This window comes from Clinocottus analis, unplaced genomic scaffold (assembly GCF_023055335.1).
Source record: "Clinocottus analis isolate CAN_PGR_092001 unplaced genomic scaffold, fCliAna1.0.p SCAF_13, whole genome shotgun sequence".
Lineage (NCBI taxonomy): Eukaryota > Metazoa > Chordata > Actinopteri > Perciformes > Cottidae > Clinocottus > Clinocottus analis.
The window spans coordinates 9,365,001-9,480,632 of NW_027175854.1; the positions used below are offsets into that span (position 1 = coordinate 9,365,001).

The window sequence follows — 115,632 nt, forward strand, 5'->3', positions numbered from 1 at the left end:
AAGGAGCTGCCAAAAAAAAAAAGCCTGTGGCCAATCCCAGCATGCAAAATTTAGAAGACAGAAAAACCTTTCTGGACAGTTCACCACTTCACAGCTGGGCTTTATTCATTAAATAAAGGGATGATGAAAATGTGTATTTTCTCTTCCTTTCTCTCGCTGTGGGGTATTTCATGAAAGCCGCTTTGCAGGGATTTTCAATGCCTTTGAACCTTTCTAGAATCAAAGCAAACAGTCTCTCTCTTTACTTATTGCTTTAATCTACACTGGCAGGTATCTCTCTCCAATTACCATTTTTAATAATTCATTCTCAAACAAAACTGGCAACACATTTAGTTTGCCAACAGGCTTTTCTCCAACTTCCTTCACGCAAAAGCCGGTAAATAATAAAAAAAAATCTCCAAATCATCATACAGCGTCATTTCCAAACCAGGAAATGATATCTAACTCAAGTTTTAAACCCCCGAAACACACGGCCTGCGTGCTAGCAAATGTTTGTGCAACTGACAGAATGATGTGCAATAATAGAATCATTTCGACTGTAATGAATCAATACTATATAAACTGTACGTTTATATAGTTTGCTTGTTGGATTAAATCAAAGTTGCCAGCTACAGTCCCGCCTGTCATTACATCTTACCTAGATACAACAGATACACAAGATACGTTTTTCTGATTGGCTGTTTTTCTGATTGGTAGCCCATTTAGATTTTTCGATTGGCCCCTCACGGCAGAACTCAGGGGAGACGTGCTTGATTCCTCCATGGTGAGGGCAGCGCCACCAGGTCATGTTTGCACGCTGCGGCACATTAAATCGTATTAATAGACAGTCACGCTTAATGCGTGACACTTGAGAGCCCTGAGAATATGTGGCAGCCTCAAAGTGGACCTTCCAGTAGCAGATAGCAGTTAACTCAAATGTTGCGTATTCTAATTGCTATTAATTGGTACTTGACTTTTAAAACTTTGTAAATTTGGATATTATGGACCCAGTGAAGGTGAAAATGGGCACCTGTGTCTTTCTGAGCACATGTCCAGGGATTACACGGTTTACAAGTAATCACTGAACCACATTAGTGACTTGATAATCAGTTGCAAACATTCAAAGAAGCTTAGGAAGGACTTCCGTTCAAAACTCTGACCGACGGAGGGAATCATACGTTCCAACGAAGTCTCCCAGATGTATGAGGTGCCGATGAGTCAATTAGCATATCAAATTATGCTCCAGCTCGCATTCACGCCAACGCTGACAATTTCATCAGGACGTGAGTCACTGAGTTAGCTTTAGCTTTTTTTGCACACAAGCGGATTACAATAAAAGTGGGAGATCAAAACACGAGATGCTTCCTGTGGCGTCCCGTAGCTTGAAATATATCGCTAGTTTGGCAGGAGGCAGTCTTCCTCCGCCAAGAAATCCGCCGTGTTAAGCTTTGCCCACCATCCCCTCCAGGCTGCCGGGAGTTCCTCTGTCCCCTGTTAGTTTCTCACAAACTGAACAACAACCGCACAGTGAGCGCTAACTGTGTGCATGTGCTTTGTTTAGATGCAAGTATTTCCTTGAGCGTCATCTCAAATGTGTGTACGCGTATGCGCGTGCATATCTGTCCTCCTGTTTGTGCGTGGTTCAGTTCTGTGGTTCTCACATACATATTATTCCTGCATGCCATTGCTTTTTGTTTTGCTTTTAAAAAGCTGGTGGCATCCTCTGAAGTGCAGGTTAGCAAGCCCAATGTTTATACAGAGCTACCATCCGAGAGAACAAAGGACCCCTGGAGGCTGCTGCCTGCTTTCTGGCCAAGATAGCAGGCAGCAGAGGTGACAGCCAGCAGCCAATTCATAATGCACATTATTGCCCTTGTATGTTGCGTTTCGCTAGGACAATAATGCTCTTTATTGTGCAGGTTTGTGTGTGGATGCACATGCAAATGGGCTAAAACTGTTAATTTTTTAACATTTAGAAAAGATACGGGACTACAGCATTGGGCTAAGGGCCCGTACACTTGGGTGGGTTGTGACATCTTAAATTTCACTGCATTGAAAAACTGTGTGTGCGTAGAAGAGTGGAGCTAATCCTGAAACCTTTCAGGTGACAGTGACCAACAGAGGAAAAGGAACAATGAAATCATTAATGTGAACAAAAAAGAAGAAAGAAATAACTACTTATTAATGTTTAATATACAGCAGTGCCATACTGTAATATATAATATTCATATACAAGTGCTAATGGATGATTTATGCATCCAAATTGCTTTGTTTTGTTCCAAAATGTACTCTATTTACTGTAATATTTTTTATAAATTATAGAAAGTGCAACTAGTTTCATTTCTCCTTTTGTGTTTAATCGAAACACCCACGCAAACACACACACACACACACACACACACACACACACACACACACACACACACACATCTTGAGTTTTTAGAGCTATTTAGAAAACCACATTTCCTTCCCTAATTAGAGACATCAATCTCAGGCGGCATATTTCAGTCCATGCTCAAAACATTGAGTCGCTGAATTCTGAGGGAATATCCATCGCTCTGGAAATTATAATCAAGGTTGAGAAGCATGTTAATGAAGAGGCAATCGCAGGGTGAGTGAGTTTTGTTGTGAAGCTTCTCTCCACAGAGTATTGACTATTCGCTCGTACGTAAGATCCAAGACAACCAACTCCCAGCGACACAGTAACCTCTTCGTTCGCTATTCACTACTTGATTATGATAATGGCTTTGATTCGGAGAGCCGTGAGTGTGTCTTTGGGAATGGGAGAGAGGGCAGAGTACGAGTGGTAATTCTGTGTCGGGAAATTAGATGCATACATAAAAGTAAAGTAGTTCAAATGGTAAGCTTAGAGTTCTACATTCTGTCAACATGCGAATGTTGTCGTTGATGCTGCTTGAGCGAAACAAACAAGGGACCAGATTTCTTCCAAATGAATGATTGAGGGCGTCGATTTACCAGAGGCGCAACAAGACAATGCACTCAAGCTTCATTACTTTTTGAGCAGCTGTGAGAGTCCTGTGCTCAGTTAGTGCAAAAGTGTCGCAGATGCGATCGTTTCTTCGCCAAAGTTCCGTTCCGACTTCGAGTGCTGTTTCACAAGCACGCTGCACTCCGATTTGTTGGAAGAACCATGTTCTACATACTAAGTGGTACTAAATGGCATTGTTTTGCCTGAAATCCAATTACTCTTAAATTTAAATTTTTTATGAACGACAACACGGTCACAGTCCCTTAAAAGGTCCACGCTGTTTGCAACAATTTGTAATTGGTTGTATATTTTGCACAAAAACGATCCCATTGCATTGTGCTTTCACGGACTGAATTGTTGTCTTCATATTTGGTGTTTATTAGTGATTTGAACCCTCCTAATACTTATGAAAGGACTACTCCTGGACTTTAGTTTATTAGGTACGCTTAGGGGTGTGATTTTAAGTGGAAATGTGACTGTGCGATCATTTTAAGGCAACGAAAAAACAGGACGCCATCTTGGTTCAGTTTAATGCTCATTGTCAAATGATTAGACTTGCAGCGTGAAAAATTAGAAAATGGACTCAAAAGTAAAGTCCCTGATTAAAGCTACGATGAGGAAGTTTAATGTTGTGAGTGGCAGTTTGCGAGTACCGGTATCGATGAAGAAAACCTTCACTGCAGTCTCCCTGTCCCTCCAGCGGCCCCACAAATACCCCCCTGGGCCGCCAGCAAAGTGGTGTCGGTGTCCTGCGGAGCCACGGCACTAAAGCTGGATCACGGCCTGTCTTCGGTTGGCGGGTTCGCTGCTGGTCACACCGGCGAGACTATTCCTCCACCCTAGAGGAATCAGTGGTAACTCTGTATTTAAGGCTTAGCAGATATTTTTCTACTTTTTGCCAGACACATCCATCATCTCATCAAATAATGTCTGAGAGTGAAGACTGTCGCTCAAGGAAAAATCTTAGCGGCTACTTTTATTAACTTGTTCAAACCGTTCTATGCTAAGATCCAAGGGTCGAAAGTGACTGAAAGTTTCGTAATACAGGAGTATCACTGTTCTATCACTAATAAAAGCATTTAACCTCAGAGGATACAGTGCTCCCAGTTGTGTACGAGGCACCTTTAAAGTTGCATCCATTTATTTTTTAACCAGGGGCCCGAAAAAGATCACAACAAGCTGATGGATACATAGCTACCACCATAGACAAATTCCTTGTTTGTACTAACTCACGTGGCAATAAAAAAGATTCTGATTCTGATACTCACGAACATGTTTTCACTCTTTTTACCTTAATTTTGGTCTCCACCAACTCTGTTTTTCCCCCTTTTTTGTTAATATCGCTAAGCTTCAGATAACTGTACAGTGGGAGTTTTTCATAACTTAAAAACATATCCCTGCAGGGTTGACTAGAGCAATTAGATTGGTTCAAACAGTAAATAGCATGTAAGATATTACACTTCAGAGTCATTTGGTTCTGTCTTAGAATAGAAATTAATTATTGATTTATACGCAAGCTTCTGTCTGGTGGTATTTGCGTTCACGATCAACTTGGGGTTAGCAGGTTTCCTCTTGTCTACATACATACACTTGTCTACTTAGTATGACCATCATGCTCTATAACACACGGCTCACGCTATAATATTATGTAGATTCGATGGTATCCACAACAGCCTAAAAGCTTGCATCAACTCGAAGGTGCTAAATCTTTACAAGGAACAGAGGCGATGCTCATCCACACGTCTGCGTGTGCCAGTTTCTTCCGTCTTTGACAGTATCTAACGCTGACATCTGAGATTAAAATGTTTTCTCATATACTGAGCCATCCCTCGAAACATGCAGTGTTTATGTTCCCATCCTTTTCATCCACCAGTTCTACCCTGAGCAAGGAATTTATACACAGCACAAAGGCATCTTGCGAGAGACACATTTGAAGCCTCACCATCTTCTTCCACTCGCAGGACTCTATTCAACATTAAATGCCATTAAATATTTCATTGTCACCTGCACTGTCATTGACACTGAGGTATGGCTTGGTCTCCGACAACAAATTGATACAGTGCTTCATGCCTGCCTGCTTGTTCAATATTCTCCAAATTCATTCAATATCCTCACACATTTGTTTGTGTACCATGAACATAATAGGATCCCTATCCAATTTAAAGGCACAGTAAGATGAAAAATCGAGTGCAAGCTGGACTTCAAATTATATTTCGCTGTTCAGTTGAAAATGTTGTGGGAAGAGATGACGGCGTGAAAAATCCCAAATAGCAGTATTTATGTCTTTCAAACAGAAGGTAACCAAAACTGTGTTGAAAATGGTATACGAACATACTATTCATACTAAGTATGATGTCAGTTTGAGCATGTAATGCATTGAAAATGCATAGTATGTGGACTTTGTGTATGCAATAAATGTCCCGGTGTATACTGAATGAGCAAGAATTTGAGCTTACTGCATTTACTCAACTGCTCATGGCGTGTTGGTGGCGTCAATCATGTGTTATTTTAAATTTGGACTAAAAGCTGTTAATAACTTACTTGAGTATTAAAATGTTTTTAGAAGAGAAGGTATCCATTTAAAACGTTGTTGGGGACATAGCCTTGAGAAGCTGTGCAGCTGTTCATCAGGTATATTAATGCAGCGCTAGTAATCCTGCTAATATCAGTGCTAACAGCTCATGGTAATGGAGAATATTGTGATGCGGTCAAGGACTGTTCCAGAAAAAAATTGGCCTAAGGTAAATTATAACTGTTCAGATGAGTTCATCATGTAATCTTGTAAAATGTTGTTTTTGCGAAGAAACGAATAAATGCAATTAAATCAGGAGAGACAGTGAATGATTAGTAGTTAATGTTTATTATGCCAGATGATGCGTTCATAAGTTACACAGAATTTGTTTGGCCCTTGAACTCAACAAAGAGATTGAAGATTGTGCTGTGTTGCCCTGAGCGGCGGCAATCTGTAGATCCTCCAGAGGAGTCCAGACACTTGTGGTGGTGGCTGGAGGTTATGCTGGAGATGCAGATGGGGTTCCGAGTCTGAGGAGGGTGGATGGTGCTGGGGAGGCGGAGGGTCACATGAGACAGCAGCAGGACGCTAGAAGCGGGGATACAGCACATTTAAAGGAGACGGCAACAGGTTGATAGGCTAACAAGGAGGCAGCGCCTGACTGAGCTGTTGGCGCCCAGCTGTTAGACTTCTGACAGTGACATCTGGTCCGGGATGTGTGCTGCTGGCCAGAGAGCAGGACGAGTGAGAGGCCTACGAGCCTGACGCGAGCGGATGGTCTTCCTGTCTGAACTCACGCTAGAGCTTCATTTGTTTGAATGAGATGTCTTACAGAAGTATCAAATTATAAATTGGGTATTGTGACCCGTTTAACTTTCTTATACTAACTTTGAGCAACCTATACAATATAGTTAAAATTACATATTCCAATTTTATTTTTAATCATATCAAGTTTTTAAATAAAATCCTTTATTTTAGCTTTTGCATTGTGTGTTTGTGTAAGTTACTTCTTTTGAACAACAGGCTTTCTTCTAGTTTTTTATTACAAGGTTGGCTGATTGATGTTTAAGTCACAACAGTTATTCCATGAACACTTTCCTTCACCTACACGTCACTGACAAAAAGGCAATTATGGCTTGCATCGTTGCTTATTTAGAAAAATCTGAAATTGGAATGTCAAGAAAATTGCAATCGGTCCGGTCAAGTTTTGACTTGTTGGCGATGCTAAACGGAAAGTCCGGAAATCATAAAAGTTGTTCAAATTTATTCAACAAATGTGATAAAATTTCAAAGCAAGCTATCCAACATTTTCTTTTCCCTTGAGACACAACCTAGCTGTGAGATGTTCTACGCTGAACTAATGTGGTGGCCTGAGACCCAAAAGAGACTTTGCCATCCCTTTAGCCATGCCGCTAGCATCGCTTTATAAATAGCTGCCGCAGTATATAGCTAAAAGAGGACTTGCAGCTCAGTGCATCCTTCAGTGCTTTGTTCCAAGAAGTCAGAAAGTTTCTTTTAAGAGTTTCCCAGCTTTTAAATGTCTCCATGGATTGGTTCACATCATGGAGAACAGCAGAGTAGGCAATCAGCAGAACAGCTAAAAGTCAACAGTCAGTCAGATTGGGTTTATCTTCCCCCGACAGAGATCTCTAGTTTGGGTTGGACAGCTTAATATCTTTAGTTGTCTCACCCAGACAAGTAGAATAAATGGGTTTGAAAATGTCTATTTACTGAAAGAGCAGAAAGGCCTCTCAGCAGCAGATGTCGGGCAGCTGTTGCTGCACTTCTGGGTTTGTCAGATCAAAAACTAAAATAAATACTGTCTCAACCCATAAGTCAGGGATGCACCGATACCAATACTGTCAGGACGGTTACCAATTGTCACGTCATACGTCCGCTTCCGTGAGGACAGCTGCGTACCGTCACGCACCAGGGTGAGCGATGACTCGGATAGCTAAGGTTGCTAAAGGAAGGGGCATTTAGGACTGGGAACAGGGACAGCGATAAGAGTCAACATCCAAGGGAGTGAGAGATGCTGAACATACTCTTGAGAGACTGCAGGGCCAGCTCTCAGCAAGTGACTCTGCTTCTGTCTGGAGAGGTCTCAGACAGATAAGCAACTTCAAGCCCACACCTTACTGGCGCACAGCACCGTAGCGGCAGATGCCGCGCAGGCTACGAGCACGCACAAGAGCGTTACGCTCACAGCGCTGTTGGTCGCAATGTTATACGAAACGCCAAAGGGCGTGCAAGCAAAATGTAGTGTGAAGAAGCAAGATGATAAGAGTAACTGGCAAAAAGCCATAAACTAACCTCTTTGTGATGGATTGTAAACTCATCTCATATTAATGAATTATTTTATTGCCTTCATTCAAAACCTTTGTCACAGGATGGAGGAAGTATGACCCAAATGCCAATGCTGCAGTTGAAAGTAATTTATTTAAACAAACCACTAATTAAAACAGCGGCCGCTTACTCATGGGAGACCGGGGGACCACACAGGTAACACACAGTACGAACGGACAAAGAAACAGGAAACAAACGGGGTTTAAATACAAGAGGGAGGTAACGAGTAACAGGTGGGCACAATGAGGGCAGCACAGGTGAAGGGAATACACAATCAGGAACCAGGTAGACAGACAATCACAGACAATCACCAGGGCAGAAAGTGCCATGGTGCGACACAGAGGACACAAGACTACAAAATAAGAGGAAACAGAAAACTCAAATCGTGACACTATTTAAAGAAACAAGTCAAGTATTAATTACATTATTAGGAAACAAAGGTTAAATATCTTGTAAACAGTTTGATTTGGCTGACAAAATCTATATTTAAAAGTAGATGCATTTAAAAAAAACAAAAAACATTAGTTTTATTTTGAGTTGGAGCTTGCAACTTGAGTTATTTTTTCATAACATCATCTCACGGAAGTAATCTTAAGAAGATACCTGAAGCTACAAAAATACAAGCTTGCTAGAAAATGTTAAACTTAAGGTTTCCTGTGGTGCTTTTAGTTGAACTCAAACAGTTTAGTGTTTTTCATCATTATGTATTGCCTAGTCTGTACACCCCTAGTGTGTTTTAAATCATCATTTACACTGGCCATGTAGAACGTGATAGAGTTTGGAGCTATTGCTGTCTTTAATCAGTGACAAAATTGTGTATCAATCTATTTCTAAAAGTGTGTTTGACTCCAATATCATTAGGAGACACTGGCATTCAAGCATTAAACTATTGCAACTCCAGCATTGGTAGAACTAGACAGCATGTTTAATGCACCTTAGTAACTCTGTTTAATAAAGTGCCACTGACAGCAGTATTTGATTATTCTGAATATCCCGTCATTTTAAAGCATCTTCCTGCTTAGGGACCGCAACATCCAGCACTGCTCCAACTACAACAGCCATCCACTTATCCATCTTGTCATATTACTCAGACTAACCGAATCTGCTCTCAAATTGAGAGTCAATAGAGATTGTTGAGCTGGCGCCGTGAGAAGATTGAAGATTATTCACTTTGCTTAGCTCTGTCAACAAGTGCTGCTTGTAAGAGGCACGGACAGACCATGAAATTACAACCATGTGTCATCGTTTCTCTTGTTGCCGTACAATAGAGTTCCTGCTCCTTTTCTTCTCCAGCATGTGCTTACATGATGAGATATAGTGTTTAGTAAACGATTGATTGGCCAGGGGCCACACCATCAGCAGGTTTGAGGTGCGGTCCCGGTCTTTAACTTTCTAACTGCTTTTACTAAAATTATATATATCTATACATCAAAGACAGAGATGGTTTGAGCTTAAAAAATTAAAAAAAGAGTGTGATGAATAGAATTTGAGCCCTTTCTCTTTGCTTTCTCTACATGTATAACACAGTGTGCTAGCATATGTATGATATGGTGTTAATGTGGTTATATTAATGTCATTTATGGTGCCATAAATGCAGTTTCCTTTGGGAGAGCAAACTTAGTTTTTGACCACAGTGAAAATCTAAGAGAAGGCGGTGGACTTTCCACACAATGTTTCTGTACAAACGTCTCTGTTATAAATAAGATGTGAACTAGTCGGTACAGAATAGTCAATTTTAACTGTTGAACCCAACGGCAACATATGCCTTTCAGATGATATCACTGTAAGCTTGGTGGGAGGTGCTTACTGAGGACGTCCACCGTAGCATTGGCTTTTGTAAATTCCCGAAAAATCAGTGCTATACAAATTTAAATTGTATTTGGATGTTTATTTTTCTCCTAAATATGTATATATCAATACCTCCATTTCATGAAAGCACATTTTCCTTCCTATTTTTTATTTATTTGAATTGGGCTCCACAATCTTTCCACGTACCCCCCGGGGTACAGTGTTGCCTTCTATTTTTTTTTATTTCTGACAACGTTGTCTGATTGAATGGTTACGTAACTGCAGTTTTCCCCTGGGCACCTTCCTTCGCTGACACATCATTGAATTACTCCCACAACACTACAAGAAGGCTTAACTGGAAATTTCAGCTCGGCTGCAACTCACAACCACGGGGCACAACCTTCCTTTACAGCCCCTTTCTCCTGCCTCTAAGCCGTAACCTCAGACAACATAAGCTTCCTCAACCGAATCCTCCTGTGGCACCATGAGCACTCCAACAAACACAGAGTGCTGCGACTCCGACCACTGCACCAATGTTTGAGATCGCTATCCTCTAAGGGATTACAATCATCTTGGTGAAATCCCTGACCCTCCTTCTGTCTGTGCGGCCCCTTCCTGCTCCTGCAGACAGACTTGACAGACGTAGGCGGAAAGATCTGATGCGCTCGCTTCAAAAGAATGAATAAGAGGTGTCTGTCTAAGTGGTTTGTTTGTACGCGTCTTTTAAAAAAGTACTTACAGTTTTTCAATATGACTCCAAAGAGCCGTTTGTGATCTGCTTCCTCTTTGGTTCGGGTCGCGGTGAAGGATAGGAAGAGATGCGGTGGGAGACAGGACATGGCACTTGGTCTTTGGCTTTGAAGTCAACTGACAAGCCGTTAGCAAAGGCAGAAGTGTGTAGTCATGCTACGTCTGGGACTGATGTCACCTGATGCTTTTACATCACATAGACACAATGGACAATGCATGAAGGAAAGCTCGTTTCTGGCAAAAACAGAACATCTGTTCCTCTGATTAAGAAGCTACTGTAATCTACGAGAATAACTTATTCAGTAAGTTTTTTCTCATGTCAAAATCATTAACTCTGTGACTTTTCATTAATGTTTTTTCCTTTTACTGTTGGAAATGAGCTTTCACACAGTCAAGTGTTCATTGATGTTCATTGATCTCTTCTGTCTGTGGCTCAGTGGTAGAGAAGGGTCGTAGTGTTAAAGCTTCGAATGGTCAGAAGACTCGAAAAACAGTCCATTTACCATTTAGTACCAACACATACTTCCACCATCATCCATTATTTCCACACTGTCTATAAAAGTTGTGCATTTTGGTTTCATGGGCGTAGCGGACGAGGCGTCACCCGGCTTGCTTTTGACGGGGTATAACTTCAGCCTCAGCCACATTTCAACCTGTTTAACAGAAATATATACACTTCAGCAGTTAAAAAAAACAGCTGTAACAACTGATAACTGGAGACTTACTTGAACAATGGAAATTCGTCCTAAGCCATATGCTTGGCAGCACCTGATCACAGTGGTGTTGGCAGCCGGCCCAGGGCCGAAGAGTCTACTGAAGAGCTGCCTGCGTGATGGAGAGAGAGTCGAGCCGGGAAAGGGGTTGGAGAGAAAGGAAAACGAAAGGAGATTTAAAAGCTACCCTCCATCCACTCGGATTGGGCAAAGAGAGATCACTGGCAAAAAAAAAAAGAAGAAAAAAGATTGATGAGCTTCCTGCCTCGGTCACGGCCCAGCGGGAATATTGTGAATGCAGAGTTCTGTGCTTCACAGAGCCTTTGCTACGAGGGAATACATCAGACTCTATGATCACACTCAAGGGTTCGAGGCAAGCAGATGCATGGAACGCCAAGCAGTAAAAATTAAGGAGGAGCTCCCGTTGTTTAAGTCGATAAAATCTATAGAACACAGATTATTTTGTTTTTTCCCTGGGGGGAAAAAAGTACTTGAAAAATGACACAAATGTAAAAGCGTTCATGAGCTTTGAATTGCACAACAAAAACACACTTGCCAATGAAACACGCGTCTTTCGCCAAGATGTGTTTTTGTTTTTCTGGGAAAGAACTACGTGAAAAATGACACAAATGTAAAAGCGTTCTCGGGCGGCGCATTGCTGAATCATTACTGTACAGGATCAATCCCTACAGCCGAGCCGTTTGCCGGACTCCTTATCTACAGACATCCAACATGAGCAAAGCTTGAGCGTGGTGAAATGTTCGGGGTGCATATAGATTCATTAGTGAATGTTCGTTACTCATGGGCAGCAGGCGCTCTCGCTGATTGGCTGCCAGAAATGCCCGCAGACTCTTCGCCCTCTACGGATATCGATTCGACATCAGCGCTGTACGTGACTAAATGCACATATGGTGCAAGTATGAGGAGGCGGTAAAAGGATTTGGGCATGTGTTATTTTAGAAGGGGAATGTCAAAGGCATGTTTCCCGCTTCTGCTTGAATGTAGAGCCATGATCAGGAGAAGTGTTTGGGAAATAACAGCACGCGTCAGCCATTTCCAACAAACACAGATTGAGTTTCCCCGTTAACGATCATTCGGTCACGATCATTTGTGTGCTACTTTGTGAAGTTTGTTTCAACGTGAGCACTTTAATTTAATCATTTATCAAATACCTGACAATTGATGATGATTAAGATACGAGCGCAGTGCTCGTTTTACCGGTTCATGAAATAAATTGTGAATATGTCACGGGGAGGCTTGGAGAGAGGACCCAAATGCAGATGTGTGGAGAAAGAAACTTGATTCTTTCCAGGAAAGACAGGACATTCAAAAACAAAACAGGATTCTGACAGAACATAGCATCAACATCAACATCAACAGGCCCGGGACGCACAGTCTACACACAGTACAAGGGAACTGACGACACACAGGGCTTAAATAGGAAGAAGATGGGAAGCAGACACAGGTGGAAACAATGAGGCTGCACAGGTGAAGACAATCAGACAATCAGGAGACACACACACACACAAACAGTAACAAGGCATAGAGGGACAGGAAGTGCAGAGACACATAGGACAAACTACAAAATAAAACAGGAAACCCAGAAAAACCCAAACGGTGACAGAATATGGCCCTATTTATATCGTCAAATCGATTGGTCAAGTCTCACTTATAGCCCCCACCCCTCTTCACTCCTCCCCCGTCTGTTTAAGATATATGTATCTACAGAAAGAAATAGTGGAAGCAGCATTATTGGCTGAGATAACTGTCGCTTAGCTGCAGCCGTGTGTACGTGCGAGGATCGACTGGCAAACGAACACAGACAGCGGATTCAACTTGCCCTTCCCCCCAGCCACATTTTAGAGAATGAATCCCAAAATAAATACCGCGCTCTGACAGCGCTACATCCTCACGTGAGGGTTCTAAATAGAGGCCTAATTTTTGATTTTGAAATCTAATGCTGCTATTTATGAGTGAGGAAAACTGTTTCCCAAGAAACACAATCTCTAAATCACAGAGGATGCTGAAAAATATTTTTTTTTAAACGGAGCTTTTCGGTCTATACACATCGACGAGCCCACGCCTGTTCAAAGATAGCCGATGAAGGGACCAAAGTCCAGAGGGAACACCTAGTGTGAGAGGAGACTGACGGCGTACTGCAGCAGTACATTGAAGGAAAAATAATTGTGCTTGGAGTCAGCAGGATAATCATGTCCATCACACATGGGGGTCAGAGCCACAGGGCCACAGTCTCCAGTTGCTCCCCACCTTCTTTTCCGGGCCGGTTCACACTAACTGCACCCTTTAATTTGTGCGACTTCTTCGTAACCGTTGTGTGATCCAATGAGTCGTTTCAATGTGTTGATTGCTCTGAAGCCTGGATGTATTATGAGAGCTCCCCGGTTTGATATTTTCATTTGTTGTAATTGATCTGTTGCATGGCACGCCCCTCTTTCTCTCCCAATGTTTCCTGTTTGTGTCTCCTCTGTAAACTATCTAATAAAGAGAAATCTCACAAAGAGATTTGAATACAGTGAGTCAGTCCCTCTGCCAATTTGTTCCAACAGCCAACTGTGAAAAGAAGCTCCAGCACAACACACATCACATGTTCCCTTGAGCAATATACCAAAATACAACATGTCTGTAAAACTCGACACCTTGCAGGGGATGCTTGAGAGAAATTGCATATATATATATATATATATATATATATATATATATATATATATATATATATATATATATATATATATATATAAATATATATATATATATATATATATATATATATATATATATATATATATGCAGATTGTACTGCAAACAATTAAATCCTGGATATCAGTATTTGCTTGGGAAAACTCCAAAATGAAGATATTCTCACAAAAAAATGTTACATTATCGTAAAAAAAAAAGTGACACTGCCTGTCTCGTGCTTCAAGCCAACATTTAGCTTATTCCGACATTTTTATAGTTGAATAATGTTCACTTGTTATTCTTGTATGAGGATACAAATTGCAATCCAATTATCTCAATATGTATTTGCTGTTGAAAATTAATAGCATACGCATATCTTACTGGTAGCTTTTATACATGTCTGACAGGCGTGCGTGCGCCACACCACTTGTCAAAGAGTAACCTTCAGTGGAATGAATGGGCAGCTAATCGAATCCTCCATTTCTCATGTTACATGGATGACTTTATGCATATTAGTTTCTTGTTCTTAATACTCGAACGCACGCCACATTATGCTATTCCTGAGTACCGTAAAGTCGCAATACGCTGCATGCCTGGCTGAACCATACATTGACGATGCAATTAGCCTAGAAATAAAGGAAGTGAAATACCGCCTTGGGTTCAAACGGTTAATGGGACTCATTCGGGGATTTCTGAAAGTGCTATTACACCAGTGTTGAAATAGCGTGAATGCAAAGTGTGGAAGTGCCATTCGGTCATTTGGTCGTCCTGCAGTGCATCTCACACACACACACACACCCACTGCCGTGGAGGTGGTCGTAATGATCACTGGGGGGTGGGGGAGAGCTGAGGCTGGGAACTGGACCCGGGCCATCCTTCATTCGGGAAGTGATTCGAGGTCTTTTAAGACACGCAAGAGTCAACGGTCCATGTTGTACCGATCGGTGTACCGCTTGCTGCAGTGCAGGAGGAGGCTACAAAAAGACACAGGAAGGGAAGGTAGGATAAAACAGCATGGAGAAAAAGCTTGACGCCGACTGTGTGGCCAACATCCGAGCAACCCACAGAGACCGTTTGATCCATCATTACAACAAGCAGGCCTACAGGAGAGAGGTGTGGGAGCCGTACCTGGGCTGTGGAGAAAATAGCCTGTCTCTCAAAACAACAACTTTACCTTCGCTTCACTGCCTATCTGTGGCAGGTGTTTGATGCTGTGATATTAATACTTTCCCCACAGAACAGTAAATATATTACAGTTCTTCCTCCAAGCTTAAGTAATAGATAAGTCATGTTTTAATACTGACTAGTCAGTCATTGTTAAAGGGGGTACGTCCTGAGCTACTTGCACAGCAGCGATCATCAGACTAGATTTTTTTAGATTTCAGATTTTTTTTTAGATTTCAGATTTTGTATTACTGCCGTTGGCATGGCAACAACAAGTTTAACGCTCCTCTCCCTTGGATTATAATTTTTTTTTTTTAAAGTTTAATTCTATGCTTCAATCATGGCGCTATTGACAGCAATAGTGTCATTCGACGCCTCATCTGTAAAACATTTGAAGCAGCACGGCCAGCAAGCTGTCGCGGCCTTCAGGGACGTGTACATGTCATAATGCAGGAGGACGGCATACATATTATTATAATCCCTCATCCAAGCAATGATCTATTTACTACATTGTTGTTACTATCTGAGGGTTGTCAGCGCGCTACCAAGTCCCACACCACCTGCTTCAGGAAGAGCTTTTTGCCCAGAGGCGGTGGGACTCATCAACAGTCAGCCCACAGGGTTGTGGAGGAGAGGACAATACCCATAACTGATTATTCTTTAATGGAATTAGTGGATCATGTTGATTCTGAGCCATGTTACAGTGTAAAATGTTGTAAGGGTTGTTCTTGAGCTCCTCATATTGAGATGATTTTAATGTGAACAATGTTAAACCTCCATACTTAAGTTCTTCGCAAGGCACATGTGGCCGTCTCATCAACATGCGCATTAACATTTCACTATTCTATAGTGATATGAATAATAATACGACAATATTCCCAATTTGATATGGGTCATGAAAACATCATATTGTGTATTTCAAATAGGGCTGTACACTGAATGGAGCACTTTCCTATGAAGGCATGTGGGATATGCTGAAATAATTAGGGTTTTAAAAGCATGCCCTTAAGTCTCAATATGTTACCCCCACGTCGCTCACTGCCTCTTTTGTGACTTGTGCACAAACACACGAGTAAGTAAACACTTTGCTGAGATGCATGTTGTTGGCAGAAAAACATATTTATTCTTAATCAGTCACTGTTTCACTGTTATTTTAATAATCCTATATTCTGTTTTTCAATCATATACTGTTTTAAAGGCCTGTGACTTCAAATTGAACTATCCCTAGTTAACTTGGTAATGTCATGAGACCGGTAGTATCTCTATGCGTCCGGCTGAAGAACATACACAACCTCGTTGTTTTGTGATCAGGGCTAACGCCAATCCATGCAAAGGCATTATGGGGATAAGGCCAAAGACGTCATAGGGGCCTCTGTGATTGTGTGGTTATTGTATTTCAGAGGTTACTCTTCACTCGTTTGGAGAGCAATGCAGGATACGCAATTCGAATACCATGTTGTGTAAATCTTCTCTGCTCCTTCTTTGCAGTGAATACATTTTCTGATTTAATGATTCTACTGCCAGGTGTCGAGTACACTTTTCTATCACATGCCCCAAAAGAAGATCCCACGGTTCTGGTCCGAAGGAGAAACACACCCACTTCGTGAAAAACTTGGATGTAAGCGGGTTTCTGGCGGCCCCGTCTCCTAAGAATTGCATTCCCACTCAATGAAGCTGCTTTGTGAACTACATGGGAAAACGGATTGTGGAGTAGATTACGAAAATCGAAAATAAGTTTCAAATCTGCAGCAGTAGGGAGGAGATTGGGGTGGCGGATGGGTGATAAAAAAAACATATCAGTATCACCGGGCAGACTGCTGTTCGTGTCCCATGGTAACCACGTTCATCATAGGATGCACGGCTGCATGTAAGCAGCAGCATTAGTGGAATATTTATTCTCATTTGCCGTATGAAAAGCTTCGTAAGGAGATATGATGTATTATGTGGGATAAAGACAAACACCAGAATGTTTTGAGCATACAAACATAGTCAGTGTTTGACTTAATATTCAACACATTGGTTGAGTTGTAAGCTGTCCAGAGGGCTGTTGCCAGGGCAGAAGCTTTTAATTGCATTGGAAGGCATTGCTGTACTTTTTCTCCTTTTTTTTTTTTTTTATCCGTGTGTGACAATAAACTGAACTGAAATGATTCTTTGGCCCAGCAGGAAGAAAAACATTAAAAAAAGATCCCCTGCCAATTTGGCCACCAGCAACTTATTTCTATAAAATCTCTGATTACAGCTTTTGTTTTATTCACAACACATTCAGATGAGTAACCAACACAACTGAACACACGAAAAGATAAACATGAATGCAGATACTTTCACACAGGACAGGAATAGCTCGGTGAGCATAATAAACATGATGTGAATAATATGCTTTGTGTTGTATTGTGCTGCCATAAAATCTGAACACAACTGTTGGAGGTTTTAGAGCAACAGCTCTCTGCACCGCCATCGCCAAAACACAAATTCAGAGAATGACTTTTGTCGGAAGGCGTTTCATCCCTCCAGCAGAGTGCTTTCCGAATGTATGAGCACTTCAGTCACCCTGAGGCTCTTTAAAGTTGCAAGATACAACATTTGGAGCATTTTTGATTGCCTCTCAGTGGCTAAGGATATGGCGACGTCTTATTCGACGGCTTGTGTCCAACCGACAAACAAATACGACAAACGTGCATTATTCATTTTTCAGCTGTTGGCCGGATAAAACATACTTGAGGAAATCTATTACGAGAAGAATGTAAATATTGATACATAATGAATATAATAGTTGCATTGTTGGCTGCCCTCATTAGTAAGCTTTGAAAAATGGTTAATGAAATAATAATATATTAAAACGTAGTAATTTTGCCAATAAATAGTGATTGTTGTGTAATTCGGTTCATGCGATTTAAGTCAAATAACGTTCTGCTCAAACTATCTCTATCCTGACGGAAGTACATGTGACTGACAATCAATGACAATGAACTTGAAGACAAGTAGCCAATCAGAGCAGAGGAGTGTCTAACGCAGTCCCAGCTCATGAAGCTCGCGAGCTTCGATCAAACTGTCGAACTAGGCGACATTGATCAAATATGAACCAAGATTCCTGTATTTCGTATTTCTCTCCTAAAGATTTTTTAGGAACAAACTTCAGTGTGCTGTTTAACTTTACAACGAGAAAGTTCTCCCCAGCCTGTGGGCGGAGCTTGTTTTGGCTTGATGGTTTTCTATATGGCGGCGAGGTCCCAAACTTTCTAATTGTACAGCTAAACAGTACACCAAATAAAAGAATATGGATTTCTATTGAAACGGCGCTGGTTGACTTGGACAGCATAAACTATTTGAAGTATCTCAGAGTACATTCCATTTTATATTAAAATATTCTAACATTTCTATAAAACAATATTTTAACATAAAAAGCTTGTTGCTGCCTTGCTTTGATCTCCCTGAGAGAATACAGGAGCAACACACCGGGAGGGTCACAGCCTTGATCTGGTTCTGTTCAGTCTGTTCGGCAACTTTGAGACCAAAGACATCTGTGCGTCTGATCTAGTTTGAACTAGTTTGAGTCTACTTCCTGTCATACACAGTTCCTCTGCAAGGTTCTGAACTCTATGTCTGCTAGCAAGTTCTCTGGGCTTTTTCACCGCCGCTTCTTTAACTGGCTTTAATCCACATTTCAACATACAGGAGCTGATCTCTCTCGCTTTAATCACACATGCGAGACGGTGCTGGACTCTGTTGCCCCCCGACAAAGAAAAAGGTTCAAGCGGAACAACCCCGGCCTAACGAATCCAGCCAGGAACGAAGGAGACTGTCGGAGCCTTAAAGAGCTTTGGAACGATGCAACGACGATGGATCAAACGGCAGTTAAAGAAGAACATTGTTCTTGTTAGACTTGATTTTAGAAAAACAAACTTACCATAGATTTTTATATAAGATAATTGACTCCCACGCTCATTTTACCGTCACCTCACAAAAGACACGTGAGCAGTGTTCAAACGTTTAGTTTCTTTTTCCCCAAAAGACTGAAGGATAGTCTTAAAACTAGCGAGGCAAGGACTGGTTTTCAGCTGATCCGCATTGACACACATGATGGTTTAACACCACACTCTGTGTGGAAGTTCCTCATGGAGAGTGAGGCAGACATGAAGCTCGCAATTTGTACAAAATAGGCCGTGGATGATCAACCTTCAAACGAACTTAATCAGACACTTATTATATTGTAATTCATTGCCATCATTGTGCTGAGAGTAATCACGGTGACCGGCTCATCTGCCTGCAGCCCGGGGTCTCTCCTCGTCTCGGTCCTGTTAGCTAACCATTCAGTGTGACCAAGATCTACTCAGTAAGGTACGTTTCCATCCATCATGATGCGTTCATGTGCTATCTTGTAACATGTAGTTGTTGTAGAGAAACTTGAAGACACACAGTTGTTTGGAAGGAGATCATTTTCACAACAAAATACAAATATTGATTCATATTACAGAGGGAATTGTGTTGTATGTCCTTACCCTAGCTCTAAGCAGAAAACACAATTATTACCTACCGTATCCTTTTAATTGTGTGTTTAATGCCAATAAACCCTTCGGATGACAATGACAAAGTAAAATCATAACATTGAGAATTGAGAATTGTTTACTTTGTTTTGAGACGACCGTTTTTTTCGCCAGAGTTTGAAAAATTTCAACTGGCGCGAATGTGCAGCACATTTATTGTGAGCACAACTGTAGAAAAAAAACTGGAATTGGCAAAAATGTGATTTGGTTTCAACAAAAATTGGAGTCAGTCTTGAAAATTGCGATCGGTGCATCTCCAGATTAAAAGGCACGGCTGTCTTTTGAATAAATTTGAATTCACATTCTTCAATCTTCATAAGATGTCCAAATCCCAAGCCCCTTGCAAATTTGGTGCTCTGCATTGTGCTTTCACATTTAATTTATACAAAACCGCTAATCGTCCTGCATAATGCATCGAGGCAAGTGTGGAAACAAGCTCACAGGCTTTGGGTAATGCTAATTGAATTTGAAAATGAAGTATCTCGTCGACAAATTGTTTGTGACTTCATCCTGTGCTATTATTACTCATGTTAAATGAGGGTGAAACATGGAACAGTATTAAAAATGCATTCCTCCTACAAACAAATCACATTTTAATCTTGTGACTGTAATGAATACACAATAACGTATCATTCCAATTTCACATGACTTTGTCGACCAGTTTGCTAGTTATTACTTTATGTGGTTGTTATCTGTTTCTCTTTTAATTAGTGCTTTTAAATAAAAAATAATGTGTTGGGGTTCTTGGGGGGCCCCAGAACCAAATAATATAGATAGAACCATTTATTGAGTTCATGTTTGCCCTGGGTGCTAATTTGAAGTATTATATATATTATGGTAATTTTGAAGGAGACGGAGATCTTCTCTTTTTATTTCCATTTTACACAATACCTAAATTAACTGCCACTTTCCGAAAGAAAATGTATGTAAAATTTAGTTTTCAGATGACATGAATTAAATAACTATACATTTCTGCTATGATGGTTAGTGTATTTTCACATATAGTCCTTTAAAAAAAAAAAAAAAACTCTGAAAGTGGACCAATAGAAAAGGAATTTAGTTATTTTGTGGTTCAATTCAATTCAATGTATTTTGATTAGCCCAAAATCACAAATTTGCCTCACATGGCTTTACGATCCTCTGGAAAACTCCCCCCAAAAAGCCTTTAACGGGGCTAAAAAGGTAAGAAACCTTCGGGAGAGCAACGCTACATTGTCAGTTCATTTGAAAGAGGACTCGGTTGTGTTTCAGGTCCACTTCAGCTCTGATGGGCCCTCGTTCCTCTTTCTGTTCACACTATAGTTTCTAACTTCATCACTTCATCAGTGGACTTTTCAGGGTTGGCACAGGCACTAGCATAGTGTCCAGTTCCACATAAAAAGGGGTATGTGTCTTATATATCACGTGATTCTTCTCATTTTAACCATGATTTTTCGCCTATATATTTATATATATAGGTGTGTGTGTGTTTGTGTGTATGTATACTTTTTTTTTTCAATCACTCCACAGTGATTGGGGGCCGATCAAACAGTGCATGCCTAACAGCAAGCCCGGGGGCCTGAGATACGACGGCTAAAGGGGAGCGCGCTGTGTTTACAAACCACAAAAGGGACTTGAAGCTTGATTTGGCTGAGTATCAGAGATTGGTGCCATCAGGTGCCAAAAGGGATGACTAATATGCGTTGTGTTCATATTAAAAACATAATTTGATGGAATTGAAGGAGAAGTGTTTAATTGGGTTAATTGCTTTTGATGTCGCCATACACAACACATTTGTATGGCAATTAACTAATAGTCATTCACAATGGCAGACTTTTAACACAATAAACTGTCATTTCCAAAAAATTTGAGACTTACACAATAACATTTTTACATGTAGTAGTAGGGAAACTGTGGTTCAGTGGCGAGCAGGGTAGTCCTTCAATCAGAATCGGCGGTTCGATCCCCGGCCCATGTAGATGTGTCCTTGGGCAAGACACTTAACCTCAAATTTACATCCGTAGCTGTGCCTACTGTGTATGAATGTTAACTGCTCCTGATGGGCAGGTGGAACCTTCGCTCCTGCCATCAGTGTGTGAATGGTAGCAAATAGTGATAAAGTGCTTTGAGTGGTCGGAAGACAAGAGAAGAGGCAAGAGAAGTACAGTCTATTTTTATGGATCATTGATCTACCAATTAGGCTGAACCCTAACACAAAGTATCAAAAACAAGTCAAAGAACATTTTAAAACAAAACCCAGTTCCACTTCCAGAGGTCTGAGTTCTTGTGGAAGGTTCACAAACCAGAAACATGATGCTGACTAATTGCTCCGAGTTTGTTGGGAGAGCTGAAAAGTCTGACAACAACCTGAGTAGTTTATTTATAGGCAGCCCAAGGAACCCAGTGCGCAGTCTGTGTACGTTAAATATGCTGCTAGAATGAGGGTTAATTAACTCCTCGCAAAAAAAGAAATGTCTTCCCCACTGTGTGCATTCTATAAGAACACAGCTAATACTATCAGCCCATTCATGTAACAAGCGAGCATGAATAATACCATTGAAAATGAAGCCGGCTGTCAGGATTAATAAGACTTCCCCACACCTCCCACCTCGTAGGCAGCGAGGAAACATCTATGCAAACACACACACACACACACACACACACACACACACACACACACACACACACACACACACACACACACACACACACATCCTATCCAGCAGGCCATTGCATCCAAGCATGAGTCAGGGGCAAAGCAGATTGTGGATGCAACTGGTCCAGTCAACCAAAAAAAAGATTAACCCGGAGTAAGTTTGGACCCAATAAACATCCCCTCAATGCCTGTCTGTCAGATAAAAACCTCAATTCCATAATGTGCTCTTGGCGTCCCAGAAGTCTCTTTACAAGACGACAAAAAATGCCCAAACGCCAAAGTTGTTTTGGATGAAAGCATTAACTGAACCCAAACATAATAGATACATAATTTGAGAAATGAGCACGCAAGTGAGTTACTTGTATAATTAAACACTGTAACCGAAGCCCTGAGTCCTGGTGAAGCTCCAGCACTGATGTTGACACTGATACACCTTCTGGTTGAGTGGGCGGCGAGGCCCTTTCGGGGCTTTTGCACTGTGTCCTCTGTGTAACTGGCATCTTTAGCCCGAGTTCCCTGTTTCAGCATCCTTCTTGGACTGCATGTAAGGTCTGGCAGGCAACCAGTTCAGCTCACATTATGGAAATATGTATTTTCCCTGAATCTATGTATTGTTTGTGTAGAGGGCAAGTCCTGCTAGTTCACTGCTGCAGAGGTAATAATCTTATCATGTCAAAGTATGCAACAAAGGATTTTTTTCTATTTGATCAAATTATTTCTATTAAACTTGGTGACCTGTTACATTTTCTTGGAAACAAACACATTGCCATTGTAATTAATGTTACGATCACATTTGTCTCATTAAAAAACATTGCACGTGTCGTTAAGGTCTGACAAACATGTGTTTCTTTGCTAGCTGTCTTTTTCTTCCCTCCCACATTTTGTTAACTGTTGTTTAGTGGAGTGGTGTGAAACCATTAGCAGTAATGCACATTGTGTGTTGCCCACGAGTATAAAATACTCAGTATACTCAAACATCTTGCTCCATATAGCTTCTATCAAGTATATATATATATATATATATATATATATATATATATATATATATATATATATATATATATATATATATATATATATATTAGGGCTTGGCAAAGTTGAAAAAAATTAACTGATTAATCGCATGATTTTTCTGCGATTAATCTCATTATGCGCCAAATTCAATAATGAAGTAAAAACTAGTGAATTGCAGGCTTTTATTTTAACGTAATGTTATCAGAACAATATAACAGCGCTCTGGCACAACAGCAAGTTAAAACACATACATAGTTTATAAATATATATATATATTTTTTTTTGAACAGGTACTGTAAAGTAGTAAGGGTCCCTGTGAGGGACAAACCACTCCTTCTTTGGTCCATGTTCAGTCTGCTGCTTACCTTATAGATGTATGTTAAAGACCAGCCATTGATTCACTTTATACAAAAGCAATAAGTGCTTTTCATGTTTTCCAGTTCAGTTTTTCTCCCTCAGTGAGAAAAATCCAGTCTGTGTTGACTTTAACAAGTGTACTGAACATCAAGAGATGTGAGGAAAGTTCTCCTCTTAGAGAGAAGAGTAAAGCTTCAGAAGTGATCCTGATTTAAAGTGCTCTGCCATAGTGGATCAGACCGCGGGGTCAGGAGCTTTGAGCATGCGCGATTAACTTTCAATCTGGACGCAGAGCCTGCCGGTAGACTGCTGCTTTCACTGCTGCGAAGCTGCTCTTTACAGCCTGCTGCTCGTTGAGAACAGAAGCAACAGAACAATACGTGCTTTCACGTCAGTCTCAATTTATTAACGCTGCCTGATGGTGAGGAACCTATATAAATCGCCTTCAAAGTAAAAGCAGTGCCGCTGTAATGCGTCCATGGCGTTTATCTTATTTATTTTTCATGTTTGATTGACCTCACGTGAGCCGGACTGGGAGAGCCGTAAGACGCCAGGTCTGAACTACGCCGTCCGGAGAGATTTAAAGTGATAAGGCCCTCCCAATGCAAAAAACAAACAAACATGCAATTAACGCATGATCGAATAGTTAGCGCCGTTCAAGGATTGCCAGATTAATCTTGTGTTAACGTGTTAATCTGCCCAGCCCAATATATATATATATATATATATATATATATATATATATATATATATATATATATATGTGTGTGTGTGTGTGTGTGTGTGTGAATAAATCCATATCAGAACCTTTTTTAGTCCCTAATAATAATAGTCCCTCAAAATCTGCCCCAAAAATCCCCTATAAGATTTATTCTCAAAGTATTGTTCAATAACTGTCATGTTGCTCCGCTGAGCCTCACCATTTCACCACGACATCATACTTCTGCCACTTCCTCAATGGCAGCCGTTTACATTTCCAAGTCACATTCTCCAGCCCCTCCTGTGGGAGGAAGCATTCCCAGGGCAGATAGGGTGTATTATTCTTCTCGCGCCCTGTGGGTTTACCTTCAGCTCTCCTCCCAGGTGGACATGACTAGAATACAAGCTTCTGCCCACACAATCTGTTATTTCGTATCAGACCAACAACTGGCAGACGTCACTTCGAAAGAGTCTGGATTTGTGTGCTTTCTATTATCAGTCAAAAGGCTCAAGAGGTTAAAAATTAATTCTGTGTCAGAGACATGAGCATTTTCTTTAAAGATGATTCCCCGGAGGCAAAGCGCAGTGTAGCCATATGTGCGTGTCTGTCATACTGCCAGCTTCTGTAGAAGATCAACTGGATTGCAGTAATTGGTCCAGTTCTTTTTGATGTGAACTTCCAGAATGTTTGGTAATGTATCCAACTGGGCTCCTGACTTCTCAAAGTAGATCTTCTGTAGATATGCTACTGCTCCAGTATCAGCCTGAGAAACACTTCTTGCTTTTGACTGTTTTTCCTCCTCACAAATGAGGAAATCATCACTGCTTCAGGGCTACATGTCATTTCATAGAAGGACTTTTGCAGGGAATACAAAAAAATAGAAAGAGAAATGTATCAGACTCACTGTGCAGGGATTCATTTGATGATATGTAGGCCAAAAGATGTGTAGGTATCCAGGTTAAAAATTAAGTTATGCATTTTCAGACATCAAGGTGAATGAGGTCAAGAACATTCCAATGACTGTATTTTAGTGCGCAGTGAGACATGCTTCACTGGACCGCCCTTCCCTCCGAAAAAAGGGGCCATATACGTATAACGTCTGTACAAGGAGCTTCATATGGCTACATATGGGTACATATATACATATATATATGTACATATATATATATATACATATATATATATATATATATACACATATATATACATATACATATATACATATATATATATATACATATACATATATACATATATATATATATACATATACATATATACATATATATATATATATATATATATATATACATATATATATATATATATATATATATATATATATATATATATATATATATATATATATATATATTATTGTGAGGCTGCAACCTTTAGTGGCAGTAGTACTTCTGACGGGAGTAAAGGACGAAGTCAGGTGATGTAGCGTGAAGAGAGACAGGATGAATGGGACAAACACAGTACTTTCACCCAGGGGACTGCCATTCATGTCCCAGCTGAAACACAACATAGATGTGTTTTAACTTCGGCACTTAACTTAGGTCACACGTGTAATGTACTTACTCTGACAGCACTGGGCAGCTCCTTCAGGGATAGAGCTTCCTGCCACTGTTAGGCTGCACAACCAACACGGCTCCAAGTAGACCACACTTACCAGCAAACTGACAACTCATTCATGTGCAATATAAATCCAATGTATCCACTGTGCAATATAAATAATCTATGCAATTCACTCTGCTTATTTTTACTTATTTATCAGACATTTACTGTGTGATTACCTATTTGGTATAATTGTTTTGATCTTGTTTGGGTTTGCTCATGCTTTGTGTTCATTTGCACCATCCAGTCCGCTGCTGTAATTTCCCCCGATGTGGAAACTTTAACAAACAGACTTATTTGAAGCCAATCCATGAACGTTTCCTCAATGTAACCAAGTAGTGTTGTGGCCTAAACCTAACCAAGTAGGGTAGTTTTCTTTCAATTCACCAAATTAACCGGGTATTTTAAATGTGTCTGTCTCTGACACGCTCATATATGTTGTTGAGACTAACCACCTATTCTGTTTGGAAATGTGGATATGTTGTGCTTTACATAAAGCAAAATTACTGAAATCTCATTGAAACACTAAAAATCAATCAACATTTAAATCAAATGAGACGTCTAGCAGAAACAGAAACACAAAGTTTCATTTTCCAACCAAATTTGACCCGGTTGTAGCCTAGCTACCAGGAAATATTCATAATTTTTTAATGTGGCACCGAGATGAGAAAATATTAACACTGATGGAAACACATAAAATACATATTACGACAAGAGAAAAACATGTAAATAAAAATATATAATTCAGTTATCTTAAAATCACTAACAATCGCAAGGGCAATTCTAACCAACGCTCTGAAAAGGAGTAATCAATTGAGATTTAAAATAGGACATGAAGGTCGCTTGTTTAATTTGAAGTTGAATTCTACAGTTTTGGACCCATGACTGAAACTCAGTGGTGAGCAGGGTCCTCATCAGAGGATCGGTGGTTCCATCCCCAGCTCTGCTAGCCCATGTCAATGTGTCCTTGGGCAAGACACTTGATCCCAAAAATGTTTCCAGGGTGGCAGCTTCCATCGGAGTCTGAATGAATAAATGCAATCGTGCAGTGTTGAAGGGCTTTGAGTGATCTGACCGGAAGACTAGAAAAGAGCAAGTATGAGTATGAGTACAGGTCCATTAAGGAAGAGTGAGCAGCTGCATTTTGTACAAGCTGCACACTGAATAGTATTAAGCTGGCTATAATCAAAGGTTATTGTGTCCCCTGAAAGAAAAAAAAAAAAAACATTTTAGTTTTTTTAATGTTGAAAATGAATAAAAAAGCCTACTTCTGAGTAGAGTCTGCTGTCTGTATTCCATCTGTGCTTGATCGGCTAATGCACATCATTTCAGTTTCCTCTACATGTCATGGGACTATATATCAGACACCCAGGAGCTTATATCTGCCATGCAGCTTGAACGTGATGTGGCAGAGGAGACGTCTGGTGGATGTATGGACAGATACGTCTGTGCATCATTAGCATACAATTACAGTGATAAGAAATGTTGCTATTGTGCAACACTTGACCCGGTCCGGGTATTCACTGCACTGACAGAAAAGCCATTCCCAACAGACAGATGAAGCTCTATCAGATAGGACTTGAACCGCGAGACAGCCGTCCCTGTTTACACACTCACATATTTTTGCAATCAATTGAATAATGTGTGCTCAATATGGATGCAACGTATCACGAAGCAGAGAAAAAGAGGAGCAAATATAACTTTGGTTCATTTGGACCGTCAATGAGCCATGCCGGCCCAATCAAATTGTCGTCTCTTAACCTTTAATTGTATTATAGTCATATAGTGGTTATTTGCTTTTTGTCCACATGATTCAAATTCTAGGAAAAATAAATGAACGTAATTTTGCATTATTTAAAATCTTGGCATCAATAATTAATTTTATGTTGCTATCATTAGGAAGTTAAAGATCATATTGCTCTCTTACATTGCTTGTCCTTCATATAACTTATGCTTTTTCTCGCCAAAACCAACATTTTACAAGATTACATTGGAGTACTTCATGATAACGTTATAATTTACCGTTGGCTGATACTAATGTTTACTGAAATGAGCATAAGCACATCGTAGTATGAATGAGTGAATCCTTCGAAAATAAGCTGTTGGCTTAGCACTGCCAATGTTGCGAGCTCTCAAGTGTTTTTTTTATTTGTTCACAATAAAGCATTATTAGGATTTGGCGATTAGAAAGCATTCATGGCAATCTTTTGATTGCAAATTTTAATGGAATATTGGCTGATAATTAACTTTATTTCAAACTATGATGATAAAACTGTAATTAATATGCATGTGACAAGGAGATCCCAATGGACGACGGAACAATTGCAGTCTATTACACCAGCGGTCCCCAACCACCGGGCCGCGGCCCCCAACCACCGGGCCGCGGCCCCCAACCACCGGGCCGCAGCCCGGTACCGGTGCGTGGGTCCCTTGGTACCGGGCTGTACAGAAAGAATGAATAAAAAAGGTTAAAAAAAAATGTAAAAATCAAGGTCGGAAAGATGTTTTATTTTGAAAAATGACTGGATACATCTGTCTGTGCGTCTGAGATTTTTGACTCTGCCGACACCAGGAAGGCCCATCTGTGAAAATATTGTCTTCCAGTAAACCGGTCCATGACGCCAAAAAACGTTAAAGAACGCTGCATTACACCACAAATGATTTCTTGAACCAAAGGCATGCAGCAAAAAGGTCAAACAACATCAACATGTTTCAACAAGCAGCATCTGAAGTCAGTCGAACGTCATTCACAGAATCTTTAGGATTCAAAGGGTGCCGTCTGTCTGGGATGGCGGGTTCAAAGGCCTGATTGCAACCTTTCAAAAACATTGCCTAAATCTATATGTGCATAGACCACTTTCTCTAATGTCTTGGCAAGTAAAGGTAATTTAGTCTCAAAATCAATTCCTGCAAAAAAAGAAGAACAATTACAGTAGAGAGGTATCCAGGGAAGTACATAGTGCTTTAACATTAAGGAATCTAATCTGAGCTCCTTTTTTAAGACATCTGAGCCCAGGCTGCAAAAGCAAGCTCTCTCCAGCTTCTTGAATCTATGGCTTCATTCTGTTGGTCTCTACCCAAAGCTTGTGACAGTAATTGAGGGTTAGAGCACATGTGGACTGGTAAATTAAGAGCTTCAGCCTCAGTGCCTTGTTCAGCGCGACAGTCCTGCATCCGCATGACTGGAGAGGCAGCACCAAACTGCCCTTTGGTCTCAGGCTCCATCTTACTCTCACCAAGGTCGTTAACATGGGGCATCACCTCAGCATCACCTCACTCCCAAACCACAGTGGGTTATTAATACTTCATTCCCCTTTTTCCTGGACTCTCTGATCACCTTGCTCAACTTTGCTCTTTGTACGATGACTTTCACTTCACAAGGTGCGTTTTCCTCCTCCCGTTTGACATTTTCTTGCCTGAAGTGCAACATTAATCCTTCCCTTCGAACGCGCAATTTAATTATAGCCAAAAGCCGCGCGTAAAAAAGAACGAGCGGAAACTTGTGTCTTGTTTACCTCTTGGCTATTTGCTTGCCTCAGTTTAAAATTGTACTTTCCATTAATTGGTTCTTGAAGTGCGGTAATCCCTCAGAGATAGCTTTATAGTGCTCTATATTCAATAGGCGGGTATTAGAGAGCCAGAGGCAGCACCTTGCCTCCTCCTCTGAGACGCGGAGAAACAGTGGGTGCTTTCTCCAGAGAACAGACCCCGTATTCATTAGGATATTCATGGGAGCGGAGGGACGGCTGAGAGCAGCTCAGCAGCATACACTGTTTAAAGCAACAGTTTAGCGGAAAAAAAAGGCTTATACTGGTGCAATCATTCAAACAGCACATGACACAAAAACACGGACATACTCGTACATCGTCTGTCATGTCTATTTTATTTCCCCTGTCTCTATGCCTTTGTTCGCTGGTGCACACGCCCATCCATTTATTCCTCTATACCAATTGCAGGTTGAGGTTTTTTAACCCCGTGCCCACATAGAGGTCCGTACCTACGGCAGCCTGTTCCTATCGCCGTTACCAAGGCGGTCTGTCTAACCTCCACACTGCTCTACAAATTGAGTCAGGCTGCATGCGATTTTAGCTGCCGGAGAGAGAAAATGTGCTTGTGACAGAGTTTCCATGGATGCATTCTGCATCTCTTGGCAGATGCACAGCAGCTGCCTAAAATACTTTGTTGCCAAAACAGAAAATGATGCTGCAGCCGACACACTGTCAGTGGCTTTCACTCGCCAAACCCTTTGTGTGTGGATGTCTTTCTTTTTTAAATTTCATTCTGGATAGAACTGGATTCAAGGATATGTCCTCAATCCTCACAAATACAAGCACAATAATGCACACACACGCACACACACACACACACACACACACACACACACACACAAAATGATCCCCTCCTACGTGCCCTTCCCGAGCGGGAAGTAGCATTGTGTATTGAGCTGCAGTGTGAATTAAATTGATGTGATGAGTATGGTACACTGTTCACTAACAGTCATCATCAGCCTGCAGTGGGGAGAAAGGGAGAAAAAAAAGCCATGACAGTGATGAGTGTGCGTGTGCGGAGAGAAAGGGGGATTGCCATCACTCACGGTGTCAGTGGGAGAATTAAAAAGCAGAAAAGTGGAGGAAGGAGATATCAAATGTCAAAAAAAATAAAAGAGGTGAAGCGAGCTGCTTGTTTCAAGACGTAAGGAAAAGTTTTCCTTCTTTTATTTGCAAAGGTCAATTCAACAAACTTAACACATACACCTTCAGAAGCAGTTGTTAACAATGTGTATGGACGAGGAAGAGACACGGTCAAATCCAACAGTGGAGCATTTCCACCAAAGGGAAAAAGTTTTACATTCGGTGTTAACGTTTCTTTTCTCTCTCATTTGCAAAGCTGAATTTTCCAAAAGCTTGTCTCACTGTATATGGCACATTGTTTACATCTTTGATTCTTCTTTTTCACTGCACACTTTTTCTCCGTGCGTTACCACCACCAGCTAACCATCAACAGAATATAGCGGCAAATGGGACGAAGGGAAATGTGTGCCATCGCTCCCACGCTGAAGAGGAAGAACATTCATGCGCACAGACAAAACCACAAAGAAAATGGTCGCTATGGATGGAAAAAAAAGTCATCCTCAGTGGAATCATCCTCTGGAGACTATGAAGGCAAGGCCCTGAATTTTAAGGCAATCCAGATTCGTCACCACTCTCAACCAAATGTGCGCATGGACCGACAGACCACGCTGTATTCTTACCTCTGGCGTTGCTAAATATTTACTCATTTGCATTATTTTTTCAGAAATATTTTTCTTGCAGCATCAAGCTATCAAGTGAATGGGGAAAACAGCACAATTAGTTGAAAGAAATCTTCTTATTAAAAAAAACAAAACAACTTGCAATTTGTTCCAACTGCAAGTCCCAAAGATGCCGAGGCGGAGCATAACCCATTTGGAGTAAAAACAAATTTAATCAGACACTTTTGATATTGTATTTCATTCCCATCATGCTGTGTGTAATCACAGGCTCCCTCCTCAGCAGTCCTGCTTAGCTCTTAGCAGAGTAACCAGCTCATGTTGGCGGAGGTTTCATTGACTTACATCATGATGCATTCAAGCTCTATTCAGTATAAATAAACATTGTGCAAAAGCAAATTGTATTGCTGCTGTGATCTGTTCAATTTTCATTTCTTTTTGGCAATAAACTTGATTACATACATTTGTTTTAAGAAGATCTTTTCACAGCAGTACAACAAAATAGAGGGAACTATGATGATGAACTTCAGAAACCAGCATTTGCTAATGCAATAATTCATAATAATATCAGCCAGGCATTTTACACTCAAATCCCCGTCTCTTATTTATATTTATAATGCAAACATTCGCCGCAGCATCTAAATGTTTTATATTTCATGGCAACATGTACGATAGCGTGTTTGTGTGTCTGTGACTTTTTTTTTTTTCATGGTGCACCTGTTATTATTAAAAATGACGGGTTCATCTCCGTCTCATTAGGTGGGATGAGAACAGCTTGCCATCAGAGAGGCGTTACTGTCACTCTCGCCCACACTGCACGGGCTATTATTAGAGCCCAGATGAAAGGTTGGACACCACTGACAAATCATTATGATACGGTAATGAGTGGCAACACCTGAACTTATCACACTGACATGAATGCTATGATTGCGTGTGTGTCTGAGTGTGTTGGGATAAGTTGGGTGTCATCAGTGTGACATGCGAGTCAGTACACTACAAAAACTGGATAACTTCCTACCTGTGTAGTGCGTGTAGTTTTTCCTGCTTGTGTATGATTTGAAGTGATTGGAAGAGTGGAAGCTATCGGGTTTAATGTGTTGGTATTGAATGGTACAAACGTGTTTTACAGTCTCCAAACCGTTACATCTGCCATCGATTCAACAGAAATAGCCCTCGCACCATTGTTGTCGTTTGTTAGTCACATCACCTACTTATATACACTTCATATATTATTGTATGTATTGATTTTTTGTTCTATATGTCGAGTATTTTCATTCCAGTATTTGTCTATGTAACCTTGCTTGCTACTGTGTTGAACACACTTCCCCTTGCGGATGAATAATATACATAATACAATTTTCGGAACATGTATTTGTACTTTAACTTCCCAGATCTGAACATTTTCTCCCTCCTATGCATGTCTCAATTATTTGTGACTTTTTTTTTAAATTTGACAGATTGTAAAGTGTGTGTGCGCATGGCGTGAGTTTTGGGAGTATTTTCAGTCTGCGGCCCCACACAGATCCTCAACATGCATGCTGTGTTTAATTGCTGCTGGAAACCTGGGACTGCTGGGCTTTTAGTGACATCATGTGCAATTGCAAAGTGTAAATAACCTTTTAAACCGATTAGCTTGTCACCCCGCAATTCGCACACTTACAACCACACATTTACTCTATCCAAGAGTTTATGAATGTAAATGCGAATACAAAACATATTTTGAATGGGATACTGTTAGGAAATCGGCTGAATTTTTAACCCAACCAATCGAGGAGGCGGCGCTGTGCTATGTTAGGTTCAGATGGGACCGAAACACATTTGTGGTCTGTAAAGTTGTTTTTTTTTACATTCTAACGCTGGACTGGATGTGTATTGCAGATGTCCATTCAAGAGAACTAAAATGAAATTGTGACTATAAATCGATATCTCAGGTTTTTACCAGCGCTTAAACGCAGCATGCATTAGTGTTTCTGTGTGGAGTTGTATCATGAAAAATAGTCTGTGTGTATTAGCCAATCTGTGCTACATTCAGCAATCTCAATAAGTGGATAAAAAAGAACATTGCAAATAGTCAAACATTTTATATTTATTCGGTTTGTGTATCCTTGTGTTCTAATTGCTTGATATTTGTGTGTAGATCGGAACACGCGTTTGTGAACACCCAAAATTAAATGCAGTAAATCATTTTTAATCATTAATCATTATTTATTTTCAATTCATGATCATGTGTTACACATTGATGACCCCTTTGAAACTCATTTTCACTCAGCCAGGAAATAATTGATGCCTCAGAGGAGCGTTAAAAGAAAGTGTGGACAGTGTGAAAAGCAGGAAATGAACATAAGGACGGATAAAAATCACATATGCATATTATATTTTTTGAATTTGCGCAACTCTGGTGCATTAATAACATTTTCATTCCTGTGAGCCTCAGATCTTTTCGATCACTGATTACATCTCGACCACTTTGGAGTCCTCCTCCCACCTGTTCTGACATTTCTTTTGCAGACCATAGAGACAGCCGGTCAACATTTTCAAGTTAGTTTTTAAGCGTTTTTAATTATAAAGTTGTCCTATTAATTATGAGGAGGAACTTAGAATTGTGCGGCTGACAGTGAGTTAGTGTTCAAAAGATAAAGGAAGCTACCAAATCCCTTTCTTTCAACCGAGAAAAAACATCAAAGAGACTGAACTGAAAGAACTTCTCTGTTTTACATCAAACATTATACAGTCTTAGGCAATCGGTCATTTTACTTTAATGCTTCCTGGGTTTACAGAGTGGCAGAACATCCCATTCACAAGGACTGAAAATGCATAAGATATTTAGAGAGCAAAAAATAATAATAACTCAAAGAGATGAAGAAAAAAAGATGTTAATTCTCCATTCAAGATGAAGGACAACATTAATTCTGCATGGAGTAATGCCATTAGGGAAATGCATCTTACTGAAGGGGAATATTCCAGGGGGAATGGGTCAGTATTGTTTATCAGTTTAAAATAAAATGGTGATGCAGACTTGTCTTCAACAATGACAGATCATTTCCTGTTGAAAACTGCAGCAGAGTACCAAAAAAATAACTTGTACTGCACCTACAAGCCAATCTAGTACACTGCCTGGCCAAAAACAAAGTGGCTACCTGGATTTAACTATGACTGCCTACTGTACAAGCCTGTGGGGGCAGTGCTGTGATCTGGGGTTGCTGCAGTTGGTCAGGTCTAGGTCTTTCTTCCCTGATGGCACGGGCATATTACAAGATGACAATGCCAGGATACATCTGGCTCAAACTGTAAAAGAGTGGTTCAGGGAGCATGAGACGTCATTTTCACACATGGAGTCCAGACCTTAACCTCATTGAGAATCTCTGGGATGTGCTGGAGAAGGCTTTGTGCAGCGGTCTGACTCCACCATCGTCAAAAGATCTTGGTGAGAAATGAAAGCAACACTGGATGGAAATAAATCTTGTGACATTGCAGAAGCTTATGGAAACAATGCCACAGCGAATGCTGCCGTAATCAAACCTAAAGGCGGTCCAACGAAATATAAGTGTGTGACCTTTTCTTTGGCGGAGACTTTTTTTTTTGGTCAGGCAGTGGGTTATAAGTTCAAAGTCAGTATTATAGAATAACATGAAGAGTCTACAGCCATGGAAACTGCTGCGTGAGGCTCTACTTGGGCTTAGCGATGTCAATGTGCTTGTGAGGGTTTGGTTTTGCTGGACCCAAGCGTAGAAGTGGAGTGCAGGTACGGGAATCTTGGGCTCAGGGAACAGTAAGAAAAGCACACTAAAGAGGCCAAGGTACCAAAAGGTGCAATAATCTGGCAACTGGAGAGAGGGAAGCCGGTGTGTTTTAACAGGAAGGAGTTGATGATGATATAAGGCAGGTGCTGGAGATGAGGTGCAGGTGTGGAGATCATTGCCAGTTGTCGAAAGCCACGCTCACAGCAACCCCCCCCTCCCCCCCACACACACACACACACACACACACATACCCACACACACACCACACACCAGGGGACAAAACAAAGAAAAGACAAAAAAGGACACGACTCACGGCCGAGCCGTGACAATGCTGTTGTTAACGGGTGTGGCGTTGACCACCTCAGTTGAGCATTTTGAGCCCGCTGAAGTGTTTAAATTAGCGTATCAGAAACAAAGTCTGTAGGATTCATCTTCTGGGGACCACAGATGTCTTTACAAAAGAGCGCGGCAATCCACCCTCAGTTCGTGTCCGTGAAGCAAAGCGGCGGAGCGGCAAAGCATTAAACGTGGCGTTTGTCGGCGGTCATAGTCGTTCTGCTCCGGCTCACATTCCTGATATGATTGTGATTTGATTGAGACATTAGCTGGAGTCTAATGCGTGCCGCAGTTCACAATCTGCTCTCAAACGGTGACGCAGATGGCTGGACAGTGACTGTTGCTCGCTCCGCGTGCGAACACGGTTGAAAATGAAACGCTCGATGTGCGAAGAAGTTCTCTGCCGGCCGTAGACAGAAAAAACAACAGCTTCGGGCACATGGTAACAGACGGAGTCGTGTGAGTCGTATGATTGAATCGGCAATGACCGTGCGTTGAAGACCGCCGATACTGGAAGCAGACGACGCGAGCCGTCTGTGAACATCCGAGACGAGAGCGCTCACAGCATCCACTGAGACGGTCATCGACCGGCTGATTGGCCGATTGCTGAGGAGAGAATGAGGGCGACTTTCACGCTTCACGAAGGCCGTCTCTGAACAGAGACAGAATGTTATGAACCCCACAACATATTTAACCATTTGAGATCACGTGACCAAAGTTCAGGAAGGCCCTTTTATTTAGTCTCGCATGGGGCATGTTCTGCGTTTGGTGCGGTAAACACACGCCTTCCCCATCACTCTAACTGCAATCGGAGTTAATGTTAGTTTCACTTTCTCTCTGTTCATTATTATTTCTGGAGAACAAGTGTATGCTGAAAACATGTCAACGTGTTCCACAACTTCCACCACTGTCAACCTTCCTCACACGCTGCTTCTTCTTCTCGTTTCCTGCTGCTTTAGGGCGCAGCTGCAGGAGGCCGTGAAGTGCATAAAGGACGAGGAGGCACGGGAGGAAGTAAACGCTGATCCAGCCAAGCAAGGGAGATCCCGAGGGAGCAGCAGAGTAGGCCTCCACAAACGCGACACGCAGAAACACACACATACTGCACGCACACAACCTCGCATGCTGTTTTCAGGCCTTGCTAATTGTTGCTTTTAATACTATTTCAGGTTTGAGAGTTCAAACGAGCTTAAAATATGCCTACGAAACCAATTTATTGGATTTCCATGTGACATTAATAATAATGGACGTTGTTAGCTCGGTTTCCTTTGAAAGAGCCCTATCAAAGTCAAAAAGCATTGTAAATGTAATCGGAGGAGGCGGTTTTGGCTTCTTCCGTGACACAAGGGTTTATGATGAACACGGTGTAACATATTATTGGGTAAAGCAAGAGAAGTAGCTCTGTCAAAATGTGTTGCATTCAAGCCGGGGAGGCACATCGAACGCTGCAGGCAGATAAAGCAGTTTAAAGACAAAGAATGCAATTTGGGCCTCACAACAAAGACAGAGAGGCCAAAGTGTGGCCACTGCCGTCATAAGCATTATTTAAAGTTTGCAGCACATTCAAGGTGAAGCATTTTGTGTACTAAAAGAAAAAAAACCTGCCACAGTGGTGATCACACGCTCGTTCATTCCCCTCAACTGGCTTTTCAATGAAGTGTGTAAGCAATTTTTAGATGAAGGCTTTGTCAGTAAACAAATCGGTAAGTAGATTTTTTTTGTTTTCTCTGCATCTGGAGAACACACTTTAATTTAAAAGTGCATGTGCTTTAACTGCCGCCAGTCATATTTAAAGGTTATGTTGACGGCATCAGTGTGCAATGTATCGTCCCCCAATGGAGGAGAAAGAAAGCACCTTCTGGCTCTGTGCCCGTGCAGCTGTTCAAAAGAGGGGGCTGTTTGGACGTTGAAAGTGAATTTGTTATCAGTCCCAACGCCCATGGGACCCGTCTCACAGTTGAACATCGGGGCATCCTTTAGAGCTCCCGTCCACAAAACCGTTCACATGACCAGCTTCGTATCAGCCCTAAACACCCCTGTCGTGAGCGTGCGAAGATGCCAATGGGATTTGTTGGCATGGAACGGAAATGAACGGGAGGCGAATATTTACCATTGTTCAAGTGTCTTCATGCAATACGGGCAGATTCAGAACAGAGTAATTCAGATCTAAGTGATAAGTTGATTATTGTGTTACAGGGAATGTATTCACAACAATGTCGGTATGTTAATTAGAAAAAAATGCCACCCACGTTTTCTCCTTTCCATCAACTTTCCAGCATTTCATAACATTCTTTTGAGTATAGGTGTCTTTTTCTGTCTGCATTCATTTTTACAGCCCTCTTATTGGGCTACATTAAAGCTACACATTGTAGATTTAATGTCTTTGGGTTTCAAAGAGTTGGTTCGACCCTGTTTGGCTTCTTAGAAATTGAGATGACTATATTTGAATGTTTCCATACTTAATGTTACTGTGAGCAATTTTATGAAACAGTCTCAATGTACGACCGATGCCTCTTTTTGAAGTGTGTTGGTAAACCGAGAAGACTGGCTATTACATAGTGTATTCCTAGTGCTTGTCATCGGGGCCACATGGGGTCAGACTGCCGGGCCCTGCTGCGTTAAAAGGAGACCTTTTCTAAAGCTTCAACAGAAAACATGAGAAATTCATTTTAAGGGGAAAACTATGAATAATGGAAATAATGATTAGTGGAATTTGTTTTGAGCAAATGTGACTGAGCTGGGAAAGTATACAACTAAAATATGCAAAATGTGGAAGTTGCACAATAATCAGAACCATATACTGAATAATTGTGGGATTATGCTAACATACGCTGCTGACAATTTGACAGATTAAGTAGACTGTGAAAATGGATGTAGGAAGGAAAAAAAGACACGTTCCCTCGGGAAGAAGAAACTATGTGTGACTCAGCAGAAAAACATTACAAAAGACACACACACACAAAAGTGTTACTGTTGCCGAGGCAGAGGAAGATTGCAGGAGTAAAAGTACATTTGGTATAAATACGTAAACAGGCTTATCACGGCCTGTCATTAGGGCCCAGTGGGACGGCTGTCCATTGAAACAACTCGGTGTCACAGCGAGTCCGGGAGAAGATATCCTATTCATCTCGTATTCTCGCTGTGGCGAGGGGGAAGGAGGGGGTACGGAGACAATCTGCTGCTTCAATCACCGTGGGGAACCCAGCGATGAAACTTTGCCACATTAATATGCAACAGTAAATGCCATCCATGATTGATAACAGCAGTCGGGGCGACCGGAGAATTCTGAAACATTTCTGATATTGCATCCATGATGCTATTAATCATGAAGTAAAACAAATGTGCCCCGAGTGTCAACGGCTCGCAGACACATCTCTTTGCCATGTAGATGTACAGGTTTTAACTCTATTTCTCCCAAAAGAAATTTGAACTCGTTTCAGTTTAAAACTGCACGCACACTCACGCTAAAATGTATCTCTAATGCACCAATGCCTGCTGCAGAGGAAGATACACACAAAAAGAAAATAAGAGAAAAAGTCCCATTTTAGTTGGAAGTTGTCCTGGTAGTCTGTATTCCAGCAGCAGCGAGCGGCGGTCCAGTTTGCAGAGAGTTTGATTCCTCTTTGCTCGTCTGTAGCCGCGTAGTTTATCCTACAATATGTTTTGCAAAATATTTACAGTATATGCCTGTTTATGTAACTCAATGGCAAGATATTACAAGCATCATAGACGGAGAAACCCCATGCAGGGCGATGAATGGCATTAAGACAAAAGTATTGAGTCATTCAAGGCTGAAATATTGTTGTTAGCCTGATAGCTAGGCTAGCGCCTACAATTTATGCTAGCAACAATCCAGACTCTTATTAAATGTTGCCTTCGTACATTGTTTGAGGTATGATCTGGTCTGACTGTCTTATGTTCATTCTAAAGTTTCCATCCATTTGTTTTTAAGCACATTTAGTTCATAGGTAAAGTGGAAATGCTGAAAGTGTGTTCACAGTGTATCCCACGGACTGGCTGTGGCTGGTAAAAGGTAAATGGCATTTCTATAGTAATAAGTGGATAAGGGATGTGATATTGTCGAAAATGATTTTATCTAACTTCAAGAGAAACATTGGTACTTTATCTGGTGGCTGTTGTAGGCGTCTATGGACAGGAGATGTATAGTTCAGCTTTCTAAAATGCTTTCCAACATGCAGAGTCCGATACATTTTGTTTAATTTAAGAAGCTTTTAAGACAATGTTAGAGTGGAAATAAAGTACATGAGGTGTGACAGGGAGGTTATTAATGAAACTTGTCTCAACTGAGTCCCCACACTTTCTTTCGGCGGCACCATTGTGACACGCATGTCACCTTGGTTCATGAACACGGCTGCTCCCTTTTACAAAAACGCTGCCTTAATTGCACCTGTCGGATGAAAACGGTTTCCAAATTAGCATAAGAGCAAGAGAAGAATTCCTAGGATGTCGTGCAGAAATGTCATCTGATATTGAAAATAACTCTTTTATTTAGACAATGTTTTGAAGTGTGTTCATTGTTTCCACAGTAAAAGAGCTGAAGAGTTGTCTAGAATTAATGAGAAAGACCAGAATAACACATTTTTTACAATGTTGAATCAGAATTTACACCAACGGTGTCAATGAAACAGTGTTTTTAAAAAAAAATTTTAGGTGATTTCTTAGAAACATTAGACTTGAAGCTCCACAAAGCATGTATAATCAGCAAAAGCCCACGGAATATGAACAAAGTGATTTAAATATCTAATTTTGTAAAACAGCTATAGGCTGTTATTCAGTTTGTGTAATATGCTGAACGGAAGATGACAATCTCCACACGAGCCAAACTTTACAGTACAACTCCTTTTGTATGCTGATGTCAGGAACACTTGGGACCAGCGAGGAGAGACCGGCAGGACGTGGAAACTGTGAATATGTAATCCACTCAAAACATTTTTTCAAATCATTATGAGACCGACCTTTTGCGTCACCGACAGAAAATATGTGTTTCCCCTCATGAAGTCCAACTCTTTATTATTTGATAAATGTGCTACAATACAATGTTGGAGTGACGATGGCAGTTCACTCTAAGCATTCGATCAAGACGTATAATTAGCGCGGGAGGTGAGTGCGCTCCTGAAAATTCTGCACCTATAAATTATTTTCATTAGTACATGGCAAGAAGACGAACAAAAATTATTGTCGAACTGCATGCTGGGACTCGGCGGCGGCGGCGGCTTCAAAGCTGCCAGAGAGCGGCACGCTCAGTTAGAGGCCGAGTCTAAACAGCATAAAGTGAACGAGCCGGGCCGCCGGGGGCACAAATATTCCTGAGGGGCCTGGTAAAACGTCAGCCGCATATCCCGAGAGAGAGCGGCGGAAGTTGCTCAACTAAAACATTTAATTAGACGGCTGGCCACCAGTCATCTCATGTGTTCGGATCCGAGGGCGAGCATTTTCTAACCATCAGCATCACGTCTCTGTCTCAATATGCTCCAAGCGCGGGGGATCAGAAATAACAAACGGCGTTTATTTATTGTCGGCGATCCCTTTCAGAGCACCGCTACTGATGACAGTTTAACTAGAAAGAACACTTTGACTGCATAAGTTAAGTATATTTTTGAGTGTTTATCACACATAATATGATCTCCTGATTAGTCTAGCACGAGAAATATCTGGTATTAATGAAAAAAACTATTTGAAAAATGATCTCCCAGCTGGTCCCTCTGTTGTGTGAAAACCCTTGCAACAACAGCTGCATTGGAAAGTGGGAAACACATGGTGGCACCGGCGGAAAAAAAAGGTGCCAATTATTTCGTAATTTTGAAAAGTAGTACGAGGTAAACATTAAAATGAAGGAATCACCAAAACCAAACTGCTCAATGCTACAATTACATTGTGATAACGTGCACTAGCGAGATGATGTTACTTTGCGTGTCTATTCCACTCAATAGGTTGATGCCTTTATTCACAGTGATCAAGGTCGCACAAATCACCCACAATCCTAGTTAGAGTTACATTGCTTTTTCGCAACATAATATTCACAATTCTGTGCAACCGCACTATGAACAATAACATCCGTTGTGTAAAGGCCTTGAAAAATACATCATGTCAAGTGAGAAAAAACTATTAGTCAGTTTAAAACTGAACACTAATCGGTGCGTGGATGTACATTAAATCAACCATTTTGGAATCGTAACTACCAGCATGGTATTTTTTGCTAATAGTTAGCGAAGACAAACTTCCAACGTGACTTTATCTGACAAACCGCCGCAGCAGGACACATTAAGTCAAATCCTCCCAGTCCCCGTTCAATTTGTGAAAACCACTTCTTCATGAGCCAACTTCATTTGGGTTCACATCCTCCGATGACGCCTCGAGCTTCCCCTTCTTCCCCCCATTGCTCACACACGCGGGATACAATCGCTAATCAGCGTGCTCTTAATTGACTCAATAAGCTGCTTCTTTAGCTCACTGCCTCAAGCACCTGATGCCGACGCCAACATCCAAACAACATCCTTCTCACCGATGCCACCATCAAGCATCCATTCAGAATCGCTCATAATGATTGAGTTATTATTATTAATTTCCCTAATTTTGTGCGTAGGCTCGACATGGAGTCAATGTTGAGATCTAACCTTTCTTTACAAAAAAAAACTAAAGCGTTGAAGGGTTTTCAAACGGTTATCAAGCTATCCAGAGGTCTGATAAGATGAGCAATTGAGACCACATTGAGTTACTTCTCTGACTCAGGTTAATTCAATCATATTGATGGACAAATGTGAGAGAAAAAACCTGCTGAATTTATCATAACGCCTATTCATTCTTTAATTTGCCAAGGCAAATGTCAAACTGGTTTTATAGCTTATCATCGTCACTAGGGAACATAGTGTAAAAGTGTTAATGTGCTAATTTTTCCATTCCTCAAGGGTTTATTTTTAAATGTTTTACTTTTTTTTTAAACTATCAAAAGGAATAATATTTCCAGTAACCTTTATGCTGCGCCTTGATTTACAGTGGGGATCTTTTTTTACTTCAGGATGAGCAATTACATGTACCAAACTCTGCAAGTTGCATCACAGTTGCTGCCATAAGCTGCAGAAGAAAACCTGTGTGAAACCCTTATGGGAATAAGTTATGGTCCATCAGCTCGGCCACAAAGTCGATGCCACAGGCCGCCTTTCGGTTATGGTGAAAATATTGCACTCTCTCTGAGACAAATCACGACATGCACCGAGTGCGTATATGAGCCCATTTGCTGCGAAGCGTAAAAAAAAAAACTAAACATAAACCAATATAACAGGTCTATGAATAAATTAACGTATTCCATGGAATTGCCATGTGTCGGATCTGCTTCACTGCAGGGATTTCATCCTCAGAAATATAAATAAATAAACTGAATATGAAGTGTCTTTCAAACGTGTTTGCGGAAACCAGTTTATCCAGATTAACAATAGAGCTTATCGCAGGCGTTCTCGCCTCACAATGTTTGCATGTATGATTTAGGAAAGAACAATACTGAATAAATCCTCAAATCTGCGCTGCAGGTTGAAGTGTGCTTTGAGGAAGAAGAAAAAAAGGAGCCAGCTGAGTGATGTGAATGTACAGCCACCGCTCTGGCTCAGCTACCGAGCCGAGCCTCACCTCTCCGTGAGGCTGCCCGGCGTGCGTGACTTGGCCTTGGAGCGCCGGCAAACAAGAGTGCAGACCGTTTATGAGGTCAGAGCAGTCTGCAGTGTACGTGATGTTAGTCATTCGCCGCTTATACCCATCGACTGGCTCATATTCTATTCAACTGCTGTGGAGCAAGGACCCAGCACAATTATAGCAGGGAAGGGTTCCCCTTTCAGCCAATGTCAGAGGGGGGAGGGGTGAGGGATCAATGGCTGCTTATCTTGTCGGCTGTCACGCGACTGCAACAGCGGTTAGCAGAGAGCCTTTCCACACAGACAATGATACATGGGCAGGCTGGGAGTTAAGCTGCGGAGTATCCGGCCAATGGAATCACTTACCCCCGCAGTATGCGAGGCCATTAATGGTTTATACCCACGAGCCGGAGGCAACGCTGTCGTTCCTGCGCAGCCTTCCCGTCAGGAGGCCTCACTGTCAGGGAAACCTGGATGAATCACATCGAGCGCCGGCGAGAGAAAAGGAAGTCCAGGTCGAGGTGACAGCCAAAGTCTTGCGGGCACAGTGTTAACTGGAATGTATGCCCACGGTGTGGAGGGGGTTCACAACTTGACAATTAACTGCCGTCTCGCTGTCGCACCTTCCACCAGACACTCGCACAAGAAAAAATGAAGAAAAAAGGATGATATTTAGAGTGATGAGCGTCATGGATGCAAGCTGCCTTCCTCTGGTTATACTCAGAAACCAACCCGTGCTCTCTCCCACACAGAGTGTAACATCAGCGCAGTTTTAACTCACACAGCGATTCAGATCTGATAAACAGCTATAGCATTGGTGGCGTCTGGAAAACATCTGCCCAAGCTGCATAATTGATATTTTTTGCAATTGTTTAGCACCTAATTCTTTCATGTGTTTGCTGTGTTGTCCTTTTTGCTGTGCTGCTCCAAGATCTGAAGAGAAGATGTTTTCAAAGCAGACAAAGATGAAGAGTATTCTTCCAATGTATGTTCAAAGAAATGGTATCTACAATTGCAGCCAATTAAAGTTTGTAGGAAAGTGTGAACAATTCAAGGTCTCCAGGATGGGACAGAAATACTAAAGTTTCTTATTATATTCTCTTAGCTTTTAAGTCATGCCATTAAACATTGAAAAGATAGACAAACAACATCCCTTTTGGATCAAGGGCGTATTGTATATTGCTCCGTCACATGGATACACACAGTTTGAATCATCTCAACATTTTTTAAAGAAACGAGGTAAGGTGAACACAGAAAAAATAAAGACTGTGGGCGGACAGAATCACCTTGTCCACCTCATACAAATCATCTTTTTGCTGGATTACCAATGATTCACTTGGTCCAAACATCGGGATGCAAATGAATTCCGTGCCAAAAATCAGTCTTTCTCTGAGGCATTTGCCCCCCAAATGGTATCCACCTTATACCAGACAAACATCACCCGATTTGCGTCTGTCGAAGCAATGTTTTCTGTTCATTTATACAACTCTTTGAAGCTTGAGTCATAGGCATCCAAAAAGGAATGGAAACCTAGTCAGTGGGCTGCTGGTGTTGAGTGAAGTGTGTTTGATAGGGTCTGCAGGGGCACTGCTCAGTACCGCCACAAACAAACTCCACTGAGCGCCAATCACACGGAGCCAGCAGGAGTCCAACCCCCCCAATGAGGTGAAACTCCACCGTCGCTCAGACAAGTAGTGCATTGTATGTGTTAGCTGGCAGAGAGACGGGGGTCAACCGGGGATGGCCTGACTCGGCTGCTATGTGACTCAACTAAACTGACCTATGAAAGGAGAACGCCCGTACGGGAAAAAATGTCCGAGTGTAGTCTGCAGGGACACGTGAACATGAGAGGCTGCACAGTCGAGCTGTGGAGTGGAATCAGCCTTCCCTCAAGTGGAAGACTGCGATACACGTTGTTATATCGTGACCAGTGTACTTTTAACACATAATATTAGAGATTTATTGTACTTAAACAATAAAGTATAAAGAAAGTGTGTTCCGAAGCCCGCCAATTAAAAGTTGCTTCATCACATTGATGGATAAGCTCCTGCAAGTCAAATATAATCTCAAAGTCGTCGTGCTCACTGATTTGCAACATGTTTCTAACTGGACACGACAGTGGCTACTCCAGAATAATGTCTTTTATACAATACAATAGTTATGGTTCAAAGGTAGGAGGATATTTGTTTTTCAAATATGTCTCAAAACCATCCTCACACGGCCATATGTTCATTGGGAGCACTGAAGATTGCTGTAAGGTTTTTCCTGACAGTGAAAAGGTTCTCTGAATAACATTCATACGTACATAAGCCCGTGAGTCAGGAGGAGTCTTCGACAACTTTTCACGCAAGTTCAGATGAGATAAGGTCACATATTTGTTCCTCTAAAGTGGATTTTCCTGTTTATCTTGAGACTCTGAGTGCTTTTTCGAAGGTCACTATTCACAGCTTAGTATTACAGTGTTTTAATGGCCACCAATGTGGGCAAGGGGGGAGCTGTCATGTGCTCGTAAGACACCATAAGACAGGAAAGAATCATGCTATATTTATTAATCTCATTTTGGCCAAGCATGGGGCCCACAAGTTGGCCATGGCAGGAGAGCAGCTAAGCCCAGCAGTAATTGGAATTTGCTAAAAAATTAAATAAAAAAAAAAGGTGTCCACAAGCTGCTCGCAAACACTGAAAAAAATATTGTTATTTTCACATGCCTTTCCATTTCTAGTTGATATGCTAAGAACGCTGTGTTTAGGCACAGCCATCCTTCAGGGGAGTCTCAATACAATATCTCCTCTTGAACACTGAAAAAAAAAACACAGGCAGATATCGCACGGCATACAAATGTGTGTGTGTTCACTGCGGCTGTGCGTTACCTGTTTGTTCATCAATATCCCATGTCGGTGGAGCACGCATGCAGAGGAGTCACTGTAACCTGGGGAAACTGGGAATTGAGGTGGCCACAGCGATGTCTATGACGGAAAGAAGAAGAAGAACAACAACAACAAAGGCAGCAAAGGGAATGTTTGATCAGAGCTTTTACTGTGGAAGAGTTGACCCATAAAGGCCCCGAGGCATGCCAACAAAGACCCAGCAAGGAAAAGACTTCCGTCAAGCCACCATAATCCATATCATCACTACAGATGATGCACATATAGGTAAAGACTTTAATCATCAACTGCACTCAGTTTTCTGTCATCAGACATATTTACTCAGGATATGTACATATTTTTTCAGGCCTTGTTCACATTTCGCCTTTTCAATGCGACTTTTCAGCTGTGTCAGCGTACGTGTGTCCACACGTAACATGTCAATGCCACCTGCCTGATCTTATAGTGATTGGATATTGCGGTCAGAAGACCGCTGTAAAATGCTATATGTACAGATTTCATTTCCTGTAAAAAAAAAAAAAAAATCATAAAGGGCTCTTTTAACTATTGCTGCATGCTCTTCCTCCCAGCAGTGTGTGTAGACTTGTTTGGCAGGGTGACAAAAATACATTTTCTTATAAATGAATCACAATAAAAGTCCCCCATTATTTTGTGATTTAAAGGCTTTTATTTTGATGGAACAAAATGAAGAAATGCTTCTTTCCATCAGCAGTAACTTAACAAGACAGCGGGTGCCAGCCTCCTCTGTTGCAGTTACTTTCCCCAGGAGAGGGAAGCCTGATAAACTGCTGGACCGTGCCAACATGAAGTCCACAACGGCACCGAGATACAAACCCAACGCGAGTCAGGCCACCTCGGTACGATGCCCGGTTGATCGGATCCCAATGCGAGCAAGATCCGATCTCTGATTGTTTTATTGGCACCTGACTAGAGAATCACTGACACTTTATCTCGATGTGGCCGACTTCTTGTGGATGGTAATGCACATTAAGTACCTTTTTTTCATGATTATTTGAAAATACAGATAACATTTGCCCTCAATTTCGATGACAACTTGAAAGAAACCGTCAGAGCTAGAAAAACACAAATTATAAGATACATTTAAACGTCACCGGCGCTCTCGGCTCCGTACCAAAACAGGAGACAAAAGAGCAACAATGAAAAACAACTAAACAAAGACTTAATGGCTCTCAGCAGCTCCAGTCCAGAAGCGTATGAGTGAAGCAGCCTGAATTAAGGAGGCCGTTATCTATTTTGATCTCTTTACAGAAATAAATTACAGCAAACAAAGGAGCTTGGAAAAGCACCCACACTTATTGTCATTAGTCATTCACTCACTGGTGGCTTTGTTGACCTGTCAATGGTGTCTGCGAGAACAAATATTGGAGGAGTGCACAAAGCTTATAGCATAAATGTTTTAATTTATGTTCATGAAAACACAATTCAGGGACCAGGTGACAACACAAAAATGAAAATGCAATGAAATATAATACAGTAAGCCTCTCAGACATTCTGTACTGCTTCTATTTTTTTCCCTTGTGTATAAACACACGCGTACATATGATTTTCTATTCTTTCTTGTTTCTTTTTCTTAAAAAACGTTTCTCATTTCTTTCTGTTTTTGTCTGAGAAGTGGCATTGTGTTCAGAGGAGAAGGTAATATTAAAAGAAAAAGTCATAATTGTATGCTAATGCACATGTTCTGTGCATAAGCATCTGACTCTCCGGATGACACAAAGTGATGCACTTTTTCTAATCATAAGTGGAAAACCGTAACCAACACTCAAGCCCTCTGACTCACTGCACTGCTCTTTTTCCAAATCATCCAAAATGCTCTCCATGCTGCTGACGTGTTTTGTCTAGCCGGTCAGGTGGTGCCGCCAAATGGAGGTTAGGTAAAACCATTATGGAGGGAAAAACCTGCTTGAGGCCTTGGTGTTATAATGTATTTAAACATATGAGATTGTTTCCGAATTAGTAGTTGAATAATGTATCTATACCCATTTATCATATTTAATGATCATTACGAGGATAAGTCATTTTGAGAATGTTGCCGGGGCTTAAAAGCTAATTTAGCTCGTCATATATGGCCAGTCGAGGTGCAGCAGCCTTCTTCTTGCAGGGGGAAGTGATTCTCAGCAGCCAAAACTTTTTGGTTTTGTTTTCCATTCCTCTCCAGACACACATAAACACGCCATTCGCATCAGTACTTTTAGTACAGATTTGGGCAGAGTACTCTGCCCGATTGAAGGTCATCAAATGTTTTCAGTTCTTGGAACTGACACATCGCCATGACATCACCTCACCCGAAGGTATATAGCAAGTTCACATCGGGAGGTTGGGCGCCTTGGTTGAAATACACGGTGTGAAATAGCGCAGCATCAAAACCAGTCAGGATACCAGGAAAAGAAGAGGTCGAAGGTGGAGAAACTGCAAGGGCGAGTGGACTGAAAGATATGTGTTTGCTCTCGACCCAGAGAGAAGCACAAAAAGCAGAGGACTTCATTTGCAGTTTGTGAAGAGAGGAGATAACTTGCCACCGGAAACCATCATGTTGATGCCAGCAGAACCGTTGTCAAGCAGCAGGAGAGTCAGCATTTTCAACATAGAAATATTGCCACAAAATGAGCATTTACATCAGCGTCTCTTTTCAGATCACGGTCCTGCTTACACAACACCAACACAACACTTTCCCCCAGACATATATGTTAGTCCTGCAGCTTTAAGAGCTTCAGCATCGCTCACATAAGCCACTTTAGGCTATTTGACTGTTGAATTATATACTTTTGTATTTGGCACATTTGGACCAAATCTTTGCTTTGTTGTGAAAGATAAATCATACAAATAACAATTCATAAGCGACAGGTTTCCGATCACCTGGTGAGGCGTCCGACTGAGAGCTCAACGGGTTTGATGTTTCCTTTTTCTTCCTTCTTTATTCCCCAGACATGGGCACATGTGGAGTCAGAAACATGTGCTGCATTCTTGTCCTCATCCCACTCATACATGTAGGTATAGAGGCTGTAATTGACTTTGTTTCGTTTCCATGGTTAACTAAACCCCCGAATGGAAGACCTTGTCATGATAAATGGAACATGTGCCGAGTGCTATTGTATATGTCCATTTCAAACCATGAAAAAATAAAAAATCCTCTCCTGGCTTTCTGCTCAAGTCTGACAAAGCTGTGGTGCTGACATGCAGTAGGAGGCCAAGGTGTGGCGCTGGCATGGGGGAACAGTGTGGCTCCTGCCTGCAGACACCCTGTGGACCTGATTGTTGATTGCAGGCAGAAGTTATATACATAAATGTTTGGCCTGTCTTAAGTTGTCAAGTTGAGTTAGTGCTGCCAGGAAAACACCCACGTGCTGTTAGCGGTATGTAAGCAATTTAAGTTAAATACATTTCCTGGCTTCTGTCAATGTATAGCTACTTAACTCAACTGAGAAGAATCTCAAGCTTAACTCCCTTGGAACAAAACAAAAGCCTTGTTTCATCCTCACACGCAGTTTCTCCGGTAAACATAATAAAGAACATAAAGCACACGCAGACAACAAAGTGCAGGAAATTGTCCTCTATTCAGTTTAATAAAGGTGGAGAGTGTTTGTGTGTGGACGGAGGAGAACAACACTGACTAAATGAACAACACTGACTAAATGAATCTCTGCTGCAGCTTCTGGGTTGCTGGTTCCCTTCTAATGTGTGGCTCTGCACACGCTCGAGACTCTGCAACCTAGCAACCAAATCTGCAGCCTGTACATCAAGAGTGGGACTCCCACTTAGAGACGGACTACACTGTGCAGAATAGGAAGCGGCCCTGAGCGAGACTCCTGCTGCACGGGCGCGCTGTCATGCATCCTGTTATTAACGTTTGAAACTTTGATATTTTTAACCGTGAGATGACACGCTCGCCTATCGTTTCTCAATACAAGACGAACAGCAAAGTCAATAGCTATCTGGCTGACCTTAATTCAAACGGGCCACAGCAGCCGTCCCATCCAATAGCTTTAAAGCTTAACTACACTTAGACTGTTTGCCGCGAGAGAGCCGTACAAATGTACAATGATGACTGTCTGCTGGATTGATGGGGAATTGATTCTTTTCTCTTTGTCTTTCCCCGTGTTTCACTCTGTCTCAGCTCGTTCAAACACACACGCACACACTCAGACTGAAGATTCTATTAAGATTATCCTGTATAAAATGGTACAAATTGAAAAACTGAAACTTCCTCTCCAGCTCCAAATAAAGTACACAAAGCGTGAGGTTCTCCTTTTATCAGTCCGTTGAAAAGGAAGTTCTTGATTCTTTATCCTCAACAAATTCAAGAAGAAATCACCTCCGCGATCTCTGAATATCTGCCAACCAACTATGACAGGAGATGTCACTTGTGGATTTATTCTGGAGGAATGAAAAGCATCCTACAACCCTGACATTTACCTTTTAGTAAGCATGGTGCATGCAATAAACAGGACATGTGATTGGTCAAATTATATGTTATTACATTACAGCAAAAGCATTTCATGCATCGACTGCCATGCATATATATGTTATTTCCGTGACACAAAAATGTTGCTTTATAAAATGAGAGAAAAACATGAATAGCTTCAAAAGGATGTCAGTGGCCAGGAGCATAAATAATCTGTAAAGCAATACATAAGGATACATTCATAAGGTTGAATGTTGCAATGCCAGAAACTGGACTCTGTGTAATCTGAAGAGTCTAAAACTATGTATAACATCTGACACTGAATGTTGGCAAAGTTTTTATATTATAGTGTTCAAGAAAAAGGAAATCTCACCCTCTGTATTTTTCTCCGTGACTTCTCGCTCTCTCCTGTCAACATGCATTGAAAACTATAGAATGCTGAAATTATATAAACTGTTTCATATTGGTGTTTGAGTTTGCATCATTATGGATTTGAATTACAGAAATGTGTCTGAAACGATGCATAAACATAAGCAAAATATGTGTTTTACAACTACAAATGTATAGAATAATACTATGCTATCGCACGAAACATGATGCTGGGTGCTGTCAAATTGAGCTTATAGGTTCCACTGCACAAATCAGAGAACGTGGTAACAACAGTGTTTGAATTGGATCCAGTGAGTTGTTGTTCTTTTTGAGCGGCGTAATGCTAATCCTTACTCTGGGCACATTTGGCAGAACCTGCTCTTCCTCTCTCGTCTCCATCGCCGTCTCTCTTTCCGTTTCCTCTGGTTCTCCTCCTCTTGTCCCGTGTCGCCTCACTTTCCCAAAAACTGAGCTTTGATTGACAGCTGATGGATTTTTTGCCAGTCCCGGTGAAGAAAGTAAACACACGTATGGGACTATGTAGGGGTGAAAGTGAAACTAGCACAGGCGACAGCAGATGAGCAACTCTGACATCTGGGTCCAACCAAAGTAAATCTATGTTTAGTCATAAAAAACCAACGTCCAAACCTCGGTGACCTAAATGGTGGCCGTGGTCATTGGTGATAGTAGGGCAAGTCCTACACTGAGGTTTGAATCTACATGTTGTCTCATTTGCAACAGTGCATATGGTAGTGTATAGGATATGGGATATTATTAAAGTTTAATGTTTAAAAAACAAGCCGAGCCTCCCTGAACTCTGCGCTTTCACGCATCGCCAAAGTGTTGCCAGCACTGAAACTCAAAAGGGCAGAAAACTCTCACTAAACACTGCCAAGAGGCTTTGATCTGACAGGCTTTTCCATCTCCTGAGCATCAGCTTCTTTTTTTTTTTTTCTTCTTTTCTCAGCAGTGTCGACCAGCTTTTTGAACGGCTGACTAAGATATGTATTTGTCCTTTTTTAAACAGTCCGCTCTATCAATGTCGACAATCATCACACAGCCTTATTGACATAATTGAAATGATTGTACATTGGCAGGCATTTATTGAGTGCCTATAAATACCAACATCGGTTTGTTCCATACCTTTTGAGTGCTAGAGGCAGGAACGTAGCCAGGCCACATTTTCAACCAGGGTCCACCAGCTGCCATGGGTGTAGTGTTTAGTTAGCTGCCATCTATTCTTGAACGCAAATTAAAATCTTTTCGATCTTTTTACATACTCATCCTTATCTCAGTTTAAGCTGGTGGGGTGGGGGGGGGGGGTTCCCCATTGTCTCTGCTCTCTCACCAGCTTCGAGAAAAAAAGCTGGATTCAGTAAATTACTACACTAACGTATGTGTTCAATTCAACATATGTCAAATCACATTTGTATAAATTGATTTGGAAGTCAAATCCCATTCCATTATCCAAACCGCTTGTCCTATTTTAGGGTCGTGGGGCCGCTGGAGCCGATCCCAGGTGACACTGGGCGATTCAGGGTTCACCCTGGACTGGTCGCCAGTCTGTGGTAGTGTACATGTAGAGACAGACAACCATTCACACGCACACCTACGGGCAAATTAGAGTCCAATTATCTTTAGCTTCATGTCTTTGGACTGTGGGAGGAAGCTGGAGAACCCCTGAGGAAACCCACGCTGACACGGGGAGAACATGTAAACTCCACACGGGAGGACCACGCAGACCAACTTAACAAGACAGCGGGTGCCAGCCTCCTCTGTTGCAGTTACTTTCCCCAGGAGAGGGAAGCCTGATAAACTGCTGGACCGTGCCAACATGCCGCCCACAACGGCACCGAGATACGAACCCAACGCGAGTCAGGCCACCTCGGTACGATGCCCGGTTGATCGGATCCCAATGCGAGCAAGATCCGATCTCTGATTGTTTTATTGGCACCTGACTAGAGAATCACTGACACTTTATCTCGATGCGGCCGACTTCTTGTGGATGGAAATGCACCTTAAGTACCTTTTTTTTTTCACAATTATCTGGAAATTTAGTTACAATTTGCCCTCAATTTGCCCTCCACGTGTTTATGTATATATGTGTACGTGTTGGATCTGAGGTTTGACAATTCATTGAAGCCTGCTTTCAGTTCCCCGGGAGTAAACTGTCTTTGGGAGGCCGGGCAGTGGGATACCCCAATAATTGGAGAGCACTTTCCGGTCCCCATTTTTTTAAACGGAGGCAACCACACGCCGCCGGTCTGCCACTCCACAGGCATTGTCCCCGGGCCCCATGCAGCCCTGGAGAGGCTTGTCGGCTTTGATCGATTTATCCGCCTGTCCAACTGATCGGGCCGCACTTTCAGTCACTTTGCTTGCTGTCTGGTCCGGTGGGAGTCCACCGGCAGAAGCTGGAAGGGTCCTTTCCAAGCAGCCACGGCAGTGGGAAAGTCACCAGTGATCACCGAGATGTGTATCCATATGGTTGCTTTGAGAAATTGCATTACACACTAATTTGTGTTCAAGCACCGAAACCATTTTGGCTGTCAGTGTTGTGTATTGATAAAACTTCACTGGATAGGATGAGTGGTGGTTATTATGATAATGTGACCTTATCTGCTTCACCGACCTCTGTGTATAATGTTGAATAATTGATATGCACGCTCACAATTTATGTCAAATCTAACATGCACTGTTTAGTCCAGTTAAAAGAAAGATTAGGCCTGAAGCCTCAGCTTGTACTTCTAAAGTGATTTACAAGAAAATGACATCACTGATATTCAGCTTTGCATTGGTTTAGATGACATGTCTCTAAGATTATGCAACCGCAAAAGTCTTTTCAACCTTTGATATCAACTGACATTGTAAAACATTTGTAAATCAGTGAGTCTAGCCTAATACAGTATTATATGTTCTTCTCTTCATCTTACTGGAAGCTTTGAGATGCAAGTGAGAAAAGAGCAATTATGGTGGTTAAACTTCTAAGTCTGACCTAAATTGCTGTCTTTCCTGTGTTTATGACTTAAAAAAAAGCCTTTTGCTCCGATAATCTGTCTGACTTTATAAAATGAGATTACCAGTGGCATTTAAAAACAACAACCACACTCATTATCACAGAAGGAAGTGATTTAGGCACAACACAACACAAAAACCTGCAAATACTTTTTTTACCCCCTTAACCTGATGATTAACTGATGAAAAAATATGAACTTAATTAATTATTGATTGTGCTGGCAAAACCTTTTTTCACCTGAAAAATGGTTCACCGGAATCTTTTTCTGTCTCTTGCGTCTCCTTTCGTTTGCATTTGTTGATCGCTTTACCTAAATGCCGCCATGCATTGTGTTATTCATTGCGTTGCAGTTTAGCAACAAGAGGTTCATATTTTTAAAATACTAGCCAAAGTTTTATTTTTGTGTCCGATTTTTTTGTGTTTGACTTTGTCTGACTTGTTCAATAGCATTTCACCATTTTTATTCATGAATGAATCAGCAATTCAAACATTATATTAGTGAATATTCATCTGGATACGCCATCAAAAATCCTCTATCCTGTTAATTATGCAGTATTATATGATTAACCTCCCACTGTATGTTTTAACCACTATCTGAGTTTCATTTCCTGGACATGCTGTTCCCAGTAGGTGGGACAAGAACATTATGAAACGACGGAATAAGAAAATAAATTGCGTCCTGTATTTGTCAGCTTGTACAAAATGCCAAAAAAATGACTTGTCTCACACAAAAACGCACAGATATCACTGCTTTGTCACCATTTCTCCTTTTGGGACAATATGAGTTAATGGAATGTCCTGTTTGTAAGTCTGTTACACACAACATGGGGAGGGAGAAGCCAGCTACCAGCTCGGTGCTGCGTAACGTCGCCTTGCAGAGCTTCAATAAGCTTTGATGTGAGCTGCTATAGATTTTTGCTGCAGTTCTCTCATGAATCACGAGATGTCATGATTCATGTCATTCTCAGCAGTCAATTAGAAGTGATTTCAGAAGGTGTAATAGGGCAGTTTAGGATTATGCAGTGAAATTAGAGATTGCCCTTTAAACATCAAACCATTTCACAGTGCCAAAATTCTGTGAACTACGACTAATTCAAATAAATGATTGATTTAGGCTATATACAACGAGAATTATTAAGGCCCATTGGTTTGTGTTGCTTAATGTGACAAAAGTCAGTGACTTTGGCAACTTTAAATGTATCTTGGGAGACTGAAGAGTAGCTGTGGATGCCGATTTCTGCCTTTTGATGTCAGTCATCATATAGAAGTCTGATTTTGTTCAGGAAACCTGATAGATGTAATCATCAACCGAGAATGACAGAAAACCAGCAGGATTCTCCGTCTCGAGGGCCAATTATATCCAGGTCAAAGCTGCATAGCAGCTGTCTTATTTCATAATCTAAGACATATGACTAAGGTGAGGTATACTGCACAGAGCTGCTGTGGCCCTGGGAACTAAAAACGTCCAGTGTGTCGGATTTAGTGGCAAACACCCTTCCCTTTGTGAGACTGCGGTAGCGTGAGCTGCTGAGTGGAAAAACACGGCAACTCTGTGGCACCTTTGTCGACTTTCGCTCAATGGCCATTGTTGCGAGAATAATACAGGAGCTTCAAATTCAAATCTTGGTTCCCGCTGTTTTTCAATCTGCAGCTCACGTCACTGCAGTGTCACAAGCATGCCGGAGAACTTACGGTGCCCCTCAAGTAACGTGAAAAAAACGGAAAAGCATCTTCAGAGCCAGAATTTGGTTCGTCCAATCTTGGCTAATTTACTCTATGAAAAGGACCCTCTCCCTATGTGGAAATGAAGGGCTCATTCGAAGCCAACAAAAGCACCATTCTTATGGAGCTTAAGCGGTAGTTCATGAAGGAAGACCCTACACTACGGGTTATTCATTTATCTCAGTTGAATCGCATGACGTAGCAGCTGAGCTGGGCGGCGTCCCCGTGTAAGCAATCAACCAGACCCATCACTGTCTCTAAGCCAATCATATCGTTGCTGTCAAAGTTTAAATGTGTGCTCTGCTCTGCTGCTGTCAGCTGTCATTCTCAGCAAACAAAGGCGACCCTCCTCTACTCCAGTCACCACCAGGCAGCAGCCAGTCTTAATCCTCAGTCATCGCTGGACGACAGCAACTCTCTTCTTCACCACCACCACCAGTGTCCGGACTCCGGGGGGGGATTCTGCCGAGTCAGAACTCCAGGTCACTGCCCCCTGTTTATCCTGGTTCAGGATAGAGTCCGATCGCCCAAAAAGACTCTGCACTATTCATGGTTGTATCAAATGTAATAAATGCATTGTTAATTCGGAACAAGTCTCTCCTGAGTGAAATAGTTTTAGTTGATTATAATCAACTAATGGAGTTTAAGCAGGAGTTCAGGAAGGAAGACCCTACACTACGGGTCACTCATATATCTCTATTTCGTATACGTAGCAGCTGTTCTGGAGGGCGTCCCACATGTAAGCAATCAACCAGATGCTTCACTGCGTCTCTAAGCCAATCATACTGTTGCTGTCAAACGTTAAAGGTGCGCTCTGCTGCTGTCAGTTGTTATTTTCAGCTGTGAAACGAATGAGACCCTAACAATAACATAGTTAATAACATAGTTATTAATACTACATAACATTTCTGCTGATAGTGCCCCTGAAATCATAAATGCTGGCCCTTGAGTCACAGAGCAACTATGGAGACTAAATCATAATTTAATTTAAGACTTTGAGCATGGAAATTAGCCGTAAACCTCAACTAATTGTTTCTTAAAAAGAATAGTTCCACAATATCCTTTCTTTCTTTCTTGCAGAGCATAATTATTATTCAAAAGATTGAAAACAAAGAGCTTAATTTACTCAAATGATTTACAACACTTGTAAAGTTGTAAAGTCTGTACACGTCCATGTTTTATAAGGAGTGACTTGGTGTTATTATTTCTTGCCAATCATTCAAAAATACTTCCTGGAGTCTTATTCACAGTGTTGCCAGGCAACCAGTTAAGACTCATGACAATGTGATAATCCGCAGACCTCTCCGTCGACCATTTTACAATGAAAACTGCCCAAAATAATAGCAATGTTTCTCGGAAGGTACGTCGTTGGATGTTTTAAATGTCAAGTTTACTTAATCTGTGTAGTGCTAAGACCAATTCATCCATTGACAGAAGATCAATCAACAACCATGTTGAGTCAATATTTACGTTCTAAGTCATTAAAGTCTTTGATCCATTGTGATGGAGCTGGTGTAGAATCCAGCAAAGACTGAAATTAAAAACTTGGAAAATCAGTGTAAATCCATTTCCCCCGACTTCGCCCCCAATAACTGTAAAAAGGAAAAAAAAATGTCAACATAACAGCAACATTAATTATATTAATATATATAATAATTATATATAATCCATTGAAATAATTCACACCGTATACTATATATAAGTTCTGCGTCTAATTGTATGTCAAAATATGTTGCAGTGTCATTGTGTAGCTGGTTTTGGTAAACAATCTCTGAAAGTTATCTTCCCTGCACAAAAGTTATTTTGCAAAAAGTATGAAATGTGGAGGCAGCTTTGCTGAGAGTTCAACTGTGTGTTCACTTGCCAAAGAAACATCAGTTTGTCGCAGTCCGCTGTGGTTTGGTTCACGTTTGGCGTTGTTGGCCTGAAACTCTTGAAGGATGGAAGTTGGAAAATTTCACCTGGAAAAAATGACGACCTCCGACTCCGACTTGCCCGAAACAGCACAAAATACACTTAAAAGGGGATTAAAGGCAGATATGGAGAGATGGGTAGTGGAGCTCATTAGGGAGGTGAACATACAGGGAGCTGACGGGCAGGAGGAAAGAAGATTTCGGAAACTGGAAAGAAACTGATTGGCTGTGAAAAACTCTGGGAGCAGGGAAGTGCTTATGTCTCCACACTGTCTCTGGATCACATGGAGAATCTGGAGGCCACGTTACAAGCTTCAGAAGCACTCTGGTCTCCATTTGGAGTCGTAGTGACAAATCACGTTGGGGCAGGCTTCGGTTGAACACAGTTAAACGTCCGTAAACAGTTCAACCTGTGCTTTGAAGCAAATTTGACATACTGGCCAAACGGTGGAATTACAAGTTCTGGGCCCTGCAGGTGATGCCAAGTGACCCAACAATACTTCTTCTCATATACTTACATTGAGAAAGAGACAGCTGTAATTTAACGAAACTTTTTTATTTTTTTTTCAGGTATATCATCTTCCCAGTTCAAAAGCATAAATATCCCTTATTTAAACCATTAAGTCGTAAAATATGTCAAATGAATTTATTGTCCTTCCTCCATCCACGTGAATGAGCCCGTTAGCGTCGGCACCACAATGCGCAGGATCCGGGTAAATTGCATCTGAATTTTTTACTCGGAATTCAACTTTTACATGGACCGAATGCCGCCCCCAACGATGCGCCCAGTTCCCTCAGTACATCTGTGATATTAATACACGTAGTGAGTCAACTGGTTGATGAACAAAGGGGGCATGTCAGTGATCACGCCGTGTGTGGTGGCTGCACAGCGTTATGCGCTCCATGCAGAGATGCTCTTATCTCTGCCTCTTGAACAGAACTCTCTCTCCGTTGTAGGTCGGTGGGAAATATGGCGTCTCGAAACAGGCCTTTGAGCTTTGATTATACGACACTGACAGCAACTGTGTTATGCCTCACAGAGCTGAAACACGTCCTTCAATCAAACTCCTTTTAGCCAAGTTAAAAAGATATTCATCATGTTTTCGCTTCTGAATTCATGCATGATATGGAAAATAATACACAACTATTCATGGGTTTGACATTTACTTTTAATCGCCAATACATGTCAACACATATTGAACAATCAAACACAAGTTTAAAGTCTGGGGTCTGCATTAAAAATCAAAATGTTGCTCATTCTTCTCTTCAGACTCCCGTGACAATGTTCTGACTGCAATGGTTCACAACAGCAGGGGTGTGGTGATGAAGAAAGATGGCTGCCCAGTTGAGACAATGAACATTTGTTATTCTATTTCTTGCCATAGATATGACAAAAAGTTTTTACCCCTGACTTAAACTTGCAACTGATTCAACAACCGAATCACGGAGGGATCCTCGACCTAATCACATCGCAACCACGGAGCCCTGAAAGATGTTGAGAAGTTTGATCAACTTTAAACCTTAAAGAAATATGTCATGAGAGAAATCTCTTCTTCTTGCCATTCCTCGCCGTTCTTCTTGCAGCTTTTTGTACTTTAAAACAAGAACACGGGAAATCGCATTATGCATAATAATGAAGCAGAAACTTTTCACACAAGTTGTGAGATGATTTCATCATACACACCTAGGGGGATTGACTTTGAAGGTAATCTAAATAAAAATAAAGCCAATTCCTTCAACACAATCCTCTTAAATCCTCGCACGTCTCAGTAAATGTCAAGTCACAGACAATATTAGCACGTGGAAGCCAATTATGTAAGTAAATGTATTTTTAAAGTGTGATCATGAAGGTTAACAAAGTTCTATCATGAGACAACATCAACATTTTAATTGCGAATAGATCTATATTTGTATTCCATCCAAATAGGCGATATGTGAATAGATCTATATTTGTATTCCATCTATATAGGCAACATGCAAAACAACTTTGATTATAACATAATTATATATGAGAGCACTATACACAAGAAGGTTGCTGCCCGATGGAAAAACATTCTCCTCTGATTTGCAATCATTAACCCTTTCCACCAATCTTGTTTATCAGCAAAAACACTTGACAAATGCTGTGAAGAAGGCAATGAGGAGCAGCCAATCAGAGGCCGAGTAGGGGTGGGTCTCCGTGGAAAAAGGAAAAACCCTTCAAACTACCACTGGTAAAGCTACAGTGTGCCGATGGTGGCACATAAGGTTTCCCAGCCCTGCTTTAACAGACTATTTGTGCATGTTCAGACACAAGATCCTTTTCTCAGTCGAGTCTGGGTGAAATTGTCTAGATATGATAATGTAATAGCTATATGAATGAAAACATTTATGTTGAAAGCAACATTTAAAGTCATTCAGACAAACTGACCCGTTAACGGTCGTGACATCAAACCAAGGTCTGTTCACTCAAATCATTAGAAGTACCGCAGTACAAATGGAGGTGAACGGGGTTTTGCGTCCGTTGCTCACCGCTCAAAGAAAAGCTCTAAGAATCTGTGTCCTTGTTTTCAAATGAAGGCCGGTCAAGTACACAGAGCCGTTCAGACACGAAGGACTCTGAAGGGCTTTACAGGCAGAGCTCAACATGATGTACGTTATGAGAATTTAGCAAAAATGTATTGGCCTGTGGTTGCCATAGGTGGCAATCTCTTTTTAAAATATGAAGCACAGGGGCAAGAAAAAAAGCAAAACGTGAACCAACAAATAAAATAAAAATGTTTGCACTACACTTATCAAATTAGGTTCAGAAGTCATTTCATATAAAAATGTACAGTACATTGTTTTACTGATAATAAACTCATAATTTTATCCCCTGGACATAAACTTAAATTGTGTTTAAGAGACACATTGGATATTCCAAATGAGTAATAATTAAATATTGCCATTTTAGCCAGTATATTATCGTATTTTCCATTTCCTACCATAAAGAGATGCTTTTCAGTTTTAAGTCTATTGCAACTTGTCGCCTTTTTGGAATTTCTTTGTTCAGCGCTCATATAAGACAAAAGAATGTTCTATGACTTAAATGTTCCTTCTGTTTAAAATAAAAATAGTTTGGGCAATGCGCTACATCCGTCCCCAGGAGGAGGATTGTCTCCCATTGACACTTATGGCGTATTAATAAAGATTCACAGTCTTCAGTCACATATGTTAATATGGGACACTATATTTCACTTTTTCTTTTGACTGCAGTAGATGCTGCTTGCCTTTTTTAAAATTGATAAAGATATAAAGTGCATCCACTCGTACTTGTATTTTATACTTTTCATGCATGATCTGGTGCCTTTGCCGGAGTTAAGTCACGCACCAAATTACAGCATTAATAGGCGGGATCACAGCTGAGCTTGTATGCCTGGTATTAGGGCCTGAGGCTATTTTGTGCTTTAAAGACAAGTAATAGGATTTTGAAGTATATCCTCTCACACACAGGAAGTCAGCGATTCAAGGGCCGCCGTAATGTGCTCCACTTCCTTGGTTTCGGTGAGAACTCTGGCAGCGGCGTTCTGGGCTCGCTGCAGCTGTCCTGTGAAGACTCCATTACAGCTGGAAATAAATACGGGACGTTTTTCTGCATCCTGTTAAGACATAAATCCTATTAATCTTGCTACATTTTTTGTAAAGGTTGTAGAAGGCAGCTTTTATTGTCTTGATGTAGCTCTTGAAATTTAGGTCAGAGTCCAAAACTTTACTGCGATTTCTGGCAGAATTTCGACATTTTTTTCGTGTCACGGACTCTTGGAGAACGCCGGCCTTCTTCTTTGTGGCCAAAAGCGATTACTTCACCGTGTTTTTGTCGATACATTCCTCACAGCAAGTTCTGCAAGTTCTGCCCTGCAGACTTGTGATCGAGCCTGAATCTGCAGAAAGGGAGAGCGCCGTTTGTTTTCGGCTTCACGCTGACATTCAACCACCTGCATCACATGGTAATTATTGTAACCACAGCAACAGAGGGTTCTCTAACCCAAACATTTTTCCCAAACCGTGTACCTTTCGGGTCAACACTTCAACCAACTTAAACCACAGCTCTGTGACGGCGTGACCGCCTCCTCTGCTCCCAAAAGTCAAGGGTCATAATCACTGCGGCTGCTGGAGGGCTTGCTCGCTTAAACAAATGTTGTTTCTGGGAGGACAGTGTCACATGGCTGTGTACCATTTAATGTTTTTTCCTTAACATTAAAGAAACTCTTCCCACAAAGTCTCCCCTCTAACCCGCCTCATGAGATTGGCGTCACCTATCCTTTCCACTGTGTTGTCACTGCCCCCTCCCCTCTTCCTCCTCGTCTTCCCTGTATTCACCTGACGTCCCTTTTGCTGACACCAGCAGTTTGTCGCAGTCCACCTCCTCCTCTTCCTCACCACCGGCATCAAGGCCCCCCTTGTCTGTGGTCAAGGTGGAGTAGGCGGAGAAGCGAAGGGGAGAGGGATGGATACCAATAGCGCCGCTGATTTACGGGCCCTGCCTCCTTGTGACAGTGGCTCCAGGCGACGGGGGCCGCCGTCAGACCTCCATCAGGCAGCTCCGTGTGCTTGTTACATTCATTTGCCGGCTCTTGTCGCTCCTTGTCCGAAGCGTCTCGGCTGACTGAGCTACACTGCACTAAATGTTATCGCTATTGCTGTATATGTGACATAACGTTCCAGATAATGCAACCCGGAGCCGGGGCGCTTCACAATAAAATTTAAAAAAAAATAGCAACTGAAAGGCTCAGGGGCAGAATCCCTCACACACCTGAAGGAGCTAAGGCTCGTTAGGAAACATCCATCCTAAAAATAAAGAGGCGGCGTTGTTAGTACGTGACTGGCCAAAAGAAACAGAACAGGTTTGACGGCCAAAAGAGCTCTGAGCTGTATAAAAGATGATTGTGACTATGTCAGTTTGGCTACACACGCGCGGACACTGCAGCTGTTTCGCCCGCAGCAGGAACGCAATAAAAAGGGTAAAAAACTAGGTTAGAAGGGTGGGTTTTGCATCCAGGTTCAGTTTGTATTCATGTCTTCTCGGTTCTCCTTGTTATTATGGCATGCTGTCACATGTGCACACCAATTTTGTAAATTTGCAGACTCGAGATTGAAGTGGAAGGCACGGACCCTCCCGGAGCGAGGGCCTTATTACAAGAGTACGAGTGAGGATCTTTTAAGAAATGCTTTGAATTTGAATCATTTCCGGTGCCGATAAGTGGCCCAAAACCTTCTGGTGCGTCACAGAAAACATTCATGAAATACATTTTGACGACAGATTGTGGACATGGGAGCGCAGCACCTAATGCTTGATTGCCGAGCGTCTGATCCCAGAGCCACAGGTTTTTAATGTGCAGCGATTACAGCCTCCATGTTTTATTCTCCAAACTCAAAGCCTGATTGAAGGAGCTCATTGTCTGTTGCTCACTCCAAACCTCGTGCTCTCAATTTCACATCACCATAGAACTTTCACTAAGTCACTAAACGGTGTGGCCAAGGCTAGCTTAAGTCAGGCTGGAGTCACGTCTCAGAATGGGCACCGTTTAATAATTGATTGTCTTTTTTTTATCCCTTCTCTTGTGTGTGAATCATCAGAAGTGAATATCAATCGGGAGACTGAACACCATCCTTGGAATGAATCACAATGCGACGTGATTGAGTAAGGATGGGGGGGGGGGAGGCGGCTAAATCAAATATTTGAGAGCGTTACGGTCTGTTGCGCATATAACTTTAAGTGAGTATTTCAAATTAGAGAGAAATGTCACTGGAACGCCGTCGGACTTTTGCTCCTGAGAAAGAAAGGCCAGTAGATTGCCTGAGAAGTTTACGAAAGCAGGTATATGTAATACAAATAAAAATAAAAAAACAGATGCTCTGAGGATCTAAGAATGTGATGGGAACAAATAAAGAGAAGAAGTAGACTTGCACTTAGCTTTGTGATCAATTAGTCATAAACACACAAAACAAGGCAGTCTGCTTTGCCTTTTTTTTGTTGAAAGGCTTTAAAAAAATGGGACAAGTGACAGCTCACGGATTTACCAAGGCTGCCAGGCAATTGCAATCAGGGTAGCAATGGATAATAGAATGCAGTCAAGCAGGTAGGTGTGCATATAAATAGGTCAATTATAGCAAAGCATTACTATCTTTAAGGTTAGCGAGTCCAACATTACATATTCACAAACTGTTATTATTGCTAGAGAAAGGAGACAGAACTGCAGCTTTTACAATCCCCAAAAACAATTTGGACTTGAAACAACCACAATGCTTCCCAATGAGAGAGAAATGATTTATGCTATTATTTTTTGGGGTATGTATCTTGGAAAGCATGTCCAGCAGCATCCCAGCTCCAACAGCACGCTTGCATATAGCCATCTGCAATAATTATGCAACAAGATGTGGGATCACCCGGCTACCCACTCACACTATAATGATGCCCATGTAGAGCCATCAGCATCCTCCACAACACCTGCATTATGGACTTAAATAGGGAAAGCAACAGAAAGGGGGGGATACGGCTCCTGCATTGGTTTGTGTTGCTGGTGAGAGAGACGGTCAAAACAAATCCAAAATAAAAAAGGCAGATCTACACGAGACAAAACCCAACAAAATATCCCGTTTGACCAAAAAAAAAAAGAAGGAAAAAAAGCCTGCAGCTGTTAAACACTGCATAGAATGCTTTCTCCCTTCTTTTTTTTCTTCTCTCTCTCTCTCTCTCTCTCCCTTTCTCCCACATGCGCGCGTCTGCAAACGCGCGCGCAACGTCCCCCACGCAGCCGGGCGCGCGCACACGCAGACCTGCTCTCGCCAATGCACAGCGCGGCGCGGCGCAGCACAGGAGCCCCGGACAGCGCCAGAGCCAGACCGCTGCCTGGCGTCTCCTCCGCTCCACTGGATGTTTGCGCAGAGGACAGCTGCCTCCGCCGGCGATCCACGCCGCGACATCCACCTCGCGTCCGCCTCGTAACTTTTGCCTCGTGTGACGTTTTGATTCTTTCAACATTTTTTTTTTCTTCTTCTTCCAAGCAAGGCACCTGTTCCAAGACTCTGTATGCATCGGAGTGGGAAAGAAAAGAAAAAAACCCCGTACAGCCGTGCCTTTGGCATCCAACTTGGCACTTGATGGATATTTGTGTGTGACCCGTCTGGAAAGTTGCCCTGCGTCAGAGGGAGCATGGGCGCAAACTTTCAAAGCTTTTTCCCTTTATTTGTGATCTTATAATCGAGAGACAGTTGCTTTTTTTGGTGTCTTTATTTCTTTCTTTTTTTTCAAATGAAGGCAGGTGAGTCACCCCTCGCGTGAGAGACGCGCAGAGCTCGGGGGTGGGGGGGGTGCTCTCCAGGTACGGAAGGAAAAGGGAAGGGAAGGCGACGCGGTGGAAGTCGTGATCTGTGCGGCGGATTGCGCCACGGAGGACGGAGAGGAACGGACCGATGAGACACCATGGGTAAGCCAGCGGAGGGGTTGTGTCGCAAATCATGAATATTATTAGTTGAGCCTTACGATGGAAATGTGGGATGTTTTTTTTTTCTCCTCTGGCGCATATGTAAGTGTGTGAGAAGATCTCCCCCTCCTCCCACAAAAATATTTTCCCGGCTTATTCCTGCGCTGCAAACTGACATCTCCAGTGGTTCAGAGTGGCACTTTTGCTCTATTTTCCTCCAAATATTCAGAGAGAATCTCTGAATGTTTTCATTCGCATCTTGAATCCCCACTGGGAGGTTCTCCATCTATATACTCGTGAATAATAATAATAATTTAAAAAAAGCAAAAACAAATATCATGCTGCAGGAGGGAGTGCTGGTGCCTCTGCAAATCCAGAAAGGGGGGGCAGTAAAGCTCTCACCTTTAGGATGGGGGGAGAGATGGAGCCAAGTACTCTTTATTCAGTCGACGTGTTTGTCTGACTTGAAGCTGAACAACAGCTCTTTATCTGCCAGGTGACGTCCCCTGTTGTTGCAACTTTATTGCCCAAAATCCCAAACCGACTTTTAATGAAAGGGCACAAATGTGATGATTCTGTTTTCTGTGGCCTCCCTCTCATCTCCCTCATGTCATCCACCTTCACAGCTCTGACATGTTTTGACTCCATCATGTTTCTCCCCCTCCTCCCATCCCTCTCTCTTCTCTCCTCTCCTGACAGCTCGGGCACCTACAATCTCATCCCACTCTTCCTATCACCTCCACCATTTTACTGACTGTGGGAGCTCTGAAGCTAAATCCACCGCTCAGCAAACCCACACTTCTCTTCCATGGTTTTTTTCTTCCCCTCCACATATTTCTTCTTTTGGTGGTGCTCAAAGAGAACTGTGGGTGTCCCCAAATTGTCACTCACCATGCGATGAAACAGCGCTCACTTTCGAGCACTCTGCAGATGCTCCAACTGAAACCAGCACTGGTTCGTGTCCGTCCTCTCGGTGGAACTTTTGTTGTTGCATATCTCCGTGAAGGACTGCCATTATTATTATTATGATCATACACGCGCATGCACGCACGCACGCACACAGACACACACACACACACTCGTCTGACAGGCGGTTGGGTGCAGAGAGAGTGAGAGAGAGAGGTTTTGAAACTGCACCATTCATTTTCATTCCGTCTGTCTCGACTCCTCGCTTCATTTAGTGCTGCTGTTTTGTTCCTCATTTTTTCAAATCGACTGAGAAAGCTGAGATATTGTGGAGCGAGAGAGAGATGGCTGCTGCCCGAACATCTGTGCAGAAACGTGGCACTTACCCAAGTAATGAGCAGCTTAGTGCAACTAATGAGCACATGCTAATACCGTTTTAATTATGTCATCACAATTACTATAAGCCAAAATAAGAGGCTGCATTTGTTAGGATATCAACACTTCTGACTGAAGCTCTCTCACACTATCCTCCCCATCCTCATTCATCGCCTTGGTTTCCACCGATTAAATGGGAGTGAAAAGTTCACGCCGTCTGCAGTGGTGATGGGTTTTTTTCGTCCCTCACCTCGAATTCAACAATAAAACACAACATCGACACAATTTCATTGTCATAATCATCTGCACGGAAAGGGCAGACTCAGCTTTGGCGACATATTTGAGAGAATAGCAGCTCGAGGTGCAGCTCGCCATCGGTTTTTCAATATTGATTATTAGATTTCTGACTAAATGTGAATAATGCACATTGCAATTTCCCCTCCAAATTGCTTGCTTTTGCCCAATCGACCACCTGCAACACCAGGAGATTCAATATATGTTATTAAACAGGGTAAAGAAGTGAAGCATCAAGTCACTTTAAGTAAGGAGGAGCGTCATTTGTGACTGACAAGCGCAGCTGTGATACGGTGCATGCTGATCACATATCTGTGGCACACCTTCGGCCTTCAGCTTCCCACAACAAGAAAACTGGAAAAGAAAAGGGCCCCGCGGACAGAAAGGGAAGGAAGAACGGAGTCTTGGGAACAACATGGGGGCTCACTGGTCTCCGGTCTGACTGTACACACATCGTCTGCTGCAAACACTCTGCTTTGGCAAGAGCAACAGGGCAATTACGCTCAAATAACCTTCAATTTATTCCATAATCCGTCAGTTTCCAAGGGCAGACAGAGACAGTAATTGGCCCAATGACCACATATCTGGAAAACCTAAGCTGACTTTCTTTGAAAGAAAAATAACCAACCTGTGGGGCACATTCTTTTTCTTCTTTCTCTCCATTCCCCATCTTTAAGCTACACCAGACGATTAGAAGGTGTTATTCACAGGTTTCCCACTGGCACAAAATCCCGTACTTTTAATGCCGATTTAAGACCATTACGCGACCGTAGACAATAGATCGGCTCTATGTGTTTGTCATTAGTAAAACTGCCAAGTCCTAATTAGATCAACTGACGCGATTAACACCTTTTATTGAAGGACAATCTACAGATAAAAGCAGCAGCACAAAATCTTGCTCCAAAGTGGTTTCAGAGCGCTTCCTCCAGAGCCAGGAAGACAGAGCCTGCGTGTGTTTTAGCACGACTAAGTGGGAAGCCAGTTCACAGTTGGATCGATGAGATGAATTGTGGTCAGATTATTACAGGGTTATGTGAATTCCTGGGTATTAAATGCTCTCCTGAACGGTTGTGTTGCGGTTGACGAACTACTAGAGACTAATCACGGGGGACTCCTTTAATTTATTCAATCCGGCGCCGTATGATCAGGCTATTTTCCAACAACCTGTCGTTTGCGACGCCTCACGCACAACGAGTGTTACTTTGTTTACCAGACCTAGGTTGCTCGACAATTTGAAAGCTTGCCCGCAGCCGTTTAAATGACGCTCGAACAGTAAACACAGCAAGATAACATTACGGCTTCAGCTTGCTGCCCGTGCTTCGGCAGGCACAGGGGAGACTTTGTTTTGCCCCCGGGGCTAAAGCCGATGCGCACTTCGGTGAGCCGCGGCATTTATTCACGGACAAACACTGAACATTTACTACTACTTGACAACTTTACTGTTAATCTCCTCTACGCTCTGATCGCCAACAGCTGTCTGCTTACAGCTCGCTCACTGTCGCACCCCCCTCCATCTTTCTCTCTCTCTCTCTCTCTCTGCCACTCGACCACACAGCGACGCCCACACTACTCTACTGTTATGACACACGCATAGGCCTGTGTCATCCCCCCTACAAATAAAAGGGTTGGAACACACATACAATAAAACAAACGTGTGGGAGGGAAACAAGTCTTTATTGAAGAAGTGGATCAAGACAATTTACCACAGAAGGAAAAAGACGTCACTGGTGAAACACGGCTCATTATCTGAAGCGCAACGACCAATGGGGGGAACTCCAAGTCCACCGACCAATGACGCAACTTTGTCACCCAGTGACAGACTTTTGTGTTGATACCGTAGGACTGGCCCCTGCCAGTGAGAACGAAGAGTAGAAAAGCTAACTAACCTTGAAGCTCCTTTTAAAATAGCTAAAGCCATCAATAAGGATTATTCTGTCAGTGTGAGGCATGTTTCTCCATTTTGAGCCTGAACGCCCCCATCAGGCACTTTTTGCTGCAGTTTAGCACTATTCACTTCACCACTACCCACACACGCCATCAAACCATCATAACACAGCATATCACATTGAATTATTTCCCTGTATACCTTTGGGTCATTCATCTAAGTTCAGTTGTCCCCCGCCGTTGCGCAGAGTGCCAGTCTGTCTTGAATCGCAACCTTTCCTCAAAGTTTCCTGCAAAATACTTCTCAGAGTAATGCGTCATGCACATTGAGCTCATGCGGTGGAACACGGGCAGAGACACGTAACTGGGAACAAAGTCTGGCGGTAAGCTGTGGGAGCTGAGCTCGCACAAAAAAGAAGACGATGCAACGAGAAGCACATGATAATGTATTGTGTTATTATTTGTATGCCCCCTGATGGATGCTACAGCCCACGTTTGCTTGTCACGCTTCTCCAGCTGAAAAGATGAAAAAGAAAATGTGTCAGTATCTTCCAGAACAATGCTTATGACCTTGTGGTTTAGTTTAGGCCCCAAAATGACTCGGTTAAAGATTTTGTTGGTACAGTACTGCTGGTACAGTATATGGCGGGTTGTTGACATATCAACGTGGAACTATTTCCGTCTTCACTTCTCAGTCATTTTTCCTTCAATTAGAAGAGGTCAGTTTAAAAAAGCGTGTGAAAGCCTGGTTTGCATCTTTTTTTTTGTTCAGGGCATTTTTCTCTCATCAATCAATGACAAATTGACCAACGCTCAAAGTCAAGGTTCTACAAGAAACGTCCTCTCTGTTTATTCAATGTGCCACAGCTAATCTGCTTAGTCGGGTTAATCCGCGTGGTGTGATTAGCTTTGATTGATCTCCCCGACTCTTCTATAGCATCGGTTATATCACAACCGAAGAGTGTTTCTCCATCGAAAAACAAGAGCGAAGAACGGCCCTGAAGGCTCTTCTTGATAGAACAGATGTTTTGTCTCTTCCTGCCGACTCACTTCAGTACGAGTTTGATTGACAGATGGTTCATCCCGTAAGCTGACACATATCGTTTGAGAGTGCCCTTTTTCTAAACAGACTCGATTGACAGCTCAGATGGTTCTGTGTATCACACCATCAAGCCGGTCAGGTTACTGCCGTCATGAGCAAAGCAAACAACCCCCTAACCTTGGCCACACCCACCATTTAGGTCCCTCAGTAACTTTGACTACGGTGTAGCTAACATAATACACAATGCCACGATGTACAACTCGCTCATCTTATCGCTTGTATGTGTGTTTGTTTTCTACCCGAATCTTTGCTCACCCCGGTGGTTCTTCCATTATGTTGTCAACTTGAGGAAAGCGGACAGGCAGCTGAATCCATGCCAAGCGTGATTCAGGTAACGAGACAATTTCACTAGTGGACGGCTTGGAGTGTAATGCTATTCATCCCCAGACAACAGCTCCCGTGCGGTCGCGCTACGTTAAGCAGTGCTCAGTGTTGCCGGTTTGTTGGTTTCTCTTTCACCCATAAATAGCCGACATGTATTTACTTTCTTCACTGAGACTGACCAATCAAAGCTCAGCTTTTGGAAGGGGAGAGAGAGAGAGAAGGTTATGGGGATGCCCACTGGGCCCCGGATAGAATTATTATGATGTTCAATACAAGCACAAACTCACCTGATCCAATTTAAACTGTTATTACCTCAGCAATATATATTTATATTGGTTCATACAGTGGAACCTAGAGGCTCACTTTGCCAATAAACAATTAGTGAAATAACACAGTACTAATGTATAAATATGTTATCGTCAAACACATTTTGTTAATGTTCCATTTGAGACACATTTCTATGGTTCAAATCCCAAATAATGCAAACTCAAGCACAAAGATGAAATGAAGAAAGGGCATTTAATATCACAAATATTGTTTTTTTAATACACTTTGGCAGGACAAGCAAGAGACAGCTGGTGAAAGCACAAGGTGAGAGAGAGCACAGGTTCAAGGACAAAGATGAAAATGATCAGAAATAATGTAGCGTTGAAGAGAGAAAGACGAGAGGATACCAGAGAGGATGGGTCAGGTTATGAGAAGAAGAGAAACATGGTCAACATGCATTTTCAGATGGGTCGTGGTCTTTTTCTGCCTGGTGTGTTCTCAGATTGTAGTGTGTCAGTCATTGCAACATTTCACCTGACGTTCATGTATTACTGCTGACAGGTCATTTATGCTCCTGCCCACTGACATGCTTTTAAAGCTATTGTTATAGCACTTTCGCTCTCTTTAAAAAGGTACAATTTTGGTCGGGGTGCATGTCCCCAACCGTGATATATATTTAAAACCCGGCATATGGCAATACCAACAACTCATCATATCTTGACTCATATAACGTTGAATCCTAATCGCTGCATGGCAGCACGTGAAATCACAATTTTTCCAGTAGAAAACCTGTTAAAGAGCTTAGCTAAGACACAAAAAAGTCACATGAGAAATAACCCTAGCTGTGCTGACTATGTCAAAAAAAAAAAAAAAAGTTCTGGTATAGCACCATATAGCTCACAGTAAAGAGGCTGATATATAAATATGGTCTTCAGTGCTTTTTAACAAAGTGTGACACCATTGCATTCATTTTTCTGATGAAAGGCAGTTTGCTAATGTGACATATGACGCCTCAGCAGGAACACGGGGAGAAATTTAGATTTCAAAAAAGTTTCCGGCAAACAAAGACAAAACAACAGTAACATTTTTGGTGCGCACCAAGGATAACGTGAGTAAGGTTCTGATAAGATGCAATATTTTAATATATAATCTGTATAGTCGGATCAGCCCAATGTCGCCTAATCCTCGGTGGAGCCCATCCCGGCAATAGCGGGGTGCACCCTCGACAGTTCGCCAGGCTATCCCAGGACTGAAACATAAAAAGAGCTATTAACACTCACAATTACATCGAAGTGCAATTTAGAGTCCTCAGTTCACCTAAACTGTAGGAGGAAGCAGGAGAGTGCCAGGAAAACCCAATGCTGACACAGTGAGATCATTTAAAGTCCACAGAGAGGGCTGGCCCTGCTTGCTGTGAGGCAGAGCCAATATAGCAACGTGTAGTAGCCCCCTATTGACCAATTATTTTTGCTGCATTAAACATTTTACACTTAAATCATGAGGATTTTTTTCCCAGTGCTGTTGCTGTTGTACGATTTATCATTTACAATTTAGTAAGTTTATATGAAGGTATTTAGTTCTTATATTATGTTTTATAAAGATTGGAAAGCAATGTTTCAAGAAAAACTACACACATCAATGCCGGCGTTGATTTTGACCAATTTGTTAAGAAGTGTCAATATTAACAATCCATGTTTCAAGGTCATTTTTTAATTATAATAAGGGTAAATGAAATCAAGCATTCTGATTGGTTGAGAGTGAGTCACAGGGTGTACTGTATTGAGCCAAAATGGACTGTATGCCTGTTTACATTTACCTGAGCGTTTCATATCAGTGCGCACTCAATATAACAGGTTTTTTCTGACTGTTCAAGGTTTTAACAACACCCTTGAACAGTACGTTATTGACAATACAGCACTGCCTCTCGTACGTTATTGCTTAAATACAGCCCGCTGTTATACATCACACTGGTATAGGAGTAAAGTATGGCATGAAATAAAAGAATGTTAACGTCTTTTAGCTCACCTCAATCACGTGGCATGGTGCCTACGCTGTCTCCACCATGGCCGCTAAGCACTGGAGCTAACGGACAATGAAGGATGTCCTGTGCCTGACCCCTGCTGCCCCCAATGGGCTGTTTGCACCACTCCATCGGAGCGTTATGGCTCATGTGCCCAAGGCAGCCAACACCTTTGAGGCAAATAGATCTACTTCAGCCGCAGCATCACAGATTGCGTGGCGCTCCTCATGCTCCACCTCCAGTGCCTCCTTCTACCCTGTCGAGATATCCCCCCTCGGCCCAGCAGTTCCGCGCTGAAGCTGTAAGAGCTAGACACAATGGAGACAATGGCGTCAGTGCCAATGGAGGGATACAGAGGTGGGGGGGGTGCATGCCTTTTTTTTTTTTCCAGCTAAGCAACAGAAACACAGCGACCCTTTTCAGGGCCACCCATTTTCTCTAAATAGCAGTTTTCTCTCAGCCAGCCTGCTAATGCTCCCACTGAGCATTTTTCATCTTCACAGTGCACGCTCCCCAAACAAAACAGAGGCTTGCCTCTGCACAAACGCGGCAGAGAAAAACCCAGACATTTCATCACAATTTCATGAGTAGCAATCCTCCTTATTAATATGCATTATTGACCTTAAAGATTGATCAACCACTTCTTACTCGTCGCAGCGGGTTTGTTGTGATGTTCCAGCACACATTTTATCAAACTGCGTCTTTCTTTTGAGTCACTAGCCTGTTTTATCCAAGCCTGGACAATTATACAGAATTGCCAAAACTACAGTACATCAGAGGGCCGCTTGAGGCCTGCACCAAATGTGAGTCAGCCCTCATAGAACCAGAAGAAAAATTGCATTGCCTCTGCAATTTGGCAAGTCAGTTACATATTGTAACTCAAGTCTATGAGTATTGGCATAGCCTCGAAGCTGTGGGCCGCTTTGGCTCCATCTATGTCAACTGAAAAGAAATGCTGGTTTAATTTTAGAGCAGAACTACGGGCGCATGGGTGTTATGTGTCACAAGTGCGGATATAAGGGAGCATAAGGTAACGAAAAGAAATATTCACAACTGCACATATGCACAGGGCTAAACCCAATAACAACAGCTCTCATAGGACTACGCCTATTTTCATAGAACCTGGAGTTACAATACCTAATTAACAGTATTTAGTATTGGCCAAAGCTCAAGTAATTTTTTCCTATCGGGACTGAACATTTCCCTACCATTTTTGTATGTAAGTATTTTATCATTAACACAGCTTGTATTCAAAAAGGATTTGCAAGGGATTTGTACAAGAAAGTAAGCAAACAGCTCTTTCCTAGGTCACATACAGAAAGTAATTTTGTAAAGGTTGTATACATCGTTTATATTCAATGGCATTAAGTACTAAGTTCTGATTAAAGATAATTATTGCTTTTCATAGAAACTGAACGGGTCTGCCTTTACTGATTAGCAGCATACCACACGCACACACACACACAAGCTAAACCAATGTGTGTGCGTGCATTTGTGTGTATGTGTGTGTGTGTGTGTGTGTGTGTGAAGGTCTATAAGAAAGCCACCGTCAGTAAAGTTCCTGATATGTGTAATATTATTGGCCTGTAAAGACTTTCGGCTGTCAATTTTTGACACACGGAGTCTGGATGTTAAGCGCTGTGGGTGTAAAGGAAGACTTCAGATTTATAGGGTGCAGCTGCGAGAGAGCTGTAAGCTGTACCAGGCACACTGTATGATGTAGGCAAATATAAATATATATGACAACTAAAAGTCAGACTTCACCCCAATTAGACCTCTTAAATGCCATCATATTCAAATAGTTTCCAATAGGCTTTAATCATGTTCAGGGGGAAGTTTTGTATCTTTACAGCCGTGCAATGAAGCTACTGCCAGTGTCTAAAGAAGATAAGCAGCACACTCGCTGGATAAAGAAGCAGATATCAAGGCAAAAATAACATCGTTTCACTGTTTCATATATTGAATTATCTCTTGCTGCAGTTTTGCTATCTTTGATGGATCTTCATCGGGCAAGAACTTCCTGTTGGATGAAAACACTGCAGCAAGAGATAATTAAAGTTTTAATGGGAATATAAAGCAGTGTGTAGATTGAACTTTTGTTCTGACCTCTCTTAAGTACGATCATCTTTTTGATGTGTTAAGTTTGTCTACTCTTAGATGTGGTGTATTCATGTTTTTATTGAAATAGACTGCACAACATGCTGAAACAGTTGTGTGATTGCTGGACATTTATTTGGCTCAAAGTCACTGAAATATCAGGCGCAGGGAAAGCTGTTGGCACCAAACCAGAATGGTTTGACTGAAGCTTTTTGAAAAATTCACTTTCTTAAAAGGACCTCAATCCAACACTACCTCACCGGATATTAATGCCGCGCTCTTGTCCACCAAATTTATATCCGGTTTGCCGTCCATCTTATTCCAGGTCAGTGACTCTGAAGCGTGAAACCTGCTGCTTTGAAAATGTTGACATTCAAAGTAATCAATTATTCTTTTTAAAAGGTCTCCCGACTTGCAAATTATGCTCCACAGCAAGTGGCTTTCGCAAAAAGGTAAACGGTATGAGACAATTTGTGTTTGAAGATTTGTAAACCCGCATAAAAGCGTATAGACGTCAATTGAATGTCAAATAAATTAGTTGATAAATAGGTGTGAACACAAAAACAACAAAGTATGAATCAAAGTCTATTATTAAATGACCCATGGTCCCAGAGGACTTGATGCTTTTCTCCGTCTCAGTAAATGTAATATCTTTAGGCTTTGAACGCTTGCTCGGCATCTCTAGAGGGGACAGTTATTCAAATCAGACAAAAATAAACTGTCATCACTTGTCATTGTAAGTCATTTATCTTGAATTGTTATCAGAAGTCTGACTTTACAGTTGAAATACTAATTGCGTACTTAGTGTCAAATTTTAACATCATGAGAAATTCCACTGTTTTTTTTTTCCTCCAATCCTGATTATACACAACGACTCAGTAGATAAATTATTAGTCTTTCCAGTGGAGAAAACACACACACACATATACACACTCAGATATCTGTCCCCGTTTATACTGTGGCTGTCACTATGTCACACGTATTGTGGCCAAAATGCAACGCCCAACACATACGGGACGCACATACGGGACTATAAAACTGACTACCTGGTCAGTAAATCTCTGATTTACTGACCAGGCCGGTTGAAAGCAGGGTGGAGTATGACACCTAGCCACCGATGAAAATAAGTGCTCTCGCTGCTTCTGTCCGTCTTTTCTCTGTTATTTCCCCCCTCCATGATGTATAAAGAACTTGCCTCACTCGGGAAATTGCAGACGGTGATTATCTTTCACTGGAAATCATCACTATTTTGTGATCAAACCCTTTTAGTTCCTCGTCTTCGTTTCCTGTTTTACGCGCTCGCTCCCCCGCTAACTAGTCTGCTCTCAGAGCGTTAACTAGTCTCTCGGAGCGTTAACTCGTCTGCTCTCCTGATCGTAAGCCGTATCAACGTGTGACTGTACAGCAGGAACAGGGACCACAAACACATTATTCGCCGCTGACATTCTCATCAAAAGTCATTCCAGCCAAAATATCAAAGTTTACACGAAACATGTGTAAGCTATTATAGTGTGTGCGTAAACAGCTAGGGGGCTTTTATTGTGGAGGGGAAACGGAAATAGAGTAGGATTTGTTCGAGTGAAAAGGGAGACAAGAATAAAGTGGCTGCCGTCTTGTCTTACCTAACGGAGCAGCGTGTTGTTATTGTATTATTATAAAAGTATAGGCGCAAGAGAAACCCCCGCTACACATGTTTGGTAAATGTCAAGCTAGAAATGACAACTAACGGTCGTGCAATTTAAATCTAACTGTTATTTTGAGTGCGCACTGATATGGATGCTGGTTAATGTAAACAGGCTGTACAGTACTGAATAAACTACCCGCCCCCCCACCACCCACGTGACTCACTCTCAACCAATCAGAATGCTTGAATTTATCTACCCGTATTATAATGTATAATTTAACATGGCGGCTCGCTCACTTACAGTGAGAAGTTGATGCCGGTTGCAGGCTCTCTCTCTCTTGTGGAGGAATAAGAATCTTTACGCCATATGTTGCTAATCCTATTTCTCGGGAATCTTAATGCATCAGACTTAGCAAATCAATGCACTTAATCATGGCATTAGGGCTTTAAGTGGTAATAATTTAGGCCTCTGTCTTTTTTCTATCGAAGGGGCCGGCAGGCAAAGCGAGAGTTATGTCCATCTTCATTCCCCTTTTACACTTTTGTTTTCAAGAAGGTCACAGACTCACTCGACGTCATTACTACATCCCTCAGAAATCCAGACAGAAGGACTGAGCTTACAAAATCAACTGTTCATTTCAGTTTAACTTTCAATGACTGCTGCCCCATTTAAGCTGTTTTTTGCCTTTTCTAGTGTGATAATAAGCAGCCCTGTTCTGCTATTCCATACATCTTGTTTTTCATTGTGAAACACGGGTTGCATTTCAGAATGGCTCTTTGCATGAATGAGCAGCTCCAGTTGTACTAAAATAAGCTTTTATCATAAATCGGCTGTTTAACACTGCTTCTTGCCTTTTCTGCGAGTTCAAATTACAGCTGACTCCAATTTTCAAATTAATGGGCGTAAAATAATGTGTTTTAAGTGTGTAAAAGGTACTTCATTTCAATAATGTAAAGCTTGTGTAACCAATTAATCAGCGTTGCACGGTGGGCTCAGTGACTGGTGATATGTCACATACTTCAGTGCCCTCAAAATATTTTTAATCCTATGTGCCTTAAATCTGAGCGAACACACTCAATAATGTAATATATCACGTACGAGGTAGTGCTCTAGAGTTTTGCTTGCCTAAGCTCGATCGTACTTCACACACTTTAAAAACCCTTGGCTTTGGTGTCAGAGGCAAGACAGTCAGGGAGGAAAAGGGAAGGCTGGAGGTTGGGTCGGAAGAATTAACAAATCCATATCTGAGGCTTCAAGTTATGTAAAATACAGATTATATATCATACAGCCTCTTCGTTCTGTTGAACTCTTTCTGTTCTCTAAAAAAGCAACATGTATATATATTTTTTAATAGTTTTAGTGAGAGGGGATGTACACAAGCAAGTACACACAATACAATATAGGTATAGGTATAGCACATAATGTCTAAAGTAAAGTACAAATAAATGTAGCATGCTTGCAATCAATTCATACAAATGTTGATTATACAATTCTACCCACTCTATAACCTTGAAAAGCTTCCACAAAGAAATGCTTCCTTTTAATGTGTATAACCTGTGATACAGTAGAGTATTTAATAAGGAATATTTTGTTTTCTTCCACACTTTTCATTTCTTTGAAGTGCCCAAGCGTGCGGCCTTGGCCCCACTGGCCAACCCACTCGGGCACTCTGGGTAATAGCCTCTGCATCAGTGCTCAGAGCACCGTGCATTCAAATGAAATATCAACTTTGTCGCACCGCCAAGGAAGACGACAGCTGAATCTGTTGGGCTTGCCAGAATCCACTCTTTCCCTTAGGTGAGGTAATCGGGGATAAGATATATTTTATTAAATTACATAATGATTTTGCGTTTGCCGTTTTGTGCATTTGCACGACCCGTCGAGTTGACATTTAGTGTCCTACTGCTCCCAGTTGGTGAGAAGCTGAGCCTAGAGGGAAACTGGAGCACAAAGCCTGTCCTGTAATGGATACTCATTGGCTGCAATTGCATCTACATGAGACACAAATTGAGTTGAAACATTGTTCACTGCATGCAATAAAAGGAAAAACATTATGCCCCAGTTTCATGAAGCACAACCACCCATCTTGTCCCTTTCCAAGAGCTATGTTCCACTGGACCAAGTGCAAAACACGGTTCTAACTTGGAGCAGTTTAAAAACACAATGTTTTACTGTTGCATTATGTGTATGTAGGCACCAGGTTTTGACATGGTAGGAAAATGTATGGGATGGAGAAAAAAGAGACTCTGCTTCCTTCTAAATCAATTTGATTTTTTACTTATAATTTTTTAAAATATGAGTCCGTCAATGTCTGTTTTTTTATTTTATGTTGAAAGTCCTTGCCTCTTGTGTCCTCTGTTCGCCTGCACTTCCTGCCCCTGTGATAAGACTCGTTCGTTAGAGCTGCTTCTCGCCTGGAATCCAGACGAGAGCAGGCGGCCGCTGCGGTAGGCGTTCATTAAAAACTGCCATCAAGTCGGACAGTTTTCAGCTGCCTTCAAAGTATTAACAGGAAGTTACAGAAAAAAATACTTCCTGTAAGTTACGATCTTCAGGCTACTTCTAATTTATAGATCATGTTTGGATTTATTTATATGTGATTCTAAATATATAGTTATGGAGAAATCTGTGTGTAGCTGCATCCTTTGTTTTTTTTTATTTCTGCCTGTGTGAAATGTCTGTGTTATATAAATATGATTTTGTATTATCAACCACCACACAAGATATGTTTCGAGATTAAACCTGAGACCAATAGTCAACAATTGAGCGTTAAGTATTACAACTACACATAAATCCTGCTGTGTCCAATCACCCGCACCTTCCCCTTGTATTTAAACCCGGTTTGTCTCCTATAAGTTGTACTGTATAGACCTGTGTGTCCCGTTTTCCTGTCGCTGCTTTTGTTTCCGTTCCACTAGAATCCTGCTTTGTATTTTTTGAGAATCCTGCTCAGTTCGAAAACAGTAAATGTACTTTTGAGCCACGCATCCACATTTAGGTCCACTCCTTAACCATCCTGTGACAATAATAGAAGGATTTCATGCAGAAAAAAAGACTGAAGACTCAATTCACTGATGTTCTGTGAGAGATATTAATCAATGCAGAATTATAGCAGCTAACAGCATTATAAGACGTCAAGGTTACCACACAAACCCCATCCGCTGCCATTTAATACTTAAAAAAGAAGTGGAAAAACAAACTTGGGACTTGAAAGTTATTAGGAACAGATTTATCTTTGTGATAAGTATACTAATGTCTACTTCCGTATTGCTGCACTGCATGTTGCCCAAATCTCCAAGATTTAACTTAAGCGAGATATGAAATCTCCAAAACCCTCCGGCTATGATTGGTCATGCTCTACTAAGAAGAGAGAGCCAGGTAAACAGATGTGTGTAGCTTACCACATGAGATCAAATCTCTTCGGGGTGGAAACTGATAGCAATGCCTGCCTGAACCATGGTTTTCACATTTTATTCATATTTAATGTTCTAACTTTGTGGTCTTTTCCTGCAGTGACAGATGTTGGGATGTAGATCTCTGTGCAGTTAGCCGTAATGGCCGCTGCAGGCAGCTGTTTTCTGTGTTTGCTGTTGGTCAGACTCAGAGACAAGCCTTTGAAATGATTAATGTATATTTGGAAAGCTGTAGGAGGCTTGCACAGCTTGCTCCAATACAGTGTACGCTGTTCTGCGGGACTCCTTGTTTCTTGCTTTTGACTGACTGGGTAATCAATCTGTGCTAAAGTGAAAGTCTCTTTTCATTCTGCTCTGTATAATCTCCCCTGGGAACCCAGTGTACACGTGTCCAGTTAGTTGTTATTACTCTTCAGTCGACGCAGAAGTCCATGCTGAACCAATGTGTGCTAATTAAAGATAATGTGCAGAGGCGTCAACGAGCCAGTGTCTGAAGGCTGTGGCTTGCTACCACACCGTGCAGCCTGGAGTTTTCTCGCATCTAAAATATATGCAAACCCTTCCTCTCAGTTTGAACCAAAATGTAGTTTTTACAAAATGACATAATGAGGCTTCCCTGAGGGACCGGACACATGACTATTCAAGGTGCCGTGGACGCTTCGGTTCACAGAGTACCTAATGAAGTTGATGGATATGTCCATCTGTTTGGGGCACTCAAGGAATTTATTTCTATCCCATATTTTACCACATAGCGTGGATCTACATACATGCGTATTGTCTTTTAAAGACAAAATTTGTCCTCATGGAAATGACTAGCAACTCACCTGACTACCGACAGTATTGACTGGCATGACTGACAACTTTATTGACTAATATCTACCTTTAGTTTTAGTTTCACATGCAACATGAACAGCGGTTTCCCCAAGAAAAGTCATGTGTTTGTTCCTGTGTGTTACTTTTTTTAGGCTCTTCTCCTTTTTACTTGCATTCGGCATATTTTAAGACAATAATCGTTATATATATATATTAATTATTGTAACAGTCATCACAATACACATTCATTATTTCTTGTTTTGTATTGATCAAATTCCAGATTTAGTGGACTGGGCATTTAGCTTTGGCAAAGATATGTTATTTGAGTGCTTCTGAGTAGTCACATTGCAAATATAATTAGGTCATAGCACACATACACTTTAGCCTATTTAATCTTGCACTTTAACTGGGAATTTACAACTAGGTTGCCTTGTTCAACTTCCATCCATTTAATTCCCATCAATATAAACTGTGATTCTTTAGTAACTTTATGGCTCAAAACGGACCTGCCTGTACCGAGGTATTGCATTGTGACACAACAAGCTTGTGATCAATTTAGATCTGTGACAGTATATGTTTGCTATCCATTTTAGCGAGAAATTGTACAAGTGTTGTGTGACACCCAAATATTTGTGGTGTAATGATGCATAATAATGTGTTCCGCAAACTTTCTGCCAGACAATGGAGGATTTATTTGTGTTACAACAGCAGGTCAGTAAACAGAACAATTGTGATGTTCTGTACATAAAATAACTAAAACACATTATTTGGAAAATTCCAAATTTGCATTTCAAAATTAAGTTGCCATCAAGCAGCGTCCCTCCGTCTATTTATCTTTTAATACTCTATCTGTTTATACACCAAGTTCTAGAAAGCATGATTGTCTTTTTTAAAGTTATGTATACAGTGTTGCACCTTCTGCCAGTAATATGATCAGTATCTGAATTTATATTCATCTCATTCACTTGCTGTCATTTTATTAACCTTGTTCAAAGTCACACGGTAACTTCTTATGCATATGCCAAATCAAAACATTTGTGTGTACTCTAGTTCTTCTATTTTTGTGAGGACCAATTTGAGTGTAGCAAGAGCTGCTGTTTTAGGGTTAAGACTTGGTTTAATGGCTGAGGTTGATATTAGGTTTAGGTTGGGATAAAGGTTTGGGGTACACATGTGTGTGTGTTGTTCACAGTCAACCCCTTCCAACTCAAATGCAGTTCAGTGGGTAACTAACATCAAGTTATACTGTAATATGCATGACTTGATGCTGGTGTTTAATCATACTTTATTAGATATCCTTGTTCTCTCAACATGAGTTTCTCATATTTGCAATCCATGTGTATGAGATCAATTAGATGGAGGCACTTTTTGTTCTTGTAATAATACATGTAGAGCCTTCTACCCTAAATCCTGTGCAATACCAGCGCTTTAGAAACAAAACTTAAATCAGTAAAAACAGGATGCAAAATAGGAAAGCCACCCACTATTAAAAATGACATGGAATCATTAAAATAGGAAATGAATATCCTACAACGTACTTACATCCAGGATTACCTCTACTCCATTTTTGCCAATGCTTTTAGAACTCTTAACGGTCCCCACTTAAAGAAATCATTTCTCTATCTCTCTTTGAGATAGAACAATCACACACACAATTATAATCTTGGTAATTCAACAACTGCCACCAGTCAAATTACAAATTACCTGTGGCAGCATGTATTATTAAAAACCACTAGACCTTGAAACCTCCTATGAAATAAAGTAGAAACTAATTAGATGCAAGCTATAACTACTACTTTATACATCTCTACAATGCTACTTGTATATTCCCGCCCTCACATTGTCCCACCTCAGAACCATTGTCATTTCCGCCTGTCCAAACAAATAATAAAACCCTTCTTCCCTTTATGCCCTTTAAGACGAGCTTTCCGTTAATTTTCAAATCTGTCGCTGTTAACTGCGAAGCAGCTGCCGCAAAAATCTAAGAGGAGATAGGTGCCTAGGGGAAGGTAAAAGTATATTTGAAAGCAGTGTCGTCCTGAGATATGAATATCCTGAGTCAGAGCATTACTCAGTGTGAGACCAGAAGAGAGCCCTCGGTAAAGGATGTGTGTCCTTGACATATCGTGCAGTCAGAATGGATTAGGTCAGTGACACATCCTTTAACTGTTGGCTCTGTACTGCAAGATGTGAAATTTGAAATCAAAGAATACTATTTGGGGTAAAAAGGGCCAACTGTCAGCTTTTATTTAAAGTTTTTTGGCATCAGGTTACAGACATCGAAAGTCAAAAACATTCCACTCTTTGGCTTTACAAAATCTTTGATTGCTTTGCTTGTATTGAGGATGGTTGTACAGCTGCATTGTCTTATAATTTTTGGACTAACAAGGCAATGTTAGCCCTCGATGCTTAATAAGACTCTACTTTGTCATTTGTTGTATTTATATAAATTGTAAAGGTTATGGTTTCTATTGATCCAAAAGGCACAGCTCAACCTAAAATCCCAAAGAGATATTTGTCCTCTTATCTGTAGTGCTATTTATCAATATAGATTGTTTGTGAGTTGCCTAGTTTTGGCTATACCGGCAGTAAAGATGTCTTCCTTCTCTCCAATAACGCAACATGAAACCCCTCGGCTTGAGGTTGCTAAAGCAGCAATAAAGATACATTTAAAACTGAACCTGCAATGTTCTTTCTTTAAATCATGACCCAGTTTGTCAAGATAATCTAAAGACCTTGTTGTGAGAAATTTCATGGAGGAACTTTTTTCTTTCCACGAAATTACACTTGCCAAACATATATCACAACACAGAAACGTGCATCTATACCTGCATCTCGTCACAGCTAAGCAATGATATTGATGTTTACATCTCACAAGATAGATAATCTGGAGTAACCAGGGCAGGATTTCTTGAAAGAGAAATTGCTCTTCCTCAAATACATTTAAACATTTTCAAACATTTCTTGGAACATTATATTTAACAGAAGGCAGAAATTTCTAAAGCCAATATATTCAGCATATGGCAACTTGAACCAAAACAATCTAGATGGATGAACAGCTCTACTTTTAAGAGGAAAAAGTATGTACAATCAACATAATGGTCATATTTTTGGAAACTGTTCAAAACTGAATGTGGAGGCCTGGTGGTTATCCTGAGAAAGCAGTACTTTCATATGATCCTCTAAAACTTCTTGACTCCTTGCTGCCTTTGTGTCATTGACAAGTCTAGGTTCTGAGAATTACTATGCTTGAAAATTTGACTTTAGTAAAATCCTTCAATTTCCCTCTTTCTTTTGTGTCTTATTCTCTTCTAGGTCCATTGCTGTGTTATGGAAGACTGAAACACCTACTCCTTCCGCTTCTCCTTCTCTTGCGGGCTCCCCTTTTGTTGAGCTTTGGTGAACGCACATGTCCCAATAGCTGCCGATGTGAGGGGAAAACCATCCATTGTGATTCAGCTAGCTTCCTAGATGTCCCAGAAAACATCTCGGTAGGCTGCCAAGGCCTTTCCCTGCGTTACAATGAACTGCACACCCTGCTGCCATATCAATTTGCTCACCTCAGCCAGCTTCTCTGGATATATTTGGACCATAATCAGATTTCAGCTGTTGACAGTCGAGCATTCCAGGGGGTCCGTAGGCTTAAAGAGCTGATACTGAGCTCCAACAGAATCACATCCCTGCACAACTCAACGTTCCATGGAATTCCCAATCTCCGCAGTCTGGACTTGTCCTACAACAAATTGGAAATCCTGCAGCCAGGTCAATTCCATGGCTTGCGAAAATTACAAAACCTACACCTACGCTCAAATGGTCTCTCCAACATCCCAATTCGAGCATTCTTGGAGTGCCGAAGTTTGGAGTTTCTTGATTTGGGCTACAATCGAATCAAGGCTCTCACCCGTACCACCTTTTTGGGGCTGCAGAAGTTGATGGAGTTGCATCTGGAGCACAACCAGTTCTCCCGGATCAACTTTTTTCTGTTTCCACGATTAGCCAACCTAAGATCACTCTATCTGCAGTGGAACCGCATTAGGGTGGTTAACCAAGGCCTTCCATGGACTTGGTATACACTTCAGAAACTTGATCTGTCTGGAAATGAAATCCAGACCCTGGACCCCGCTGTGTTTCACTGCTTGCCCAATCTTCAAGTCCTCAACCTGGAATCCAACAAACTGTCTAATGTGTCTCAGGAGGCAGTGTCGGCATGGATCTCACTGACTTCCATCAGCCTAGCAGGGAACATGTGGGATTGTGGAACTGGTATATGCCCACTTGTGGCTTGGTTGAGGAATTTCCGTGGTAGTAAGGACACCACTATGATATGCAGCAGCCCAAAGTATCTCCAGGGAGAAAAAATTATGGAAGCCACAAGGAGCCATGGTATTTGTGAGGAAACTGATTATGTTCTGACTGAAACACCTTCACCAATGTCAGATCTCATTTCTGAAGCCACTGGTGAACCAACCTTTGCCCCCACTAGCGGCTCTCCACCTATGCCACCAGCCAGCACCTTTGGTCCTGTCCTCCCATTCAGACCTCGACCAATTCCTCATCCTACCCTTCCGGGATATATGAGCAAAGACCCAAGAGACTCAGTTACCCGCACTCGACCTACTCCTATACCACCCCCAGAGATGGAGCACATGACTCTGCACAAAGTGGTGGTGGGCAGCGTGGCACTCTTCTTCACCATGTCCCTAATCTTGACAATTATCTACGTGTTCTGGCGGCGCTATCCAGGTGCAACAAGGTTGCTGCAGCAGAGGTCCATGGTGGGGCGGAAGCGTCGCAAAAAGAGTCCAGAGCCAGAGCAGAACTTGAGCTCCCAACTCCAAGAGTATTACATGAGCTACAACCCTGCTGCCACACCAGAGGCATTGGAGGTGCTAGGCAATGGCACTGGTTCCTGCACATGCACAATTTCTGGCTCCAGGGAGTGTGAGGTATGATTCATCGCCTCAGCCCTAAAAATAAAAACTCAAAATCAAAATACAAGGCTCAACTGAGAGGTAAATCCTTTATCAAGTATGCCCTGTAAAAAGAAACTGTTGATTTACAGTTAAGCATATTTGACGCTTCACTCATAACACACTTGACTTCAAATGTTAGATGTGTCCAATTATTTAGGTTTAACTAAACCGTACAGTGGAAAACAGAAAATAACTAATCTGATAAAGGGAAAGCAATCTACAACATTGGTTCAGAGGGCCACTGAAGATAACCTTGCAGCCTAACATTAACTGTCTAACATAACGCAGTACTAAATTGCATTATCTGAGTTAATAGAGTGTGGCTTCAACATGTTTTTTATGTCTATATTTAATTGTTATTCTAAATCTACTATTCTAGTTTTGTTCATTTTAAGGGACTATGAATAATTAGACACCATCTAACTATTTTGACACTGCATCTGCATGGCATGGTTGAGAAGCTATTTGTTTGCCGTGTGTTTGTACCATATTTATGTGTGTGCGTGTGAGTATGTGTTTGGGGGACTTTCGAGGGTGATCATGCCATGAATTCTTTTCAGTCTCTTAGTCACAACATCATTCATTTGTGAAACAATTCACAGCAGTGGTGGATGAAGTGAACTGTATTGGTTTTGATCAGGATTTGACGGTGTTGCTATGACATGGGAAAATGAGTGATAATGCTTGAGAGGTAATTATTGCAACTCAAAAGCGAAACATGTTAACTTGTTCACTTTGAGGTTGAACATCAATTGCAGGTGACTACGGTTTGTTTAGTTTCGTCTGTGGATGTGAACTGTAAATGCCCTTCATGTTTGCCTGAGCTGTGTGGGGAGATTTATGGTAATCTGCACAGAGGAGAGGCACTACGGTAATCCCAAAGTGTATGATATGTCTTGAATGTGGATCCCTCTGCTATGATAAGGAGCATATTTATAAACCAGGGTAATTACACTCACTCGCCTTTGTTTGATCTCAAGAAGCATGGCGCACACCTATGACAGATTGTACAGTGTAACTAAAGGTTAGTACAAACAAATACACTGTAAAAATAAGTAACAAAACAAATCTTACACCGCAGGGTATATTATCAGCTCAAACTATAACCTCAACCTAGTTACAGGAAGTTACCATAGCTTTGACTTAACTCTCATGACTGAGACTCTTTTGGCAAAGTTTTAAATCATTAGAGTATTGAAATTCATTCAAATGGCAATAAGAAAATGATTTGCAACTGTCACAAACGTTTTCAAATAAAAAGTCAAGATTCCTTGTGATGTTTAGTTTTTATGGTATACCCTGTGCTGTAAAATATAGTAATTTATAAATCCTACATATTGTGCGAGCCCTATTTACATTGATACTGTTACTGTACGTCACAGCAGGTTTTCCTTCAATGAAAAACAAATAGTAGAAGTAATATTATTTTGTATTATTGCTATTGTCTTTGATAGTTTTTCATTTGCTGTGGGATCCATCAACTCTACTGCATAGGGAGAGTCAAATGGTTAGAAATCATGTTAACCTACTTGTTGTCAGACATCTGTTGATATTGACAGTGGAGCAGATCCAGCTTTTATCATCGACCATAAAACAATTCTCAAGCTCCTACTTGCAATTATGGCAATTCTTGCTTGTGTCCTGTGTTAAGAAGAAATGATTAACAGCTACAACAAAGTGGGTTTACTTTCTTCCTTATGATAAGCACGAACGTTTGGCGCTTTAGAGGAATTGGAGTGATTGTGCTGGATTATGATGTTATGTTGTGCATAAGCAATTTTGAAAAGGCAATGGTAAAGAACATTATTGCGAGACCAAATTGAGTCCCGTTTCATTCTTCCTCAAAGGGATTTAACTCCTTTCACAAATGCAGCAATTCTGCTTACAAACCTCCTTATTTTTAAATTGTGACACAGTTTAGATTTTTCATGTTTGCTGAGGAACACATTTGGTGACAGGAGATGAAGCACAGCTTGGTTCAACACTGTCACCCACAAAATAACTGTATATATACATACACATATATATATATATATATATATATATATATATATATATATATATATATATTTAATACGTGGATTCACCATAGATTGCACACCCTGCTTTGACGCATAACTTTCATATAAGTTTGTGCTGAGTATGAACATTATTGTTAATGCTCTATTGCCCTGCCATATTTAGCAAATTTCAATTAAGTCCCATATTAACCTGTAACATGATGATCTCCATGGCTTGCATCTCATGGCATTGACAGAAGTTGAGATGTAGAACAACATTGGAGAATTAAGTTGTGTGTTCCTGAATTCAAAGTGAACTAATTCGACCTAACAATCCTACTGGTAACAACTAGTCATTAGCATACACAAGAGCTGATTTATGAGGAGAAAAAAATGGCAGAAAAAAAAATCACCTTTAGATTACATTCACATGATTATGTATAATCATTTTGAAGCGGTTGCCATGCTTTATCACGAAAATAATATAGTATGTAATAAGCAAATTGACATTATGACGTAGCGATTTATTTTGGGCCCGGCTGCAAACCTGCTGCATTAGTCATCCTTGTGGAGTCAATATGTAGCTTGACTTCACTATGCTAGAAAACAAAAGAGGTGTTCTGATTCTCTCCAACACTGCAAGTATTTCTGTAGCAATCAGCGTGATTGTATTGTGTCTCTCCACATAACCATAATCCAAATCTCCTCATCTCAAGAACAATCTCTCCTTTTCAACATCACTGACACGTGTGTTTGGTAGTTTGCTGCCGGGTGGGCTCTGCACTGTTGCTTATTTCAGGTGTTTAATAATTGAGGAGCGGGCGTAAGCTGGGTTTAGTTTGATGAGAGTGCCATCTTGCTGGCCGGCACAGCCGACTGTGCTTTTCATTATGAGTGTGCAGCGCCAGCAGTCTCTGTGGATGGCAATGTGGAAGAACAAAAGGCAACACAACACATTCACCTCGGATTCAATGAGGTATTGTGAAGACTGGCACAGAATGGTATCAGAGGCCAGCAGGAAAAGAGTTTCAACAGAACCCTGTCTGTTTCACTTTGGGGCTGGATACTCCAAACTTAAAAGCCCCGTCAAACCCAGAAGGGGATCTGTTGGGATATCTACTCTGGCTGATTTGGTCTTTTCCTCACGTAGACTTCGGCTGCAGCTTTGCTGGAAATTTGCTGAGATCCCCAGTATTCACTAATACCACATTGTCATCGCATTGTCCAAATCTAAATGTGAGCAGTTGAATGGGAAATGCAGTTAAGGTTGTCTCGAGTAGGAGTAAGTCTGGATATTCGAACAGCTACAACGTCTCGACTCGGAGAAAATAACAGAAGTGTGGAGAAATTGATAACAAAATGACTGCAAGGGCAGCCGCTCAGAACATTAATAAAAGCAGACTAATTAAAAAGGTAGCCAACACTGGTTATATCTATTAGGGCTGTAATTAATTAATTAAGTTATTCAATGTTAAAGTACAATTTTCTATTCGCTCGAGCCACAATTGTAATTATAAATTACACAATTAGCAGTGCCCTTATAAGTAGGGGTGAGGGAACAAGTTATATATATATATATATATATATATATATATATATATATATATATATATATATATATATATATATATATCATATTTTGTTGTACCGTCTTTAGCTTTGATAACGGCAGCATTTGCTGTGGCATTTCTACGATAAGCTTCTGCAATGTCACAAGAATAATTTCCATCCAGTGTTGCATTAATTTCTCACCAAGATCTTGTATTGATGATGGTGGAGTCAGACCACTGCACAAAGCCTTCTCCAGCACATCCCAGAGATTCTCAATGGGGTTAAGGTCTGAACTCCATGTGTGAAAATGACGTCTCATGCTCCCTGAACCACTCTTTCACAATTTGAGTCCGATGAATCCTGGCAATGTCATCTTGGAATATGCCCGTGCCATCAGGGAAGAAAACAATCCATTGATGGAATAACCTGGTCGTTGCTGAATCTGGTCGTTGCTGAACCTAGACCTGAGCAACTGCAGCAACCTCAGATCACAGCACTGCCCCCACAGGCTTATACAGTAGGCAGTCATAGTTAAATCCAGGTAGCCACTTTTTTATGACCAGGCAGTGTGTGTGTGTGTGTGTGTGTGTGTGTGTGTGTGTGTGTGTGTGTGTGTGTGTGTGTGTGTGTGTGTGTGTGTGTGTATTTGAGATGCTTGTCTTGTTTGACTCTGAATAAAGATATTACAAAAGTAGCGTTGTTTATCTCCAAATCAGTGTTTTAACACACTTTGGATTTACAACCTTGAAAAGTAGCCTTCCAAGAAGAAAGTCATTCTGAAATTAGCGTCAGCGAGGGGATCATTGAACCCCAGCACTAACAAACAAACTGGCCAACAAACACACTACGCACCATTAAACAAATCTTCAGCCAACACTGCTCGAGATATAAAAAACATAGACAAACACATCTCCAGAGCACGGAGATTAACTTCTGTTTAACGACAGACATTTAGCCAGTAAATGAATGTAATCTGTAACATAAATTAAAGCTGTCGACTGTCTTGGTCTAGGTTACTTTCACCAGCTAGCTGAAGTGCCAAATACAATACATTTCATATTGCATTTTAGGGGCTATACACCCATTTTAATCACTTTTGAATTTAGATTCTACTCATGGTCTTATTGCAAAAAAATGTGTACATAACCGAGGTGATTGCGTAACAAATAGTTCTTTAGTTGGGCAACAGTTTTTGGAATCTGCCCCTCGAACATTTAGGTAGGTTATATCAAGGCTGGATATTATGGCCCAGAAATCATTGGTATTTGTGAGTGGAATGGCAATACACAGTTTTAATGATTAGTTGTAAGTCAAAGACACATGTGGGTTGTCACAAGCATTTTTATCACAATAAGATATTGTATTATATGATGGCTAAGCTTTTTTCGAGACAGATATTTAAGGTTGCTTTAATTTAAGTGATTCAACAAAAGGCTAAAGTCATGCTAATTCCACAATTTGATGTTCTGGATTACTCATCTAAAATGTTACATTATTAAACAGACCAGACCTATGTTGCATTCCCTGATCATTATGAACATGCCCACTGCCGCAAATGTTGGTCTTGAAGCACTGCAGTGTTTTTTCACATACAAACAGAAACCTACACGGTACATTTACTACCACGAGAAAACTGTACGCCTCGGCCACACACGCTACTCTCCTGATATATGCATCAAACTGTTTCAACATCCTACAACTACAAGTATATTCAAGCTAGGCCGATGGGAGAAAGAAATCTGCAAATGTATTGGACAAAAGAGCAAAATGATGTAACGTTACCACGCTGCGGTTCAGCCATTAAGGGCGAGTAGACCCAGGCTGTGTGTAGACACAGAGGGAGAGGGAGTTAGTCCTTCACCTGACTGAAAAATATCAATGTCAGTGTCTCATCATACACACACAACAATCATTAGAATAGGTATAACACGGTAAAAAGAGTGAACATACACATGTGGGTGATCCATGTTTAGGAGCTTTAAAATATGCCAAATATTACACCATTAGTGGTAGTCACTGCCATTTGTAAGCCTTAGGCAACACTATTTCAATGTCCAAAACACTCATTTTTCTATTGAACGACACTTGTATAACGAGACAGTATGAGGTTCACGCTGAGTTTTTCTGTAAATTCTTCTTTCATGAGCTGGCAAAGCACAGTGGGACTCTCTTTATGAACTGATAAACCAGGTTAGTATTTAAATATTTAGTGTTGTTTTCAGACAAAAATGTCGTGGGAGTTCTTCAGTGATATCTGACTATTTTTCAACCGCAATTACAATAAAGAACACGTATTATCAGCATGTTCGAAGCCTAAACAGAACACTTCCTCTCAAGAAATAAGCTTATTGTATGAAGGATTTTATTTTAAAAGACCACAGTCTCACTTTTAGATTATGGAATGAATTTGAACTATTTTTTTGGGACAAAAAAGTAAGAAAACAACATCAGCAAGAGTTAAGGGCGATATACACTCTTGCAACTACAACTGCGGCTGGCCACGCAGTTGCATTGACGGACTCGTTTTGGTTTATGGTTCCCGTGCCTTTTCCATACGCCATAACAGGAGGTGGCGCAATGACCGTAAAGAATCGACCTGCACACTGACGTTTACCGGTATCTCCCTCCAAGAATTTCCCGCCATCTGCGTGTCCTTATACTCCGTCAGACGGGTTATATAAATGTTCATATTTGCCGGACCTCTTCAGCCAAATGTTCTTTAACGGGATCCATTGTTCGTGTTTCTGCTGTGGTTTTTAAAAACAGCGGTATTATCCTATGGAACCGGAAATGCGAGACTCAGAAAGGATGTGGTTAGCAGACCAATCTCATTATTGCGGGCTGCGAACGGCTCGCGTAGCTTTGTCGAATGGTCAGAAATTTTGTGTGACGCAAGATGGCTGATGGGACTACGCAAGGGGCCCTTGCGGGTCTTGCATGCTTGCGTCTCTGCGAAAAATACATTTGATTTACATTATGCCTCCTTATAGGTAACACTTTTTAACGATAGCGGTGCCTTGAGGGATGAATAAAAATGTCTTTCAGACTGCATCAGTTAAAATTACACATTCGAAATTGAAAGCAACTGGAAATACATGTTTGATGTTGCTTTAGGGATGGCTCCTGATGACTGATCATGAATAGGGACTGGTTCCAGAATGATAAATTCAGTGATAACTAGTAAGCTAAAGCACTGTGATTTAATGTATTCATTTAAAATTCAACGTTATCAGTTTGCCTGCTTCCCTACATGCAGTTGCTCAGTAATGATGCCTTCCTTAAGTTTGTGAGACTACGTCATGGTTATATTCGATGGACCGTGGTTACAGCAGACAACTTAAGATGTCCGAGTTAACTAGTAAAAGATAATACCAATGAGTCCAAATTAAACTTTTTCTCAATGGAATTTCTTTATTTTGAACGAGACAAGCTATCAACAGGATAACATCATTTGTCATTGTCTTCCAAGATAAATCTTAAATACATTTTACAAACAAACATTTAGGCCACTAAAAATGATTTATTCAGCGTTCAGTTGTACTTCGGTTCACCCTCTCGTGTCACTTCTTGTTGCAAAAATCCAAGATGGCACAACTAAAATATTCAATGTGGTTGTGTTTTGGCAGGTTTAGGCACAAACAAGATTTTGTATGGATTCCAGCTGAAATAAGCACTTAGTGTGGGTTAGAACAAGTAGGGGACCTTCATCATGGCCACAACGAGAACTACTATGGTCTGGGAACAGGGGGCACCAATTGAGACCTAATGGGACAAAATGTCATATATTTGTGGTAGCCATTAGATCTAGAACTCACATTAATAAGTCTCTCAACTTAAGTCTAAACAGCAATAATAGGTCATGGTCACATACATATGGCACATTGACAAGTGGTAAATTTCAGTCCCTTTGAAAATATCTATTAGAGTACTGGTAATCATTGATATTGATTAGCAGCACAGGCATCAATAGCGGTATTGATAAAATCCCAGCAATACCCAGCCCCAATTCCATGTGATTAATGGATAAATTGGACTGCACAACTCTGAAAGGACTAATAGATGGCTATAAATACTTTGTCCAAAAAAACAAAACAAAAAATCACAAAAATAGTCTAAGAAAGCAGCACTATAGATAACTGACCAAAAAATAGATTTGCCTGTTCACCGTCTCCCTCCGGTCTTCTCCTCGAGCAACCCCTGCCTCTTGGAGATACAGTGACTGAACGCCTCCTCCCCTCAAGTAGCTTTGAAGAGAGAAGGATGTCACACAGTCTGCCTGCCTGCCACGGCGCTCACTTTGCATGTCCCCTGGATAATTTCCCCTCCAGTTTCGTTCCACTCCACAGGCGTTCCGCCAAAAGACATTTAGAAGAACCCTTTCATTTTACGGGTCCCTCTCCCATTTACTTCATCAGTTTTAAGGAACCATTAAGGGCTTAAGTGCAAGCAGGCGTGGACCGAGGAGCGAGATCTCAATGAATATGCAGTTGGTCTCAGAGGCTAGTTAAGACATTTGTTCTCCAAGCCCAGCCCCCCCCAAAAATATTCTCCCTTCCAGGCACGGAAACGGCAGCTGTGAATGTGTACATCGTGAAATCCGGCCTTAAATTATTAAATTCATCATATCTGAGATCAAGCGAGATGGAGTTTTAAAAGACTGAATTATTAAGAGTATTTTACGGTTTACGGAAAGGGTTCCGGTTCTGTTCAATGCAGCGCCTAAACACTGCGTGTGTTACACTGGAGTTGGAGGGAGATCTTGCTGCTCCTGTCAGCCAATAAATGAGCCGCTATTAAAGGAAGCGGGGGGCTAATTAGGACGAGATATATGTTTTTCTCTGGCTGGCTTAAGTGTTTTTCTGCTCAACGCAACCGAGGAAAACTGCAGAACACCTTGGTTTATCATCATTTGGTGAACGCGCAGCTGCTCGGATGACAATGCCAGAAAAACCTCTTGGTGAGAAGTCTTTCCACTTATTCAGTGCAACTGCCTCTTAAATATCTCAGAGGGGCAATTTCATGCCCTCTTCCCTCGATTGCTGGGTCATTCTCAAAAGAACTTCTCCCTGCAGACGCTGTTTTGGATGATGATGCATGTGCTGAAATGTTGTAGACGTGGCTCTTTCTGCCCCGGGCCTTCCTCTCTATTGCACATGCAGAAATACAGTCACACGTACTCCCAAACCCCAATGAGCCGTGTATTATTAGCAGCATCTGGAGCTCGGCTCAGCCCCGCAGCAAAGACAAATAGGGATCTTATGTTTTGCAAGATATCACAAACACAGAGAGAGGAGATTCTACGGCATACTTTTGAAACCGTGCGTATGTCTATTTGTTTCTGAGGCTGAAAGGGGAAGCAGGGCGTAGTGGCACCTTGTAAAAAAAAAAAAGATTCCACTGCATCTATTGCGCCCTCTATTGCCCCAAATTGAATTTTATAACACCCACCTTTTTTTCCCTCTTGCCAGGGACTTTGGCAGCCCTTGCGTGCTTCGTCCTCAGATAACAGTAGTATCAACCCGCTCCCCTTCACTCGTTCTTTCAAAAGCCAAACGTCTTATTCTGCAGCGGTTCACTGGCGTGAATACATAACCGTCCTGAAAATGTACAGGGACTGAGAGGGGCTAAGTAACTGGCAGTATCATGACACTACTGAAAAGCGCAAGTGTAAGTGAACACCACTCCTGCCTACACACACTCACGCAGTCTCTTTCTGAAGTGCATACAACTTCACGGCTAGTAGTAATGAGTGTGCTGATATCGCGCACAGACAATTAACTAAAAATTGATGAGTTGGTCGACAGTGACAACTGTACCAATTTACAAAATGTCCAGCCTTGACAAAGAAATGACTGGGGTAAAGAAAGATACGGAATGACATGACAACAAAGGTCCCTGGTCAAACTTGGAACATTGCAATTTCCTGATTAGCATCTTAACCCCCCTCCCACTCCACTTTTCTTTGTGTGGTGTGGGAGCAGAGAGGAACTCTTTTAGGTTCACAATATCTGTGGCCTGTCTGGCCGTGTGACAAAACATCAATGCGAAGATGTTCCCAAAGGGTTTTGGGAAATTGTGATTGACTCTTTTCTGACATTTTCTGACACTTTGTAGACCAAGGGATTATTGAGAAACAAATATCCGCAAGCTGCAGAGAAACTCCTGTCCATACTCGGCATGAAGTTTTTATGTTTATACAGAGGGCAATGCCCGCAGTCCTTGTTCCACACTAATACAAGCCAAGGTAAATATGAAGCTTTACCCGTCTTGAGTTTGGACAATTTAGTATGTATCCTACAAACTTTCCCTCTGTTTTAGGCTGCACATATGCACAGTATATCTTTAAACTAAATGCTAAAGCTAGCATGGACAATGACAATGCTCACATGCTGATGTCAAGCAGTTGTGTTCGTCATCTGAGTTTCAATCATGGCAATCCATCCAACACCTGTTAGGACCCACCAGTCCGCACCTAAGTGCTGGACAGTCAGATATGGTAAATTGTTGAGCCAAATTGTTTTTTTAGTTCTTTATTATCTATCTAATCATCTCGTGATCCCTCAGATTCAACGCTTGAATTGACAGGTAATCGATAGTTGGAGGTATAGCGTCTACTCCAAGAAGGAATAAACATTCACAACCATGAACATATTTTATCCATCGCCTGGAGCACCTTTTGATTTCCTAGTTTTATCAGCGACATGTGAGCCAAACAACTTTAGAGGATGAGGGGGAAATAAAGCCTGCGGGAATTCAGCTAGAATCACAAAAATAGTAAGGACGGAGACTGCAGGTCATTTCAATTGCTATTCATATATATATTATGAGCTTGGTGGACACTGCAAGAGGTGCCGTGAAATCCCCTCGATGGAGAGACAGCAGGACTGCAGCTAGTGGCCAGTTTACTGAAACTATAAAAGACTGAGACTAATCTGCCCTGAACCTTGAAACTGTGAGGTCTGGTTAAAAGCCCTGAACTGCTTCTGCTCTCGAAGAGAGTCAGCGCACTCCAAAACTATTTAGTCCTTCATAAATGTGATAATGCACACCCATTGTTAGTCATGTTTAATTTAGCACAGTTCATTGTTTTGTGCTGCAAGGCTTATTAGGTAAACAAAACAAAACAAGACCATTCACTTCAAGTCAGAGTATCAATTTCACACCATTGTTGTTGTTGTTTTTTTCTCTGGAGTGCCTCATTGAAAATTGCCAGTAGTATCCTATTGGACACTGTCTATATTATAGAAGTTTGTCCTGTGTTGATCTTTTTGTTGCTGTTTTTGCTGAATATGAACTGTATTTGCGTTCATTTCCTTTTTTACTTGTCGCATTAATTTTAATTTCACAAGACATTGGCTCCTACTCAGCAAATGTTTAAATTATTAAAGTGTTTTTCTCCGAAGGGAGCCGAGATATTTCTGGAGATCACATATTTTTGAATGGCGCTGCCCTATAGGCGTGTTCGTTTTGCTAGAATCAGACAACAGCAACCAACAGAGGCTGCTCCGTTTTGGTGGAACGGAGTGATGCCGTGTAAATGTGCTTATACTTTGAATGAACATTTCAAAAGCTTAAATTTGATAAATAAATGTGGAAAGAACGTTGCGTTTCCTCTGCCAAACGTCTGACCATCGGCTAGATCATGTTTTTTAATATTGAAATTAAAACGTCCATATTATCATGTGTCGTCAAGCATTCATTAACTGTTTACGCCACCGCTATGAACGTTACAAGTCTCTCTATATTGGCTTGGAAGTGAACAATATTGTATATATTGAGTTGTAAACCATTTGTTAGTTTATGTACAACTTATGAATTTCAAATAGACATCTAAATGAAGTGTAACCATATCAATGTTAGATTAGCTTCAACTTTAAAATGTATTGTCACAGCGTACAGTAACTTCCAGTCCAAGGAAATACAGTTTAGCATCCCACCAGACAGTATGCTATATATATATATATATATATATATATATATATATATATATATATATATATACATATATATATATATAGTATTTGCACAGTAAAGACCCAGGAGGGCAGTGACAGAAATACGCATCATGTGATGCGTACAAAATGTGAAATACTCAATTTTAAAATGTAAAGCAGCTGTGAATGGTCTTATTGTGTGATCAATATAAGTGGTGAGTTAAATGTCAGATGCATTTTACTAAACTGCTTGATATTCAGTGCCTCTGTGATGGGGACTCCTTGGTTTGGAGTTGGTTTTACCAACTGTGCAGTAATATCCAGCCCTGATCATTTGTTGCCTTTTTTTGTGTGAGATTCTGATTAAATATTAGTTGTTGTTTTTTTACACAATGCCTACCAAATCGATACCTCTCTCCTTTAATGCATTCTTGTAAAAATGAATGCTATGAAGACAGCCTTTAAAGAGGTTCCCCATCATGAGCTGCACAGCTTTGACTCCACACCAGGTGCTCCTACGGTATGCTGAAGCGACACCAAACCCTGCGCTTACTCAACAAACACGCGTAGATCAGCATCCTAGAGCCGGTCTGATACCTTAAACTGCTGTGGGAATCAAGTTGGCTGGAACTCGTGTCAAGAAATTACGACAAAATGTTTTTCTAAATGTATTCATTTAAATTGACGCAGCTCCCGAGGGAGTCAGCGCTTTTACTTTTAACTCCTTTCCACGTTCCATTTGTGCCGATTGGTGGGCTCGATTTTCATACCAGGGCGCTTGAAAGAGGTATCAAATTATGTCATTTTGGATTCTATATTCTGGTAAATGTCACATTATGTCTGCTATTTTTTTAACAGAGTATGACACGGTCGCTAGTAGTTGCTGGAGGAGTGCTAATTGCACAATTGCACCCTCTGGCAAGTGTCAACAGCCACTCCGGTGGGAAGGGGAGGGAAATGGAAAAAGATGTCTCCTGCAGCTTTTGCTGTGCTTCAGGATCAAATCCTGTTCTGTCAAACTCTCAGCTGGAACATGTGTACAGGATTGCAGAACCTTTAACAAAGGATAGGAAGACAAACAATTCCAACGCCTTGGAGTTACCACTGTTGACAAAAACACATTTTTGTTACTGGCGCAGCTTAGGCATGGCTGGGTTCTCTCTGAAATGAAGCCAATGAATTACTCAAGCTGAACTATAAAACTTAACTAAACATGCTTGTTGTTTTGGCCAGAAAACTAGAAAATAGAGGCAGAGGAGCCTAAAGATGAAACTGTGTTTGTGTTTTGTTGGATTAATGAGAACGCTCAGCCAGAATCCTGTTATATTTGGACGCATTTAAATTTCCGCAGCATATCCCACCAACCCCAAGATGCAAAAGAGGAGTTTCAGGATGTAATACTGTATCCCCTCTCATCCAAACTGGCAAGCTAATGTGGGTTCATGAACATCTAGCACTCACGTTACATAAAACATTCAAAGTGACATTGATTTCTAAGATAAAAATCATACACTATCCAAAAGCTATAGAGTTTCATTAAATAATTGATACAGTCTGACCCTGATCCTTATCAGACCAATAGAAATATTTTTGAAAGCAGCCTGTTTGATCAAAATGTCAGCTCCATTTACAGCTCTGGGGATGTGGAAGTGTCTGAGTAACACTTGGCCCTCTGTCAACAAGTACCAGAAATGCAACTGAATGAGGCACTATTCACTACTTTAATATTATCTGACCATGCTTTTTTATGATCAGACAGCTATCCAATTAATCAGAGACGCATGAGATAACATTGGAATCAATCAGCTATTGATCTGAGGAGAAGCCTCTGGAGGCGAGGGGCTAGATTTCCTCGGCTCTAGCCGGCGGATACCCAGCGCCAATGTGCGCTGCTCGTTGTTTAAAGTCTGATTAGCAAACTTGAGATGCTGGACTGGAGTTGGACGCGACGTGTACAACCAGATTGTTTCACAAGTGGCCAGTATACAAACTCAGTTTAAACCACTAAAAATCTAAATCAGCATCCGACGATAGCCGGCGGGTTCCCAGATTGCATTCCAGCCAATGCGTTCCGCCTCTTTTAAACTCCACACGGAGCATTTTACCTGCATTCAACCGAAGCCTGCTCGCCGGTGATTGATCACCACGACTCAGACGACAAAGTGTAGTGTGAATAGTCAATGGCACTGATGATGGGTCCATTTATTCCTCGAGTGGAACTTCAAATTGGTGATATTTACAGTATTTGAATCCAAATGTAGCCCGTTCAACACCCTTTTCCCCCTCTGGTTCTCTTTGTCTGCAGCCAGCTGTAACCGTGCCATCACAAAGCTATCAATACACAGTGTTTTCACTCACCAACAGCTTTGCTCAGTCAAAATCAAATATTGAAGAAACAGCATATATAGTGTATACACAACTGCAGCGTTGCATTATGAATACACAATGGGCTCTTTTGAAAGGCTTAATTAGAGTTGACTGATTTCCATTTTACTTCTAATAAAATTATATTGTACCAATATCTGTCCCAAGGGAATATAATTAATCATCTAAAAAGGTTTTTATCATGATCATTACATTGAGTCCATTGTAATTTACATCTTTCTCTTGTACTGATGCCAAAAATGCCCTCCTTTAACCAGTGGCCAAAATACTGTCCAGAAGAAGTAATGGAATAATGAAAGTGTTTACAACAACTTTATCATGATTAATCATATTAAAATGCATTGTATTGTATCAAGACAGGCCTGAAGTCAACAAGATTGATATCCTATATACAGATGTCAGTGTCAGAAGCAAAGAAAAAAAAAACTAACCAATATCTTCTCATTATTGGCAATAAAACCTAGTGAAAGTATAGATCGCTGCACATTTTAGCACTAAACTGTATGACGTCATGAACCAACAGTGTGCTGGTGGTAATGAGATATTCATGCGTATGAAACGTTGATGAATTGAACTGTCTGGGAGACAAAGCTCTAATGAACTCTAATTCGGAGCAGCTTTTTCTTTCCTCGTTATTATTGGGTAATTTCATACAGAAAGTCATTAAGGTCTGTCAGATATGAATCAGTTTAACTGCCCATGTAACAAATGAAAGTCAATAATAGAAGCTGAGAACAATTTACTTTAGTTTTGAGACACCTTTGCAGCTGGGGCTAATCACATTATACTGCTGCTTGTTGACCTGTTAATACCCAGAATTCCCAAATACAACGGAGATGACAGACATGTTTGTCTTCAAAACAAGCTTTAAAAAAACAGATGAAACAGTCAGAAGCTGAGTGTTAGTTACGCAGAAGAACTGATGGAACGTCCTGCGCTGAGATGAGAGGATCTGCAGCATTGTCAACGCTCTTGTCTCTCAGTCTCCTGCCTGAGTCTGAGAGCAGCACAGTGCACAGATGGTGTTGATTCATGCCACGAGAAAAATGCAAATTTGTCAACTACCATAGACTTTTCTTAATAAAAATCAAAATGCAAACGTGTAGCCCTAGCCATGTTGGAAATGTGTGCTATTGAGTGGCTTTTCATAGTGACCGTGTCACACCCTCCTCTCTCTTTGTCAGTCACGCCCTCCTCATCAGTCTAATTCTCTTCACCTGTTCCTCACCTGCCTCTGATCAGTGTGTGTGTGTGTGTGTGTGTGTGTGTGTGTGTGTTCATTAATGTCATTTACCTTGGTGGATTATATTGGCAAAGAAGTAGTGCTCCCTAACACAGAACAACAATAGAGAGAAATATGCCTTTTTGTAGGAAAGAAAAAAAAGTGTTGCCGTCATTTTTTTGTGGTACTTATTTTAAAAGAAATGCACTGCGGCATAATCTTTAGGCAGTGCTAAAATACCTGTGAGTTAAAAATCTTAATGTAACCTAAAACCGTAAAATAAATATTTTTCAGCAAACTGTACACTGAAAGTTTCCAGCAGAGTGCAACATCTGAGTGCAAATCTGCTCATGTGCGAGGCAACGCAATGGATGTGCCGAGGACAATGTGCTCGACAAGGCCAAGGGTGTACAGAGGACGCAGTTCATCAGCCTAACTTCATCCTGTGTCTGTCTGTAATGGATACAAAGGCCTGAGGGTAGAGTCTGCAACAGTCTATCAATATGGTGCTGATGATCCTTCATAATCCTGCCAGCGCCGGTTCTGCTCCTTCTGGTCTAAATCCTGCAAAGTGGGGAGTTCAGATCAGATGGTGTCCTGCTCCCTGGAGGGCATATGGTCCTGGGTGGTGAAGCCTTCTGTTAGAACAACCCGTTCTCACTCACCACCTTGTCACATATTGACGCACAAGGCACCCTTTAGCGGTTGTGTGACATGCACAGGGCGCTTGACTCACTGCAGTGGAAACCCCACTGGGTCAGTGTTAGACGTGAGAACAACTGAAACAGTACAAAAAGTGTGAAAGTCCATTTAGAGAGGAGGTTTTGGGAGGATTGATGTGTCAGACAAACACAGACTTTGACCCTGGAGTCCGCTGTTTGTGTCCTGCGCAAAACCACTTCAACATATTTGACCTTAGTTTGGTTTTGTTAGTGAATTCAGTGTAATAAAAGGTTGTAACAAGCACACTTATTCAATATAACGCAAACTTATTTCAACACGGACCGTAATATTTTCTGTCCGTGCTGTCCCTGACACATCCAACATGTCGGTATTTGACTAGTTGGGAGGGAGAATGTGTTTGTTAGGATGCTTTCCAAAGCACCAGAGGAGACGAGACGGTCTGTGGGACCCTAAACTGCATCGCTTTGATGTCACCGTGTGTGGACCATGCCAGACTCTCAGTGATGTAACCTCCTCAGGGTGTCCACCGTCTCCTCAAGTGACCCCACTGATCCCCAATGTTGTGTTCCTGTTTGATATTTTTTACAAAATGTACTGCTAGCTCTTTGGTTTTGCTCATTCCGTAAAACGCTGTTGGCTTTGTGTACTTTTACGAACATTCATTTGTCTAAATAAATGAAGAAAACATACACATGAGCTACACACTGGTGATGCACGGGGAAAGCTCCCCGCATCAGGATCAGCACCTTGGAGAGCGACGCTCACTACGACAAACAGCAGCATGGCGCTAGCACTTAGTAAAGCCAGATTTACACAAAACAAGGTGAGGATAAAACACATACACAGTTACATTAAATGTAGTCTACATTTATTATAGGTCAATGTCTTTATTTAACTAACATTAGCAAGGCTCTTTGTTTTATTTTGTTGTTGTACAGCACCCTATAAGCTTAGTCCTGTTGTTGAGGGTGCAACACTATTGTGTATCCTCTGTAGTGCATTCATCATTCAGAGCAGGTGGTGACTGACACTGAAACTTCTTTTCAAGGTTTCCAAACTTGACGTCCCTGCAGTGATGTACTTTCAGCCCTTTCATGTTAAGCTAGGCTACATGTTGCCCAGCATCACAAACCCAAATAATTCTAAAGAGGCACAGGACCCTTTATTTTTGTGATATTCATAACAAAAGGGCGAGATCAAGAATGAGTCATAAAACCCCAAATAAATGTAAAAAAAACATTGAAAAAAATGTTTCACTGAGGACAAGGTGTGTTTGCAACTGTGTATTCAGGGATACTATTATTAATGGATGTACCACTATGGGTATTATGCCTTAGAATAGATGCATGTATCCTAAAAAGGCTAAGAAATACTGTTCTTGCTTCATGTATATATTTCCATATGTATTTTATTCATGTTTGTATTCATTGTGCAGCATGTGTCATATTCAGACAGAGACTAAGGGTGTCTGGGGGGAAGGTGGGTGAACCTGCTTTTTTTAATGTGGTCATCCATCACCTGCATAAATCACAATCATCATAAATCATAACACTCCGGGCATAGATAAACATGCATGTGCATGCACTTACGGAGATATGTGCGCACGCTGAGACCTGTCGGCAGTTTGCTCTCCGCCACAACGCACTCGACCAGATTTCCTCGGGGAGATCTCGGAGCTCTACCTGTGCATTACAGTTTTCATCACGTTGCTTAATGCATACACACACATGTACACACACACACACACACACAAATTGCTCACTGTTCAACTTCAAATGATTCTCTTTGAGAGTAGCGCACTCTCACCGGCCCACTTGAATACGTGTCATTATGCCATTGCTTCTCATGACATGTATTTTGTGCCGTTCAAAACAGAGACAGTGTAGAGCGCGAACGCACTTAAACTCACTTAAGCTTATTTCTTTTACTCTCTTAGATACTGTGGTTATTCAACACGCTAGCATAATAGAATATTAAAAATGCATTTGGGTTAGACAGAATTGCACACTTTCAGAATAGCCTTCGCTAAAATGTCAACATGATGGTAGTTGCTCCTGAAGTTGGAAAAACGTATTTACTCTTAGTCAGTCACTGTTTCACTGTTATATTCAGAACCATATAATATGTTTATTGATCATATGTACTATTTTAAAGCCTGAGACTTCTCATTGAACTCTCCCATGTTTAAACTTACGCACAAACTTGGAACGTGTCCTGATAGTTATGGGAGTTGGGAATCTGTATGTCTCTGTCAGAAGAACATGCAGTTCCTTGTTATCATATGACCATGCTGATGCAAGCCCATCTACAGACGTCATGGGGGGATGACGCCATGAAGACATCATGTGGGGCTATGTGTATTAATAATAAGTATGTAAAAAGTCAATGCTTCACTCATTCGGAGCGACTTGGATAGAGACTTGGATATGCAATTAGTAAAGTAACACATCGTATCTCTGGCTCCGCTTCTTCCTTGCAACGAATAAATGTCCTGATTGATGATTTTACCACTAGATGTCGAGTACATTTTTCTATCAGGTGATGAGGTCGCCGGATACAGGTTTCACCCGTTTACCTGCCGATGAAAGTGAAAGTGACGGGTGTTCAGTCTCATCCTGCAGTATGCGGGATGAGCACGTTGTAATGATGCTTGTGCTAATATATCCATCCAGTTCACTTACCATATGTTTTTTGTAATTAGTGTCTTGTCTGAATGCTGTCATTGAGAAGCATAAATTACGGCAGGAGGTAAAATATTGCACTTGCTGTCAAGAGTTTTTTAATAAGTACATCCTTGCTCTTAGCATATCAATCTGGCTTATATAAGAGATATGGACATGCATTTCAACTACGTTGGGCACGATTCTACATGTGCATTCTCTTCTTATTCATTTGTTTTAGATACGATTTATCCTCCCAGATGTTTTGGGGAATAACAACATAGAAAAAAAAGACAATTTAATATCCGCATGATACACATTAATAATGTTTTATACATTTAATAGAGCGGCGTGGCGGCTGTGACCTTGCCGAGATCACAATTACATTTTGTCAGACCATTAACAGAAAGTCCATTAATCTACCTCTTATTTCCACTCAGCCCTGACACTTTCTCAAAGTGAGGGTCCCAATTACTCAACAGACATTTACAGACACCTTCGCAGTGACCAGTCTACCGATAAGATGTTTTACCGGCGACAGAAACATCAAACAAATGTGAACCAGAGCTGCAACTTGTAAAGACAGAAATATCACTTGTTCCGGTTGATCAGAGGACTGGGTATGTGTTTGTGTTGGGGAGAGAGCGAGTGTAAGTATCTTGTGTTGCTGAGATCAAGAGCTTATACAAGCATCAGCTCTCCAGGAAGAGCGCCCCTAACAATTGTTGTTGTTTTTTTCTTTAAGAAGGAATAAGCTCGGTCGTGATGCTTTAATTTGCCATCCGCTGTCTGTGTCGTTTGTTGGGATTGGAGCTGATCCATGTCTAACATTATCTCTTTTTTTTTGTTGGAGTGTGTGGATTTAAAACAGACATGCAAAGTAGCCCTTTAAGCCCCTCACTTTAACCCTAACCCTAATCCTAAACCCTAACCTATAACATAGTTATTGTTTGAGTTGTATTTAGAGGTTGTACACGGGGATTATACATTATTGTAGCCCTGATTGTTTTTTTGTTGTTCAATTTGATACCTAACATGTTTTTTTTTATTAAATTGTGACCTGATATAAAAGGGTTCCCATTTTTGAGTTAACAGATCAGCGACTTACATACATGACCGAAAGTTGCAGTGCGCAAAGCATTTCAATTGTCTCAAAGAATTGACAAACAAAGTCTGCCTCTCTTTTCATGGTCTTTATTAAAACAGGGGAAGACATGAAATGCCCTATGAGCATAAAGGCAACGAGTTCGGGAGAGACAGAACCGGCTCATTGATCAGCTTTGTGAGAGTGGCTCGTATCTGTCTGCTACTTCCAGCTGTCCTTAATCAGAGTAAACTAATTACATCATGTTTAGAGCAGGCTAATTAGCATCCTAATTAAAAGCGCATGAAGGCGTTTAGAGGGGGTGGTTGAAAGGAGGGACGGCTCTGGGCATGTAACCTGAGTTCTTTGAAAGAACCAAACGTGAAACTGCATTCATGATTACACACCCCTTTTATGATTAATAGTGTTGGTTTGTCGTGTACGCAATGATTTCCGAGCAGAGTCGAGTGACCACGGACGCCGACTGTTTTCGGTTTTCTCCCCAAAAAATGCCTGGGTTTGTTTTTGAGTAGTAGAAAGCTCGAATATCGATTTTTCTCCCAGATTTGACGTCTTCACGAGCCCCAAAAGTTGTTTTCCTGCTGATAGAGGACTTATCGCTGGTCCTCTCGTGGTGTTCACAGTCCTGTACGTGTTATCTCAGAGGACATTTCAATTCAACAAACCATGCAGTTTGGAGCTTTGTTCTGATGTTTAAAAATAATAATTTTGCTTGGGTCAATAGGGCTTGGTTACACATTGTAACCCTAAATCTATGAACAAGGGCGAGGCCGTAATACTGGACGTTTACTTCGCTTGTAATACGGAGGGCTCAGTTTTCAGGAGAACGCAAACTCGCAAAAGATAGTGGACGCACAAACAACTGGCACGGTGATATATTTTGTAAAAGAAATCTCATAATTTCTCAAAGGATTGCAAATAATCATGGTCTTGCTCAAAATGAGCCTGGCTGTAAGCGGGTATCTGAAGTCATTTAACTATCCAAGCTTAATTGCAAAATTGGTTCTGGAGAACAAAGAGCATAGCTCTGCTGTTCTTGACACACTTCTGGAAGTATTTAAATAAAAAATAGATGAAAGGCAGTAAAACTCCTTTATTAACCTGTCAAAAATGAACAAATTGAGTTTTAAAACATTTTTAATTGCAAAATAATTAATATAAGAAAAAACAACTCAAAACCAAGCCAAACTCCCCTTAAAGACAACAACATTGTATTCATAAAGAATACTCACGCAAACAAAACTTCTAGTTGGTCCAGATTTTTTATTTTATACCCTGATATAGGTCAGTTTTAAGTTTCTATATTGCATTTGCCTTTAAATAATTCTTCCTCAGGACACAAATAATTCATAATGGCACGTTTTATTTGAAACAAAAATTGATCCTCACATATGTCCATTGTGGCATATTTATAAAGAAAAACTCCTACAACACATGGTCAAACCCACAACTAGTGCTGTTTAAAGGATAGCGGATATAGCAGCTCAGCTTTCGCGGCGTTAGCTCGGCTCCCCACGGCAGTCAAGTGACCTCTGCCCCGCAGGTCTCAGCAGGTCCTTGAGAGCCTGTCGCATGCACGTCCCTTCACCCTCAAAGTAACACGTGCATTTACAGATTTGCTCTTTCTGCGAAGGCACAAACATCTTCGTGGTGCTTGTCGGCAAAGATTAATGCACAGACCTCTTCGTCGATTACGTCTATCTCAACCTCTACACGATGAACCGAGTATATAGAACAGTACTTTGAATGCTATCACGCCAGAGTCTGTTTTAGATTAGCAAGAGTTCTTCTTATTATTACACACTGAAGGCTGATGGGATGTAGAGGGGCCTCCAGAGGGTATATTGTCATTGTTTGGCCCGGGATCCGCAAAGGACAGTGGGGGGTTTGTCCTTGAGGAAAATGAATCCTCTTCTCTAGAACTTATTCTAAATCAAACTCAAATGTTCAGCATGCTACTGGCTTGCCTCTGAGGCAGAGCAGAGTACTTGTGGCCCAGTGACACAGCTTCTCCGAGATCTTGAACAGCGTAAGTAGCCGAAAGCTACGCTTCTACCACGCGCTGCCATGCTGCATCGGCGGGACGGAAGGACCCCCCCGATCACAACGTCTGCCAAGTTCACCCTGAGCCCTCGCCAGCCTGTCGTAACTCCCACTTTTGCTAAAACCGAGGAAGCTACCTTTTCCTTGCTTTTGCAGCGTTCTCAGAGGCTGCCACAGGGAGACAATTGCTCCTTCAGACACATTAAAGATGTTGCTCTGTTGTGAAAGGGCCAAGTGCAGTCCAAGTGCCTCAGATGTCAATGCCAGAGAACCAACCGCAAAACATTTTAGTCGCCCTTTTTTTTTGATTTCACCACTGGAAAGCTCCACTTCCGAGAGTGCAAGAGTGCAGACCCGTCCCTGGTGAATGTCGACAGAACCTCCTCGTGTATGCGCGGCGGCACAAATTCTGTGTCGCCGTAAACGAAGCCAGCGGTCAGCCTTCACTGTCGGCAGCAGACGCGATGAGGATTGCTGGAGTCTGGGGACAGAAATATGCATTTCTCATAGCGTCCTTTCATGCAAAGTGATGTAAAAAAAAAAAAAAAAAGAGAGAGAGAAGCGCTGTTTCAACTTATGGCTGGAAGCCATCAAAAGACTTTTGTCTGTTTGCGATGCGAGTGTTTAAAGAGGCACGAGCAGTCGAGTGAATTCTGGTGCTCCTCATTAACGAAGCACTTGAAGAAAATCATGTTGAAGCATAATGAGGTTTTTTTTTCTCGCAAATAACAGCTCAGCTGTGTCCGTGAAGCACACATTTGAGCGTGGGCTGAAATGCTACATTATGACGGCAACACATCTACAGAAAAGACAATAAAGGGAAATATTGCTTATGTTGCTGGTGTTGTGAAAATTGTGGACTTTTACCAACAAATAAAACATAATGAGGCGCACAAGAGTCGGCCCTGTAACCACCGTCTCACAAGCGATGCATTCGGACTCAGATACGAGAGACGTGACAGCAAATTACTTTTAATTTGCTGTCATGTCACTGCATTTGACCGCTCAGCGGTTGGAGTCTGATTCTGCAAAGCAGCGTGGAGAAATGTTTTTGAGCCAACGAGACGGGGGGGGGGGAATTATAATAAAAGCAATCACACCAGGCAGAATGATGGATAACTTGCCATTGAGACCACATGCTAAATCATTATATATATATATATATATATAAATAAATAATGGATTTCTTGTATCCTCTCAGCTATATCAGTTAAACAAAGTTGTCAAGGCCAGCTCACGCATATGAGTGTCATATTAATTCATGTTTAATGGCAACATTTAAAAGGGGAGATGATCTGCTAATTTCATCATTTGTTGGATGTTTTTTTTTCTACCACCTGATATGCTGATGTGTTTCTGTTTAAAGTCTGTGTGTGTGTGTGTGTGTGTGTGTGTGTGTGTGTGTGTGTGTGTGTGTGTGTGTGTGCCCGATCAGAGGCATGCACGGTTCATCTTATGCACATCTCTGCCGCTCGCTACACAGAGTTCACCTCGACGCACACATGTTCACAGCGGTTCTGAGTCTTTTTTTTCCGCTGCGACTTCTGTTTTTGGTGCCGTGGTGGAATTGTCTAAGGTAGGAGAATTTGCGCAGGCGGCTGTCTTCGCTTCACTCACATCCACCTGAGACGGAGATAAAGAGTTGAGTGAAGGCTTATCAGCCTGTTTGATAACGCTTAAATAAAAGTCGTGCTCAGGGCATACTCGTCTGAAACCCCGCGTTACAGAGATCTGCTTCACGCCGACAACAATCTCGGCTCGAGCAGTGAAAAAGTTGAGCCGGGATAATTTTTCCGGCAGAGTCTGAAAAGCTTTAGAAATTGCTTCGCTTGGCAAAACTCCCAGCACTTGTGTTATTAAGGCGGTGTGGATTTACCTGTAGCCAAGTTGCAAAAGAAGAAAAAAAAAAAAGCTTCTTTCAAAAGGTTAAGTTGTAAAGTGGAGGGTTTCAGAGCACAGATGCTCAGAGGCAAACTTTGAAATGCAGGGTGTGTGTTTGACTCGCTGCTTCTTCCGGTGTGAAGATCAATCCGGAGCTCACAGCTCTCAAATGAATAAAATGTCAAAAATAATTTGCAACAACCTTTTAACAAGCTCGAGTTGCAGACCTGCGGGAAAGTGCTCGCGCTGAAATGCCCCAAATTATTCATTTATTATGATTGTCTTATTTATTGTCTCTCGTGATACGAATATGCAAAGCAATGGGAACAAGTTTATTTTAGGGACATTTATTTTCCACTGACTGGAAATGTGACCACGTACACTGCATTGGGAATACACAGGACATATTAGCGCCGTATTCTCTATTTCTGCATTATGTGTTCTCCTGTATCACTTTCTGCTTTTACATACAACTGAAATGTCATTTTAAACGCAGTATGTAATAATTGAAATGTCATTTTAAACGCAGTATGTAATAATTGAAATGTCATTTTAAACGCAGTATTTAAGAACTGTACGGCTTAAGATAACCATCCGTCTGAACGCAAAATTCAGAAAGAAAAGTAACCCCTATTAATGGTACTCGTCATGTAATTAACTGCCGTAATTACAGATGCTGATCATTGCGTGACGAGAGGATAATTATATCTACTGTTGCAAACAAGCCAATGTAATGTGACAACAATTTTAGGTGAGCAGGTTCAATTTAATTCAATGTTCTTAATTGAATTATTTCCTCCCAAATAAAAACGTTCCACACAAATGCTCGTACGAGTTCTCTGTGTCGAGCGTTCATTTAATCTCTGTCTGAGACATTGGGGAGGGCTCTCCACCTCAGCCTTCCAAGCTATCTAAGTATGTGGGATTTCATCATCTGCTTAATTGCCTCCCCTAATTTGCTCTGCTGGCTCTGTGACAACCCCATTGTGCTGTTATCAAATCACTGGACACTGCAATTAACTTTACATTGTAACCACCACTTCTATAACTGGCGCAGGCCAGCTGTTAAATGGATTTAACTACATTGTCTTCTTTGTGTTTTGTGTTCTCCCCTTGCAGAATGAGTACACGTGCCCACGCCCCTTACCTGGTGCCTGGCTGGGAGATGTGCCTACCATCCATTAACCCCGGAAAGGGAACTGCTTTGGATGGTGCAGCAAACCACACTGAAACATACAGGAGAGAGACGTGCGCAGAGAAGCCATCATTCACATTCAAGGATACTTGTACAGCGGTCCTCCGCGCCAACGGCATCCACTGACCAAGACAAACAGGAGATAACGCTGTCTTTTTTTCTTTTTCTTAAGATTTTATAACGTCTTCTTCTTTTTTGTTTCCGACCTGGTCATCCGCTTTGCTGCGTTCTGTCGCCGCTTCATCACTACACAAACACTGACACACATGGTTATGGATGTGCGGTCCTAGGGTGGATAGTAGAGCCTTGGAAGAAGACTCATGGGCACTAATGGATGGTTATGACCAACGTGGGAGCTTATTGTATAGACCTTAATAGCGTATTGTCTCCACGAGGACAATGGCACATTGTGTTAAAAAGAGGCAAGAGACTGTACAAATTCAAGAGGCTTTAAAAAGTGTAAACTGAGCAATGAATCACTAATGAAAATGCACTGAAGAGGTGGCTCTGACCGCTGTGCTAACACAGCTGTGTATAATTTAAAGTGGGTTTCCTTATTTTGATTCCATATTGAGCATCGCGTTATCACCTTTCAATGCTTCTTTTTTTTTTGTAAGAAAGACTAATTGAAGACTGGGATGGTGTAAATGTGCCTCACTGGAGCAGAAACATAAAACAAGGAGTGTCTGTGCACCTGTCAGCTTCCATGAATCCGCTCCATCGGGTGGAAGTCGAGGCAGCAGCTGGGAGATAGTTTGAAGCCTGTAAAAAGTCACCAGATGGGAAAGCAAACTATCCTCCAGCCAATGACCTGTGGGGAGGTTTTTGTTGTTTGATTGTTTGTTTGGGGTTTTCTTTTTCAAAAAAAAAAAAGAAAAGAAAAAAAACTTTCCAAGTTGTTTCTAATTGCAATCAAACCTCGACTACTTAGATTGATTTTGAGGACATTACGGGCAATGAGAAGCAAAGGAGGGGGAAAAAATGAAAAAAACCTATTGAGGGTAAAAGTGTAATTTTCTGGAATTATAATGTTGTTAATGTTGTACTTTATGAATATGTGTTTCTGCCATTTTCAATACCAAAGAGCCAAATGGAGCTTCTTTTGGCTCTCCTAACCAACGGGGTGTAACATGTCCAGGAGTTGCTCTCTTAAAAGAAATCCACGACAAATCAAAACGATCCTGAACTTTCCCTCGCGCCCTGCAGTGCTCCGTTACCCAATTGGCTTTCTTCGTTTTTACTTTGTGTTTTTCCATGTGTGTAATGTGTTGGTCTTTGTGAACAAACGATCTCGCAACGGCAGTCTTCACGAGGAGGATCTCGTCTGAAAGATAACCTCCGAGCACTGTTTCCATTTTAGGACTTGCGTTCGACATTTGCTTCACTTTCCTTGCAAAGGTCTGCCCTCCAAGAGACTCCAGATGTTGCCGTGCACGGCTCCCTGTGTGCTTGTGTCTCATCCGCTTATGACTTCTGAATTAGGTTTTCGAGATGCACTTCAGTTGTTTGTTTCAACCTTCAGACATAATCTTTCTACACCGAAAAATGATGATTTTCTATTGTACATTTATCTCCCTCCCCCCCCCTTGAATTTGTTGATATTTAGTATGCAGCTGTATTCTTTGTTCACTTTCAACAGTATGTTTTATAATGAGAATAATGACTTTATTGGTGAGCAAATTGATTGGTCAAATTAAAATATTCATTAATCATTTTTTGGGGTGTTCAAGTGTGTACAAAGCATTTTCTTACACACATTTGTGTGCGTGCGTGTGTGTGTGTGTGTGTGTGTGCACTTGCTGCCGATTGTAATTGAATAAGCCCCCCCCCCCCCCTCCTCCCCCGCCCATTGCAATCTGTCCTCTCCCCCACAGATCCACGTCGCCGTCGACATTAGCCTCATTAATTTAGAAAGCAGAACACTGATCTCTGTTCGGCCGTTCTGTTCACGCTGCTGGCCCCACCAGCACTCTAATTACGCTTCCTGTGTAATGTGTTGCATATCTCAAGAAAGGGGGCCCCGCTTGGTGAGTTTGCTTGACGTTCTCTGCACATGTCAAGCTGTCAGCGCAGAGGTCCAGATGGCCAATCTGCCCGACTCCCTCTGTGGTGTGTTCACATACTCCTCTCTACCTATCTCTCTCCCCCCCCGCTGCTATACCTCTCTCTCGCTCGTCGACGGTACGTGTCGGGTTGTCCACATCCCGGCTCTTGGTTTCTTCACATTATTTCTGAGGTTTTTTGGTCAGTTTTTGGCTCATGTCTCCCCCTGTTTCTTTCTTCTGTCTTCCAAGAATACTTAAACCTTAAACTTAAACATGTATTCATTTACATGCCAACGTTCACCACCTTTAATTTGTGAAGAAACCTTTTTTGCATCTCTCCATGATAAACAAAGAATCCCCCAATATATATAAATATATATTTAGAAGAAGAAAAACATTTGTTTCTACTGCAGACGTCAACACATTTTGATTATGAAAATAATTTAACTGGAAAAAGGAAATGTGTTTCTTTATTAACCCTCGAACACTAACTAATATTTTGAGGAGGAATTGTTATATTTTTGGGGCAAAGCCTCAGGCTCACAGTACAACACGCTTACACAGAACTGCTACAACAATAGCACAATCATTTTTCTTCACAATCATATTTAATAATAATAATAATCTAAGTCTCAGTCGTCCAGTCTTACTTCACAAACACATGGGGTTTTTTGGGGGGAAAAAAACACATACACATTACTCTCGTGGACCAGAAGTGCGACCTGCACATGGACGAGACTTTTTGCAGGGTTAGATTTTTTTATAATCCCACGCTAAAATATTTTCTTGAAAATTGTCTCAACCACTTTTTCAGGGTCAATTTTGCAAATCTGTTGTTGTGTGCCAGACCAAAACACCAAAACTCAAAGATATTAAATTCACAACGACATATAAAAGCAGGGAATCCATATAGTTCATCATGCAAACATGCTAAATAGCTGCTTTGGTTTTGGACAGTTGGAAAAATAACAATACATTTAACCAAATCAATCTTTGGTTCTGGTTTTAAGTGTCCCTTTGACATCCCTTCGTGTTCTCTTCCCCTGGCGTGCATATTGCACATCTCTGTGCTCGGTATTATCTTCTGTTTCCCTGTAACCCCTCTTCTCTCCTCTCTGTCTCTCTGTCTTATCCGCCGCTGTTCCCTATGATCTCCGTAACTCAGTGCCCGGCGCTGCATGTGCAGTGGCAGCACAGACAGCGCTGTATGCCCGAGAGCAGACGCCATGCATTATTCATGTAGCTCCCTGTTGACCGGAGTCCAGACAGTTGGCAGTATACAACCCTTCCACAGAAAAGCCCCAGGAAGAAGAAGTTAAACTGAAAGCAAAATACACTGATGTATCAAGCCGCTGCCACGGCGTCGACATCCACCATGTCAGATTAGATGATTGTTTAAAGTGTGTGAAACATCTATGAGGCAAAAGAAAACAAACAAGGAACACGATGGCCACAATATAGACTGGGGAAAAGCTCAAATTCAGACAAAGAACATTTTATAAGAAAGATGACATGACTTTAAAAAGATTTTTTTGGTCAGCTTGTATGCCGCACTACAATAAAGATCATAATAAATGTCACTTTGGACAATTTTAAACATATATGAACATTGAAATGAAAGGGACCAGCTTCTGCTAGAGAGGATACGTTCCACTAATAACTTTGCCGAATCTCATGATGGCTGACTCACCGCCGAATCGTTCTTTTCATGTCAGGCATGTTAATTGGATTTGACACTTAAATGTGAAGTTTCATTCAGTAGCTATTTATTCGTACGACTCTCTAGGAACGACTTTGAATCACTCATAACCTCATATAATCTCCAACTTAGGCTGCAGCTCACTGGGTGGCTTTCATTTTAATTATGACTGTTGGAGCAATTAGTCAGCGACTGCTGAAGAGAAATGACTTGGAAGCCAAAATACCGAACTCCATCATCAAAAGAATGTCAAGCCTTTATTTAAGCACCAGTTACTTTCAATAACAGTCACGTCACTGCTTTCGCAACCCACACCAGAAGTGTCTTTTAACACATCATGTGCTTCGGCCATCTGCTCCTGACTGGGGGACCGTGGAGTTCTTGTTGAGATCATCTCTGATGCTGTCATCAGCCAACTGCTGGTCTGGTGCTTTCTCCTGACCTCCGGCTCCTTTCAGAATCTTTAATCAGGATGAGCAAACACTACCATGGAAACCAAGTAAATGTTTGCTTTTGGCCCATGAGAATGCAGCACGTAACGCGTGCTTCGGTTCCTTAGGATTCATCAAAAGCCCAACAACTGTTTGCCTTTTAAGTTGACCCCCAACATTGTTTTCCAAGTATTCCAATCGAAATTAGCTTTATTTTCATCAGCTAACTCTTAAGGATTGGATATCTTCAAGGAAGGGTACAAAGATGACGCTTGGTGAGCTGAAGAGTTACAGGAAACATGAGTGTTCTTAAAATACAGGTAATGGCTTCGATACAGCCTTCAACGCTGGATCAGGTATCGGCTAAAATGTGAGTCTATGCACCAATCCCACTTCATGTTATCATGTATTAGCTTATATATGCTACAGAGGAACAACAGCACTTGTCACTCGCTACCCGATTGCCAAATCCTGCCAGATTGCTACTGTGGTTTAAACGACGTGCTGTTTAATACTCCTCTGTGCCACATTTTTTCCCCAGATGACGCTCCATTGGGAACAACAAAGCCATGTTGTGATCGGCAGGAGGCGAGCTAGTTTCATTCCATAAGTATTGGGGCGACAGTAAGACATGAATCATCAGATACACGGACATAGACACACCGTTTTCATTCATACAGTATTCATTATGAAATTCATAAATGGCTTACATTTCTAGCTTGACCACATTTTAGTGGTCAGCACAAAATGAGTCTTTTATGAGCCAGTCATAAAAGACCTTCGCGTACATTTTCTGTCAGTGTTTCTCCTGCAAAGCGGTGATGGATAAGATAATATATACTTTATTGTCCCGCAGGGCTCCAAGCCACTGGATCGCACAATACATTTGCCAGGATCACACATGTACAGGGTCGTTCCCCGAGCACATTCATATCAGGACTGAAAAGGATTTTTTTTCTCCCTTCGATCTACACGGCCGTTTGAGTAAGACGATCGAGCTCCAACTTTAAATGAACTGACGGGTTCATATCATATTCCACTGACGCAACAGGGTTATTCAATTCAATTCAGTGTAGTTTGTATAGCCCAAAATCACAAATTGCGAATTTGCCTCGGAGGGCTTTACAATCTGTACGCCTGTAGGACCTCACATCGGATCAGGAAAAACTCCCCCAAATAAAAGATGGTAAAGGAAGAAACCTTCAGGAGAGCAACGGAGGAGGATCCCTCTCCCCGGATGGACAGAAGCAATAGATGTAATTCAAAAAATATGACGGAATCTATTCATATAATAATGGTTAATATCTAGCGCATGTGGTACTCAAGCACCTTATTCACTATATCGTGCCCTTGGCACTCTTCTTTTCATAAGTCACACTCCGGGCAAATGATGCCTGCAATGTGTTTTGTTTCTTTTCAGCTTTCTTTTAGACTGCAAAGGCTGGGAATGCAGCAGCACAACAAAGTTGAATACAATTCCAGATATGAAGCGCTTCCACTTTTAGATGCAACGTGTTTCATGGCATTCTCTCCAGATGACACGGTTTTGCTGCTTATTTGATCTGTTCAATCCGTATCATCTCCAAATATTTGAACCATTGTGTTCGGCAGTGTTCATGCACGCAGAAACATATTTTTGCTGCAGGATGCTGTACAATATAAATGCTCCGCCAACACCGCCGGCTGTCGCGGCATCTGTCTGGCATGCAGCTGGGGGTGCCACAGGAAGTGCCATAACTACTGGCTCCTCCCACTCAGTGAGCATGCGCCCTCTACTTGTAATAACACATTTCAAGTTACTTAAATTTTTGCCCTTTAGACTATGTTGAATGTATATATAGACAAAAATATAATATCAAAACATACAACTGCAAAGAGACAGCTAGTGACGCAGTATGCAACACTATTTGTGAATTAAAACGTCAGTACAATAAAATTATACAGCAACCGTGTCTTTATTTCTTATTTTCTGATAAACTCCTCTATCTTTTCTAAGACAATAAGTCATTGTTTCCATCACTAATGTTTCCTGGACTATATCTAACACTGTATTGGTGTGCGTGGGTCAGTTACAAGCCCCTTCACTCCTGAAGGCCTTCCTGCCAGCTGTGAGAACAGTTTTTATCAAGTACTTTGTAACACTTGAGTTTTATTGGTCA

At 41.4% G+C, this 115,632-nt stretch overlaps 1 protein-coding gene across 2 annotated transcripts; it reads left to right on the forward strand.

Moving 5' to 3' along the window:
- The first annotated feature begins 63,949 nt into the window (after window positions 1-63,949).
- On the forward strand, window positions 63,950-110,991 carry lrrtm4l1 (leucine rich repeat transmembrane neuronal 4 like 1). 2 transcript variants are annotated; one of them, XR_011077381.1, is made up of 3 exons: window positions 63,950-64,548; window positions 82,981-84,677; window positions 109,223-109,305. XR_011077381.1 is itself a non-coding variant. In XM_068574728.1 (3 exons), the coding sequence occupies exons 1-3, from the start codon at window positions 64,545-64,547 to the stop codon at window positions 109,286-109,288; spliced, it is 1,701 nt and encodes a 566-aa protein (XP_068430829.1). In that variant the 5' UTR covers window positions 63,950-64,544; the 3' UTR covers window positions 109,289-110,991. The 2 variants fall into 2 exon arrangements, 1 of the variants encoding a protein (XP_068430829.1); XM_068574728.1 differs by having other exon boundaries at window positions 82,981-84,611; window positions 109,223-110,991.
- Window positions 110,992-115,632: the final 4,641 nt, after the last annotated feature.

What these genes read in the sequence shown, in the direction of transcription:
- lrrtm4l1 (XM_068574728.1), top strand. An exon ending in CTGGCTCCAGGGAGTGTGAG is followed by an intron (nt 84,612 to 109,222) that starts GTATGATTCATC and finishes CTCCCCTTGCAG; the next exon opens with AATGAGTACACGTGCCCACG.